At 38.8% G+C, this 144,179-nt stretch overlaps 2 protein-coding genes across 6 annotated transcripts; both read left to right on the forward strand.

The window, feature by feature from the left end:
• The first annotated feature begins 7,213 nt into the window (after positions 1–7,213).
• On the forward strand, positions 7,214–87,644 carry dgkb (diacylglycerol kinase, beta). Its single transcript, XM_085472170.1, has 25 exons — positions 7,214–7,590; positions 9,983–10,122; positions 18,599–18,675; positions 19,065–19,085; positions 19,581–19,728; positions 24,113–24,250; positions 33,021–33,070; positions 35,042–35,116; positions 35,250–35,369; positions 36,961–37,078; positions 37,515–37,603; positions 37,976–38,092; positions 38,374–38,472; positions 40,251–40,352; positions 42,910–42,983; positions 43,603–43,677; positions 45,886–45,971; positions 46,658–46,747; positions 49,796–49,956; positions 57,137–57,201; positions 72,696–72,786; positions 74,077–74,272; positions 80,450–80,570; positions 80,787–80,847; positions 84,611–87,644. The coding sequence occupies exons 2-25, from the start codon at positions 10,053–10,055 to the stop codon at positions 84,716–84,718; spliced, it is 2,352 nt and encodes a 783-aa protein (XP_085328296.1). The 5' UTR covers positions 7,214–7,590; positions 9,983–10,052; the 3' UTR covers positions 84,719–87,644.
• Positions 87,645–92,833: 5,189 nt separating this feature from the next.
• etv1 (ETS variant transcription factor 1) lies at positions 92,834–115,557 on the forward strand. 5 transcript variants are annotated; one of them, XM_085472171.1, is made up of 12 exons: positions 92,834–92,937; positions 93,459–93,546; positions 93,856–93,903; positions 98,235–98,288; positions 103,740–103,869; positions 104,664–104,852; positions 105,762–106,009; positions 108,693–108,764; positions 108,865–108,933; positions 109,027–109,196; positions 110,668–110,769; positions 113,777–115,557. In XM_085472171.1, exons 1-12 carry the CDS (start codon positions 92,893–92,895, stop codon positions 113,996–113,998), a joined length of 1,437 nt encoding a protein of 478 aa, XP_085328297.1. In that variant the 5' UTR covers positions 92,834–92,892; the 3' UTR covers positions 113,999–115,557. The 5 variants fall into 5 exon arrangements, with proteins under 5 accessions (XP_085328297.1, XP_085328299.1, XP_085328300.1 ...); XM_085472173.1 differs by having other exon boundaries at positions 108,696–108,764; XM_085472174.1 differs by lacking the exons at positions 92,834–92,937; positions 93,459–93,546; positions 93,856–93,903 and adding an exon at positions 94,034–94,646.
• The last annotated feature ends 28,622 nt before the right edge of the window (positions 115,558–144,179 follow it).

A 144,179-nucleotide genomic window follows, 5' to 3' on the forward strand; every position in this document is an offset into this window, starting at 1 on the left:
TTTGATCTATGATCTATGAATTGTAGAGCAATGAAAAACACTGCAGTATTAGTCCCTATTAATTTTATGACATTAAATAGACGTTTTAAAGAAAATTCAATTCTCTTTAACGAAAAACGTTTATTTAGTATTGCACACATGTTGTTTGTTTTATATAAATGCTGTATAAATAAATCGATGTCATTCATCAGTTACAATGTTATTTGTCTGTGTGGTTCCCTGTTTTTTCTCCTTTTCCCTCATTACATGGCAGATGGGAAGAGTGAACAAATGTGATTTGCTCCCTCTGAGCCAAGAATGTTCCAGTGACTCATCCTAAGTTAATACTCTATAGTTCAGTGCTCTCCATGGGGACAGATAGAGATCCTACTACACAAACACTGGCATGAATTTGTAATTGTGGGCACATGTAAACACCCCTTAAATTCATACATGTACAGAGGCTCCAACATTTCATGGCTATGCTGTATTTCTGTATTTTCGCGGCGTGTAGTGGATTGCCGTGCCCTGCAGTCACTACTGTCTGAGCCACAGGAAGATGTGGATGATGGGCACAAAAACCACAAATTTCTTAGATTTGTGTCATCTGATACATGAAGAATCTTTTTGTTTGTTTTACTGGTGCTTTAAACCTATAAACTTTGTTCACCCACAAATATTTTTCCACTGAAAAGATTTGCAAATTACACAAGCATAGTTTGTCACAGCTGAACATCTGAAAGATGCTTTTAGCAAACACTGGTGCAAATACCATGACAACAGAGACAAAGATACAACCATGAAACAATGTGTCAGTGGTTATACAGTCTGTGTCCTACTATATTATTATCACTATCACTAATATTATCAGTATTTTAAAAATACATTTGCATAAGACATTTTAAAATGGCTAGTATTTGAAGCTTGATATTCCTAACTTATTTTTATATGTTTTCTACATTATGCTTAAATCTTCTGGATATATTTTAATTCCCATTCACCAAAGATCATCAAAAGATCATTGCTCACATATATAAATATGGTAAATAGACTGATTCTTACATAGTGCTGTTCTACTCTCTGAGTACTCAAATCACTTTTTATACAGCGTGCCTTATTCACCCATTCACACAAGCACTTTCTCCTGTTCTAAAAATAAAATCCATCCATCTTCAAAGAACTGATCAAGCATTTGTTAAGAAAGATAAAATAACCAGCGAGGAAGACAAAATTGTGGCATGTTTACATTTAAATTTGCCACATTGGTTTGATGAAAAGTATCATATGTAAATATCAGATTGTATTAAGATTTTATCTCATATAAATGGTTGGAAGATCTTCAGCTGGAGTCATTTGCTGAACATTAAATCTGAAGAAATATTGCACTACAAGGTAGAGATTTTTTAGATTGAAAACTTAATGGATCTATTTGGACATCTTTAATTTCGTTATGCTTCTAAGTATTGGGAAGTCTAATTGTTATAACAGAGGAGTTACATCTTCTCCAACATGTTCAAAACTGAAATTAGTTGTGCATTTTAGTCTCCCTTCCATAACTTCCTGTACACACGGACACACTTCCTCAAAATGACTGCTGCCTAGTGTTTACACATGAATGTTGCTCTACCTCGTAAAGCTCTTTGGCTTCTGCCTGGGGATGGATACATGGCAAATAAGCCCCAGCTGTCTGTGACCTAGCCAGCATCAATCTGACCAACTCCTCTGGGAAGAAAGACCAAGGGTCAGCCTGTGTAGATGCTCACGACTTATATAATGGTCCCTTTATGATTCTGTCTATCTTCCACATCCAGGCTGTTATTTATAGCACAAAGGAAGAGTGAAGTAGAACTGATATGGGCTTTGGACATTTGTTTGAGAAAGAGGTTTGAGTCATAGAACCTAAAATTGCTTTCATTGCAGTATTGTGTAGAACAAAGGGTGTTTATAGTACTACTTTCTTCATCATTCAGTTAAATTTGGCTTTATAAAAACAAAAAAAATTAATGACTAAATGAATTAAACGTAACCAAAGAGATTTTTTTCCACCCCAGACCAGCTCCGATCCTGTCACTCAGGACAAGACGAAACTAACAGAAAGCTGAGTGTACTGTGTGTGTTTTTGTCTGTGTTTCACTCTATTTTTGGAGACAGAAGGGTGTCATTGAGGCAGAGAGGCTAATTCAACCTGCCTCCACTGTGTCTGCCCCACATGTATATAATGATCTCATAATGATGCAGGTCTGTTGCTCCTGGAGCTTAGTGACATCTGAGGGCTATCTTTTGTGTCATCAGGATCCAGAATGTTCTAAAAAAAATTTCACAAATAATTCATTTTTTATAAAGAACTGAATTTGACTCGAGCTAAATTGGTGCCACTCTTTAAAATATTTAGGCTCTAAAAATAAAGTGGCTGTGCTGAAAAATCTATATTTGGCATAATGCCAGTAGGCTACAGCTCTACTTGAATTATTTATATTATAAATATTTATTTTTTTACTGTTGCTAAAACAATATTATGCACATCTAAACATTTACTGGAATAACAGTTGCAGTCTGTCACGTCCCTCCACTTTCTTGATGATACAAATATAATTCTGACAAGTCTGCACACATTCAACAAACCTGCCTACTTCCCTGCCTGGTCTATATAATCTAAACATTATTAATCCAGTAGGTCTTATTTAAAGCACATATACATTCCTACAGTGTATTAAATACAATATTTTTTCTCTCTCACACACAAGACCTTCAGTCTGTGTTACATATTTATTTATTTTAAAAAATATATTTTAGTTTGAACTACTTTGTAAAATATTTTACTTGGTTAGCCCAACTGGTAATGTTAGGGTAAACGAAACCACCTTTGTAGAGCAGGCCTCACTTGTATTTGTGTGTATTTGTGTTTGGATTCATTAATATTTTGCAGAATCAGTATGACTGGTTGGAGAACAGGCCTTTGTTCATAGATTTTTTTTCTTTTTAATGTTCTGTTTTGGTTCGGTCTGACACGTCCCACTCCCTATAGTCTAATTTGAAACTACACTAAAAATTCTTTGATGAACCTGCCAAGCACCGCAGCAAACTTAGTAATCAGCTAGCTGGTAAACACAGCGGAACGTTTAGCATCTAAATGGCCAGACATTTCACTGAGGAGTTGTTGGATACCAAGCCGGAGGCAGTAAGTACTGACATTTAAAAGCTTGTGTTTGCCTGATATGCAAAGAGGAAGCAGACGCAGCAATGTTGGCCAACATGTTCATCATTACAGCTTTACAAGCTGATAAGAGCAGTGTCTCCTTACAGCTCGCTGCTTAAAGTTTACTTTGTGTAAATAAACTTTAATAGTGACACTTATGTAATTATGTTTTTCCTATAATAGATTTCTTTGTTTTAGAATGAACTTAATTATACTCAAATTATACAGTAAAATCGGCCAGATCCTGGCTGCACATCACTCTGAGAAGCAGATGTCTTGTAGTTAGTCATTGCTAGTCACATGTGAAGGACATGTCAATATTTCAACTGGCTCTGCCACTCTGACACAAATGTAAACGCCCACATGACCTACCCAGATAGCCTGGAGGCGCCACTGCCACACTGCCAATATCTGGGTCATTGTTCAGCAACCTTTTATGAAACTCAATTCATGCTGAGGCTTGTGGGTTGGATTAAATGCTGCTTCCAGTAGGTGGGAGGTTACATAAAAGGTTTCAATGTACAGGTTATCTAAAGGTGGGCTGGTAACTGAATAGGATATATTAGGTTTGTTCCAAGAAGTGAAATGCTTATTACTCTCAAGTCTTTTTCTCTGCACAACATTGAGTGAAAAGCAGAACTGCAGGGCAAGAACTGTTGCTGAGTCACCTTCATGTCTACTGCAGAAGTGTTTTGTTGTGAACATAGCACAAAACAATTCTGCTGCACACTTAAACACCTGTGTTTATGCGTTTGGCACTTATCTTTTAATCCAGGCCCCAAAATCAAAGTTGGAAGACACCCTTCATCATCTGAAATATCATAAAAAGGAGCAACGTCAAATCTTTATAACTACCACAATTTAAGCTATAGTGAAAAGCCAGCTGTCAGTTGAGCTCAGACTACAAAAGCACTTAGTGTGGCTGAAAGGGTTAAATGTGACTCATTCTTACGATAGACATTTCCTGCATCAAACCAACACTGAAACTTGATTTCGGTTAAATTTGTGCCAATTTGTGTCATTCTGTGCCACTGGGGAGATTTCTTACATTTCATATGTTAGTGGTGTGGCTTTAACCCTCTGACTTCATTACTATTGATTGCTTCAACTGAGGCCAAATTGAGCTAATTTGTATGTGAGCACTCAGCATGCATCTCTTTGAATAGGAGTATCAGCTCAAATGTCTAAAATGTCAATGACTGTGTTTTGAATATTAATGAAGGATGAACACCCATCACCTAAGGAAGCTGTCCCTCTTTTTTAAATACAGCCACAAAAGGAAGCATTATTTTAATCTTAGAAATATGACTGTTTGAAAGCCAAAGCAGTTTATTCCCAGTGAGGCGAAACCTTTATTTTTCTCAGGATAGTTTATCGCTCTCAGGAAAATTCTCCTGTGTGCTGTTATAAGTTGGTATGCCATCCTGTGATGCATCCAGTACACTATGTAGAAAAGTGGTAAAAAAATAGCTCACCAAATAGTTCCTAAGTGGCCAGGCAGGCAGGACTGATTAACCATGCAAGATTTCTGTGAATCTTCAAGATAGAAACTGCACCAGTGCTAATGGCACATCCACACATGTGCAATAATACTAAGTGCAATAATCTTTTCTGGCATCGTTGTATTTTTACTCAGTTGTATATAGCATTTGTATTCTATTTTTATCTTATTGTATATTTTATTCTATTTTATTCTACTGTATATAGTATTTTATTTTATTCTATTCTGTACAGTTGTGTACTGTATTTATTCTTATTGTATTCTAATTTTTGCTTCATAACTTTTGCACTGTCCACTTCCTGCTGTGACAAAACAAATTTCCCACGTGTGGGACTAATAAAGGTTATCTTATCTTATCTTAAAACATCTACAGCTCCTCAAATGGCCACTTGACACTCCAAAAGCAAGTCAGACTCCCATGTTAAAGCATCTAGCTTGAGTAAAAATGAAGTTAAAATTTTTGTACAACTAGAAACAAAAGTATGTGGAGCCAATAGCCATTGGCTGTCAAGGCTTGAGTTACTGAACTGGACCTTCTAACTGTGTGGTGGCGTGTTGGTGACTTTTGGAGAATTTCTTATATAACTGTTTCTGGATTGCATCACTTTAAAAAAAAAAAAGGTGATGTAATCCAGAAATCGAGAATTCGTGAATTTAAGGTAAAAATTTGCATTGCACTTTTTTAAGCTTTATTACCGCTTGGCAAGTAGTAAGTGAGTATTTGCAGACATGTCAGTTTTTTTCAATGCAAACTACAGGCAACTGTGACAGTCTGCTCGTGACCAAAGCAAATACAAGGAGGTTTTTGATACAGCAACGTCTTTGCAGACAATTTCAGCAACCCGCAGGAAATACTTGGCAATCGGTCAGGGATTACAGATTTTTCCCTAGCAACTAGTGATTATATCACATCCTGTTTGGCAGACAACTCTTGGGTTATTTGTTTATGACATCACATGAGAAACTTTTATAGGACCATCAGTCTTTTTGTAAGTGCTTTCACCACCAGTTAAGCCTTCAGATAGATTGCTTTTTCTGAATACATTTTCAGACACAGACGTTGTTTACTGTTTATAGCCAGAAACCAGAAGCCGATGTCATGGTGGTTACGACTTTTATACATATATGCAGCTTATACTGGTAACCCACCTATCTACCTTCTTTTAATGTTTAGCAGGGAGAGGTTCTTGCAGTCTGTGATTTCTTTGTTTCATCGATGCTCAGTAACAAATTGAGCTTTTACACCATCCTGGTTTAATCTCTGTAGGCTTTCTAATTCATGTTTAAAGTTAGTCCCAGTGCTATTGTGACATATTCAGTTTTAATGATTGTTTTGTGTTCAGGCTGTGTGGGGAGAAGTGGGCTGCATTTGTACGTAGATGTTCCAGTAAATCTGACTGTGGTGGTGGTAAGACAGGAAATCCTTGATTCACACAAATAGGAAGTTATTGAAACCTATCAGCTAATGCAGAGCTTTAGTCAATACAAAGCATCCTCACATACTATGCCCTCTTCTGTTTAAGATAGGTCAGTGTGACATGGAGAGCCATGGTGATGGCATTCTCTCTGGATCTATAAGCTTTGTAGGCTTACGCTACACAGGGGTAGAGGAAGGGTGGATATGTTCTTTAATGCCAAGCACTTTGACATGATGGGTTTCTGAGCCACTAGTCAGTTAGACATCTGATGCTCATAATATACCTCATCTCATGTTGTTTTTGGTATTGTTGTTAATATTGTTGCTGTGCTTATTGTTGCATATCAACATAACCTATACTGTTTTTTTCTATACATATATTAAAATTACACTGTGGTTGAAGCATCTCGTAACTGTTTTGTGTGTCTATAGCTTCAAATTAATAACTACAAATGGATTTATAACCACCAGTGTTAGGTCCATATATTTATAGATCAGCTACATTTAACAAGCTATTCTAAAAATCACAAATATTCTCATTATTGACTATACTCTTTTGATGGGTACTGAAAACGAGCTTTCATATCTGTTTGATGTTATGTTTGTGTGTCCTCTGTGCAAAAATGGGAGAAGAGAATGGAAAAAATTGCTCACAAAAAGCGTGCCCTCCTCCTCCACCACCTCCTCCACCTCCTGTGCATCATCTCTGTCATTTTCTATTTCCACTCTATTTGTCACCCTTTTTCGTCTTTCATTCTCAACTTGTGCTTCACCCTTCACCCTCTCTCACATCTCTGTCTTCATCTTTCTAGTTTTCCCACCTTTTTTCAGCCCTCTGGAGAGAACATCCTACAGGTTGCTGCACTTACTGCCTGCCGTTTGGAATGCTAATGTGGTCGGCTGATGTGTGACACAGTGACCAGAGTGAAGATAGCTTGAAAGGAGGAGAGAATTGGGGAGTAGTAGGGAGGGAAATGAGAAAGCCAGAGTGAAAGCGAGAGAGCATAGGACCTCCGGGTTTTCAGGGGAGGGAGGGGAAGGTGAATAACAGAGCAGTAGAGGGGAGGGATGGAGGGATGTGACGTGAGCGAGCGGGAGTATGGAAACTGATCATTGCAGGCAGAGCAGCGCTGGATGATTTTACTCTCCCTCATCCTCTCTCTCTCTCGCTCTCTCTCTCTCACCACCCCACATCCCCTGTGATGCTGCTCTGACCAGACTCTGCCTCAGAGAAAAACAAACACTAACCCATCCACATACTCATACACTGACAGGAAGCAGAGAGGGCTGCTGCTGCTCCTTCCTTCCTCTTTTTCTTACACAGATACACACTCTTCCACTCCATCTAATTGCACAACACCCACCTTGCCTTGCAGCTAAGAGAAGATCAAGAGGAGGGCACGGCAGGAATGTGAGTGAGGAGCTGCATCTGAAAACGCCTGCCCAAAAGGACTCCTCCCTCATCTGTCTTGGTGATTAACTCCAGATCTGCAGCAGGTGAGCGAGGCATGTTGAATTCTCATCTGATTCCCTGTGTTGCATGTCGCAGTGGCCACTACCTACTGATTCTCTGTGTCAAAGCATTAGTGGTGTCTGAGCTAAGATCTTCTCCAAGTCGTGTGTAACACATGGTTCTACATGTTATCTCCTCACTGCACTACTAACTGATAATGAAGCTTATCTGATAACATTTGCAGAGCTGGGTTTTGTTCAGAGGATGCCAGCTGAGTGTTTTTGTGGGGATGCACTGCAGTCAGGCAACGCCGAAAAGGAGGATGATTACAGTGCAGTGCGAAGCAGGAACGTACTGCACACACCAGTACTATATTTGAGATTGTATCTCTGTGCTGGAATTAGACTCAGTGGAGATCTGATATAAACAACAAGATTTCCCATCAGCTCCTTTTCTTTTTTTTGCTGCCTGTGCAAAACATTAAGAAAGACAGTGCAGAGCGTTTCTAGTTTAAGCTCCAGAGGCAGATCAAAGTTTATGTGAGGGAGGCTGATTCCCACGCACGCAGTGTGTTAAGGCAGCAGCACCGGTGGCTTCATATTGTGTTGCTTTATCTTGGCTATATAGTGCATATAATAATAAAGACACTCAATTAAGTATATAGGCTTGATTTAGCCTATCACCTCTTCAGAGTAACTGTGGCACAAGCTTTCTGAACATTCATTCACATGCGTATTTACACACACACACACACACACACACACACACACACACACACACACACACACACACACACACGATCTTAGATATGATTTCAAACTAAAGTACACAAATTCATACCTCATACTAAGCACATTATTGTATATTAAATATACACAAGCGTACAAACACACACACACAGTTATTCTCCACATGAATGAACACTTGTTGATCCAGATTTTCAGTTCCCAGTTATTGGGTCAAATGCTTCACAGGCAATGTGAAACACACGCGCACATACACACACCCACACAGATGCCTGAGTGACACCTACAGAAACATCCAGCTGCATCCACATTCGTTCCACAAAAATAAAAGGGAAAGCAAGGTCATGTGGATCTGAACAGCAGAGCTGTGATTTTGGCTGAATTGGTACTACTTCAGAGATGTGTTTGCATTGCGTGGCAATTCAGTATTTACTTTAATTAAAGGGCAAAAATCAGCGAGGCATGTTATCCATTCTCTGATACGATATCTAATCCTTAATACTCTCCTGTCAAACCTGAAATTAATGTTTGAACACCTTTGTTTTACATGTGATTGATGTTCTGTGTTTTGCCTTTGCTAAGTGGAGCACAATGCTTTACATCAGCCACAGAGTCTGACACGTTTTGTTTGACATCATGCTTTAAAAGCTGTTATAATGCAGACAAAAGTACTGGTGAAGCACAAACATTGACGCTACTTAATTTACCTCCAGTGAAACCCTGGATGTTGGACTCTGCTCAAAAATGGAAGTACCTGCCTACAAAAACCCATTTAGCCTGAACTTGATCACGTTGTCTTCATAGCAACCGCTCAGGATGATGTTTTGAAGCAGCACCAAGGCGGATCTCTAATCTTTTAATGTCCAAATTAGGATTTTTTTTTTAAATACAAGGATCCCTCCACTTGTTGCAGACATTTCGTGATGTAACCATTTAAGCAAAACAGATGAGCTGACTTTAGATTCAGGGCTTATTTTCTTTCCTGCAGCGCTGCACATACATCACACCCATGGTCGAATTATGTATTTTTATAACTGGCTTTATTTTTTGTAATCTCTTTATTGAAATGCATATTCCAAGTACAAGGACCAAAACCACCAAAGCAACGATAGGCAGGAATATACTGCAATATTTGAGTTGTGACATTATGTATAACACAAATATTACACTTCCTGGGTTGATAGTTTTTAATTTTCATAAATTGAATTGTGAATACATGGGACTAGATATCACTTGTTTGTTTTTTAGTGTTGGGACTTGTTTCTATGTATAAAAAGATCAAATTTTTTAATGATAGTGTATTTTGTACCAACATGTCTTAAACTTTAAATTATTCATCCTGCTCTGGCTAACAAACACGAATCTCAATGCTTGAAACACCAAGATCTAGCAGAGGAAGAGGGACATTTTAGTTGAGATGGCAGCTGCAGAAGGAGGAACAGGCAGGAAGAAAAAATGTGCTCTGATTATCAGAGGAAAAATAATGTATCTATTTCTTTATTGCTTTAAAATGTGCCAGCAAATGTTTGCTTTCTCCAGCTAATTGGAGAATATATGTAATCCTGTTGTGTCTTATTCAGCAACAAAGCTGTTGCGTCTTACCAGCTTTGCTTTTTGTACTGACATTATGTAAAGAAAAGATGTCTGTGGGGGTGAATCGGGCTGATTTTGATGTCTTGTTGTGTTCCAGTGTGAGACTCCCTGCTGTGTGTTGCTGCACGGGGAATGCACGGTGGATATAGAGACGTGGCCTGAACACAATGAGCAGCCAGGACAAATGGGTCACACTGACCCCAGCTGAATTCGCCTTGCTACAGGAATACACTCAGTGTGAGTAGAGGAGGTACTCTCAGTTTGCATCTGACTGTGTTAAGGAAGCTGTGCTTTTTCTTCAGGGACAATAAGAGGTGACATTACACAGTCTGGTTGATATCTGTGTCCTTAAACTGCAGCCTAAAATGTATATTGTATACAAAAGTTGGACTTGCAACTGGTGTCTTCTAGTCTTACTGACCATTCAAAGTACTTTCACAGCGCAAACCACTTTATCTGCCTTACATAAGTGTCCAATTTAGAGTCACCAATCAATCTAACATGCATGTATTTAGAATACCAGGAACAGGGAGAAGTCAAAACTGCACACAGGATTGACCACAGCACAGGAATACAGCTTCAAGGTCTGAAAAGACAAACCAGTGCCTTAAACCTGGAATCTTTCTAATGGCCAGCAGGAAGATGACTCCTCTAGTTCCAAAAAAGAAGCTTGGTCATATGGAAGTCTATAGGACAATGACTGTTTGTCATCCTCGATGCCTCAGTAATTCTGAGCTCAGTCATTAGTTGCATGTGTTAATAAATACAACATGAATTTTGTAAATCCCAGTTAGAGCCAAAAAGGAAGAAAAACATGCAGAGCCCCTCTGTTTGTCAGTCAGATCAACCTTTTACTCATCACATCCAATTTCAACAGCAAAAATGCTCAGCCTTAATGTGTCACGACATGACAGTCTATGACCAGACTTCAGAACCATGGTAACCTCAGAAAATTTGCTTAGATTCTTCTGAAAGGATGAATTTTGTTTCATTATTTTTTTTTCTTTTCATAATCACAGTCAGGTAGCTTGAGAGTCAATTATTACAAAGTATTTGTGATGATTTAACCTAACAGTAGGAGACTGGAACTTCAGTCTCTTGATCAAATGTTGGTAACTTGATATCTACTGTGTACTTTTTCCATGTTTTGTAGTAGAAATACACCAATATGCTTTCTTGGGAATGCTTAAAGCCAGATTCATTGTCTGGTTTGTGTCTGGTTTATTTAGTTCTTTGTCTAACCAGAGAGGGTTATGAGAATTAAACTAAGGGATAGGCAAAGGAGATGGACTTATGTGCAGTCTCACAAACACCGTGTCACCAAACAGTCATTATTATTCCCTCTCACCTTTTCTTCTGTTTTTCTTTAGCAAGCAGATTTGTTTACATCATACTACTCCTTATTAATTTTTTGTCCTGAAAGTATAAAGTTTTGTCTACATTCTGAGTGCAGGATTTAAAGTGAAAATCTATTTGGTGACATCTTAATAAACTGTAGATCACCTACAGGTTTAAGTTATATACACAGATCCATCTTTTAAACTAGTTTGTGTAAACTGTGTTTTCAGCCTACATTCGGACAGAAGTTAAATCAACAAGTTTCTTGATGTTCTGATCCAAACGATAAATAGTTGAAATGTTGAAGTCATGCACGGTGACTCCTCTGTGTGATACTGAGATCTAGAGTTGCCATTAAAACACTTCTCTGTTCAGGTCAGCATGAAACATGCTTCTCTGTAGATACGTCATGTATAATCAGAGGAGGATAGGAATATGAAAATGTTTCATTGCTTTGATTGAAGCTTAATGCTGACCTTGGTCTTTGAGCAGATGAGTGAAAACATTTATTGTGAAGAAGCAGAAAACTGCAATTGACTTTTCATCAGCAGATTTTTTTAAATAAAAGAGATACTTGGGATTAGATAACTGAGCCGGTAAGTATACACGGACATTTCCTGTAATTTCTCATCCCAGCATTCTGGAGAATATTGTTCTCTTACTGGGATCTATACAATAAGACTGGGCCTCATTCTGCACTTTATGCTTAGAAATGTTTTTCCTTACAGACAAAATGGATATGCATGCAAAATTACAGTTTCATGAAATGCATGCACCTCCCAGTTTTGTTTTTACCACCATGTTTGTCTTAGTGAACCAGAATCGTTTTAAATTGAAAAGCCTGCACTCTATATTTGGAATCAGCATGCTGTTACTGCCACATTTCGTTTACCTCAGGGTGTATCACAGGGAGAGCACTGAAACTGAGAAAAGCCCGATCACTCACTAGGCCAGTTTTAGTTATGGACAGAGTTGAGCTAATCCCACCCAAACCATCTTCCTGCACAGCCAATTGAAAAAAAGCACAGAAAACACTTCTGATTGGAAAGACAGATTACAGCCCACCTCCAAAGTCTCCTATTGCACAGCCTTTAAATGCAATCAGTTAACACACAGAGGTGCTCTTCTCCCTTAGTTAACCCACGCACTTTAACATAAGGGTAGATCATCACATCATGTTTTTTTTTCTGCAGTTTGGAAAATGAGTATTTTGCTTCTGCTAAGTCCATAGGAGACTTTTCCATTAGTGCTTCTTTTCTCACAGGCTGCATGGCACTGAGACAGAGCCTACGACTGTGTGACTGCATTTACTTTTCCAGTAGATGTGTGTTGCGCATTTTATTCTTTTTATAAAAGGATATTTTTACTGGCAGTGAATGAGCATCATAACAACAAGAAAATAAAAAAATAAATAAAAAAAATAAATAAAACAATCCTGAGAGAGGAGAACCCACCAATTGAACAAGGACTCAAATCAGCATCTACAGGTTACATGTCAGCTGTTATAACATCAGGTCTTTGTGTTGCCCTCCTATTATTTATGACATGGCAGGCTGGAATTGAAAGCAAAGCTTAGTCTGCAATAACTAAGGCAATGAATGTTTTGTTCCCTGAGTGGTTGAGGCCTATAAAGATTTAAAAAAAAAAAGAGAGAAGGAAACCTGCTCTTGAGGAATATCACTTTTGTTGTTTAGAAATAAGGTTCTAATAGTAATTTACTCTACGTGCCTTTCATATTCAAGTAAATGTGTTTTGTAATGAATTTAAGTCACTCTTAGTTAGGTTCTAATTGGCAACAGGTCGACATAGTTTTCCTTATATAAAAAAGACGAGAATTTAACCTCTGCAACAACAAAAAAATGGCTATCCTGTTTGCTAACAGGCTGAAACATTAAAGCTGTTAGGATAAACATATCCTAGACTGATCCCTCCACAAAAAAGGAAATAGATGACGTATTCTGCTCGAACTCTCTGCTACAAAAGCAAAACAAATATGTTTAAGTATCTCCTCATTAACTCGTGTCACTGCTTTGTTTATTTAATTTTCTCCAATTCACACGTGAGTTTTGAGTTGAGGCAAGTTTTCACTTCGTCACTGGAAGTTCTTGGAAAGCTGGCAGGATTTCAGCATCATGCCTTCCGTAATCCTCCTCATAAATGGAAGCAAAACCCAGACGTTCCCGTGCACTACGCACAAACACATATTCTCTCCAGTAGCATCAAACCACCACGGTAACAACAACAGTGTGTCTGTTAATGTAAACTGCAGTGCAGTTAGAGTCGCTGTGGTTAACATCAGTTGTTCTAATTATATAATCTTGACGTTGTAATTGCCTGCTCTAACTTGTCTTGCTGATGTAGAAAACTGAAGCTGCTGAAGCGTTTAATCTTTGTGGCGAGCTATGATTGATTCATTTGCAGCCCAACAGTTGGCTTCCCTGCTCACCAGGCTGCGCTCTGGATTCCTGGAGTTTATGTTACGCTCCAACATGTTGACACATTTCATCATTTGAAATGGTACCAGGAATGGAAAATATGATGATACCTGGCATGCTGCAGGACGACGTGCACCACCCACGCATAGTTTTGGACAGACGCTGGAGATACGAACACCAGTCACAGTAAATCGTTTAAAGTGAGACAAATTATGGAACTAGCTGTGGAGAAGAATAGTTGTTACATATTCAGTGTTTCTACAACCTAAGTGGTGTTTTTGTAGTGTCCTTGTGTAACGTCACAGTAGATGTTTCATATGTCAGTTATTTTCAGTCCCAAACAAGACATCTTTTAGTCATTTGAAACAATTTTTTATTTCATTTGCTCTTAGTTTGAATCTTAATAATTAATGCTTTCCATCTCTTTAGCTCTTGTACCAGCTTCTCACTTGGTTTAAAACAACATTGTTCTTCATTCTGTGAAACGCTCCTCTTCTTTTTGGCACATAGTGCATTATGGTGGGGTTTTTACGTGTTTTGCAAATATTTTGGGTTTGAATCATTCAAAATAGAAGAAAGGGGAGAAGGGAAGAAGTATAATAAAAAAAGAGACACATAGTGGTCATAATGGGCAATTATCTACACATGTGTGGAGGCACATGCACGTGGATGTGTGTGTGTGGAAGACAATTTCTGGATAATTATGTTTCAATGAGCTTGGGGCGATTCTTTGTGCCCTCTGCAGCTACAGGTTATTAAAATATCCCTTTATCTGAGCTATAACAATGGACATCACATCCCCTCGCCTTCCTTTTTAATCTCTACTTTTATCTCCCTTGTACTGCATCTCACCCTTCATTCTCATTAAAGTGAGGAGTTCACACTTTCATAACGATTTAATGGCCGTGTGCTGAGGCAGGCACCTAAGATCTGGCTCACAACAATTAAGAGCTTCTATCCATATAATAGATTTACTAATGCAAGTTATGTGGCAGTGAGCTGTTTAACAGAAGGGCAATTATTTACCAAAGAAGGTAAAAAAAAATCCTCAGAGTGTTTATGAGCCTCAAAAACATTACATTTCTGTTCTGTTGTTCCTCATTATTGTGTGGCACAGAATGGTTAAATCATTATCCTGATAGAGAAAACACACTGTAATTCAGCTGTGCCTGCTGAATGTAACAGGCAGTGGATACATAATCACTCTGCTCGGTAATGGTTTTGCGTAGTTGGTGTGCTCATAAAGATGGTCAATAATGATGACACACAGTCAGTTCAGTGTGGGTTGTTTATTTCTAGTCTGTATTGGTAAAATGCGTCCTGAGAAAATCAAAGATCCAAAGCTATTAGTGCAGGAGGTGACAAATTGCTGTCGAGAGGGGAAGAGAGCTCAAATGCAAATGCAAATAGAGACAGAATACCTGCTATTATTAGCAATAACACATAGATTTTTGGACATGTCTTTTCTTCAGAATCTGCAGTGTGGTAAATAAGGTCCAAGCTCTTGTATAGTAACTGGTGGCTCTATAGCAGACTACATCTATTTAAGGTCTGATTCTCTGAAATACGTTTTTTTTCTATCAAATTCTTTTTATACAGGTTTATTCTTATTTTCTTTATTTCCCTTCCTTAACTGCAAGGCTAACCTCTCAACAGATCAGATGATTATAAATCTGGGGCATGCTGTTCGGTTTCATAAACAGCAGCATAACCTCAGCTTCCCGGGCTGCTGGATTTACTTCATAGCAGGTTGGGATTTTAGTTCTAGAAACATTTATTCAGCTCAAACACACAAGCAGACAAACATATGTTCACTGGACACTTCAGTTATGCCCTGTTGGAACTGGATTGGAGCCCATTTTACCTTGAGAACTGTTCTAATTATTCATGGTACAGATTCAACAAGGTGCTGGAAACATTCCTCAGACATTGGTGCATATCGGCATGATAACACCACACTATTGCTGCAAATCCTTGATGTAAATCTCCTGTTTCAGCACACCCTGAGCTGCTCTAGTAGATTAAGATCTGCTGACAATGTAGTGAACTCACCGTCAGGTTCCAGAAACCAGATTTTCACTTTGCAACATAGAAATGGTCAGCGCCAATACTCAGGTGGCCTGTGGTGTTTGTTGATGCTCCACTAGTACTAAGGGGCACAACGTGTTTTTACATTATTATTACACAACCACATTATTACATCACTACCACCAGTAACCACTGGTACCATTCATGCTGTCTTATTGTTTGCACCCAATTGTAACCCTACCATTCCAGTGGTGCAACAGAAATCAAGACAAAAAGTGAATTATGTGAATTATAACCGCAGCTTCATGTTTTTAAGCTAACAGAAGTGGCACTCAGTGTGGTCCTCTGCTGCTGTGACCTGCTTCAGTTTTTTTGATATGTTGTGCATCTAGAGATGGTCTTCTGCATTCCTTGGTTGTAACAAGTGGTTTTTTGAGTAAGGATTGCCTTGCTCGAAGCATGTCTGCTGATTCTCCTCTGACTTCTGACATCAACAAACCATTTTTGCACAGAGGGCTGCTATTTACTGGATAATTTCTTCTTTTTGGGCTCTTTGTTGTAAACCGTAGGGATGGTTGTGTTGAAAACTCCCAGCAGATCAGCAGTTTCTAAAACACTCAGATCCACCACCTGATGCCAACAATCATGCTGTGCACAAAGTCCCTTAAATCATCTCTAGTCACCATTCTGATACTCAGTTTGAATTTCAGTAGGCCATCTTGACCAATGGCCAGTGCATATTTATCTGTTGGTGACGATGAAAAACAGTAATTAAACAGTAATTACTTATCAACATAAAAAATATCCCTCACAGGCCTTTTTCATTTGTATAAAGAGAGCAGAAAGATACCATACGTGAAGCACAAACTTAAACAAGCTTCTTAATGTAATTTGTAATGTGCACACACCAACTTGTGCTTAGAGAGAAATGTGAGAAAATTAACTTCACTAACATTAGAACCTGGTATCTGTGGTGCAGCAAATTGATTCAGCAGTAGGGCTCATAAACTCTCTGTAGCATGCAGTAATTATCACAGCAAATCTCTGCCTGATGAAGTTATTTTTGTCCAGTGCTGAGTGCTTAAACAGAGAGTGAAAATAATGAGCCACTGTGGTGATTTCAGTCTGTTTTTTAGTCACAGCAGTCTTTGGCATTTTGTCTCTTTCAGGGAAATGACAATAGTTATATCATTTTTGTGTGGTTCAATTCAGATTTTTAACTTTACATAATGTTTACATTTAATATTTACCCATATCGAGTTGTATTATCATGTAATATATGCTACACGCGACTGTGACCACAGTTAAAGTGGGCACACCTTCAGCTGTGTGTGTACGACTGCTTTTAGAGAGATAAATAGAGCAGATATACTGTATTCATATTCACATTTACTACATTCACCCACCTTGTCCCCCAACTGCCTATGCTGAGTCTGACTGTCACACATTAGTCTGCACTGGATGTAACAATACCTGCATGCAGTAGCAGTGGCACATCTGTCACAGAAATGCTGCAGGTTGAATTGGTAGTGGAATTAAAATTATCCAGCAGAAAAAGAGCAGCAGAAGGATGAAATCACAGCTGCAGCTGAGGTCCGAGCAACAACCACACCGAGGCACCGCCTCAATCATCAATGCTAGACAAACATCTGCATCTCAGCCAGTGGGTGTATAGAGATTGGTTATTAATAAGTAATGAGCAGTAAATATTTGCTTAGTTTTCCCTTAACTTGAAAGATACAGTAATTTGGCTATACAAATACACCAGCTGTTCATATGGACTAGAAGGAATACAAAGGTTTTGGTATATTTAAATCCTGTACACTCTACCTCTAACAATAAAATTAGATCATACTGTATATAAAATATTCACACTTGTAGTTTTCTAGCTGTTAATTTGCTACAACTATAAACTGAGTGTTCAGGATTTATTTTTCCATGTCACGACAAAATATAGCGCTTACATCATAAATGAGAAGTATTTTTTAAAAATGCTAAAGATGTATCTACCAAAAATAAAAAATAAAAATGAAAATTATTCAGGGCTATTTTATTCTTCTGTCTGCCTTAGAAGTAGTACCTTATACAAGTTAAGTGTATTATGTTTGTGTATTATTTTATTTCAAGTGAATACTTTTTCCCAGAACTTGTAATTTACCACATTTTTTACATCTTAGGGGAATTAACCTGATGCATTTTCCTTTATCTAAGTACTAATTCACTTTGCAAGCAGCCTGCATATTTCATTAATGGTCCATCTCTTCCCTGCTGAAAATAGTTATTTGGTATTGTATTTGTTTTAGTATGTTATTGTGACCTTTACATGTGTTCACAATTCTGTTTTATCTAGTTGTTATCCCCGGTTGGTGTTTTCAACTCCTGCCCTGTATTTGAACTTGAGGTACTTTTACAAATGTCTGCCATGCCTGTTTACGTGTCCTGTTAAAGGCCATGGCTGGTTTGTAGTTGTACTAAATGTGGATGATATATTTAATGAAGCCCTGAATAATGGTTAATATAAAAAATGATCTAAAAGATATTAAGTCAGGTTTCATTCATGGTCTGACCTTTACAGTTGGTAGAGCAGAATACATCTTCACAGGTCTGACTCACATATGGAGGTGTGTCTCCCTGTAGGCATCAAAATGCTGCATCCAAGTTAAATCAGCAATACTGAGTGCATGACGTGCATGCCTCTATAGCACTTACAGGTGCATCCACACCTGCATGGGTACAGAAAAAAATGACACCTACTGCAGATAGGGTAACTCCATGAACCCACATTTGTTTTTATAAATTAAAAACCAGAAAATGCAAAGTACTTTGAACTATATAATATAACTGAATTATGTAGATATCAATCATATATAAAACATAACACAAATAAAGCATGTCTGAATGTTTTCTCATAGACTCAACCAAGAAGCTGAAGGATGTGCTGCAGGAGTTCCATGGAGATGGTGTGTTGGCTAAATACAATCCAGAAGAGGTATGTTCAGTTTATACTGGATTATATAACACATAGTTTATAGTCTATTGACTCAGGAAATGCCAACAGCAAGCATATATCACACTTCAGCATTTCTTTCCGAAAACATGAGTAAGTGATTTAGAGAGATTTTAAACATGCATACATTTTAAAGATAAAACAATAATCAAGAACGCAACTAAAAAAAAAATACTCAACTACTAATTGCTGCATCATAACAGTTCACAAATCTCTAATTCAATAACAGATAATCACAACTACATAACTGCATTTTCAAAATGTGTGTAAATATGTGATGTGCTTATTTTGTGCATTTTAAATGACATAACCATGTGATACTTCCATGAATATGTCGCGATTCTTTCTTTCTTCAATGCTGCGGAGTGTAGAAGCAGGAAATTCTCAGCCAGGTATCTGCTGTCTCTTCCTCTTGATTTATTTTTCATTTATTGTCTGTGTTTTTCTAGTTTCTCTAATCACTAAATAATTGAACTCTCTTAAGGATTGTAGAAACTTCTAGAGGCAATGCAACCTATTGCAGGAAAATATTAAACCCTTAAAGTGTTTACCACAATCTGGCAATAACCATGTGCGTGAGCAAAATGACATTAAAAAAATAGGCTCACTGTTGTATCTGTCTGAACACAACTTGCAAATTGATACAGCTAGCAAAACACAACAAAACAAAAACAGTTGTCATCAAAGCTGCATAAAAAGGCATCTGTATGTAGGCCACACATAGTGCAGTAAATAAAAGAAGCTAAAACCCAAAACAATTCAGACATAGCCAAGTACAAAAATGTGCAACATTTTGCAAAATATTGAAAACATGATACTGAAAATCATCGGCATTTCACTCAAACCTGAATTCAACAACTAGCGCTCTTATTTTTATTTTGTTTTAGGAGATTGACTTCCAGGGCTTTAAGGTCTTTATGCAAACATTCCTGGAGAGTGAACTCCCTGAAGAGTTCTGTCAACACCTTTACATGTCGTTTAGCAACAAAGGACCCAAACCCAGTCCCTCATCTTCTGACAAACCTCGAGTCTCTGGTAAGTGTAGAAAAGAAATTCTTTCCCTAACATGCCCTCAGTTCATAAACACAGCATGTTGGTGTTTTATAGTCAGTGATGTGTATAAGAAAACATCCCCACTTGTGTTGCTAAGGTTCAGCCAATATGTCAGTTATTCTCGTCCTTCACTGCGCTTCTTTTGGGGATTGTTATTGTCATCGTAGAGAATGAATCACTTTACTCTTCCTTTGCTGTGTGAAAAAAAATGGCACTGTCACTGTTTCTGTTTTGTGCCATTGGACAATTTATTCAATTTAATGCCAAGTCCAGCCCGATGGCACTCAGTGTAAATTGTAGTGTAGAAGCTGCCAATTGACTTGGCAATAGTTTTGTTTGTTTATAGCAATATACTAATGTCTCATTTGTGTGTGGTAATGACTAACTGATATTAAAATAATACTTAACACTTCAGATCAGTCCTCGTTCAGACAGCATCTCCTGCACTGCCACTTGGCTTTGACACCTCCTTGACTGCCTACCAGCTCAGATAATTAATAATAAAGTCTGTCTCGTGTCACTGAGTGCTAAAAAGCAACATGTGTTTTATCTTCAAGTGACCAGGCTCTCTAGCTCTCATTAGATAAGGTTTTTATGAAGTTTCATTGTCCACAGAGGAAGGAGGTTGGGGTGGATGATTTGAATTTTTGAGACAATAAACTCAGAGTAAGTTGGGCAAAACTGTCTTGGTATTGTTTTTATTACACTTCTAATATTGGCGGCCTTTAATAAATCCTCAATAAAAATGTCAAAATACAAAATGTAATCTTAATTTATGGTTTTCATAAACTGAACAATAAACTTGTATAACCATAATGTTCAGTTTATTGTGGTATATTTCTCCAGTGTGATATCATGACACACAAGGTGACTAAGCAGTGAGAACAGTGTGTATGTGAACTAGCTATTGACTATACTGCCAGAGCTTGAGTTGGCTAATCTCCTGGTTCAGCTTTACTTCATGTATAATAGGTCCAAAAGGAAAACTTAAGCAGATCACTCAAGGTTTAAAAATAAATAAAAGAAAATGTGGGAAAAATATTTTCTCTTCCCATAATAAATAAAAAAGGTGTTTAAACATCTGTTTGTCTGCCTTATAAGAACAAATACATGAAACATATATAAACTTAATAGCAATGTTAACAACAATATTAATAATGAACTTTCGTGTGTGTGTGTGTGTGTGTGTGTGTGTGTGTGTGTGTGTGTGTGTGTGAGAGAGAATGAGTAGATAAATAAATAAAAATAAATACAATAAAATAGATAAAGCCCAAACCAAGAGATTCAGTTAAAACATAACATTTCTGGTACCAAATATTCTGATTTTTTTGAATACATTCAACCATTTTTAAGATATAGCTTCTTTTCTTTTTACATGCAGTGAACAAATCTGTCATAAGCACTCTGTTTTTGGAGGATACCTTTTCTGGCATAATGCATAGATGGAAAATCATATCTAAGTGTATATTGTTATTTAAGTGGAGAACTTTTTGGAATAATGGGTTGTCTAACAAAAACATCAGCTTTGTTTCATGAAACAAGACAGCTGCACCATCTGTGTGAAATGTCAGCTTCAGATAAAGTACAACCGGACCTCATTCTAAGTGTCCTAACAATAATTACAAAACAAACTCAGAATTGTCATGACTCCCAGCTTTGGGAAAGATAACCTTGTAGTAGAGCTATTCACAAATTTCTGTTAAAACTATGTAAATAATGTGTAGCAAATGTTTGTGTAGGCTTGATTAAATGTAAAATTTTCATAACTAGGTTTCCTCCAAAAACATTGTATTGTTCCTAATTACTGTGAACTTAAATAACAATAACTAAAAATGATGTGTGATGATGTGTGTGGGCTTTAGTTGTTACATTTGATTTGAAGCACAGTTAAAATAATGGAATTGCCTCCCAGATTTAGACATGTTTCTGCCATTGAACCACAGGAAAAAATGAGTTTATTATAGAAAGGTTATATAAAAAAATGTTCTCCAGTTACTAGTCTTATTCTGTGACTGGAAATTGAAAACTTTCCTTGTGGAGATTGAGGAGTACTGGAGTACATTTACAGCAAAACAATGAGGTTTCTATAACTGCCATTCTATAAATTCATTTGTAGCCTTACATAGAGGCATTATTTTTTTCTTGAAAGTAATACTTGGTTAGCTGGTAGTGCATTAGTAAGTAAATTAATAATCATAAAGAGTGAACATAATATCCTAATATAGTTTGAATACACAGCCTGGTAATTGGTTTGATTCAAAGGTTTAAAGAATCTTAACAGGTTACTGTATTTACTCATGTATTAAATGTAAGTTTAACTCAATCAGGACAAAAGCTGTCCACAGAATAAAAAAACTTAGAAAAATAACAAGAAATATAGTTTACCTAAGGCCATTAACTTAGATTATTCATATCATGATCTTTTGCACATGCAGCATTTGATCACATTGTTTGCCCCAATTACGAGGCTGTGTGAAACTGGATCAGTGCAGCCTGTGCGAGTGTTTCGATTCGCCCTTATTGATCCAGCATGCTAGCTATAAGCCCTCCCATCACCCTTTGTGTCCATCTAATGACACAGAATGAAGCAAGTGATATGTTTTAAAGAAGAAACTCAGACATTAATGAGAAACCAAACCCAAATTCCTGTTTTCAGGTCCAGTAAATTTAAAGCTTAGTCTTCACAGTTCATTTGGTAGACGGTTGCCCTAATTTGTGTCATTAATAGCGGACCTTTTCTTGCACTTATAAAGGACATATTTTTCTAATGTATCCGTTTTCTCTTAAACAACAGAACTTCTCTATTTATGGTCACTTAAAAAACCCAGTATTCTCTTCAGTTCATTGTGTGTCATGACCTATGACATTTATCCACCCATGGGATGAATGTGAGGTCGTTATGGAATCATTATTGTTAAAGTTACCCAATCTCGCTACTGCTACTGCCGTCTGAGGAATTTTGCTAAGTATTAACTTTTAATGGCACTCATTTGTCATGATTGATTTTCCCTCTCAGTTAGGCCATTGTAACACTATTTAAACTGGTATCAATCAGAAATCAGTCAGTAAATTAAAAATGCAATAGAAAGACCCCTAAAAATTTGTTTTCAAAGTGACATTAAGATTTTGTTATTACTTTAAAGGCCCTTCATGGCCTGGGAGACAGTAGAATTGGAGAGACAGTAGAATTCATGTCTCAGCACAATCTGACATTTTGTCATTTTACTTCTTTAACTATTACATTTAGTTTAGGTTATTAGGTTATTATTTTGTGCTGTTTTGACTTTGCATTTGAGTCTTGCATGTCTTTATTGATGTGAAAATGGTTTCTAAGATTTAATCTTAGTGTTTAAATTTTTTAGTTTTTTAATCTTTGATTTGATGTTGTGTGTTTTAATTTTGTAAAGCTGGTTTTTCTACATACTCCTACAGAGTAGGAGTACAGATGTTACTCACTCCTGTAGGCTTTATTTTGAGCTTTAGTTTTCCCATAACAAGAGAAACATTATCTATTTATGTTTTCTGTTTGCTTTATTTTATTTTATGTGAGCACAGTGAATTGATAATGTAGCTAACACTACTAAGTGTTTGCCTCTGCCCTACCCTCTCTGCTCACACTGCATTTTAACACTGACAAATTTCGAGTAAATCTGTTCTCATTTGCATATTTTTCTCTTTTTGTTGTCACACTGTGGTACAAACACGGAATATTGAATGAAACACAACCCATTAAGACTAATGTAAAACAGCTGCCCCTTTCAAAACATTTATAACCTGCTTCTCTGCACAGCTAAAATCCCAGTGTTACAGCTTAAAAACAACAAGAAAGAAACAAACAAAAGACAAACAAACAAAACAGCTGATTGGGTTTTTCTACATGTTGTACTTGACTGTAATGTACGTGTTATGTACTATATTGTGACGTTTACAGCATTTTCACTGAGCAGCTTAGTTCTCCAATACTCACAAATGAGAGGCTGTCACAGTGGCATTAACCTTTATGTATATAACCACTATAGTCTCATCTTCAGTGGACCAGCTGACCTTTCAAAGGAGAGTGGGACCTTAAAAGGACAAGAGCTAAAGCAGAGTAAACAGCAGAGTTGCAGCAATGTAGAGCATGAAAATATGTGTCAATTTGTTCATTTTATGCCAAATTATGAGGCTGTAAATAATAAGTATATTGATTTGGACCATTAAACACAATGTGATAGGGCTGAAGTATTGTCATCCCTAGACACCATACACATGCAGATTGTTCTGACTATATATGACTGATATCAGACATCCAAACCCAGTAGCTTATTGGGCTAACATTAGAGGTGGCATAAAGGATGTTTTAACCTTTCATGTGTTGGTCCTGCAGGACTAAAGCTGATCAAAGGCAACTCCACCCCTCTGAAGACCCCTACTCTGCCCAGGCCCCTAGATACAGTGCAGCTTAAGGACATTGTGTGTTACCTCTCCTTGCTAGAGGGTGGGCGTCCTGAGGACAAGCTTGAATGTGAGTATCATCCTATGTCACATGTCTGGGGCCTATGTTAATATGCAGTAAACATCAGCAGTAATGTGCAGATAGTGATTGTACTTCTCCTAACACTATGCAATATGCAAAAAACACTGGGAACCTTGAATATACAAATAAAAAGATAAAATGCAGATGCCAAACAACTGAGGTACCAGTAGGCAGAAGAAATGTCACTGGTTGTTAGAGCTCAGTGGGTGAAAAGCAGTTTTTCAGGCCAAATAAGGTCAAACTGAAGCCCAGTGAAAAAGACAAGAGAGTGAGAGGGAGCAAGGCAGTGACTCCTGGCAAAGCGATATCTCTTTGTCTGTGGATGCATGCTCTAGTGTGTGCTTATTAGCAAAATAATAATAAACCACACATGCCTCATATGTACCAACCTTTCTGTTAAGAAACTGTGACTCTTTGGTCAAAAAAATAACTCATGGTCAAAAAATAACCAGTGTTAAAACACATCTCTGTGAACTGAATGAGATCTAGAAAAAGACTCGTAACAGTGTGAAGTGGTTCCTTCTGAATGTGCTTTTTTAAGTGTGGGGACAACCTTAAAAAGAACCTTCAGTAAAGGTTTGAAAAATGTTGACCTTTGTTCTCAAGCTGTGATTGTGCTCTGAAAAGCTCTCGGTCCTTGACTTGCCTATGGATGTTTAGCTCAGCCAGTTTTTCACATTTTCTTTTTCTGTTTGGGCTTTGATGAAAGATTTGTGGAATTCTTAAATCTAAAAATATTTCAGTGGTAGACTTTTTTTAACGAATACCCAAAGAAGATTTTTTTTAATGTAATATATTTCCTGTTGCAATAGTAAATGTTCATATAGACCCATTCATGTTTTGGTGAGGATTCAGTGCAGCTTTATTTTTTTAATTTTTTTGTATCCAGTAGGAGTTTGTCTGTATATAGTCCAATTTCTTTTAAACTACTTTGAAGTATAATTTGAGTGATAAAAACTTTGCTTCATGAGGTAGTCAATTGAAATGGTTTTCCAACAAGATCTCAAATTTGGACTCATCAGACCAAAGCACAGATTTCCACTGGTCGAATGTCCATTCCTTGGGTTTCTTGGCCCAAACAAATCTCTTCAGTTTGTTGCTTTTTCTTAGCAGTAGTTTAATAGCAGCTATTTGACAAAAACGGCCTGATTCACGCAGTCTCCTTTGAACAATTGATGTAGAAACATGCCTGCTACGGGAACTCTGTCTTGCATTTACAATGGCTTGCAAAAGTATTCAGCCCCCTTGAATTTTTCCACATTTTGTCACCTTACAGCCACAAACATGAATCAATTTTATTGGAATTCCACGTGAAGGACCAACACAAAGGGATGTACACGTGAGAAGTGGAACGAAAATCATTCATGATTCCAAACATTTTTTACAAATAAATAACTGAAAAGTGGGGTGTGTGCAATTATTCTGCCCCCTGAGGCAATACTTTGTAGAACCACCTTTTGCTGCAGTTACAGCTGCCAGTCTTTTAGGGTACGTCTCTACCAGCTTTGCACATCTAGAGACTGAAATCTTTGCCCATTCTTCTTTGCAAAACAGCTCCAGCTCAGTCAGATTAGATGGACAGCGTTTGTGAACAGCAGTTTTCAGATCTTGCCACAGATTCTCGATTGGATTTAGATCTGGACTTTGACTGGGCCATTCTAACACATGGATATGTTTTGTTTTAAGCCATTCCATTGTTGCCCTGGCTTTATGTTTAGGGTCGTTGTCCTGCTGGAAGGTGAACCTCCGCCCCAGTCTCAAGTCTTTTGCAGACTGCAAGAGGTTTTCTTCCAAGGTTGCCCTGTATTTGGCTCCATCCATCTTCCCATCAACTCTGACCAGCTTCCCTGTCCCCGCTGAAGAGAAGCACCCCCAGAGCATGATGCTGCCACCACCATATTTGACAGTGGGGATGGTGTGTTCAGAGTGATGTGCAGTGTTAGTTTTCCTCCACACACAGCGTTTTGCATTTTGGCCAAAAAGTTCCATTTTGGTCTCATCTGACCAGAGCACCTTCTTCCACATGTTTGCTGTGTCCCCACATGGCTTGTGGCAAACTGCAAACGGGACTTCTTATGGGTTTCTGTTAACAATGGCTTTCTTCTTGCCACTCTTCCATAAAGGCCAACTTTGTGCAGTGCACGACTAATAGTTGTCCTATGGACAGATTCCCCCACCTGAGCTGTAGATCTCTGCAGCTCGTCCAGAGTCACCATGGGCCTCTTGGCTGCATTTCTGATCAGAGCTCTCCTTGTTCGGCCTGTGAGTTTACAGTGGGGCAAAAAAGTATTTAGTCAGCCACCGATTGTGCAAGTTCCCCCACTTAAAATGATGACAGAGGTCAGTAATTTGCACCAGAGGTACACTTCAACTGTGAGAGACAGAATGTGAAAAAAAAATCCATGAATTCACATGGTAGGATTTGTAAAGAATTTATTCGTAAATTAGGGTGGAAAATAAGTATTTGGTCACCTCAAACAAGGAAAATCTCTGGCTCTCACAGACCTGTAACGTCTTCTGTAAGAAGCTTTTCTGTCCCCCACTCGTTACCTGTATGAATGGCACTTGTTTGAACTCATCATCTGTATAAAAGACACCTGTCCACAGCCTCAAACAGTCAGACTCCAAACTCCGCCATGGCCAAGACCAAAGAGCTTTCGAAGGACACCAGGAAAAGTATTGTAGACCTGCCCCAGACTGGGAAGAGTGAATCTACAATAGGCAAGCAGCTTGGTGTGAAAAAATCAACTGTGGGAGCAATCATCAGAAAATGGAAGACATACAAGACCACTGATAATCTCCCTCGATCTGGGGCTCCACGCAAGATCTCATCCCGTGGGGTCAAAATGATCATGAGAACGGTGAGCAAAGATCCCAGAACCACACGGGGGGACCTGGTGAATGACCTGAAGAGAGCTGGGACCAAAGTAACAAAGGTCACCATCAGTAACACACTACAACGGCAGGGAATCAAATCCCGCAGTGCCAGACGTGTTCCGCTGCTGAAGCCAGTGCATGTCCAGGCCCGTCTGAAGTTTGCCAGAGAGCACATGGATGATACAGCAGAGGATTGGGAGAATGTCATGTGGTCAGATGAAACCAAAGTAGAACTTTTTGGTATAAACTCAACTCGTCGTGTTTGGAGGAAGAAGAATACTGAGTTGCATCCCAAGAACACCATACCTACTGTGAAGCATGGGGGTGGAAACATCATGCTATGGGGCTGTTTTTCTGCCAAGGGGACAGGACGACTGATCCGTGTTAAGGACAGAATGAATGGGGCCATGTATTGTGAGATTTTGAGCCAAAACCTCTTTCCATCAGTGAGAACTTTGAAGATGAAACGAGGCTGGGTCTTCCAACATGACAATGATCCAAAACACACCGCCCGGGCAACAAAGGAGTGGCTCCGTAAGAAGCATTTGAAAGTCCTGGAGTGGCCTAGCCAGTCTCCAGACCTCAACCCCATAGAAAATCTGTGGCGGGAGTTGAAAGTCCGTGTTGCTCGGCGACAGCCCCAAAACATCACTGCTCTCGAGAAGATCTGCATGGAGGAATGGGCCAAAATACCAGCTACTGTGTGTGCAAACCTGGTAAAGACCTATAGTAAACGTTTGACCTCTGTTATTGCCAACAAAGGTTATGTTACAAAGTATTGAGTTGTATTTTTGTTATTGACCAAATACTTATTTTCCACCCTGATTTACGAATAAATTCTTTACAAATCCTACCATGTGGATTCATGGATTTTTTTTTTTCACATTCTGTCTCTCACAGTTGAAGTGTACCTCTGGTGCAAATTACTGACCTCTGTCATCATTTTAGGTGGAGGAATTTGCACAATCGGTGGCTGACTAAATACTTTTTTGCCCCACTGTAGGTGGACGGCCTTGTCTTGGTAGGTTTACAGTTGTGCTATACTCCTTCCATTTCTGAATGATCGCTTGAACAGTGCTCCGTGGGATGTTCAAGGCTTGGGAAATCTTTTTGTAGCCTAAGCCTGCTTTAAATTTCTCAATAACTTTATCCCTGACCTGTCTGGTGTGTTCTTTGGACTTCATGGTGTTGTTGCTCCCAATATTCTCTTAGACAACCTCTGAGGCCGTCACAGAGCAGCTGTATTTGTACTGACATTAGATTACACACAGGTGCACTCTATCTAGTCATTAGCACTCATCAGGCAATGTCTATGGGCAACTGACTGCACTCAGACCAAAGGGGGCTGAATAATTACGCACACCCCACTTTTCAGTTATTTATTTGTAAAAAATGTTTGGAATCATGTATGATTTTCGTTCCACTTCTCACGTGTACACCACTTTGTGTTGGTCTTTCACGTGGAATTCCAATAAAATTGATTCATGTTTGTGGCTGTAATGTGACAAAATGTGGAAAAGTTCAAGGGGGCCGAATACTTTTGCAAGCCACTGTATCTGTGCTCTAATCTGAGGTGCTGTTAACTTGCAATTTCTGGGGATGGTGACTCGGATGAATTTATCCTCTGCAGCAGAGATGATTCTTGATCTTCCTTTCTGGGGGTGGTCCTCATGTGAGCCAGTTTCGTCTTAGCGCTTGATGGTTTTTACGACTCCACTTGGAGACACATTCAAATTTTTAGCAATTTTCCAGACTGACTGACCTTCAGTTCTTAAAGTAATGATGGACTGTCGTTTCTCTTTACTTGGCTGATTGGTTCTTGCCATAATATGAATTCTATCAGTTGTCAAATAGGGCTCTCAGCTGTGTACTAACCTGACTTCTGTACAACACAACTGATGTCAACAAAGCAAAGGGAGACTACTTTGAGGAATCCAAAATATAAAACATATTTAGAGTTATTTATAAAATTTTTCTTGACATAATTTCTTGACATTTTTCTTTACATAATTCCATATAAATTGCTTCATATATCTGATGTCTTCAGTATGTGTCTACAATGTATAAAGTAGTAAAAATAAAGAAAAAACATTAAATGAGAAGCTGTTTCTAAACTTTTTACTCTAATGTATATATAATCTACTAACAGAAACCCACCTGCTGTTCAAACTTTTTGTTTGGTTGGCCGATGACAAGAAAGTTGGGTCGGAAGAAGGAAGAAAGAAGCTAAAACTGGTTCTGTAAGAAATTGGATGGATCGAATCATCCAAAACTCCTTGATTAGAGTCCAAGAATAAAATTATGGAATTGGAAATTAGCAGTTAGTTCCCTTTATTATAAATGATGCTCAACAATTAGTAAAATACTCAACTCAAACTGTCTTGTTGCAGTCAAAATATTTCCTTAATAACTTTGTACCTGCTGGTTTCTTTGTTTGGTTTGCTTTTTTTTCTCAGCATTTTATCTGAGTGAGTCAGACTTTCCTGAGATGTTTTTGGTAATTAAGAAGTGCATTCAACCGAATTTTTTTTCTTATTGCATTATTCTTTACTTAAAACGAATTAAGGTAAAATGTTTCCTCTTGCAGCCAGTCTTATCAGCCATTAACATTTTGGGTTTTCTAAACTCAGAGGTTCCAATCTGGCCACAGCCTAAATGCCTATTTTATTATAAATGTAAAAATCAATCTTTTTTTCTGCATCTCCACTTTCTGTCTTAATGCAGATCACCTTCTTTTAAAGTGATCTTCTGAGCTCCCATAAAGCTTCACCAACAGGTGTTTGATACCTCATTTTGGCAGTCTATTGACACACCTCTTAATTGCAGTCATTGCATATATTATTCACAACGTTTTCTCAATTGGACAGCAGCCGTTTTTTCTGTGTTGCTATAATGCTCATGCTTCTGCTAAATTATCGAGTAATGTTGCTCCCATTAAGCAAAGGGGATTATTAAATAATTCAGCAGATGGTACCTGTGACTGGGAACACATTATGGAATTAACTACGGGTGATGTGTCATTGCTGCACCCTGTCCCTGTAAACCGCTGTGGGCTTTAACATGTTATTTCGGTAGAGGATGGCTCCCTCTTCTGGACTGTTTGAAAAGGCACAGCACAGATTTAAAGTGGTTCTTAGACACATATGTGCTGCTTTATTTACATCAGGTTCATTAAAAATTAAAATAGCTTTAAAAAAATACAAATTGCATGTAAATGTACAAATAAAAATGAGAAAGACAATAAAAATAAATTTAAAAATTCCCACTTTCAGGTATTTTTGCTACAGGCCATTAAAAACTTTAAGAAAACACTTCTTATGATAACAAAATGATTAAAGGTCAAAACTAACAAAAACTTACAATACCGTTTTTTCTTTTTATTGTTGATTTTTAAATAAAAGGTAGTTTATATCATTTAATTATTTATACCTAATATTTATTTCTGAAATAAAATGTGTAGTGAAGGGTTTGTAGTAACATTATTCCACTAATAAACAGGGGGCAGTAGTACACATATACAGCAATGCACCCACACTTTCTACTAAATGTGGATGCAAACTTAATCAAGTTGTGGCTTATTAAAGCTGTTTCTGTGGGGGAAAATTTATTTTGGCAGTTTGTTAAAGGTGAGTAAGTTTTTTATTAATTAACTTTTTAAAAATTATTTATTTATTTTCAATGCAGACCTCCTGGGACACATATCAAGTTTCACTTACAACTGTCACACTGCCGTTATTTATGTTTGATCCCTGTTTACAGTTTTAACTGGCCTCACCAAAGTCCATAAAATGTAGTTCTCATTTTTCTTTTAGATGATAACAATGACCTGAATAGTAATCAGGAAACAGCTGGGTTTGAGTGAAGATACATTTGAACTTATTTGCAGTCACAATTATTTTAAAGATTTGTATGTTTGAAAGAAATTTCTTTTCTTATTTCAGCCCATTTGTACTACATGGTATCATGTCAACACCCTTTTCGCTCTCTTTACTTTTGGGTCCTCTTTGATCACTACAGTCACCCCCTTCTAACACCCTCAACCTCCACCCAACAGCAGACACCAGGATCAGCCACCACCATCACCTCTGTTTCCCTGGAAACTGGCAATTAGCTCCTTGTTAGTGGCCTGACAAGCTGCCATGTGACATCAACTCTTTAGTGATGATGTCAGTAGCCACGATGTGCTGCACCCAAGCCAGGCTGGAGGTGGGGCAGTGTTTTTTTTCTATTTATAGGCATTAGCCTGAAACAGTGTGCACAGCCATTTCCTGTTGATGTTGTTGTCACAGCTCAGCAGGACTTATAGTACTGTGCAAAACCATTCATATCATTATATTTTGCAAGGAACATTAGAAATAGTTTTAGCGGCGAAAAAACTGCAAACACACAGAAATACATGGAAATACCATAGTAAGCCAAAAAAACAGAGTTTGTGCAATTATAACTAGCTTGAAAATAGCCACCCTTGGCTTTGATGTTGGACAAGCTTTTAAGTAGTTCTTCAAACTTCTTGGAGGATATTACAAAAGTCTTTGGGTGATGCTGGCTTTTGTGCTGTTCCCTGTCAAGATGTTCCCCCACTGCTTCAATAAGCAAATAAGGTCTGGGCTCCTTTCAGGTGCAAACACCAAAGACGTCTAGCTAGTATTTTTCCTGGAAAATTAAAAGTAGAGAAGTGCTTAAAACTTTATATAACTCTGCAAGAGATGCACATATGCACATATGCTATGTGTAAGGTGTTTTTGCCTCAAGTTGTGAAACAAGTTTGCGGTTCCCACCTTTAGCTGGAAGTTTTCTTGCATATTTAGCAAAATACTTCACTTTGTTGCAGTTTGATGAAGCATTTTAGGTACTAAATCATCATTGAAGGTTTACATGCAGTTCTGACTCTGTTGCTATTGCAACAACATTGCAATATGACAGTTTTGCATCAGGTAAAAATTTCTAACAGGCAATATGATATGCAGCAGGCCTAATTCCAATGTGAATCATAATCTGCTGATACCTTTCTGTGTTCATAATTTCATTAATTCCGACAATATCCCCAACACCACTGATTGAAATGCAGGCCCCATATGCTCATCTGCTGTAAATAGGATTTTAGGCCTGCTACTTTTCTGTCCTCTACTTGCTCAGTTTCCCTACGGTTTTTAAGGACACACTGCACATCGTCTCGAAATACGCGTTCAACTCTTCGGGGATTCAAAAAAACAAAAACACTATTTTGCCTATCAGACTGTGCTATCTTTTAAACTTTTTAAATAGTCAACTAAACAAATTGTAACAGTAGACAGACTACTAGTAACAAAGTCGCTAAATTTTCTGCTATGTGCTCCCCTGGGGGGGTGGGGGGGGGGGGGTGGTAAGGGGTCTTTTTATGCTTGAATGATCCACAGATCATGGTTCAACTAGTCCAATACATTCCCCTGTAAGGTGCAAAGAACCAGACTGAAAATAAGAGCAAGACTAACCAAAAAATAAAGGTCAGAAATATTATTGGTTTAAATCACAAAAAAAAGACTTGCTTTTTGACACAAAAATATAAAGAAGTGAGGAATGATTCAAGATTTTGTCACAGCGCCATAAAATTACTGACGTTAAGAGATGATCAATCACATCTGTGATTTAGGAGCTGTCCGTTTCCATGGTGACACTTTTAAATGGTAATTGGGGGACACTTAAAGTTGCAGCTTCAGAGGCTGATGAGACAGCTGCTGAGATAAAGACTTTGGTTTTCCTCTGCGTACACTGACGTGATATTGGCACTGAAGAGTGTAGCCAAAGCTAGAGTGGCACTAAATACTGACCTGAAAGGCGGAGAAACTTTGGAGAATCCAGGATGTTACTACAATAAGCTGACATTTTCTTTTTGTCTCCATAGTCATGTTTCGACTCTACGACACAGATGGAAATGGCTCCTTGGACAGCTCGGTAAATATTTCCCTTTTGGAGTGTTTGTTTTGATTTACAAAATCAGGATCCTACCTCAGAATACTTTAGTTTTTAATGAGCAAAATGGTTTTGTTATTGTTTTTTTATGAGCTTTTATGGCATTGATAATATTATATATGCAACATTATATAAGCTCAAGTTCCACTTGCCAATTAGTATTCTTGACTGACAAATGGCTGACTGGCTACTGTGATTTACCCACATAAGCAGATGAGTTTATAGAGAAAACCCATATGAGAGAAACAGAAAAAAATCCAGCAATTATATGGGGAGAAATGGCTTGTTGATGCCAGAGGTCAGTGGAGAATGGCCGGATTAGTTTGTTGTAATAGGAAGGCAACACTAACTTGGCTAAGAACAGGAATCTGAGGCTGAAATTCACACGGGCTCAACAAAATTAGACCTATCTTCCCATGTGATGTCTGTGCTTTGGATGCATGGTTGGAGGGGTCCTATTTCACTGCAGGTGTAAACTTTGCATGTGACAAATAAAAGTCTCCATCCATCCATCCATTCATCCATCCATCAAACCAAACACTGGGAAAATGTTACCTGGCTTCTTGAACATGACAATGAGTTCACTGTACTTAAATTGCCTCCACAGTCACCAGATCCTATAGAACACCCTTGGAATGTGGTGGAATGGGAAATTCCTATCATGGATTTGCAGCAACTGTATGATACTATCGTGTCAATATGCAGCAAAGTCTCTGAGGGATGTTTCCAGCCCCTTTGTTGGATTTATGACATGAAGAATAAAGTTAATTCTGGAAACAAAAAGTGGTCCAAACTAGTACTAACAAGGAATATCTACTGTCATAAAGTGGTCAGTGAGCATTTAAGCAATCCAGTGGCTTGTCCGATGACATAGATTTTCAGTTTTTCAGGGTTTCTGAGACTTTTTTTCTGTCAGGTAACAGATATCCAGCTCTGTTCACCACTTAGATAACTTTTTAAATAAAAAATTATAATATTTAACAGCTAAACTATCATCAGATGATAGTCGATGGTTTCAAGGGTGGATTCATAATAATAGACTATATGATTTGCAAGCTGTCTTTTGTAAACGTAAGATAACGTTTTTTGCTGATTATCTTTCTAATATCTCTGTATTTTCTTCTTCAGTTCTTCTCCCTTGATCTTTTTTTCTAAATGTTATCAGTTAATCTCCATTTTTTTTAATCATTTCTGTCCATCAGATTCTATTTCTCTGTATGTCTGTTTCTCCATCAACAAAATCATTTAAATAAATTAAGTAAATTAATGGATGAAATGGGAAGAGTAATGGAGAAAAACAGGGATGAGTAAAATCTGTGGATTGGACATAGTTATGAATGAAAGAGCACTGCTCATTATCTGTCCAGAGTGTGTAGGAGGGGGTGGGGGTTTAAATTAAAGGGTTAAAAGGGAGATAGAGAAGGTGGAGTGGGTTTGGTAACGTATTCAATTATTAGTCATCTCTCACCCATTATTGGACGGCAGATAGAAAGCATAATAGAAAACAGAGGACTAATGAGAGGGCAGAGAGAATACAAATGTAGGCAGAGATAGCCATTCAGTGGGACCCAACTCATACTCAGAATTTAAGAGAAAATGAAAAAACAGTATGAACTCTTCATTTACACTCATACACTCTAGTTTTTAAAGATATCCTAAGTGCATCATAGTGATTCAGTGTGGTACTAGATAATAACATCACCCGCCTCTGCCCCCAAAAACCAACCATTGTAATTAAACCTTCAGCTTCAGAGTGCTTCCCACACTGCCTTTGTTTTTGCTGTGTGCAACTCTTCTCTGCAGAAGAATGACATTTCCAACCTGCTATTACGAGCTGTTCATCAGTCTATTCATGCCAAAGAAATTTAGTGACATTAACTTAAGGCTGCGACATACAGAAAGGTAAACACAGTGTTTTTGTGCCTATAATGACCGTCTGTGGTGTCGCCGCAGGAGTTAGAGCACATTGTCTCCCAGATGATGCATGTCGCAGAGTACCTGGAATGGGATGTGACTGAGCTGAAACCAGTAAGGAGTATATTCATACCCTATGTTGCTTGAGAAATAGAGTATGCATGAAAATATTGCTTACTAGCCTGAGACAATCATGTGTACTCAACTCAATATGTTTTTTTTTTTGTTGTTGTTGTTTTTACTGTAGATCCTTCAGGAAATGATGCAGGAGATTGACTACGATCACGATGGTACTGTATCACTGGAAGAGTGGATCCAGGGAGGGATGACCACCATCCCCCTGCTAGTCTTGCTGGGCCTGGAGACAGTGAGTCCACAGAGAGAGTCACATTTGGTGCTAATACTGAGAAGCCCAAAGCTTTCTTAGATGCACAGTGCTATGCTAGTACAGTACTATGCTAAAACTAAAATTCTCCAAGTCTTTAGAAATTGGCTGCTTTTTCACTCATTTCTAGCCCAGACGAACACTTTTTGTTTGATACAGCAAGCTGTACAGTAAGGCACATAACTCGAGGGATGAAGCTAGGCACAGAACCAATTTAAAGTTGACTATTTAAGTTGTAAATGTAAAAACATAGCATAGTTTAATTCCCAAAGAGCTACAGCATTAGCTGGACTTTTCAGTTCACTCATTTTCCACTAGGTGGAAGCATTTGACTACCTTTTAATAAAAACTTACCACGTATCCTTTTTTATGAATGAATATTACTACAAAAGCGTAACAGAAAATCATGCCGTCTGACCTTACTGAATTTAGACTGCTTGACCTAGAATAATATACAAAGAAAATCAAAATGCTTTGTCTTGATGAAATCCCCCCAAAAGTTGATTCTGTTAATCTGAATTCAGTGTTTTCAGTGGGAGAAACGTTTCATCACTCATCAAGTGACTTCTTCAGTCTCAGCTAACTGCATGTTTCCCAAATTTTATAAGCACTACAAATACATAATGACGGAATCTAGCGCCATTTCCTAAGAATGAGCCATGAGGGTAGTTTCATGATCATTAATATGCAAATTGTCATCGCCATTGATTTGTGGCCATGAGAACTGTTCACAGAGAGTTGGAGAATGGCTGCAATCAAAGCTGTAAGCGAGTGAACAGCATCCCAGTGGACTGGGAAGCAGAAGAACATCATATCAAAGAAGCCCTGAGTAAATGTGGTTATCCCAGCTGGGCATGGGAAGCTGGGAAGAGGCTTGGAGAACACTCCAGGCAATCCAGGAGAGAAGACGGAAAAATGCTGCCTAAGCAAGAACCATTGGCGATCCGTTATGCATCAGGAGTTTCGGAACAGCCGAGACACATTTTTTCAAAACAGTCTCAATGACTTTTAAAGACCAAAAAACTCCAAAGATTCATCCACCGCAAAGACCCAGTTTCCTACCTGAAACAGAGCGATATGGTGTACACGATGAAGTTCAAGAGGAAACCAAACACAGCGCAACATGGAGGAGCTACCCTGTCAGGCCACTCATTCAGTGATGAAGATGTGCACAGGGAGGAAGGCTGGTTTGAGCATAGAGTCAAGGAGGCCTTTTATGTGAAAAGGAAACAACGGTGGCTGAACCGAGGAGGGGGCCTGAGATGGTGAAAGATGGACTCTTATCTCATCTCTTGATTGCAGCTGTTTCACAAATCAGCTGAGACTGAAGAAGTCACTTGGGTAAGTGATGAAATGTTTCTCCCACTGAAAACGCTGCATCCAGAAGAACAAAATCAACTACAAAGTGCTTTTGTACAGAATTCAACTTGCGATAAAAGGAACAAATTTAGTCAATCAGATGATTAACTGGTGATTGTCCAGCCTGAATATGAAGCCATGTGATACAGCGGTGGATTAGTGACTCGTTGACTGTTCCATCAGTTAATGGTTGCACCTGTTTCTGTTGCTGCAGAACGTAAAAGACGACGGGCAGCACGTGTGGAGACTGAAGCACTTCAATAAGCCAGCCTACTGTAACCTGTGTCTCAACATGCTAATTGGACTGGGGAAGCAGGGTCTCTGCTGCTCATGTGAGTAATTCAGTCAGTGTTACAGGTTTGACAGATGCACTTATCTGTTTAAAAAGATGAAATGTAACATTGCAAGATCTGTAAGATCTGCGTGGCCTTTCATGCATGAAAGGTAGTGATAAGGATATTTACATAAAACAACTGACATCAAAAAGTAAATGTCTAATAATTTTGATTTAGTGCCACATGATTGTCTAAAACACAGGACAGGTGGAGATAAAGGAGAAGTAAACAGTTTAACAGAGACTTTTTATTTTAAAAGGATAAGACCTGCACGTGTTTCAGCCTCCTACAGTGCACCCTTTACTGAGTTAGAAAAAGATGAACAAACACATAACTCAAACCCTAGTGTACATACTTTACAACAAAAGAGAAGTTCTTCTTTGTTCTTTTGCTCATTCAAAACAATGTTTTTGTGTTTTGTTTTTTGCTCCAGTCTGCAAGTACACAGTCCACGAGCGCTGTGTGGCTCGCGCTCCGCTGTCTTGCATCAAAACCTATGTCAAGTCCAAGAAAAACACAGAGGTACGTCCAATTGGAGTGTTTACCAGTCGGCACGCTTGGATCAGCAGTGCTCCGTGGAGCTTAGGATAAGGGCTTCTCTTCCTCTCATGGAATTGCAACAACTCAATCTGCTACTAAGCATTTCTAATTACCAGGATAAACCTAGTTTAGAGACGGGGATGCAGACAGCACTGTTTGCTTTGCTTTCTCCTCCTCACTCTCTGTTTTTCCTTCTTGTTTCCTTCTTGTTCCTTCTTGCTTGTTTTTCCCTTCCTCCTTGCTTTCTTTAATTGTTGTGTCACTTGTGCTTTTGTATATATCTTGTTTTTCTGCACCATGTTTCTTTTCTCACTTTTTTCCCTCTCTGTGTGCTATCTCTCCTTTTCTCTGCAGGTAATGCATCATTTCTGGGTGGAAGGGAACTGCCCCACCAAGTGTGACAAGTGTCACAAAACCATTAAGTGTTACCAGGGTCTGACTGGGCTCCACTGTGTTTGGTGTCAAATCACGGTGAGCCGACACCCGAGGAGAGCCAGCCACCTCCTTATTATATTCCCACTGCTTCTTGTTGTTTAGGGTTTCATTTTTGCACCTCTCCTACCTCACAAGTCATCCCACCAATTTACACTCCCAAAACACTTGTTTGCAGTTGCACATTAATAGAAAATAAAATGGAGACAATGACACATGTAATGTAAATTAGTCTGGAGCATATACCTGAAATTGTACACTTAAACATGAGCTCTTATTGACACGAGTTGGTTGTTAATAACGGTTGCCACCTCCTCCAGCTCCATAACAAGTGTGCCTCACATGTGAAACCTGAGTGTGACTGTGGACCCCTGAAGGATCACATCCTGCCCCCCAACTCAATCTGCCCCATCGTCCTGGTAAGACTTCACTTCTGATGGGTCAGCAGTCCCGAGGCTCGGTGAACCTGACCTCGTTTGGAACTGTTACCCGAGGATCCAATCATCAGCCTGTGTTCTCCCACTGAGCTCTGAAATGGCACCAAATTATTTTGTAGAAGTTTATTTCCAAAATTGTATGAGTGCGCTTCACGAGGAAGGACTCTTACTTACTCAATAAAAACTCCATTTAAACTTATGTGGGGAAAGTTTGCCAGAAAAGGTCAAAAGCCAACATAAAAAGTTACAACATTAATTTTTTATTAATAACCTCGTTGTTTTGTATTTATGTTTGTAACTTTTTATTTGGTTATGGCAGATTTGTAAGTTGCAATATGTAAAATAAGCTTTTCTTTCAGTGAAATTCTTCAACTAGCAACAGATTAAATGTGAACTTATAGGAAAACTACTGGGAAATTACAGATATATAATATTAAGATTGACAGTTTATATTCTGACTCCTTCTTTCTGCTAAAAGTAAAAAAAAAATGTTAGAGATTACTAAATCTGCAGCCTACACTAAGCTGTTCACGTCATTGTAGTCATAAAACGATAGCAGGTCTCTAGAGACGACTTTACAGCAACAGATACGAGACACACAGTTCACTCCAATTCTGGCAGTAAACCATGTATTTACCTATGCACTATTCTATCCAATAATAATAATAATAATAATAATATCACGGTTCGATATTTTTTCGATACAAAAAAATGTTCATGCCGTTTTAATTTGTCATTTATTAAAATTATAAATATATATTTTAACTCAAAAGTACGGTTTTTAAATGTAATGTTGCTGAAACAACAAAATAATTAAAAAAAAATAATTTGTCTGATCGAGAAATCACTCATCTTTGGAAAAGAGAGTTTATTACAGAGAAATGGCTCTTTCCAAAATAAAAGCTATACTATATGCTTCTTCTGGGCTATATTCTCAGCAGCATATTAAACATATCAGGTCCCCATAAGGAGAATCACGTGCTAACGGCTGTCTAAATGACTCGGGTAAGGTTTGTAGCATGTGCGCTTGTTGTTTTTGTCTGCTTCCACTTGTCTTTGCACTAGGGTGATGTCGGCGTAAATGTGCAGTCATATTCGTTGTGTTCCCACTAGTGCTGTCTGCGTTAATCTCGTTAAAATGACGTTAACGCCATAACGCGGCAAATCTCCGTTAACGAGTTACCGCGGATCGCCCCGTGCATGGGGCTGGACGTCAACACGTTAACGAGCTAACTGCGCCAACGCACTAGTTCCCACCCATGTAATTGAGCATTGCGTGGCACATCTGACATACTGTTTTATGGTGGGGAGGTTTAATTTCGGCTACCATTTAGGCAGTTGCCATTTGCAACGACCTTAACTTCTGTCTCGCTAGCTTGTGCTGTGCTCAGTGGATCTGCGCTCGACAGTGCAGCCTAGGCGGAGTAGTTGAATGCAGATCCACTGAGCTCTCAACACAGACAGCATCATCAGAAGAAAAGTTGATAAAATAAATTACAAATTTTGAAATTTTGTATTGTTCGATACATATGCGTACTGAACCGAAAGCACTGTATCGATATGAGTATTGTTGCACCCCTAATGTATATATATATATACATACATATATATATACATATGCATGTGTATATAGAGCATTGTTTTTTTCCCTGCAATTATATATATATATATATATATATATATATATATATATATATATATATATTTAATTGCAGGGAAAAAAAACAAAGCTCTTGTAATTGTGTGACCTTTGACCACAGGAAAGACAGTCTACACTGAGGAAGGACTCTCGGTCAAGTCAGTCAGGCAGAGGAAAGATGCAGAGAGCCAATTCTGTCACAGTCGATGGCCAAGGACTGCAGGTTGTACTCGAGACATTTGACAGTTTTGTGCCTTAATATTTTTTTATAGTTTTTATTTACTAATCACAATCCCATACTACAGTGAATGCAGAATTCGTGCTTTGTTGTTTGTTTGTTTTTTTGTATTTTATTTGTTTTTAGATATTTCATTGATAATAAGGTTATGCTTCACAGTTTGAAAAGGCCCACAATGAGGAGAGGGGGTTTGAGAAACCCTTAATTTTCAGATTCATTAATTTATTTTAAAATTACAAAAGTTGAAAAATCTGTTAGTAGTTGGAAAAAATCTGTTTTAATCCAGTGAAAGCACAAGTCTTCACTTCACAAACAAGCGAACATACGACAGTCCGATTATTTGGGGTGCAGGTGCAGAATAAGTGGTTATATGACCTGAAACGTTTTGTGGATGCCAAGAAATAGGCTCATTTTGAAATAAATAAAAACAAAGAGTAACTGAAATACATGTTAAAAAGCTTGCTTGCTAAATTCTGCACAGCCATAAATTGGATACAGTCGGATTATTTTAAGGTCCCATCCAGAAATCAAACCGTTTTTCATGAATACTGAGTTTTTAAAATGAAGCTCTGTATGATGGGACTCTGCAGGCCCTGCTGGTAATCAGTATCCCATGGCAGAGCCTTGTCCAGCCTGATGCTCTCTAATATCTGTCAGCCAGCATGTTGGCGATGGAAGCCTGCCGCTGTCTGTGGCGACTGCACGTCTACGCGTGGATGAGAGAGAAATATGATGAATCATATTCCAGGCACATCCATCTATGCTCCTCGCTGGCTAACCAGCGTAATAATCAAGATTATTATTTATAATTACAGGAAGTAATGGATCACTCTGAACTGGACAGGGAGCTCATTAATTCACCCTTGGCCTGCTGGGATAGCAGGCAGGGGGAGTTAAGTGCTTCATCTGTGTCAGGGAGAGCACTGGGCGAGTTGTTGCAGACTAACTGCAGGAAAGGTAATTCAAACGGGGGCCGCTGAGTCAGAGCTTGTTTATGTGGCGCTTTGTGAGATCGGCCTCTGACATCGCAGGCTCTGCCTGTCCACAGATTCACTACCACTCAGAGACACTGGAAAATCCGTTCTCATGTCACTCAAGGCAAACTGTCTGGCTGATTAGAAAGCAGTCGCAAATAAGTACTTGGTATCAGGTTGAGTATTGACTGACTGTAAGATAGAGGACTTCTTGTTTTTTATGTCAGAGCATTCAAAAGTTGAGTTTAATAGTCCCAAACTTTAAAAATAATATTTAAAAGTATTTAAGGATAATGTTGTTGTCAGCTTGACATTTTATTGGTGTCAACAAAACCCCCAAAATAAAACAAAACAAGACAAAAAATATCAAAAAGTGATGCTCAAACATCAAGCAGGATATGGCTTATTTGTCTTTGATGTAGAGGTCTGTTATTGTCAGAATGTTTAAAGAGAACATGAATTAGTTTCTGTAACGTAAGGTGAGTTGTTTCCGTGAGTGATGTGTTTGTGACTTTAATTCACCAATCAGGAGTGGCACTGCCACACTTGTGTTTTGCGTAGTGTAACGACAATAAATGCTTTCTATGCTATTCTATTTATTGCTGCCAAAAACACAGATGCTGTAGTTCATTTTGAGGCAATCCTGATTAATTGTCCTGGACCTGGAGCTTCTAACCACTGTAGTTCACATGTATTAATTACCTACAATGGTGGTGCAATTGCCCACCGGTGGACAGTGAAGATACTGCAAGAAATTGTAATTAAAAATTTTGCAGTGGAATTTTACATTTTCATTCCAATTTTTACTTTAAAAAACATGTAAAACAGAAAACTAGAACCTATGAAACAAACCTACTGGATTTCAAAATGAGATGTTATTCATCATTTTCTGACCTATTCTTGATCATCATCATTAGTGGGGAAAAAGTTCAAATGGAGCGGTTGTTATGAGGTCGTAGTAAAAGTATTAACAGAGATATTGTCTCATGAAGCAAAATGAGGAAAAGATATAAATGAACCAGGGGGAAAAATAATGAAGGACATCCTTTGTCATATGCTCATCTGCTGGTTGAATATCCAATGAAAGATCTGAGTGGGTCGGCGTAAATTTGAGAATGACTTGCCTGCGGTGAAAAACTATATTTACTTGAATTATTTGAGTAAGAATGAATACATGATTTTTTTTGACAATAAAAAAGCAAAACAACGTTTCTTTGAAAAATAAAGGTATCAGTTCCTCAAAAATCAAGGGACCTGTGATAGTGTATAATGTAGTTTCAGAGATACTGGCTAAAATCTCCATCACAGCTCTTCCTTTATAATTAGACATTATAATTAACCCAAGATTAAGTTTTTACTCAGGCGAAGAAACATGAAGCACACACAGACATTATCCCAGCCAGGTAACAGGAAAACTGCAGTATGTAACGAATCAGATGACTGGCATGCCTTGAAAGTGCTGTATATACTTGGCAAAATTTCTGAGGGATATGGCTTGAAAGTGAATTCCTGTGAAGCATCCTGCAGTCTCCAAACACCAACAGTTTGTTTTGACATCTCCCATTCAGATCACAACAATAGAGGGCACTCATCCTCTGCTGGTGTTTGTCAATCCGAAGAGCGGGGGGAAGCAGGGAGAGAGGTAAGTACACAATCTGTCTCAACATGCTACATGAAGCCTCTAAAGCCCCGCTCCTCAGCCGCAGAGGGAAGGCAACAGCGTGGCCTCTGGCCACCAAGTGCTTTAGGCTTGCTCAGTCAAATAAAAACAAAATAACATTTACCTAAAGCACTGGACGCCTCTGCCGTCAGCTCTCTTTTCTTTCTTTCTCACACACACATACACACACACTCTTGCTTCAGACAGCCTTCTCACTGTCATGTCACTGGCTGGTTCCCCTTCTTTAACCCAGGGCTAATTGGGTTATTACTGAAACATATTCATTCACTCCTTATTACTCCGGCCCTCATTTGTTTAAATTATGAGATCAAAATATGACTTCAGCCAGTTGATATAATGAAATTGAAATTAAAATGAATTAGTCTTTCTAATGGTTTCTCCTCAAGGGGACTTTGGGTATGTCCCACCCCACTGCCCAGTCCACTGCCTCGTTACATTGTGATTGGACCCTGGACTGCATTTGCACTTAACAGGCTAAATTCCCTGAAGTGGAAACGAATGTGTGATGTTTGAGAGAGCGACATTTGCATTGCTTCTTAGTTTTTTCCGATGTTATTTTTTTTATTTATTTCTTCTGTAGGATTTACAGAAAGTTCCAGTATCTTCTGAACCCAAGACAAGGCTACAACCTGGCTAAAAATGGACCCATGCCAGGGTACGTTGTTGACCAGATCATCTTTAGTGATATCTCACACATCTGTAGTGTGAGATACCGTTTTAAAAATGTATTATTTCCATGAAAGAAGCTAAATGTCAATATAATATATTTTTTCACAGGTTACTTTTTTTAATGTTTAAAGCATCCAAATTTCACACTCATATGACGATTGAGGTTTGCTTTTTTAAAGTGTTTCAGACACGAGAGGAAAAATCTGCAGCCCTTTTATCAATCTAAGATCTAAACCCTAAAAGCAGGTAGATATTTTCCAAAATGATTTGTGTTTAAAAAAAAAAGATTATATTTAAAAACACTGTAGCTTATAACCACAGATAAACACAGAAAGCACATTAGCAGCCTTAACAGAAATGAAAAGGCTGTTTCAGTGTACTCATGAAAATCAGAGTATTGTTTTCTAATGGAATTAAAAAAGTGAACATGACTGCTCTTAGATTATTAAATCCCAAAACAACTGCCATGATACATCTAAAGAACTGGAAAAAATAATAAATAGTAATAATAACGACTATAGTATAAACAAAGCAAGAAAAAAGGAAAAATAAAGATTCACATTAGTTTTATATTTTTTGTTTTATGTGTTAATTTTTCTTTATTAGCTTTATAACTGGCAGCAGTATCTGTAGTAAGTTACTTTGCATTAAGAAAATTGTCTTTTTATATAAATTATTGTGGAAAAATTGAAAGAACTGTTTATAAAAGGAGAAGAAAATATAGGAAAAACACAAAATCTAAAAGCATCCCTTTGTTTGTTACCTCACTAATCAGATCAGCTAATGACCTTCTGTTTACACACCCAGTAGTGTTTTCGGTTGTTGCCCACATATAATAACCACCATCACATGCAAGAGAGGCCTGTAGCATTAAACCTCTCACTCGGTTCCCTCAGACAGAACAGACACAAATGAGGTGAGTTCACACATAACAAATCCTGGAGACGATAGCATCATGCTGACGAGCAGCGACTCCATATGCATAAGGCTGAACGCAGAGCTGGTGACACAAGTGACTGACGGATAGAGAGAGGTGAAACGCTCGCCATACCACATGTGATCGCGCATACAGACAAGCAGCTCACTGCAGGCTGGTGGTGTGGGCAGCTCCAGGTTTCCTATGGTTCACATTTGTGATTAAGAAAATGAATGGATGATTTACATGCACAACGCTCCTCCACTTTGCTGTTTGCGTCCAGCAGCGTTTAAACACACAGGAATGCCTCAGCATCGTGCTGCCACGTTGTTTGGCTTTGATTAGATGTGAAAACAGAATCTTTGTGTCTTATAAAAAATAAATACACAGCAGCACTCACAGGGTAAAAAAAAACCCTCCACGAGGTTTCGACTGGCACAGCTTTCACTGCGCCAACGCAACTCCCAAGTTTTAGGGACTGACCTTGTGGCCACTGTTTGTTTCTCTGTTGATGTGGCTGAAGCGTCACCTGCCTCTCCTCTGCAGTCTGGGGTCGAATCCGTGGCTTCTTCCTAGAGTTGAGAACATTCCAGATGACCTTCTCCTACTCTAACCTTGTTAATATTTTGTCAAGTGTACTCACTGCAGCACACATTAGCAGGGTGAACGGTCACCGTCGGACACTGCAGGCCGAGGCAGCCGCACGCACTGCTGTCAATTAGCTGCCTCAATAATGCAATTACAGCAAATTAAGTGTTTGTTTCTTGGTATTTAAATATCCCCAAAGTTGCCTTTCATGTTTGCGGCCGTCTGTTTTGCGTCTAATATGGTTTGTGGTCCCAGTTGGAGAGTAATTGAGCGAATCATTTACCCGCCATACGAGGCTTGGAGGCTGGCTCATTCAGTTAGGGCTTTGTTATTGTGAAGGAACGGAAGAAGTTGGACTGAACACTGCCTGTCATGATCCAATTAGGCCTCGAACAGGCAGGCTAGCTCACTGAATGAATAATTATCAATGCGACATGTGTTATTTTGTGGGATTAGATGGGGGTTTGCAGTGAAGCAGTGTGCTGTTGCAGTAGGCTCAAAAATATGCTCATAATATGCACACTGTGTCTGTGTCATGTGAATTTTAAACGCAAGAAAGACTGAAAAAAGAGACATTTTAATGCACCTTCACTTTTAAAATCATTTTCAATTATTTTCAGGGAAAACTGAAGATAAAAGATATCTTCTGTAACCAGTGCAAGACATCTAAAAGTAAGACGTTTGTTACAGGTTGAATTTCTTCAGAGATGTTCCTGATTTCAGAGTGTTGGCCTGTGGAGGTGATGGCACTGTGGGCTGGATCCTGGACTTCATTGGTACAGAATATGCTACTTTTCAATTTTTTTTTATTTTGTCACAACTTTGCCAAGAATTTGGTCCTCATGTTCATTCCAAAAAAAAAACAAAAAAAAAACTGCAAGCCTTCTGAGGTGCTACAGTACATGTGCACATACTGCATTCAGTTACCTGTAAAGTAATAAACATAGTACTGTAGCACTTAAACACCCCATTTCCTTTTTTGGCAAAATTGCCTTTGTTTTTATTATTTTTCAAAGGCTGCAGCACTCTTGTTGTCCAGCCTGAAATGGTAAAGCGTAATAAATGGGTTGTATATGAACACTTTCATTACATCCAAGCCTGTGTATTCAGAGGTGGTAAAATGGGATGATTACGTGAGTTGGAAAACAACATATTAGTCATCATTTGAAGGGAAAAAAAACACCCAGCCTTCTCTGTTTGGTCTTGAAGATGTGTTACTTGTTTGGGCTCTCAAAAATTGCCTCAATTTTTTATCAATCAAAACAAAGAGAGGTAATAACTGTCAGGCAAAATGTGCCTCTTGAAATAGACTGTACAACTGGACATTCATGTTGACTTCTAGTATTACTAGTTGGGCTGAAAAAGGGATTTGATGGTTTCTTTGCAAGTTCTTGCAGTGAGTTTGTTTTCTTGGTTTGGCCTTGTTTCACATCTTGTTGTGATATTTGTCCTGCTGCTCTAGATAAGGCCAACCTGGACAAGAACCCCCCTGTGTGTATACTTCCTCTTGGCACGGGCAATGACCTGGCAAGATGTCTGCGATGGGGAGGAGGTACTGACAGAAAACAGATACATAACAGTCAACAACATGGCCTCACATCCCTTTGCTGTAGTGAAAGGTAGAGGTATAAATGTCCTGCATTAGAAATCCAGTGTTAATATTGTTTGTAACGCTCTAATTATTCTGGAACATCAATGTGGCTAAAACTAATAATTACTTTATTTGGTGCTCTAAAAATAATATGCAAATTAACTGATTAAATAGAGCAAACAGTGGAATGCCCAGAGTGATGTCTACATGTTTTGTACTTTCCAGGCAAATACATAAATATTCAATTGTATAAAACAAAGAAAAAAAATGTTATTTATTTATTTATTTTAAGAGACTGCTTTGAGTTCATGGGCAAGCACTTAGAGACATGCGGAAGGAAAAACTCCCTTTTAACAGGAAAAAAACCTCAAGCAGAACCAGGCTCAGCCATCTGTCATGACCAGCTGAGGTGGATGTATTGGAGAATTGTACAGAGACCAATATCACCTAAATAAAGCACATTCAACAATAAATAAATAACCGTAGCCAAAGCTGCCCACACAGTGTGTTAGTCTGTTTTACTGCTCAGGAATTTATAGATTTGTATTCTATATTTCACAAGCATTAAAAAAATGCTGTCTTGGCCGTTTTTATTCAAAGCTGCTACATCTCTAGAAATACTTATTTATAAATCAAATCAAATCAAATCAAATCACTTTTATTGTCACATCACATGTGCAGGCACACTGGCACAGCACATGCGAGTGAAATTCTTGTGTGCGAGCCCCACAAGCAACAGAGATGTGCAAACACAACAACACAAACGAGCAAAATACAAGAATGGCCAACCTGAAACTAATAAATATATGTACAATATATAATAGTGTATGCATTTCTGGATGTGTATACTAAATATTTTCCTACGTGTGTGTGTGTGTGTGTGTGTGTGTGTGTGTATACACATTTTTACAAATTAAATAGTAAAGAAAAAAATAATAATAATAATAATAAAATATATAAAATATACAGAGTTGAATATGTGCAGAACAAGTGGCATTTATATACAGTGTGGAGTGCATAATGTTGAAGTTCCAGTAGTGAAGCTGAGGTGTCTATGACGTGTTCAGCAGTCTGATGGCCTGATGGAAAAAGCTGTCTCTCAGTCTGCTGGTACGGGACCGGATGCTGCAGAACCTCCTTCCTGATGGAAGCAGTCTGAACAGTTTATGGCTGGGGTGACTGGAGTCCTTGATGATCCTCCCCGCTTTCCTCAGGCACCGCTTCCTGTAGATGTCTTGGAGGGAGGGAAGCTCACCTCCAATTATCCGTTCAGAGCACCGCACTACTCGCTGGAGAGCTTTGCAGTTGTAGGCGGTGCTGTTGCCATACCAGGTGGTGATGCATCCAGTGAGGATGCTCTCAATGGCACAGTGATAGAAGGTCCTGAGGATGCGGGGGCTCATGCCGAATCTTTTCAGTCTCCTGAGAAAGAAGAGGCGCTGCTGCGCCTTCTTCACTGTTTTGTTTGTGTGTACTGACCACGTAAGATCCTCAGCCAGATGTACACCAAGGAACCGGAAGCTGCTCACTCTCTCCACAGCAGCGCCGTTGATGGTGATGGGGGTGTGTACTTCTCTGCACCTCCAGAAGTCCACTATCAACTCCTTTGTCTTTGCGACGTTGAGGGTGAGATGGTTGTCTTGACACCAGTGGGTCAGGGCGCTGACCTCCTCCCTGTAAGCCGTCTCATCACCGTTGGTGATAAGACCCACCACTGTAGTGTCGTCCGCAAACTTCACAATGATGTTGGAGCTGTTAGTGGCTGTGCAGTCGTAGGTGTAGAGTGAGTACAGGAGAGGGCTCAGTACACACCCCTGTGGAGCACCAGTGTTCAGTGTGATGGGGGATGAGGTGATGCTGCCCAGTCTGACCACCTGGCGTCTGTCAGACAGGAAGCTAAGGATCCAGCTGCAGAGGGAGCTGCTCAGTCCTAGATCCTGCAGTTTCCTGTCCAGCTTCGAGGGAACGATGGTATTGAATGCTGAGCTGTAATCTACAAACAGCATTCTCACATACGTGTCTCTCTTCTCCAGGTGTGACAGGGCAGTGTGTAGTGTCAGGGCTATGGCATCATCAGTGGACCTGTTGTGGCGGTATGCAAACTGTAGAGGGTCCAGTGAGTCGGGTAGTGCAGAGCAGATGAAGTCCCTGACCAGCTTCTCGAAGCATTTACTTACGATGGGGGTCAGGGCTACAGGTCGCCAGTCGTTCAATGAGGAGATGGTGGAGGATTTGGGTACAGGCCATTTTGAAGCAGGCTGGGACTACAGACAGAGAGAGGGAAAGGTTGAAGATGTGCGTGAACACTCCAGCCAGCTGAGCCGCGCATGACCTGAGGACGCGGCCGGGAATCCCGTCCGGACCAGTAGCTTTGCGTGCGTTCACCTTCCTGAAGCACTTCCGCACATCCTCCTCAGACACAGTGTGCGCACTGACGTCATCCGCGGTGCGCACACTGTCCGGTCTCATGGTGTTCGCTGTGTCGAATCTAGCGTAGAATACGTTTAGATCCTCACACAGAGAGGCCGTGGTCTGCGGTATGGGGATATATGGGGAGTTCACATTTGAAATGAATATAGAAATTAAACTTTGAGACCAGAACTGGGGTTTTTTCCCCAACTAGGCTGTAGACATTTTTTTTCTGCTGTAAGTGAGGCTATTTTTAACTTACTTTGGATCCAGCCTCAAAAGGAAATGCCGTTTTTGGCACTTGTGAACTGACGTAATTTTTTCACCATAGGTCAAAATACCAAATAAAGACCAAACAAAAATGTCCAACACAATATAACCCAAGGATTTTATAATAACAAAATCATTAAGTATAAGTAACAAAATTGAGTAATACTGGAAGTAAATTGTCCATATACATGTATAAAAACTTATTTAGAAACTCACTTGTATTTTCGTGTATTTGCCCATGCACCTGTGTTTGCAAAGTGTCAGTCATGTGGCACGAGATATTCTAGACCCATTTTAACATCTCACTTGTCTCATCTTATTCTTCCTGAGGCTATGAGGGCGAAAGCCTCCTTAAGATCCTGCGGGACATTGAGAACAGTACAGAGGTGATGCTGGATCGCTGGAAGATTGATGTCACACCCACAGACAAGGAAGAGCGAGGGGACCCAGTGCCTTACAGCATTATAAACAACTACTTTTCCATTGGAGTGGTAAGTTGAACACTGAGACAATAAGGTGCAAAGATACCTTTTGTTGGTATTTTATGTTATATGATTTTGATGTAATACCCTTTGTCAGATCTTCTCACTTTGAACAGTATTTAATAGTGTTTAGTGCTGAAGAAAAAAACATGATGTCCACATTAAATACATTTAGATGTAAATAGTCTTTGTATTTGATTTTATGTATAATTGTTTCTGCACACACACAAATGGCAGCTAATTGCATGTTGCTTAGCAATTGCATGATGCCTCTCACTACAAAAACACCTGCTTGTGAAGGGGATTGGGGTAAGTCTCACGTTCTAGGTGTCAGATGTGACGCTCGTGTTGAAACAAACAAAAGAAAAAGCAGTAAACTGTTTAGCATCTGCATATTCTCAGGGATTTTGGTGTTATTTCTTCACACATTTTTAATAATCAAAATCAGCAACGTAAATATTTTGACTGTTTTTGATTGAAACAAAAAAAAAATCTATGAATAAGTAAACTTGCTAAGACTATAAAAACAAAGAACGATGTGTAAAAGAAAAAGGCAATGTGCAAATTAAGATAAAATTAAAGATTTTATGGGTTTAAAAAGTACTTTAGCTTTAGCTGGAAAAAAAACTACAATGAAAACCAAAAATTCAACCTTAGGCTCAATGTGTAAAGTGATGTGTTGAAATATAAATACTACTAATAATACGATTACAATTTTAACTTATATAGATGCTGCATTCCCAGGTTGGGTGTAAAGGCTTCAACACACTTATATCACAATGCAAGACATAATAATAAACAATAAAAACAACCACAATAAAGACTCTCAACGATGAACCAGTTGCAATATAAATTTCCTTGTGGGGCTCGCGTGCTGTCCACTAATCACAGGGTTGATAGTTTGATCCTCACCTTTAGCAAGATACTGAACCTCAAGCTGTTTCTGCTGGGAGGCCAGGGCCATTGCTGTGTGAGCATGTGTAAACAGGTGAATGGGAAGCATTGAAAGTGCTGTGCTGAAATACTGTAAAGGCTCTCTGTAAGTGGAGACAATTTATCACTTGTGCACTGCTGAGAGAATGTGAATATGGCACCTTTTTACGCCTTACACACCAAAGGAAGGTTCAGTCTTTGTAAGAAAGAGTCTCAGACAAAGAATGATACCAGTAGACAATTTAACCTAGAAAAAAAATAGAAATAGCTGCTAACGTGTGGACTCCTGTGCTTAAAATTAAAAATTCCTCTCTCAATAATTCTTCTTTCTGACTGTTTTGGAAGGTTGAATACAGAAGGTAGAACAGCGAGTGGAGTACATGCAGTAACAGCCTAATCAGTCAATTTATTTGTTGTGATCACATTGTGGTTAGACCTTTATTGAGATGTGCTCAAACCTCTACCGTCTCTGATCGATAAACAGGGCCTGTTGTGTATTTGCATGAAGTTACGCATCCATTAGCACCTCCCCTGTCCATCAGCACCATAATGACACTGATTTCACGTAGCTCGTGTTAGCCATTACTGATAAATGTCAGGGGGAAATATGGTAATTGACATTTACAGGTGGTAGAGGAGGGAGTCGCTCGGGTTTGTCAGATTTGTAGAGACCATGGCAGGGACATAAGTGATGCATGGCCCTAGAAATGTTAGTTGAATAACACCTCCAGCCCTGGGCTCTTAATGACGATGTTTGAGGATATTAGAGGACGGGTCTTGTTAACATTGTGATAAAGGAGAACAATAGCTGTAATCTGTCTACAGTGATGAACATATGGTGATGTGTTCAGGGGGAAGTGGTAACAGTTTGAAATACATCCCAGAGCATTCATCCAAATGTTCAAATGCATTAATAGCCTAGCATAAATGTCAGACACACAAGTTACTTCATCTGCTGCTTCATTTGGAGAACTTTCAAGTCAGATTTATTGGTGTAGCATTTTCAGAAACAACAAGTAAGTGAACATTCAAAGATCGACTTCTGAAAAAGGCGATCACAAACAAGAAAATAAATGTATTGCTATCAAATTATATAATATCATTTATATATTAGCATTTTTCATCATTATGTTAAAATGGTACATTTTTGTCTACTTGATTGTAATGGAGATTGTTGATGGTAAAAACAACATTCAGCCAAATGCAAATGGGCCTTTTTAAAAAACACAGAATGTACAAAAGATTGTTGTTACTACTGTGAAGCCATCTTTTGTTTTGTGTCCTCTCATAGTAGCTGCAACTGTGCACCATGATCTTTTTTCTTCAAAGTCAGAAGTGACTATGTTTGAATGCGAGGGTAGAGTACTAAGTCAACTAAAGTTAACACTTGCTATCTTTATTAGCAAAGTGTATCAATACCCTATATGCATGCATCATGCAGACATAAGTAGCTGCTAATGTATCAGTAACACAATTTAGTAGCAGAATTCATGTAGCCAGGTGTGTCAACACTGACTTGTTACCTAACAATGCATAACATTAACTCTTAATGCATTTTAAAAAGTGAGTTATACTGCACAAAAATTCACCCCCAAAGAGTTAAGATAAAAAGCTTTTTTTCTTCTTTTTTCCCAAACTGCCAGGCAGACATTTTTATTACTTGCTTCGAACTTCGAAACTGATGTTAACTCTCTTTTTGGTACCTAAAAGTGGTCATTCAAGAAATTTTTGATACTTCTGCACTGGCAAGACTGTGATTGTTTTAAAGGTACAACATGCAGCTTTGAGCAGTCGTAGAGTTGGGTTTCATTCTTTTTCACTGAACATTTAACTTAAGTGAAATCTTCAGTGTAGTCACCAGGTTACCATTGATTTTTCCTAGTTGCAAGGAGGCTGCCATCCTGTTTTTACGCTTGTGTGACTGAAACATAAAGATGCATAATTTTGCTCAAAATGTGGTGGATTTTAATGTTAGTATGTCCAGTCAACCAAACATGCAGTACTCTAAAAAAAACGTGAAGTTTTAATGCTTTAATGATTGCTTCTTGTTGAAGCAAACATTGAGAGAAAACGTCTTTGGCCTGACATCTTTGGTTCATAAACTCATTATAACCCCTATTGTCTTTGCTCTGTTGGTGGGATTAGTGGGCGCGATGATGACAAATGAAGTTGTTTGTGGGGGATTAAGAAGACTTTGAGGTCTCTATGGATTTGAGTGTGATACAATATTTTGTTTGCATCAAATTTTTTGCTTTCCGTTGAATGAGAGAATTACATTAAAGATTATGCGACAAGTCAAGCTAATAATTACTTCAGAGATTATGCAGATGAAGAGTAGATTGTTTCTGTAATGACACTGTTGAAATCAAAAGATCAGCAATAGCAGCCAACTCGGACGATGACTGTCACTGGCAACATATGCTTGAAAGTCATTTCCATGAGTCCTTTTAAATTTGTATTCATTTTAGGATCCATTTGGAGGATCCTAAAAGCAGAGTGGTTATGGCACATACCAGACAGATTTTGGCCATCATCTCTTTGTGCATTTCCTGTCTTTCTTTCTTATGTCCCCTTGTAATAAAGGCCAGAGGTGTTTAAACTTGACTGACTGCTCTGATACTGGTCAGTCACCAATAATGCGTTATAGTAACCGAAGAACAAAAGAACAATACTTTCTCTGATCTCATTCTTGTCCCACAGCACAGGTATTTCTTCTTCTTTCTTTTTCTTGAATTTTTCCAGCCTAACCTTCTGCCATGGCCCAGTTGGGTTGAGAATTAATGACGCCATCCCTTTGGGAGGATGTGGAAGTGACGTGAAGTGTAATGATCTCAATCAGGGCCAGGGGTGAGAGACAGAACTAATCACTGAGCGCACTCCGCTACCATAATGCAGTCAGTCGCCCTAATGACCCTGGCACTCCTGTCAAAGCCATTACTCTCCACTGTAGTGAAAGGCACATCAAACCGCTGAAGCCCACTCATAATTGGACTAAACTTTGAGCTATGAGAGGACATTACACATGTCCTGTATTAATTTGGGTGCCAGATTTTTACATTGGTAATTATTTGAGGGCAGCTGGGGGTGAGGGGGGGAGTGAGCTGACGGCGCATCAGACCTGTGAGGGGGTCAGTGCATAAGAATGTGTCATACATGTATTCAAGGTTTGGCCCACTACTCCTGTCATATTGGTGTTTTATTGTGTTGTTTTTACACATAAAGTCAGAAAACTAGTAAAATGTATCCAGTTGGACAAACACAACATCTTAACTAACTAACTTTTTTTTTCAACTCAGTTTTGCAGAACAGCTAAAATTACACTCAACCATGAAAAAAGCTCTTTGTAACTTACAACATTTTTTTTTTAAGTTATTTATCAAATTCTGCTTAGATAAACATAATTAGATATTAAACAAACATTTGAAACCCATTGAAATGAAAAGATATTTCTTGATAAGTCGTGTTTGGCGCAAAAAAGAACCCTGAAACAATTTTGTCATTTTATACTACACACATTTTGAGTGTACCCTTGACCAAGATGTGCAGTGCACGCTGGTGTATTAGCATGGTGCATAGTGAATAATTTAAAAAAGAAAACAATGAGCAAGGAAGAAAAAAATAGCTATTCACCTGCTGCTCACTTGTAATTTATTACAAGAATGGAAAGAAAATAATTTTATATTCAGAATATTACAGTATTGTAATTCGCAAATTTCAATTTTATATTTTAGATTGGTCCAAATTGATTTTCACAAAATAATTTAGGAGGTAAAAGAAAACATCAAAAGCACAAAGTGATTTTGTTTCAGAAGCTTTCCAGGTGGGGTTGTTTCTATTTTTGTTTGTGTTTCTGAATAAAAAAAAATTAAATAAAGCTAATATAATAATATTTTTGTTTTTGTTATGATAGAGGTTTTGCTTTTCTGTGTAAATTTGTATATGACTTTGAACAGTTTTCATGTTTTTATCAAACATTTGTACAGATAAAATTATATTTTGTTATATATACTATATGTGAATACTGTAAATGTTCTGTATTTTGGTTATAGGAGCATTAGAGTGTTTCTTTTTTAAGTTTTTTAATTTAAAGCAAACAAACAGTACAGCAATGTAGAACGACAAAGTGCTTTATCCACTCTGGGTTGCTTGAAATCGCTGTTTACTGTTGCAAAGCCACAGCTCCACTTGTACAGATCTCAGATAATAGACCCCAAACCAAAGGGGAGACAACCTCTCCTGGCTTTTGCTCTCTTGTTTGCAGCTATTGTCCTGTTTGTAAGAAAATCAAGTTACAATCTCTCAGATATATCCATCACCTCACCTTTCTTGCTCACGATGGAAGCGTGAGGCGAGTCTGCGGGGATCTTGAAGAAATCTTTTGGTCTTCTGCTTACAGCGTCTTGAAGAGACATCAAGAGAAACTCCATTGATTTTTCTCTTTTGGCTTCTTCTAAATTTCTGTACAGAGAGCTAGCAGGGGGTCCTCCCTGACTACACTGCTGTTTCAATAGTGCCACTCAAAATGGAGTGGGTCAAAACAGATTGCTTCAGCGGAGGGGGGTCGAGGAACAAGCCCAGAAAGTTTACAGCAACTTTTCCCTCACTCTTTCTTGAGATGTCTTCAGAGCAAGATAAGTTTTCATCAGAGTTTTTCACAAAGGCCAGTACACGTTTTTCTGCTGACACGGACTTGGAAGTGTAAATTAAAGGAAATTTATGTTTTTCCTTCATTAGAGTCAGGCCTCACGCCCTGAGAGGTTTTGTACATACTTTACGGCATATTTGAGTTCATATGTCATGTTCACCTGCTTACTGGTGTTCCGATTAAATACCCTGTTTAGCATTATTGCACAAATGCTCTTTGATATTAAAATATCCAATATATTTTAACTCAAACTGCGGTGCTGTGCTCCAGTACATTTAAACAGTTAATGCCCAGGTTAATACAAAGAAAGTATACCACTGTGAAGGGAAATTTATTAGTAGGCAGTAGTCTTTTTTTTTCCATTTCAAAAATGAGATTACAGGTAAACTAAAATGAAACACTTCATATACATTTAAATCGTTTATTTAAAAGTACCTTTGACTGCATTGTGGTTTTATGAAAAACTGTGCAATATTCAAAATGTTATTGTTATTAATCAACAAAAACCTTTGTCATGTGAGAGAATGATGAGTGATTATGGGTATTTAGGTTTAGAAGTAGATTGGAGAAAATCTGAACTGCAGAGAGACGAGTGGTGAGGTACATACAGAGAAAGAAAACAACTTGGTTGCTGAGGTTTCAGCAGCTTCCTGTAGGGTGGTTAGGAGCAGTATGTGTTTAATTAATTAGCCCATATGGAAGCAGCATGTTTTCATCAGGGTCTCTGTCAACTTCATCCAAAGCTTAGCAACCTTCTGCGTACTACAGCTCCTGTAATCTTATAGCGATAAACACCATGGACATCCAAGATGTGCCTGCAATGTTTGAGAAGTGTGGAGTAAATATCAGCTGACATAAATTTAAACTTTAACGTAATAAAATTTTGCATGCTATTAATTGTTGTAATGACATGAGTACAAAGGATTATTAGGGCCACATTAAAAAAATATATTAAAGAGAAAAAACTTGAAATGTGGTGATTACAGTTGTTTTTTCAAGACTGTACCCTCTACAAAATGCCTTGTGTGGATGATTTAGTCAAACAAATTGATCTGCCGTTTTGTGATACAACATACATCCTCTTTATTGCACGAGGGTGTAACCATCAATAACCTCGCATCTGTCCATTACCAGTCATTTCATTTCGTACAAATCCACTCTTCCAACTTTGTGTGGTTTTTTTCCATCTGACCATTTGCAGCTTTCTGCACCATCTTTTCAAAGTCCTTACACTTTATCACCGCACTGTGTTTATGTGCTAAAAGGGAAATCATTTCCTTCCTTCTTACTAAAACTGGCAGTTTGTCTTGAAAGAACAACTGTAAGCTCCACCTTTCGACTTTTTTCTCAAAATAGATTTTTGATTTTATTCTCAGAATTTTGACTTTAACCTAAAAATGATAAATACATTTTTTTCTTAATGAGGTCCTAATACTTTGTTGTAGAGAAGAGCTTATTTATTTATTTATTTATTAATTTTTTTACCTAGAGTTCCATACACTAAAGTGTCCAAAACTAGAGGTTGCAAGACTGTAATTCACTTATGATCTGTTGTTAAACTATTACACCAACTTGCTTCAATAAAACATACAATTTTATTGTCTCTTTCAGGATGCCTCAATCGCACATCGTTTCCATGTTATGAGAGAGAAGCACCCTGAGAAGTTTAACAGCAGGTATGTTTCTGTTTTGTTCTTTTGGGCCATTGGAGCTATTGCCATTGGGCGAGAGGCATTGCACATCCTGGACCAGTAAATGGCAGGGCTCACCCGAAGAGACAGACAACCATTCCCCGTCACATCCACATCTATGGTTAAATTCAAATCACCAATCAACTTAACATGCAAAATCCTCAAAGAGGGGCCCTGCTTAAAATCAATATCTCTTAACAAACATATTGATGAGTGGTTCCCCAGTTTTTCAGCTGGACCACTATTTTGTAGATGTACCCAAACAGGCATTGTTTGAAACATCCTTTTGTTGCATTGTTTTTTTGAAAATATTGACTGCAGTTAATACATACAGTTTGTTTTGGACGTTACTAATGGTAGAGATCTATTGTCTGGTTTGGGTTTACCTAGCACTCTCTTCACTAACTTGTCCATACAATCCTAGCACTACGGAAGTTTCATGGCCTCACTGTGCTCCTCCTGTTTCACTATGTGCTAGATTGTCTTGTAATTTATTAAATAGCAATAGTTCTCTAGTCTTTCTAAAGGTCTTTAAAAGGTTTTTAGGGTTTTTGTTTTTAGGAAAGGGTTTTTTGTTTGTTTGTTTGTTTGTTTGTTCATTTGTTTTGTTTTTTGTTTGTTTGTTTTTTGGACATTGGCTGATTGTGTCTGACACCTTTTTTCTGCAAAATGAAAACTAGCACCCTCTGAAAGACAGCTTAACAAAGAAGCAACTCTTTAAATTGTATCTTTACACACTTTGCGGTCCTTGTTCCCATTTCTTAAGCTAAGATAAAACAGTTTGACATAATATTAGGCATAATTATTGCACCAATGGGGTGATTCCGAGAGAGTTACTACCTGAAAACTAAAGCATGGACATGCTGAGATATATATCTTGGCATGTGGTGTCCCCCAGTAGTGTCCTCAACTAGAAGGAAATGGAAATGGCAAATTTCAAGGGTAAAAACTATCCACAGTGCAGGAACAGTATCTGAAAGTCAGGACCACAAGACCTGAGATATACATCTATCCTTTCAATTGATCCACCTATTGTTGCATGACAGTAATCCCCAAATCACACAAAAAAGCATCATCGGTCATGGACTGGCCTCCCCAGAGCGCACGCCATGTGGGGTCATCTTGACAAAATGGAATAAAAAGCAGCTGACATCCAAAGAAGACATTTGAATGTCCTTCAAGAAGCCTGGAAAATTGTTCCTGAAGGCTGCTTTAAGAAATTACAAGAAAATTTGTGTTAGAGAGTTCAGACAGTGAAGAATCAAGGTTTTCATACCAAATTGCTACACCCATTTCACACTTTCCTTTTAAATATCAAGAAAGGAAAGGTGACTTAAGACGTTTGCACAGTATTGTTGATCTGTAGCATTGTAATTTGCTAGTGAAGGGAATCAAGGAAAAATCTGTCTCACTTATAACTTGTATTGGACCCCCTGCCTATTTTTGGATGGTACACCATCATTTAATGAGTGTGGCAGTGATTGCAAAAGTACAGGGTTTGTGATTATCTAGTATCTTATTTCTTTCTTTCTTGGAATAAAAGCTATTATGTGACATTGCAAGGTTCAAATTTTTTTCATCTACCACCCATGTCTAACTACAAACTCCTCCACCTTTATTCTTATATTTCTTATATATGTTGGTACAAAAAAGAAGGACATTATGATAGATCATTTCTACCAACAAGCTCAATGTAAATAAATCTCAAGTTCATAAAACATAAAAAGAAAATCTCAGAGAAATCAAATCATGCATTTTTCACAGTCTAAATAAACCTGCAGTGCATTTGCAGAACCTCTGTTTGACCCTTTTTATGACAGCACAACATGTTTCTTCTCAGCAGGATGAATGGACAGGCTACATGTTTAGCATTTGTGATTACCTTGAGGAGATGCGTTCACCTTTGGAGATGAAAAAATGTGGCATCTATGTTTCCATCAATATTTAACATCTCCAATACATCTCCACTAGCGCCAGGGAGTAATTGCAGGCCTAATTGAATTTGCTTGGCTAGTTTGACATCATGGATCAGTCAGACTGATGACACACAGCCTCCTAATAATCCCATTTGTACTCATTATCATATTTTACTCTGGCCTTAGTACAACATTTAGCCAGCTATTCTTCTGCTGCACGAACATGCAGATAAGCCAGTGAAATGGTCCAAGCGGAAGTGAAGGGGGTTTCAAATAAACACGGGCCTGTTAGTCAATGCTGACAATGATTACGACAGATGTGGCAACATGTTGGAAAAGAGCCAGCAAGCAAGAAAGGACTATATCAACTCTGAATTTCCTCATTAAACAAAGAGGGTGTTATGTGGTCATCATCCACTCCAACATGGTGCCACATCCTTTGCAGATGCTGGTAAATTATTTTCCTGTTTATCACACTCCATCACATTGTGCGTCTACATTTTAGGCATACAGACTGCATCACTGTTGTTTTACCCCATCTTAAGTCCTAGTGAAAAATGATTGAGATATTTTAAGAAAATTATTCTGTCTGTTATTTGAATTCAATTAATAATTCACACAGGGGAATGAGTTTAGGATCTCTCTATTACACACTATCCTTGCCAATTCAATAATGCATGATTATAGTTTTTCAAGGTAGCATAGATTTTGTTAGATTTGTCCAAAGGGCTTATGTCCATTGGAAGTATATTGCAACTTATCACTGAGTCATTTTCCTGCAGCTGGAAGCTCTTTTTCAGGAACTTCTATGACAACTGAAGCAAAGGGTTGCATGTCTTGAGGGGAAGATTTCATTCCACTGTTATTAAGTAGGCGTTGGTGCAAAGCGAATTAAAGAAGACTGAGCAAGTACAATGTTTTTAACAGTATTCAAAAATCATGAAACTGATTTAATATATTAATTCACTTTAAGGTTTCACTTAAACATTTGTCACTATACAGAGCTATGTAATGATACTTACAGTTTGCTTTAAAATAAAAAAGTAAAGTGAATATACCTTGTAAGCAATATTTCAATAAAAAGAAAATGGAAGCATTGTTACTACGAAATAAGTTCAGAAAGATCCAATTTTCTTCTTTTTTTTTTTTTTTGTTGGGTCTCATATAAAATATACACACAAGGTGCACACGATCTTTAGAGCTGAGACGATGCAACATATGGTTTTTATTTCTGTTATAACTGATTAACTCTTAACAGATGATGTTTAAATAAAATTGAAATATTCCTTTTTCGGTGATTAATATGCATGCTACATTTTTTATAGTATAATTATAATTTTCGTGATTCTTAAATTAAAGGAGTTCCTAATTGTCACTAAAATAAGACAACAAATTAACAAATTTACCATGTGTGGGACTAATAAAGGTTATCTTATCCTAAAAAATTATTTATTGTCCTTTCTACTCATTTCATTTTAACCCCCTTGTTTTGCTTTAATTCTTCACAGCAAAGATTCGACAAGGTGCTAGAAACCTTCTTAGAGATTTAGGTCCATATTGACATGATAGTATCACATAGAAGCTGTAAATTTGTCAGCTACACACCCTGTGATGGGAATCTCCCATTCCGTCACATCATAAAGGTCCTAATTGGACTAATATCTGGTGACTGTAGAGGGCATTTGAGTTTAAACCAGTTTAAAATTATTTGAGCTTTGCTCTGACCTCTGATATCAGAAAGTGTTATTTTTACCCAGAGAACTATCATTCACTTCATAGTTTCTTCTTTCTGGACCATTCTCTGTAAACCCTAAACATGGTTGTGTGGGAAATTCCCAGTTGATCAGCAGTTTCTGAAATAGTCAGACTAGCCCATCTGACATTGACATTTGAATCTTTTTTCTTTGCCGTTCTAATGCTTTGTTTAAACTTTAGCAGGTTGTTTTGACCATGTCTACATGCCTAAATCCTCTGAATTTATACCATGCTATTGGTTAATTAGATACTTCTGTTGATAAACAGATGAATGTACTTCTCTTTTGATATCACTTTAAGAATACAAGCAAAGTCTGCAGTTTTATAAATCCCCAGTTAATAAACTTCAATGCAAACCTAAGAATGTCGTCTTAATACTGATATTTAAAATGTAGCCATTGTTTATCTGTCATCCTTTTTGATGCTTTGCCTTTGCTCTAGATTTAGTTTCCAGGTCACGATATATAATAAAAAGTAACGTATGAGACATCAGTACAATGTGTGAAGAGAGAAATGTCAAAGCGTGACTGTTTTTATATGACAGCAGTAATAGGTGTTTTATGAACAAAAATCTATATATTTATGTCACCGCTGTGACCTTACAGAAACTACGTGTTTAACCAGCTTTAATTGCCAGAGAAATAACATAATTAATGAACAGCACTAATTATGAAATGAGGGGATTTTGTTCATGAAATGCTGGGGTCATATTCTCTCTCTCCTTCCATTTTTCTCATTCTTTCTATCTCTTGTATTTGCACCTTGGGGTGATTACCAGGGTGAAGGTGTGAAGATTTGACACTCGGCAGATAGATTCATTTACTGCCACTGCCGGACCTGGAGGTGATAATGAGGTCGAGGATTAAAAGCAGACAATCAGTCGGCCCGTGACGAGGGCCGCGCCACCTCCTCCCCCTCATGACACTCCTCCTCGACCGCCTTGTTAAAATATACTGGTCCCTTTCCCCCCATTTTTTGCTGATCTCCCATGTAATTATACACTAATCTCTAACTCTGAGGGGAGAGATGGATGGTGAGAGAAACAAGGAAAGAGAGGTGGAGAAGCAGAGAGTTGAGAAATTAACTTTGATTTTTGTGTACAGTTTCATGTTAACTTTTTTCATGTTCTAACCAGTGCTCAGATTTGGCACAACCCTGGTACAGTTTACACTAATGTCATTTTTTTACACAATGTAACTCATATGAAATAAAGTGACAGCAAATTGAGGCAAAATAACAGTCACAAGAAATATTTTTCTGTCTTTCCTTAAAAATGATTGGTAAAAATGTTCTGGCTTGATAGTTGTACATTTCCTAAACAATCATCTCAGCTTTTTTGTTTTCTTTGTTATCAGTTTGTAATTATTTTTCCAGTGTTTAGCGCATTTTACTTATAACAATACTTATTTGAATTTCCCTACAGCTTACAAATTCTTGTAGAAATTACCTACCAAATTGATATAAGCTGCTCTAAGACTTAATTGCAATGTGTAACACCAGAAAAAACAGTGCACAATAGAACCCAGTGTAATCACATGCGGTGTGATAGTCTTGAACCATTGTTCTACCACAACTATATAACAATGCACAGTACTAAACAGAACAATGTATTTATTGTAGTCTTGTTTCAAGCCTCATTTTATATAGAATCCACACATTGTGGCTATAGCATGGTTACATCTAAGAAAAGATGGCCATATAAACTGGATGTTAACAATGGGCATGTTAAAGTGTCCCTGTATAAGATACTAAACGGGAATCAGAATGTCAGTTATCAAATAAACTTCTATATTAATGTGCGTGTGGATGTTTGGATGAGGCTTGTCAAATAGAAGTGTTCTGAATTCTCAGTAAGCTCTTTTTCAGGAACTTGGATAAAAAGAGAATGGTTGGATGGATAAATGGCAGTTTGTTGTTCTCTAGCTTTCAGGTGTGTGTTAACTCAATGCTGCAGTCTTCCCAGGAGTAGGTATTTCATCAAAATTCAGCCCAGGGTTAGACCATGTAATGCTGAAAAAAAGACAGCTACATCTCAGGCCCTCAGGCAGCGTGTTAAATGTTAAGGTTCATGACAGTACTATTAGAGAAAGGCTAATATGGCCAGGGAGAAAGCCTCTTCTCTATGAATAAAACTAACAAAAAAAAACATTGCAGTGCAGCTTAGGTTTGCAAAGTTGCATCTGAACAAACCACAACATTTCCGCGACGAATGAGACCAAAGTAGAGCTTTCTGGTGATCATGCACAGTCCCACGTTTGCAGAAGATTTATCACAGCATATCGGCACAAGCACTTCCTGCTCGTTGTCAGTTATTTGGGCTTGTTTTGCAACCACAGTGCACTTGGCAGTCACTGAGTTGACCATGAACTCTTTAATATACCAAAGTATCCTAGAGTCATATTTTGAGATAATCTGTTCTAAAAACTAAAGCCTGATGGAAATTGAGTCAGCAAATCTGTGACAGAATGGTTGAAAAAGAAAAGGAACAAGGTGTTGCAATGGTCCAGTCACGTCCAGATCTCAACCCAATTGAAATGCCATGGAGGGACTTTAAGGGAGCTGGAAATAAATAAATGCTGCAAACCTCGATGAACTGAAGCAATGTTGGAAAGAAGAATGGGAAAAAATACAGAAAGCAATTACTTCATGTTGTTGCTGCTAAAGGTAGTTCTTCACATTGCTGAATCATGGGGTGAAACCAAGATTGCTGTGAAAACGTTCTTATTCATATAACTGTTTGTTAAATATGATTTACATTCCGTTTTTTCCCATTGGCATCGCTTTTCACTAGAACAATGATAACATGATAAAAACAATGAAGTCTCTGTGCAGCATTTTCCACGTTAATCAGATGATTTTAGATCAGTGAGGGAAAACATCTGATTTGGGACCTTTTGGTGTGAAAACTGCTCTGGCTGCAATGTTTGTTTGTTATGTGGCATCCGTCGTGGCACCTTGATGTTCCGATGATATTTGCTCTGCTTACCCAGATCTATTTTCGGTCCTGAGACATCTAACACCGTCAGCACACTCCTCCAGAGCCTCTCTGCCCCTGTGTGCCCACAGGTTCTTGCTGTGCTGTGTAACCATCCTGAGTTAACCTTTCCTGAAGGCACAGGGAAGCCCAGGCATGAAGCACTCTTTAGCATAATGAGTATGTTCATCAAAGCACTTCATTGTGCTGGATGGGGCTGCTGGATTCACCAACGCACACACACCAGACAGCCCATGTTAATGTGTGTGTATGCATGTAGGTGTGTATGCGTTTCCTGCTGAGCTGGAAGCAGTGCCACAGGTGATGGCACTATTACACACACTCAATTACACACACACACAAGCATGGTGGACCTCAGCGGAGGCTGCCCTCATTTGAGGATGAAATCATTTCTGCGACCAAAGTGTCATCTATAATTAATGACCATTTGTGTGTAATTTAGAGGGATCTCACCTGTGGCCCTGTCCTCAGCTCAGTGGGAGCACAAACAGACCCATACGCAGCAAAAAAGGTATAAACTGAACTAAACGCGCAGGCAAAAATGTGCACATAGGTAGCAACCTTTAGGAACGTAAAAAAATAAATAAACAATTAAGTGATGAAACTTTAACCTGTTCAAATGGATACTTATACATTAAGCTAAATCACATGCCCACCTAACTGAAACAAACAGCTCCCTGCTGATGTGCTGCTGATGTGTAGACCGTAGATAAATGTGTTACTAAAGTGCCTGAAGTCGTATAAATAATATAAAATCATTAATAACAGTATTGCTGTGTTAAGTTTATTTAAGGTGTATAAAAACCCTAGAATCTCTTTTATTTCATCTGTTAAATAGACATTTATTTACTCAACGATTTTTTTTTTATTAATGCACAAAATAAAATATTTAACTCAACCTACGAACACAACATAACCCAAAGCACTACCGCTGTTAACTTTGCTCATCTAAGTAACGTTATCTCGATTCAATTAGGGTTTTACGGGTTGGAGCATGTAGACGTCTGGACAGATACATTTTAAGGAAGCGAGTCACAGTGATGAAGCAACTGGAGATGATAGAAAGTCAAAAAGATTCAGCATCCTCAACCGGCGGGAAAAATGCTAGTAGTACCAAATGGGCAGGTTCCGAGTTAAACTTTTCTCAACATTGAGGCAAGTGACTGAAATGACTGCCAATAACCACAAACACCTGGACAAAAGTACTGGGCCACACCGCTGAATCTTTGAATTCAGGTGTTTTTAATACCATTAGCCCAGGTGTATAGCATGACCTAGCCATGCAGACTGTCTTTACAAACATTTGTGAGTTCACTGAAGTTGAGTGTGCTATATTACTGCATGAAGCAAATCTGACAAATTGCTTCTTGATATTCTTTAATCAACTGTAAGTGGAAGCATTTGAAACCACCATGGCATACAGACCTCGAACGCTCTGCTGACTCTGCTGGCTTTACAATCAGCACATCTGTACACCAGCAGCTTTTTGGCTTGGGTTTCCATGGCCCAACAGCTCCTGTATGTGTAATGTATAGGTGGCCAAATACTTTGGCTGTATAGTATATATTTGAGGCTTTCAAAAGCAACCAGTGCTCGTAAAGTCCACTCCAGCAGCCGGTAGTGACAAAGTGATGCATGATGAGCAATCACTTCCTGCATCACTTCCTGTGTGTGCACATGAGTTTAATTTAACAATGAGAATTTTAAAGACATTGTGTTAGCGAGGCCTGTCTTTGGCACACAATTAATTTGCTTTTGTTTATTAACTTATTTGGTTTTTTGGATTCCAAGTGAAAATTTACATCCATCTATCTATCTATCTATCTATCTATCTATCTATCTATCTATCTATTAGAGATATTTCTATATCTACATAGACTCAGAAGCGTATGTTAGCAAAAGGACACCTATTGCTTCTGCTTCAACAATTTCATTTAAAATAAGTTTATGTCAGTTTACAATTGTCAGCATTCATTGATAAGTTAAGTACAGGAGTAGAACCACATCATGTGTACAGCTGCAACAACATAGCTTTATTGTTTCATATTCATGTGGCCACTGAAATGGTGAAGCGCGCAGCTCTGCTTGCGTAACTATTTTCTGTGTTAACCAAAGAGATTTAGGATGTCTGGCTTATCATTTCACTCACAGCAATGCAAGATTTTATACATCAGTTTTATCACTTGTTTTTTGTTAAGAAAAACACACACACCCCCTTGAATCCATTGCAGTGCAGCAGAATACCTTTTTCAAGCTGCTTGCTACATCTCTGAAGGCAAGAAGCTGCACCATGGGTCATTTCTCAAACTGCCATTCGGAGTTGGAGCACTCCAGGCAGTGTCATGTTAAACAAAACAGTGCATTGATGCAATGCACAAAGAGTTGGTTATGTCAATGTGATATTTATCACCTCTGATCAAGAAGAAATTAGTGTGAAAATAAGGTCGTAGATCATTGTGGGTTAGATTAAGTGTCAGAGGGGGGGCAAAAAAAAAATCAATGACCATGAGCTTCATGTTCAGTGTGGCCAGTCAAAAGTGCATCTAAAGGTGCTGTGGCCTCAGGACAGCAATGCTACACTGAAGCTCATCACCTATGACATCCTTTATTTGTAACCAAGCAGCGGCAGTTTTATAAACATTGTTCAGATTCAGGCTGTTTTGTTGCTTTCTCCTTTTTTTCCCCTTTTTTTTCCCTTTTAGCTTGTAATGTTTTTCTAAAGCTCTTTTCTTTTTTCCGCTTAGTCACACAGTTTGTGTTTTCCCTCCCTCTTTCAGTTTGGTTTTGTGATTTGTCTGTGCAAATAAACCACACTTCAGTCACTCTGGAAACCTGAGCCACTGTTTTCTTTTGGCCTGCCAGCTGTACGTACTACAGCTGATCTGACATGTACACCGCTAAAGTTATTACTGCAGTGCACTTTGCATTGATACACTGCAGCTACAATCACAACAGAGGTGCTGCAGCTACTCGGAGAACTGCAAACCTGCTGCAGATGTTATTATTGCTGATGTTTGGGGGTTTTTTTCATCCTTAAAATGCAAATTGCTCTCACCAGCAATATAATTTACTTCAAAGATGACTGCAAGGGTTCGACAGCATAACATCAGCCAACATTTAAGTAAATGGGTACTTTATGTTTGCTTTTATTACACTTAACATAATCCTCCTTACAAGCATCGTCTTATTCAAATGGTCTCCCTACTCTGGTCTCTCTATTGAAGATACTCCTCATAGTCAGTCTGTCAGATGAATCCAGCATTTGCCATCGGGTAGCAGATAACAAATGACAGGACGATGTAGCCAATGAGATTCTCCTAATTATCTAATGACCAGGGACATGAGGTGATTTGTTGCCCCAATGAGCTTGTTAGGTTAAGTGGTGGGCATCGACAGGGCGGTCAGATGTTGTCTCTTGCTGTATCTCTTATTAGTGTGTTTTGCTTAACTGCATTTGACTGTAGTTTTTCGGGGTCACTTGCTATGAAAACCAAGAAATATTTTCCCTTTCATCATACTCATGATACAATACTCTTGGGATGTGATCCGTTATACACACGATATGTTCCAGAATGATCATCTATGGAAAATCCCAGTATTTGTGTAACTGAAGATTAAAAATTACCCCCGAATAGGACTCACGTGGTCTGCTTTCCAGCTATATTATCTTATATAAGTTAATCAACTTTCAGTTACTTTAGGTTATGCAGCAGTACCTTTTGTTATGCTAATGTTATCATTTGTTTTTTCCATCTCCTACTCACCTTATTTACTTTTTTAAACTGCCATAGAAGTCCATATCCATATTTCGTCATAGGCCATAATACCAGAAGGAACATGAGATACTGTTTCCTCAACATTTTGCTCACGACGAAACTGTACAATAATAATGGATTGCATTATTCCACTATTCATTCACTCTCACATTCACACACTGGTGGAGGCAGCTACAGTTGTAGCCACAGCTGCCCAGGGGCAGACTGACAGAGGCGAGGCTGCCATATCGCGCCATCGGCCCCTCTGGCCATCACCAGTAGGCGGTAGGCTGAAGTGTCTTGCCCAAGGACACAACGACCGAGACTGTCTGAGCCGGGGCTCAAACCGGCAACCTTCCAGTTACAAGACGAACTGCCAACTCTTTGAGCCACGATCGCCCCCCCCCCCCAATGCATATTTCAGTTTCTGTGCTTTTATACTACTACTAATTTTGCCCCTCCCCCTAAAAAGAAATTATCCATTTTTTTATCTGTCAAAAATGAACCAAAGATATCATGTTTGTTTGTTTCTGCCTGTCTTACTGTGTGGGGTACAAGTTAGCTACAAGTAACTAATAGTTATGATAAGGAGTAGGATACAAAGCACTCTGAAAGCACTTTCTTAACCCTGAAACAATTAACACAATCATAGTGATTCATCAGATTTTACGCTGATCCCTCTGGAGTTAGAAACTTGTTACAACTTCTGTTTCATTACTTAGTAATTGTCCCCAGAAAGCAGATTTTGGTTTCTTGGTGCTCTCATTACGATGTGTTCACATTGAATATTAAACAAAGTTTATTTATTTGGTTAGTTTTAAACTTTGGGTTTTATTCCTTTATGTCACAATATTCATATGCAACACTTCCCTGTGTTACTATATCACAACCAAGCTGGTGAATTTAAATGAGGAGTGATGTGAGGAACAATCCTGTGTTTGACAGCTAAGATGCTGATTGCAAAATGTAACAGTTGTATTTGTTATTCCACTTTGTTTTCTCACCGTTTTCGTCATGCCTCCATATGTTCTACATTTGCACATTTTGGAATAAGTGCAAGGTTATATCTCCAGTTAAAAATATACATTTATAGAAAATCTCCAGCTAAGTTTATGGCACTTTGACACAATCTGTGTCTGTTAACTCTCATTTTGTCAGTGAATGCAGTTGTTGTCTTCAAAACTCTTAATTTGCATTACTTCTAAATATGCCTAAATATGCCTTCAGCTACATCTGTCTCTCGCTCTGGTTTTGCTGTGTTATATATATATATATATATATATATATATATATATATATATATATATATATATAGATATATATCTATATATATAGATATATAGATATATATCTATATATATATATTAGGGGTGCAACGATACACAAAATTCACGGTTCGGTTCGGTTCGATACTTTGGTGTCACGGTTCGATATTTTTTCGATACAAAAAAAATGTTCATGCCTTTTTAATTTGTCATTTATTAAAATTATAAATATATATTTTAACTCAAAAGTACAGTTTTTAAATTTAACCCTAACCCTTGTGCGCGTTTTTTATTTTGACAGCGAATGCGCACCTGCGGACCACTTATGTGCAGCCCTGGTTATTTAGCTCGTCATATTGCAGCCACAGAAATTCTTTTGTCCATGAAACCATAAAGCTGCACTTTCTTTTTGCCTTATAGTCTCATTTGTCATAACTTCTCCGTTTTGTGGTAAGCTTTTCTTTGGCTGTCACTTCTTCACCCCGACCTGTCTTATTTGGCTCAGCAGAACTAAAATATATATACTGCTGCTTTTACACACGGACTCACATAAGCTCAGCGATTCTCTGCGCGATCAACCTCTCACATGTTTAAGCTTGCTGCGGGAGATTTCACTTGTCATGTTTGCATAGTAAGCTAACGATTAATAAGACGATGTCAGAGGAATTGGTGCACAAATTATCATCACTCACAGATCAGTGCTGTCGCTCTGCAAAAAAAACAAGCGCAAATTCAAACGCGATTTCAATATGTCACATATTGACAGTGGCTCACCGATGCCAATGACATAATTACCCAGCTACATTTCTGAAAGAATGCAAAAGCATTGACATATATTTTTCCTTCCTACAATAGCCCGACGGACAGGGTAGCCCGTCTGAAAAAAATCGCTAGCCCCAGGACGTCGGGCTAGCGATTTTGCAAGCCCTGTATCTGATTGAGGAATTACTCATCTTTGGAAAAGAGAGTTTATTACAGAGAAATGTCTCTTTCCAAAATAAAAGCTATACTATCCGCTTCTTCTGGGCTATATTCTCAGCAGCATAAGGAGAATCATGTGCTAACAGCTGTCTAAATGACTCGGCTAAAGTTAGTAGCATGCTTGTTGTTTTTGTCTTTGCACTAGGATGATGTCGGCGTAAATGTGCAGTCATATTCGTTGTGTTCCCACTAGTGCTTTCAGGTTAATCTCGTTGAAATGACCTTAACGCCACAACACGGCAAATCTCCGTTAACGAGCTACCGCCGATCGCTCCGTGCATGGGGCTAGACGGCCAACACGTTAACGAGCTAACTGCGCTAACACACTAGTTCCCACCCATGTAATTAAGCATTGCGTGGCACATCCAACATACTGTTTTACTTTAGTCCATGACTCGCTTACCTTCAGGGTCATACGTCACATGAAAACCAAAATAATTCCAAACGCCAGATCTGAATGAGAGTGGGGGAGGTCCATCTTGCAAGTAGAGCTTAACTTCTGTCTCGCTAGCTTGCCCTGCGCTCTTCCTTCTGACTATGCTGTCTGTGTTGAGCGCTCAGTGGATCTGCGCTCGACAGTGCAGCCTAGGCGGAGTAGTCGAACGCAGATTCACTGAGCGCTCAACACAGACAGCATCGTCAGAAGGAAAGTTGATAAAATAAATTACAAATGTTGTATTGTTCGATACATATGCGTACCGAACCGAAAGCACTGTATCGAACGGTTCAATATCGATACGAATATCGTTGCACCCCTAATATATATATATATATATATATATATATATATATATATATATATATATATACAGCAAAACCAGTTTCAGTACAACAGCAGTAAGAATGGAAGGTCCAAAACATTGCATGTAGTGTATCTGGGTTCATTCTCTGCATTAACCACAAGATTTGATTACGCTTTTCAGAGTAGCCACCTTCATTTGTTTATTTGCAAATTTGCACAGATTTTGTTTATGTGTTCTCCTGGGCTTTCCCTCTCGTCTGGCCAGTTTACAGACTCATGATGACAATGGTGGTGTGGTGGTGGTGGAGGAGACGTAGGAATGTGTTATGTAAATTCTCCCAGCATGGCCCTGGTCGTCCTTATACCTCTTACCACCTTCCTCTGCTTTCTTCCCTCTGCTATTGACCGTGTTGCACATTATAAATCAAGTGTACCTTGCTAGTACTCTAATGAAAGCTCATTTATAAAGTGGCTAAATGGTCCTGACAAAAGTCCTAATGAGGAAATCAATAATTCAGTGATTGTTGCTGTGCTTATACTAATACGTTCCTCTTGTAGTGCTTTGATCCCAGCTAGGAGAGTAACATTTGTTACTGTATTCAGTTCTGCTTGTCAGCATTGTTGTAGTTTTTTTTCTTTCCTTGAATCTTTGAGATAAACGATGTCCCGTTAGAAACATCAAAAGCTGTCTCACATGTTCTTCAATATCCAATAAACTTCTTTTTGATGAGGAAAGAGTGAAGAAATGTAAAAAATATTTTCTCTTGAATTGTTAATATGAAACATTACTCTGGTATTTGCTCGGCACAAATCACTGTGATTAATGAGAGGTTTGATGTTTTTATTGAATTGCTTGCAATGACCATTTTTTCTCCACCATCCCACCATCTACTGCACTGAAGTACTTTTCACTGAAGTCGCCAGCAGGAGGTTTGGTTATTTGCCAAAAAAAAAGAGAAAGTTGAGAAGAAACATGTTGAGTAATTTACCTCATAGCATGGTGAAAAAAGTTAGTGTTGACTTATTGTAAAGCAGTAAACAGAGCTGAATGTAAAAAATCTATGACCTAATTCACTGTATTTGTTTCACAGTGTCATAACCTGTTAAGCAGTTATTTTTATTAGTATCACACTCACATTAGCAGTGCAGTGTTTTACAAGTTTTCCATGACTGTCTTAAAATAACCGCTTCTTTTACTCCATCCACATTGCCCCATAAATACAGTCATTGTGAAGCTGCTGACCTGATCTAACAAGTTTGGCTTAAAGAAAATAAGTTCAAAGATCCAGCCTCCTCTAATTGCATGAAACCGAGCTAGTGATCAGTAATAGTTCTTTCAAGTCTTGTTTAAAGAAAAGTTGATGAATTCTTCTTGTTCAGGGGTTTAAATTATTAAAGAAATAAAATAAATAATGCAGTATTCAAATTATCCTTGACATGCAGTTTTACTTTCACCTGTTTTACACAAAGATGCACATATTAATGTTACTTTATTAATGAAAATCAAATTACAATTACAGTTTTATTTTATTTGTGTACCTGAGAGAAAATACAATACAGTATAGCAGTGTTTGGACAGATGGTGACTCACCCCTGCAAGGTCATTGATCATCAGCCTTAGGGACTGGAGTGTACACTGTAGGAAGCCTGGGGAGCAGCACCCTAGTCCTCTGTTAATTGCCAGGGCAGGTAGATTACCCTCTTATGCCCCTCCCTGCTCCTTAATGTTGGGCACAGCCACCCGAAGTGCTCCCTCAGATGCCTCCTTAACTAGCTTTGAATTCAGTGATTAATGAAACACATTATACTTCTTTTGGATTAATGGCTGTGTGGTTTTAGCAAGCTGTAAATGGTAAAAGTACATTTCCTGTGTAGATTAAAAGATTCTTTTTCAAACACGATTCAAGCACAAACCCACCTTTATGGAGTGGTCTTCTATTTTTTTATATAATCCAGTATAGGAGACTAAAGACAGAGAGCACAAGCTTCAGATTTTGATGTGGGGAAAACACTTCCATGTTTCCTTTTTTCTCGGTCCCTTTGCAGTTCCTGTTGTTTTGTTTTTTTCAGAACAAAGAATAAGCTGTGGTACTTTGAGTTCGGCACGTCGGAGACCTTTTCGGCCACATGTAAGAAGCTCCACGACTTTCTGGAGGTTGAGGTAACTCAAACCATGTATTTTGTTTTTGGAGACTTTTCCAAGAAAAGAAACAAAAGCAAAAGCATATATTTTGAAATTTGTTGCTTTGTAACTTATTCTTCTTTATCTCAGCTCTTAGATACGAAGCAATCATGTATTCTTTATTATTAAGGGTATTTCACTAGCAGTCAGGTAAGAATATTGATGTCATTTAAGATATTCTCGTCTTCTGCTGCTCCATAAATAGCACTAATGTATACTAGTTTCAGATTCACCCAGACAAAGTGTGGATGTGTGAAGGCTATCAGTGCACCTCCCCACCCACTTCTCACATAACCTTAGTGTAACACACAGGTAATTAGCCCTACACGACCCTGCTGTGTGTGATATTGAGTGATAATGAAGATGGTGTCTATACAATTCATCTTCCCTCTTCTCAGAGCTATCCACACAGTGCAGAGGTCTTCATTAATTAGGGCTGAGTAGTGCTTACATTACTGAAGAAGGACAGGTAGGGAGATGATGAGACATCCCTGAGTCATAAAATGCACCATTTAGAGTAATATATAATACAATATTTCTGGGTTAACACAGAATAACTATAAGGACACTTGCCCCTTCATGCTGGGCTCTTTTAAGCATAATTAAAATGAGTGCAGGATGGGTCAAGCAGTTAGTACAAAGTGTACTTGTGTTTTAAAGTTAAAACAACCAGCTGCTCTGGTTCTCTCCCATCTTTCTAAAATTCTGATTCCTAGATCTCTACTTAATAAGATTAAGCATATATTAGCTATGTGCCTAAATTAAACCAAATAGTGGAGAGTAAGCAGAAACTAAAACTTGTCTTACCTTAAGAACACTTTAGAAATAAAGATTTGATTTTAGGTTATAAGAGTAATATTTGAACATCTGGGTTGTAATTGAGCTTATTTCAACTCTATTTTTCTAATAAAGTAGTTTTTATACTTTGCTGAACAGTAACTGAAAACAGAACTACACAAAGTGGACTTCCAGTTCATGGATCGAAAAATTTATATCTTACCTTCTCTTTCAAAGATGACCTCCCTGTGCTTACTAATATTTTTAAGAGCCGTGTCACGTTATGGCACAACAGCAGCATTGACACTCTGGGGTGAGAACTGGTTAAGGTTCGTCTTACTTAGACAAAGCAATATATTCTGGTTTAGACATTGGGGAAAAACACTGTTTAGGGTTCATCATCTTATAGATTATTTCAGTATCAAACTGTAGTACAAAGCTTGTGATGAAACGGATTGTATCTGTCCTTCTCTTTCTGTGTTCTTTTAAAAGTGTGATGGTGTTACTCTGGACCTTAGCAGTATTTCCTTGGAAGGCATTGCCATTCTCAACATTCCCAGCATGCATGGTGGCTCCAACCTTTGGGGTGAAAGCAAGAAGAGGAGGGGCTACCGCAAGGGAGGAAAGAAGGGTCAAGACAAAAGGACACCTGTGCTCGACCCCAAAGAACTCATGTTTGCGGTTCAAGGTAGCTCTGACACCCGAGTTTTACGGTTGTTTACATAAATGCTGAAATCATTGTGGTTAGAAAGCTTAATTACATTACAAATCTAAACTCACAGAGAAAATGTGTTATTGCTAAATAAAATGCTTCAATAACCTGTGTTATACTTGGCTATGTGGCTACAAAGCCACATTTAGCAACATAGCTTGAAGGAGCATGTTGTAGCCTATTGATTTTTTGGTAAGTGGCCACTTTGGTGTAGTATATATTCCGGCTCTAAAGTTCAGGCTCTAGCTGCTGGGCTGGGGTCTGCACACACTCAGCTTTAGCATCACTCTGGGGGTTTTCATAATCTTTGTGTTAGCATGTTTTCTGTGCACATGCTTCCAGAGTGCCAACGTAGTGTTAACAGAATAATGTGGCTGTGTCTGTCTGTGAAGCATTTCGTATTTGCATTCGTCCTTTCATTCAGTCAAAATAAAAGTAAGGTTCATATCCCTATTCCTCAAAGCTGTAGACCACTCCAGCATTTTCCTCCTCCTGCACACAAACTTAAATCAGCTGACAGTTTTGGAGGGTTTTTGTTGTCAACCTTGTGTCCAGATATATGAAGAAGATGTATGAAGTAACACGAGTAACAAAATAACTGACTGAAAAATGTAATGTGATTACTATAACACACTATTTGGGAGTGATTACGCCCACTATTTTTTCAATAGCTGAACATTTCTGGCTAAATCTGTCGGCATGTTGTAACGTAATTGGTGAGTCATCAACAGCAGTCAAACCTCTGCATGCTACATACCATGGTTGGTTTGCTCTGTTAAACAATAATAGTGCAAGTTAAACAGCTTTGACAGTGTAGGAGGTTCTTCTCCCTGAAGCCCACATCAGACACTAACAGTCTGTGTCCTTGCTCCTATCAGACAGATCAAAGACTAAACTTTGGGCCAAACTTTTCCTGAGCACATTAATATTTCACTGATGACAAGGTGAATCACAGCCAGCAGGTTTTGTTTGCAAAGAAGAGGTACAATCATGTCACAGTTTGGAACTGTCACTTGTGTATTAATGGTCTGTGTGGGCACCAGTGGACAGGCTCTGTTAATAGGAGCTGACTGAGTGGGGTGTTGGGCATACCCCTGAATCCATTTACGTCAAAAGGAAGCCCATCAATGGGAATATATGAATGAACGAAACACAATGAGTCAGCTGCTCTGTGGAAACTGGTGAAATTGTGTGAGCCGCTTTAGGGAGTTAATAGCAAAGGGTAGAAAATATCCAGAAAGCAGAATATTCTAGTACTGCAGTGAAAAATTACAGACAATATCATTTTTCCTTCAAATACATAGTAAGAACTATATATATGTGGCTTAATATATCATCACTGCACAAGTGTTTTCAGTTATTGTAGTCCTGTTGAAAGGGAATACAATTTAGTTTTACTTTTTGTTAAGCTTTCATATCAATATGCCCCAATTTTATCCATGTTTACAACATAGCTTGAATGACAGCTAATCTGTTCTTTATTGAAATAATTTTATTACTAATAATTGCTGTTGAGTCTTTCTAAATTCTTTTGTAGACTCACAGCTGTGAATTCTGGATTTACTTGGCTTTTGTATTTTATTTCTATCATGTCTAACTGTGCCTGTTCAGGTGATGCACAGTATGTTTTTTAGGTTTCCTGCTGAGATGGTGTGTTTGTACCTGGGGATGAAGTGGATGTTACAATCAGTGTCTGGCTTTGAGACATGACGAGCCAGCAAAGATCTCCAGACATGGCTGCCAGTGATCCCTTATGAGACTTCACTGGCCATAGCACAATTTCTGGAAAATAAAAAGCCCTCTGTGAAGCACACTATGGAGCATTCATTCCTTTTAGTTGTGATTCAATTTTCTGTTTCCTTTGGTGCTGTTTTGCCTTTAAAGATGGTTAAAGGTGGCACATTTTAAATTGGACTCTTTTTCACAGTCACAGCATTTATTGTGCAAAATGAATCTGTTTTATGTTGTTTAAAAAACTGAGAAAACAAGTGAGAGACAGTGAGGAAGTAGACAAGGAAACACAACTCAGTCCGACAATAAATAACCCATAAAAAAGTCATTCTCCAGTACATTAACATCACCTTTTTGATGCTTCGAGCTGAGCATTTCCGTCAGTAGGCTTGCCCTGTAACATACTCTGCTGTGTCATCTTGGATATCAAACATGACCATCATTTAGAAAAGAAATGCAGTGTTGTATTTAATAAGACTTCTAATTTGCAACCAGGACCATAAGATTATCATGGACATGTTCACCGATGGCAGTTTTCTCACTGACTTCCATACAACCAGACTTCTTTTTTTGGACGACCCCCTGCTGACAGTTAGAAAAATCGAGGTTTAAGGATTTCAGTAGACTTCAGGTTAAACCAATGCAAAATCATAATAAAAAGGAACCATGTGGCACATGTGCACTGTGAGGGACACATTTGATCAATGCAAAGCCCAGCTTTGCTATGATGAACACTCCATTTATCCCTGAAAAAAAATCAATCACTTCTGTGTTTGTATTTTAAAAAAAAAATAGAGGCCACAGTCTAAACCTGGAAAGGCACTTAGTGTGAGTGTGGAGTATTTCCCTTTGTTTATGTGTGTCCATACCCATTTGAGCCTGTGTATTGATGCGGGTGGGTGTGTTTGTGTTGTCCACCTGTACTGTATATCTTAGAATAGATGCCCTTGTGGAAGGTGCCCTCAAGGTGAGCAGCCAAACTTGTTAGATCAAGAGAACAGCGTATTTAGAGGTAAACACACAGGAGTGCATTAGCCCAGAGGGGCAGAGGGTGACGCACATGACTGTTGGCAGAGATCATTTTTTGTCAAGTTGTATGTGTAGTTGCATCTGTGTGTGGATGGGTGGGCTGGTGGGTGGCTAGGGGATGAAAAAAAAAAAAACCCTGACCTTTCGGGAGCTGTTAAATCGTCCCGCTGGTGACGCCAGGAGACAAGCCCCTCAGGTGGAAGGGAATGGCTGCAGAGTGAATTATTTAGAATAGGGGCTTCATGTGTGGGTGGAGGGGTTGATGCTTGGGACTGATCCCCCGTGACAAGCCCCATGAAGCTTTCATTGGAGGATCGGCCTCCACATGCCCTCCCTCCTTGTTCCGCCATTCCTCTTTAGTTTTACTTTCAGCAGATCGGCTGCTGGTCCTGCTCTGCTCCGTCACTGTCTGTCTTTTATTCCTCTGCTCTCACCCTGTCACTCCACATGTGTCAGTGCAGCCACTGGCCTGGACAGGTAGTTGTGTGACAGTGACAAGGACGTTGTTTCTATTCTCTCTCTCTGATGGGAAGATGTGGCTAAGATTAAAGTCGCAGTGTGCTGCTTTTTCATGTCCCATACGGACACTGGTTCATATCATTGTTTCATTCACTATCACTTGTAGTGTTTATCAATTTGAAATCCTGATTTCTTGACCTACGTAAGGGACATTGATTCGAGATTAGATAAATAAGATGATTTGGTTTATATTTGGCCATAGACTGCTTATCATGACTTTTTATAAATTGGCCTTTCTAATCGGTTAGGTGATTCAGTTTTTCTCCCAGTTTATCTCTGAGAACATGTTGGTTTTTTACTATATTTAGGCGAGTGTGCTTTGTATTGTAGATCCAGGTGAATCATTTGAACTTCCCGTAAATGGAATAATTGATGGTGATTCAAGAAAAGAAAAATGGAAATTCACAAAAAAAAACCCCACTCGAGATAAAATATGATTTCAGTCCATCAAGACCCTTATTGAAGTCGTGTGTCCTCATTTCTTAGAAAGAGATGAAAATATGTCTAATTTTAAGTTTTGCCTGAAGGCCATTTCTCCTCCAAGACTAGTGCTTTTGTACTATTTTGCCATATTTCATGACATTTCATGGAGAGGTGGAACATGGACAGATTAGAAAAGATTCTGATCAGAATCAATTTCCTTACAATTCTGAGACAGAGGATAGCTTCTGTAATTTTTTTTATCATTTTGAAAACTATTTTTTTCAACTCTTAATTTGAAAGAACAATTTTTACCTGAAGGTTCATTTCAGGCTTTTGTAAAAATGAGACCGAATGCTCCTATCAGGAAATACAATACAATTTAATTTGTAAGGGTACGGGTGTGTTGAGTTTTAAACAGTTTCATTATTCTGTTTAGTTGTGCCAATGGACATATTTTAATTTCTTTGGACTGTAGATCCAGGCAAGGTATCAGCATCAATGCAAATAAGTGTACACTGCAAGGCACTGGAGTGTAAGAAAGTCGGTAAACTCATTTTCAGAAAAGAAAATAAACTTAAGTTACAGTATGTCAAGTTGTATATTGCGGGTGAACAATATACAACTTGATACATAACTAACATTAATGATTTGTCACAACCTTAATATACTGCATCAGCATCTTTACTTTTAAATTAAATATACTTGATATACTCTGGTGTAGCTGACTTTAGAGTAAATAAACTTAGAAAATGTAATTTTGGAAACTTATTTGGACCTTTAAATAAAAGTACTTATATGGGAGACAGATGTTGTACAACATCAGAAATGTAGCTCAGCTCTAACCACACTACTCTTCTAGAGTACCGTGCAAAAGATTTGAGCCACATCGCATTTCTTTACATTTTACTAGGACACGCCCTCGGCTGTGTTTTACAGATGGCTGTAGACATTCACTATTGTACCTCTCATCTTACCTCCTCCATACATTTGGATTCATCTCATTTCTAATGGGGAGTCAGTGAAGAGCAGATAGATAAACTGAAGGCCTATATCAGGTCTTTATTGGCTTTCAGATGCTGTTCACCTGTAGATAGTTGGAGTGCTACTTCTCCTTTTGTCCTCTATTTTACACACAAGAAGGCCTGAAAGCTCTAAAAACAAAACAAATTATAAAGAAATGAGTGATATACAGGACTGTATGTCACTGCAGCAACACGATTTACAAGAATTCACAAAATAATAGGCTCGTTTTTTTCATCAGGGTTGGTCTTTAATTCTTTGAGACATCGTAAAAGTTGTAACTAAAAGCAAATTTGTGTCTGTGAGTGTGTTTTAGTGTGTGTGTGTGTGTGTTGGCTGCACAGGGTCCTCCTGCCCTTCTTAAACCAGCACAGCTACAGCCTTTGCATTCTTTCCCAAGCTAAGAGCTCTAGAGTATAATAGATCTTTGTAGCTCGGGGCAAACAGGAATCCCTATCGCTTTGGTGATGCTGTCCATCATATATGTCACCATGGGCCTGCATGAGCCGTTCACATCAACGTGAGAAGTCACGTGACGGGGGGAGCAACTTTAAAGCTCAGTGTCAGGGAGGTCAACCTGCTTTGGATTGTATGTGTACACACTCTTCCACTCCGACCCTGGAAAGTGCTGCACTCAAAGTCCAGCGTTGAGATAGGGGCAGACGCATGTCCATCACCATGGTGACAGCTGGACACCACAGCTCGGCGGCGGCAACAACATCTCACCGCAACAGCAACATTGCCCACGACACTCCTTCAGGAAACCAACACGACTCACGTACACACGGCATTGCGGGGCTAACACGCTCACACACATCGAGTGCCTAAAAATGGGTCTTAGTTTCAATTAGTGTCTGTATACTACCAACAGCGAGGCAGCAGCTTCTTAATTTGTGGAGGGATGAGTTGATGGAGAGTCGGAGGCAGAGCAGGCCTCCGAAACAGATGGGCCCTGCGTGACACTGGGCTTCCAGCAGGGGCAAAATCAATGCTCATAACTGAAAAACAGAAGAGAAATTAATAATTATATTATCACAAGATTGCTTTGCATTGCCGGTGCAATCTAATTAATAGCTGTTTTGTTTGTAGCTTGTTGCCTTTTTTCTATCTTTTTTTTTAAACAGTGAATATTAAATATTTCAGCAACAGAAGGCAAACTCTGAAGTGAGGAACATCACATGTCATGTTCTTTTATTCTTCCTCACCTCCTTCTCACTTTCCTCTTCCCCTCCTCGCTTTTGTACTTTGTTTCATGTGTCTTCTCACTCCTAGTACGAGTTTTTTGCATTGTTTACCGCTCATGTGAATGGTAGCTACATTCAAAAGCAGCAGTGATACTATAACATAATGAGGACAAAACTTGGCTGGACTTTGCATGGTTAAAAAAGTGTTTTTTCTTTGCTTTGTTGCTTTTGTTTGCTTTTGTCTCAGACCTGTCTGACCAGCTCTTGGAGGTTGTGGGACTCGAAGGAGCCATGGAGATGGGTCAGATCTACACTGGCCTGAAGAGCGCTGGACGACGCTTGGCACAGTGCTCCTCTGTGACTATCAGGTCAGTCTTTAACAATGTTTTGTGCCTGTTTCTTCCAATTATTATATTGTTTTTAGTTTATTATGGTAGCAAATGCTATGGCATATAAGAAAAAGCATAAAAATGCTACGAGTATAAATTAAGGTGATGATTTTTAAGCATCCTGGTGCAGAATGCTTTTATTTGGTTTTATTGTGAAGATTTGTTACAGCATGTTTTCTCGTTCTTCACTTACAGAACCAGTAAATCCCTTCCAATGCAGATTGATGGTGAACCTTGGATGCAGACTCCGTGCACTGTAAGTTGAACTGCATTTCCACAAATGGTTCATCCAAACTAAAGACAGTTATATGCCAATATAAAGTAAATTGTAAGGGCAGTGAAAGAAGAATCGAGCAAAGTATTTTGTAATCTCCATTTACAAAAAAAAGATTTGCAAATGAAAAAATATTAATACGTTTTACATATGGAATCTGCAGTCTGACAGTCATATTGATGCTTGAGAATTTTTCCAACATGTGGCAATGAGCATCCATGACTCATTCTGTAAATTCAAGTTTTCAAAAAGTTCTTTGTTTGTTTTTTATTCTGAGCTTAAAGAGTAACATCAGACTGTTTGAGGAACCTCTGAGGAAACACATAGTTACTGTTGTGTGGGAGATCTTGAGTTCTACTATGAAAATGCCCCACACGGGCATCATGAAGATAAAAAACAAAAGTGAAAAGTTAAATGCTTGTTAGGTGAAAAACAATGGTTTTGAAACCACATCAGCTATTTAACTGTATGCTAACAAAGCCTGCTCTATTGCAACTGCATTATAAAACCAAAACAGAAAACTTATCCCTTGTCTATGCATCTGCATATTCATAAGAAGGTATTGGTTTATAGACATTATGGTCTAAGATGTTAAGATGTCCAGGAGTCATTAATGCGACCCACCTTAGTGACTGATTAAATCTTCTTTCAATGACTTCTCCCATATGGAAAAGAAATAGTAAAAACTTATATGATTTACTCCTGAAAGTGGCCACTTTCTCATTACTTTCATATATTGTTTTAGTAAGTATCCAACACATACAAGTTTTATTATAGAATTTTTCAAGGGATCTTATATCTGTTTTCACTCTTGTATGCTTTTCATACAAGTTTCACACAAGACAGATACAAACTTTAAAAGATTTATATATATCTTATATATAGCTTTCTGACAAACAAACCAAAAGCTGATACATGTTTAAAAAAATATCAAATATATATGCTTTAATATTAAGATTAATATAACAGTTCAGCTGTTGCTGCTTTATATTCTAGTGCATTAATTTATGATAACAAATTCTTAATGATTCAAGTCTTATTTCTTCTAATTTGCTCATCGTCTAGATCGCAAACGTGTACCTCGATAAGTGTTTTCTCTCTGTCCAAGTTGCTCGTTTTTCAAAAGGAAACTCCTGAGTTTGCGTTGATTACGGTTGTGTTTAGCTTTAATTAGAACACCACTGCAGATGAAGTGCTGCCGAGATTTACATATGGATCGCCCAGCCATGACAAAACAAGTGGCCTGCAAGTGCTCTTGTATCTGCTGGCACAACTACACAGAGCAAAGTTGGGCTCTGACGATACATAATTGTGCTGCAATGATTTCCAAGGAAAGTTTTTCATTCTGTATGTCTGAACTGCATCTGAATCACTTAACGCGTTAAATGCCTACAAAAACATCACACTTCAAATTGGATGTTGTTCCACTAATTATTAACAACAGCAGCTATGCAAATGCATATCAGTCTCTGCATGCATACCATGTTTAACACCATAACCATTTAAGATTTTAAGCTAAATGCAGCATGTGTCACTCTGATGAGTAGATCTAAAATAACTGGCACCATATTTCCAAATTTGATTCTGGTACAATGCACCTTCATTAGGGTCTAAGTAAAATACCCCCTCGGTTTTCTTAATTTGGATGATTAATTGTGACCTGATAGCTCATTACATCCATGCTTCATTTGAGCAAATTATTTTATTTTCTGTCTAAAAGCCATATTGTTCCATGGGCCCTTGAACCACATAAATACTTAATCCTGCATTTTAAAGAAACAGAGCTTGATTACCATCCAAATTTATTTCAGGTATCACTTTAGATCTTTTTTTTATTTTTTGGCCACTGTCTTGTCTGTAAAGACTATCATGTTTATGGCAAAGTACTTGATAAACATTAACTTCAATCATGTTTAATGATGGCAGAAAGCCCACAAAAGCTAAGTAATTGCTCCAGCGTCAGAGTGCAAGCACAATAAATGGCATCTTTCCTTTGAAGTGAATGTGGTCCTTTGAATGCAGATGGTAGCATTTCCCCTCCCCATTACTGCGTTTAGACTCTTAGTGCAACTCTATAATGATGTGCTTAATATGACAACCCTTGATGGTTGATATTTGGGGTTCCAAAAGAAATTGCATCATTGCAGGCAAACAGGATATTGTCAGATAATATAAAATTCAGTCTTTACAGTAATCCACAATAATATGTTATCGGAGTCACTAACCCCAGGGATTCTCAAAGTTTGTTGTAGTCAGGACGTTCAAATATGCATTCATAAGCCACTTGACAAGAACCCATTTGGATGCAACATCCATATGGAGGATTTTTTTTTAATTGTTAATGCATTGCTGAATTTGCTTCTGTGGGGATAAAGTGCTGGGTATAATGAACAGTGGATAGAGACCTTATTATTTCATGGGGATAACCTTCTGAGATTTAAAAGAAAGGTAAACATAATTCAAAAAAGTCATTTGTTGATTATGGAGGCACTTTCATTTTATAGGTAAAAGTCTTCTGTAAATGAGCTGTGAAAACTAAATAATAGTTTAAATACCATTGTTTTTGTTGTGTTTGTGTTTATTGTTGTTGATTGTGGCATCACATCAATATATATGAAGTATAGCTGCTGTAAAATTATCGAATTATGTTTATCTGAAAACAAGAAATGTCGTACAAAAAAACCCCCAAAAAACAGACCAAACAAAAAAAACATAGTTTCACAGTATCAGGAGCTGTTTCAAAAACGTGTGACATGGATTGTGCACTAAAACAATTAAATACAATAATAAGAAAAATAATTAATACAGAAAGAAAATTCAAATTTTCAAATTTCAAATTTTTCAAATTCAAATTTTTCAAATTCAAATTTCAAATTTGTGCTTAAATCAAAAGATAAGTAGACTATATTATGTGTTAAGTGTTATGTGTCAGTATTTTAGCTTACAGTCACGTCTGGCATATATATTTCAGTGGTTAAAATCTAAATCAGGGGTGTCAAACATGAGGCACGTGGGCCAGAATCGGCCCATCAAAGACTTCAGTCTGGTCCGCTGGATGACTTTGGAAAAAGTCAAGGAGAACAGAAATTTTGTACTTTAATTGTTTTTTCATAGGTTTACAAAGGAGTCTAAACCTTTTCAGACTGACTGATCCTAAAGAGTTTCTTTTTCATCTGTTTTGTGTTTTATCTTTAGCCAACTGCACTTATATTATACGCAGGTTCTATTTAAGTCATTTCTTGATTCAGAATATCATAGGGCCTGGGTGTGGTTAGTATTTTTTTGGTTAATAAATGAAGTCATCATTTTACAAACACAGTTTTATGTTTACTTGGGTTGATTTTGTCAAATGTTAAAATTAGTTTGATAGTGTGAGCGATGCAATTATGACACATATGCAAAAAACTAAGAAATAAGGAAGGGAACAAATACTTTTTCACAGCACTGTACATAGCAGGCGTGCTGGAGTAAACAAATAATAAGAGTGGGTGAATATGGCTTACAACACTTGGCAAAGCAGAAAGACAAATTGACAAGACATCAGTTTTTTTCATCGTGGATTAAAGAGTGAATGCTCCCTATAAGCCAGGCAGCATTGGGAAAACTCCCTTTATAGTCTACTGTATAGTAAGCACTGAGTGATTTCATAATGCTACTGAAAAATGCTATGTGAAGATGTTAACAGACAGCTTAAAACACATTTCCTTTCTGAGCTAAATCTCAGCTCTCTCTTTTCTTATACCAGATTGAGATCGTTCACAAGAACCAAGCTCCCATGCTAATGGGACCACCACAAGGTCGAAGCTTCTTCTCTTCACTGATCAGACGAACTCGCACTGAGAGCAAAGACTGAACCTTCAAGACCTCCGAGTGCTCACACACACCTGCAGGGCAGTAGTCACCGGTTGATCTTAGCTGGGCCTGTTTGTAAAGGAGCCCTTTGTCTGATTGATAGCCCAGCATACAGTAGCAAAGTGTAGGATCAGGATGTGTCGCCTGCAGCATGGAGATGTCACTGAGAAGCCCACATTGAATCCAAAGCGAGGCGAGTTTAGGACTGACACTTTCTTCTACAGTCTGTGGTGTAATTTCGCTCCAAAAATATTGAAGCTATTTATGGAAGTTCACTTCTGTTCTTCTATTTTCTAAACTTCTGTTTTTATTTTTGCTGTTGTGCTCTGTGCCATGTGTAACAAACCCACCGCTGAATGTGTTTTGTGAGATGTATTTATTTATTTATTTATTTATTTATTCATATTTAACTGCTATTGATGTTTTCTAATGTTTTATTTTTGTATTTGCATACCCCTGATGCATGATGGACAGTGAAAGAGGCTGGTGCTGTTGGAGATGACATATCTGGAGTTTGCATCTGATTTTTCCCAAAGTGTTTAGTAAAAAGTGAAGTGTCTCTACCCGACATCTCTTCTACGCTTCAGTCATGAATGGCTTCAAATAGTGCAAAGACAGAGAATCTGCTTTCGTTTCATGTTTCCTGCAAGTCATCCTTGTCATGTTTTGATTGGCTGTTTTGCTTCTCCGTCAGTGGAAAGATTAGGAATGATTATTGATTGCTCATAAAAAATGCATGACACTCTTTGTTTTACGTTGCACGAGAGATTTCGAGACAGTTTTACCAGATCTGTGCACACTTTCTGTTGCATGAGTGACCATGATCTCTTTTGACACTTATGGAAATTGATCATTTTTGAATCTGCATCTACAGCACAGCTCTGTTTCAACCACATCATCATTTATCTGCATTTTTATGGGATCCTGTGCTTTCTTAACAGGTACTCAGGCATAATAGAATGAAAATCTTTGAAAAGCCACAGAAAACAACAATATTTATCTTGTATAGTACAAGCACTTGTATAGTTATGTTCACAAGAAGCAGCTTGACCTTCTATGGTAACTCATTTTTTTCTGATGTTTGTTGATGAGGGTTTACAGTCCGCTGCACAAGTAAGCGTCCATTAAACAGTGAAAGATCTACAAACTTACTATTGACATTCATGTATATACATTGCTGTGCAAATTCCTCATTTCTTTATATTTTGCTTCTAAGTATCCAGACTGTCTTACAGGCTTTCAAAGTTTTCCTTTGGATATTGGCTGTTTTTACACTCATTTTCAGTCCGGTCCAATTTTAAGAGGATTTTTTGTTTGTTTGTTTCTTAAGCTACTTAACACAGATTTTTAAATCACTCAGTGTTGTCTACGTAACAGACAAGTTAGCAAAAAGACAGTTTTAATTTTTAACTTTAGCACCTTGTTAATAGCATGATCCCATTTCTTTAGTTGAATATCCCCCCAAAAAAGTTAATGCCAAAGATAACTTAGTTTACTGGCATAAAATAGTGTTTTGGACCAACAAGGGGATTATTAGCCAAAAATCTGGCTTATTTTAGCATGTCGTGCACTATGTCCTTAAAACAGCATATGGAAGTCGTGTCCTTCAGAAACAGCAAAAACACCTGAGTCAGGTCTCTTTGTCAATACAGACTTGACCCAGAGACCGGAAAGATGCATCTGGCCTTTCAATTGATCCATCTCCTTTCGGCAAAGCCCCATCATAAATGTTCTCAGTATGAAGGTGGCTATGAAGAAGCCATTCTTAAAGAAGGGAAACAGGGAAAGAAATCACAAAAAAAGTCTATAAATCAGCAGTAACAGGTCTTGTGGAGTTGATCCAAATGTTACATTTTGAGTTAAAATATGTTTGGAGCAGGTCAGGAGAGAGCAACCACAGTGAGTGTCTACAGGCATCTGTAATACACAGTGGAGGCTCTGTCATGGTTCTGGGCTGCATTTCAACCAGTGGTGTTGGGGATTTTGCCAAAATTGGAATTATGACCGTGCAAAACTACCAGCTGATTTTAATCCACCATGATGTACCATCTGGAAAGCATTGGATTGGCAAAAGCTTAATTCTTCAGCGTGACAATGATCCCAAACTCACTGCCAATGCAGTAAAAGTATACGTGGATAGAAAAGCACAAAACAAGACACTAAGTAATGGCTTGGCCTCCATAGAGCTCGAACCTTAAGATAATTGCAGCACTGGGGGATCATCTCCACAGAGAAGAGACCAAAAGGAAGCCAACGTCCAAAGTAGAGCTTTGAATGTCATTCAAGGAGCCTGGAGAACTATTCCTAAAGAAATATCTAGAACGCTGCCCAAGAGAGTTCAGAAATTCAACATGTTGGTAACAACCTTTTAAAGAATCAATACTGAAAATCAGTCACATTTTATAACAGTCACTAACATATGCACAGTTGCCATTTATAGATAGTAATTTCCTATGAGTATCCTCCTTAATACAGAGCATTAAGTGGCTGGATGGTATTGGTCTTATTCAGTGCTTTTCTGCACTAATTTCATTCAGGCTGACCAAAGACTAAAAGTACTCACTTATTCATATTCTGGGGACATTATGTTACAGACCTACCAGCGAGACACACTTGATAAATGCATTTGTTTTTATAGAACTTCACATTTGCATGTTTTGGGAAGAATTTTAGGCTTGACTGTTTCGGTCTTTATAAGTGCCATATGCCGGCGGAGACGATAGCCAAGGAGTCTCCCATGTCTTTTTGCTTTGTATTGTGTAGCGTTTATACAGTGAGGTTGTATTTTTGTACACAGTATTATTTATTTTTCTGCTTTTTGCTTCACTCTAGAACTCACACCATTTTGTTGTTGTCTAAAAAGAAATTATGCCTGCCAGTGTTGACTGAGAAAAGTGATGGAAACAATAAAAAAGCTTGTTGTTTGGCATTGTGTTCAGGAATTTTTTTTTAACCTTTTACTCCTTAATGATGCATAGTAGTCACATATTAGTCAAAAGATTGTTGGTATAACAGATTCAAATTCTACGGGCGTCACAGTTAGCACTGTTGCCTCAAAGAAAGAAGCTTTGAGGCAACAGCACGATTTGAATCAGTGCAGTCTTTATGTCCTCTCTGGTCCTGTGTTTCCTCAGGTGCTCCATCCTCCTCCAGAGACATGCATGCTAGATTAATTGATAATTATATGTATGACACAAATATGAGGTAGGCGCTTTAATTGCAATTATAATATTGTGTTTTCTGTATGAACAAAATTGACAAAAGGGCGACATAAATGCAAGGCTGTTATCGGTCAGGATATTGTCTCCATTGCTGTTTATCAAATTTAGCATAGCAGTGTATCAGCAATGGTCTACTGCTTGCTTTCACACTACTAGAAATGTTTAAGTAGAAGTTAATGATTAGAGTAGAATTAGCTAAATTACCAGCCCTGTTTCCACAGAGGCACAATGGGACATCATGCAGTCTTTGTACTAGAAAAGTAGCACTTTATAGAACACTGATGGCCAGTGTGACTAAGTTGGGTAATTTCTTTGTCACATGCAGTCCAACTCTGGGCAATACAGTTAGGTCTATAACTTTTGGGGCAGTTACACCACTTTTTGCAATGTGCCTCTGTACACCACCGCAAGGTTTGTGGCCCTCTCTCCATTCAGTTTTGTATTTAATAATTAAAAAGCATGTTCTACTGGGTTGAAATGAGGTAACTGCCTTGGCCATCGAAGAATAGGGTTAGGATCCCATCTCTTTGTCTTGAGAAACTCTTTTGCAATATGCTTTGGTTCATTATCCACTACACAATATAATAACACTGCCAACACTAATAGCCCAGTTCCACTGGCAGCTATACATGCCCAATGCCATAACATTGTCTCCACCATGTTTGACAGATGATGTCGTATTAATTGAGTCATGAGCTGCCTCTTTCCTTCTAGATGCCTTTTTCCTTCCCATTATTTCAGTACCAGCTAATCTTGGTCATCATCTGTCCAAAGTCTAATCTTTCCTTCCTGTTCTTCGGTGTAAGTTGTGGTTTTGACCTTGTTGCATTTTTAACATTCATGAAGGGATTTCATGATTGCAGACCTTGACAATGATACTCCCCCCTCATTGAGTGTTCTTGACTGGGCTTTCTCTATCCAGTCTTCTGTGGTCTTTGGGGATGTTTGGTTTTGCTGAACTGGCCAATTCCTCCATGTTTTATAAGAATGTAACAGATTCTTGACTTGGACACCACTAAAGTTTTTGCAATCTTTCTGATAGTTTTATTTTGGTCCCCCCCCCCAAATCTAATGATTCTAAGGCGTCCTTAACTTGCAACAGTATCTCATGGGACTTCATACTATGCAATAAAAAATACCAAATGCAAGTTTGACCCAAGTCCAGATCTTTAATCTGCTTAATTTGTCATGGGACAATGAGGGAACAGCTCTCAATTGTCCAATGATTCTGTGCCTATGAAAATGGGGCACAGATATAAAACATCTGTAATAACATTTGTCAAACCCCTTGAATTAAAGCTGCAAGTCTATACTTCAATCTAATTATGATCATTTAAAGTCAAAGTTCAATGAGGTGGTTTACAGAGGCAAAATTACAAAACTTTTGCTGCTAGCCAAAAACCTATGGACCTAACTGATTCTCTGAGACAATGGCTTTAGTTTCATTTTTGTGCCACTAGTTTGCAGCCATTTGTTTCTAAGCAAACCCAGATAGTACATGGTTTTTCATCTCTTTTCACCAACAGGGAGATATTGACTTGGAATTTGAATCTACATAACTCTAATCTCTGTATTATTGTAGAGTCTTTGCTTACAGCACCTGGAGACTGCTATACTATAGCAATCACTATTGCTATACTACATAAATAAAATCGAATTAAACTGAATAACTACTCATTTGTTAGTATAACTTGCCAAGATTAATGCTCATTCCCATTAAATATATTCTGTTCATGTTAGTTTAACACCCTGTGAATTCCTGATCTTCAACATTTGTTTTTCATCTTGCATCCTAGAGGAGATAGCTCTATTTCTCTCTCTCTCTCTCTCTCTCTCACTCCCATGTGAGTGATAGTGAAATTACTAGAATGTAAAAATGTTTGACAATAAGCTTTCACTTGCCACTAATTTTTCTTCTTCTTCTTTTTTAATAGTACAAAAGAATGCAAGTAATGTTTCAATAAATGCTCAAAGAGGATAAGCAGCAAATGAAGTGGTTAACTGTCTTTATAATGATTATTCTTGTCCCCTATTTTTAGTCACCTCAATTTTGGCTAAATAAGTACAAGTGAAACACAGTGTAGTAATCTGGAGTAACTTCAGTGTCTTGAGTTTTATTTTTGAAAATAAAACAGATAGGGAAAACCCCAATTATATTCTTTTGGAGTGGCACTTGGTTTAGGGTATTGGCTGTCTCAGTGTCAGATGGGTAGACTCCTGCACTTGACCTGCGTTTCTCCATCCTCAGGGTGTTCAGCAGGAGTGACACAGTACTTCACTTCACATCCACTTCACCTGCCTGGTAATGGAACCCTGCCTGGATCCAAGATGGCACCAGCGTGACCACCACTGACTTCCGATATGCCCGTCTTTCAGTCAAGTGTTTGATGCACTGGTAAAGTTCTCTTTCAGGGTTTTATCCTAGATCTGTTCTGTATCCTGGCAAGCAAATCTATGTTGATTGTTATGCACCCAACACACATTTTTACAAATTACAACTTAGCTGCAACAGCGACAAAAAAGCATTCCTGACAGTGGTAATGATTTTTTTTTTTGCCCATGACCTTCTTTCAAAAATAACGCCTGTAAGCTTTAAATATAGGTGTGCAACCAGGAAACTGCAGACATCCTACAACAGTCAGACCAAACAGAAAAAGAGATCTAAGGGGAGAAACTTATCAGATTCACAAAACAAAGTAGTATTTTATTCTAAAAAGTCTGATTCTTTAAATCTCGCAGAATATTTCTTGACATGTACAACACGTTCAAGTTTATTTATTGTTGTGATGTACATGCTGTTCTATTTAACTCAAAGCCACGGTGTCAAACTTCTTTAGTTCATAGACCACATACAGACAAATTTTCATCTTAAGACCAGTAAAATCATTTCATACACACTTAGAAAAAAATTCTAAGAATAAAGAAGTACATTCTGAAATTGTTCATCAGAGCTGTAGCCAAGATTTTTAAAAAGCTGAAACCATAAACCTAAGAAAGACATTCGCCATCCAAATCCCTTAAAAATGTGCCAGACAACAGAAGGCATTATTTTTTATTAATTTTGTTGTCATGTAATGAGTGATCCATTTATAGAACAGATGAAAAACAGCCTGAGATGCATGAGGAAAAATTAGAAATTCCAAAACTATATCTCAATGTTATGATTCAAAGATTCTGTTAAAAAACATATAAAACCATGTAACTTTCCTAATACTTTCACTCCAGGCTAGAATAATTCCAAAAAACAAAAAGATTTTTCTGTCACTGTATTGTTGTATTTATTGGCAGTTTTGGTCCTCGGGGCTGTATGTTTGACATCCCTGCCCTTAACTACTTTGGCATTGAAAATAATAGTTAAATTAAGATTTTGTTATGATAAATAACACTTGCTGGATGTCACATACTTAATATTTTTAGAGTTTATTCGGGCTCTGAGAAGAATTCATGGTAAATTGCGAAAGCGTGTTCATGCGAATAACAAATAAGTACCCATATGTCCAATACAAAATCTTGTTTTGAGTATTGACACCAGTGTCATCAGTTTAAGGCCTAAAAAGAGAAACATAAGCACATCGATATTCTCCGAAATGCTGGTGTTTGGTTATTTCACATAACTAACATTTTCTATGTATTGTTTAAACTGAAGAAAAGAAATGTACAGATCAGACGTAACCTGTTATTAGTATACATTATCACAGTGGCTTTTTGAAGTCATGCCATATTTTTTTCTATTGAAAGAATAAAGTGCATTTGCAACTTTTAATGTTTTAATATCGGTGTTAACTGCTAGTAACTGTACTGGCGAACCTTGGTACTGGTATTACATAATATTAAATGTAAAGCAAATGTTATGCTTTAGCTGTAAAACTGCACGATTAAAACTTTCCATGACATTCAGGTTTGGGATCTGGACTTCCCTCTTAATTTAAAATGGTTTGAGCGGTTCAGTGGGATTTCTTTTTTTTTTTTTTTTGTAGGATTTTTTTTTCTGCCCGCTGACCTGGACTTTACTTCCAGGTCAGTGCCTTCTGCAGGTCTCAACAAAGTATCCCTTTACAGGAGAGGGAAGAGCTGGCGCTTCAGCAAGTCCCCCTGGAGGCTCTTCAAAACACCGTTACCATGGACACAAACTTGACCGGGAGAAGAGTGAGTGGTGTGTTTGTGTGTCTCACACTGTATGCGATTGCGAAAAAAACGAGAAGGAGAGGGGGTGAAGACGTGCGCGAGAGGGCGGGGGTGTGCAGGTGCAGTTTGCATGTGTTTCAGTGTAAATACAAAATAGTGACACCAAGTTGTCATGAAGTTTGGTGGCTAGTTTCGGCTTAAAAACGCAAAAGTCCAAACTTAAACAAAGCGAGATGAGCGCACGACAATGTTGTCATTGACTTCGCCCGCGCTTACCGCCTGCAGCCGTGCGTGATTGACTGCCAGCAATCTGATCCAGTGAAAGACATTGACAACCAATAGGAAACGGAGTGCGGCTTGTTTCCATGGGAGGCCCCGGGAGGCGATGCCAAGCCGCTAGAAAGCAACACAGTGAGCGGGGAGAGGCGCAGGCAGCAGCCGGGACTGTGGAGATCCTGCAGCCGCTCTGTAGCTCTCAGCAAATGAAAGCGGCGCGAAGTTGGTAGGTAAGTACCTGCAGTTTTACACACTTCCTCTCATTTCTAAGTTTATTACAGAGCGAAAAACATTTGGTGCGCCCTCTAGCTCAGCGCGCTGCTCGTTTACGCACCAACTTAACTGTACCGCATGATCGCCGGAGGTGCCGTCGGTCATTCCGGGCTCAGAATAATATCAGAGGGTTCATACACTGAATAAAACAGAGATTTAAACCCGAAGTTCTTCTCCTCCTTATTCCTGCTTCCTATTTATCTGCCTGTTTGAAGGGTGGCCGGACAGGAGACTGGAGACTTTGCAGATTGCTCGCCCGTTAAAGCCACAACAGTGCAGAATGGATGGATTTCACGATCAGCAAGTGCCTTACTATAACTCCAGAGTGAGTGATCACTGCCTCAAAAGAAGAAAAGTTGAAATGAAATCAGTTTCACTCATCCTTCTCTTCTTCCAGCTCCCACCCCATTAAGGAAAATACTTCATCTTGATTTTTTTCTGCCTTTTGTACTGTGGATGGCTGTTCTCTCTAATGCATTCTATTTGTTCTGATCTCACCTCTGTCTTTCTCTCTGCTGCTGCCAACACTCATTTTTCCCTTAGGGACCATTTAAGTTTCATCTAATCATCAAAGATAAACAGCCAAACAAGGTGCCCATTACTTTACCCTGTGTTATTGGTTATGCACCATGTAACAACTTGTTAATTATGCCTGATAAGTGAAGCACAGACCCCTTTGCATGGGTCAAGCTTTAGAAGTGTGTGAGGCATTAATCAGAGGCTCATTGAGGCTCTTTCATTTGCTATTTCAGTTGCACATGTGATGCAGCCAACAACAGAATTACTGCTCCAGCAAGAAGAAGAAAAATTGATGAGTGTGTGTGTGTTTTCTTTCTTTCCCAAAAGCTGCAAGAAAAGACAACGAGCTGCGAGAGGCCAGCAAATGACAGAAAGAGAAAATTCATTAAGTCCGACCTGGCTCTGGACACTGAAGGTAGGACAGAGGGAGAAGTTAATTTCACGGCTTCTAAACATTTAGCAAAATTCAATTGGTTTGTGGCCACCTGTGCTGCTAACTACAGAATCTCAATTACAGCACAGCGGCCTGTGATGATTCTCACAAGCCTCTTTTCAGTGGTCAGAAACACAAATTGACTTGTTATTAGCTGCACACATGCCCAGTGAGCTCCAATGGCATATCAGCCAGTAATAGTGAATGCACTTGTTTCTGATACTTCTCTTGAGCTTTGACTGTTTTTCAACTGCCTTCAAACCTTGATCTCTGCCTCGGTTTCCCTTTCAGAGCTCTTCCAGGACCTCAGTCAGCTGCAGGAGACTTGGCTAGCAGAAGGTGAGTGTTTTAAATCTTGAGCAAAAAAAGGAGGAGAGATGGGTAAAAATGAATAGGTTATGAGTGTTGGGGGGGGGGGGGGGAGGCTGCTGCCTGGAGTTACATGCCTAGCGTCGCAGTCCAATTAAAAGCCTGTGTGGAAGAGGCACCTTGTGTGTCATGCATACATTAGAGACTGTGAGCGAGGGGTCTTGAGGGAGACCGAGGAGGCTCTACCCAGAGAGTGTCATCACAAATTACCAGGAGAAGGCTCTCCGACGCTCACTGTCTCTTCTGCTTTTGGCAGGAGCTAACGCGCTGCACGCCAGCCGCCACTACCTCCACCTCCACCAGAGCTCTGCTGTAGCCTACCAGCTCTCTTACTCTCACTCACTCTGTCATCTCCTCTCTCTCCCCTTTCTCTCTCTCTCTCTTTCCCTCTCTCTCTTTGCTTCCTCTCAGCACACCTCTCTATCTTGTACAGCTGTACCTTCACCTTGTCTTCTTCAATTTCATTTCTTGGTGGCAAAAAAAGAGAGAATGGATCTATGAGAAATTTTTTTTCTCCGCAAACTTCCAAAACAGCAGCCAGCTCTCAAAGCGACAATTGATTTTTTTTTTTTTTTATATTACAATTTTCTTGCTTTTTAAATTTTTTTTCTCTAATGGCAAGACTTGCTCATTGTGGTCTAACTGAGACGTGATGCTTCAGGATTTAAGTGCGAGCGTCCTCTTTCCTCCGTGTCTGCAGCACCGAAGTTTTGGTTAGTGGTGAATATTGTTCACTTTTGCTGTATTTCTTTGTGCATGCATGTTGGACTTTTTTGTCGACATCTCAGAAAGATGTAACGTACCTTAATATTGCATGTAATCTCAAAGTTTATATCCAAGTAAAAAAATATTTTTACAGTAAGAAGTATAATTTGAGATATATGTGAAGTGTTTGCTTTGCTTGCAAACAGATGGTGTAAAGTTGTACAGTGTGAGAGAACACAACTGTTTTATAAAGTTGGATTTTGAAGTATTTTTTGCAAATATATATAAACCAGAACAATTAAAACAAATTCTAGTGTTTTGTCTGCAAAATGTCCAAAGCACAGGGTTAAAATGAAGTTTGTAAGTCACTTGATTACAATTGCCCCTATTATTGTACTAGACTATTATTATACTAGACTAATTCTAGACTTTGCTTTACTATAGCTCGTTGGCTAATGTATGTGTTAGAAACTCACTGATTTATGTGCATTTTTCATATAGTTTTAAATTAAGGTTTGATAATGAAATATTAAAATTGAAAATTTCGTAGAAGTGTATAAAACTGGAGTTGGAGTTATTATATTGTAATGCTAAAATGTTCTGCTTCATAATTTGGTTCATTTAAATACATTAACACCAAAAAGCATTTAGTCTAATGAGACGCTGATGTTAGTTTTACTGTACTGTCTTGTTTCATTTAAGTCAATCAAGTCATCTGCAGTTTGTGAATTTAGAATTTTTGTGTTCTGTTACCCGTTTGCAGCAATAAAAGGCTGCCTTCTTTTTTTCTAACAGTTCACACGTCGTAAAGCAATAATTCTAGTTGTCGTAGAATAACGTGTGCAATATAATTAAATAAACTTTAATACTTTTTTTAACCATAGGATAGAGTCGTAAAACATTTACTGGAAGAGTGTCGAGATGAATTTTTCGCTTGCTCCCTTTACGCAGCCAAAGAAGACTCAATCATTTATTCGCTCCATCTATTCTTTAACACATGTAAAAACGCTCGCAGTGCAATCCAAAGCTTTTAAAAAATGAGAAGTATTCTTTAAAACAGATATTGGAAGAGTTGAGCCGACTCGGAGCGGCAGCGAGGTGAGATGAGGCGTCGCGGCTCGCACCGCAGGGTGTGTAAAAGAATAAGACACGATTTTAATATTTCAGTATCCAAAGTGGGAAAAGAGACAGCGGCTGATAAGAGGTATTACTGTTAAAGATTACAGTTCTGCCTGTCATGGATCAATGTGATGATGTGCGCCTCAAGATTGTAGATTTAATGAATGACTTCCTGTCCATTAAGATGAAAAGGAATACCTTCCCATTTCTGAGATTTATTAGTTCAGGTAATTGGAACGAGAGGAGAAATTATGAGCGACAGACTGAATTTCCGACTCCCGAGACCCAAGATGTTGAAGGTTGATCGTTGACATGCGAATCTGTGACCTCCCCCCCCCAAAACTACATCTACCTTCTTTCTTCCATACAGTATTTTAAACTCATTTTATTTATTTTTTTTGTCAAAACAACAACAAAAAATGTATTGTACTTCTCAGATTTTTTGCTTTAAGATTGTTTTTCCTTTTTCCTTTGTTCACGCACTGGTGTCTCTGCAAAATTTTTGTGCTGATAGCGTCATTTGTCTTGGAAATCGTCACAGGCAGAATGATAAATTTGTTTAAAACTCAGCCCTGCTTACTGCTGTTGCAGGTTTAGACAACCATTCAAATAGTCTCAGGCCTCGTGTTTACAACCTTCCTCTTCTTTACCTTCGCTCCTGTTTTCCTTCTGTCCCTCTCCCTCCTTTTTTTGGTTTTGTGAATGGCGGCAGATTTCCAACTCTGCCGTTCTCCCCAGGAGTTTGTTGCAGAGATCAGCTGGCTCATTCACAGACTGAGGCCAGTGACTCATCCATCCTGTACTTCCTTTTGGTCACAGAGAGACTGCCACCTTCTTTGTGTTTAATTTATTAATTTATTTTTATTGTTTCTCCTCTGTGTCCGCTGAAGTTTCGAGAGATGTTGTGGTGCTTCAGCTGATTAAGAACTTGGTTTTTTATTAGGAAAAATTTGATTTCTTTATAAGGTTTGAGTAAGTGTTTTCCTAACACTGTATCTGTTACATATTATTACATTTTCTTTCATTTATTACAAAAGTAGCCCTGTGTAAAATCTCCTGTTATGTCTTAATTGTTTCCCACCAACTTAATTCCAAAAGGCCAAAATAGAGAGCTGGTAGCTCTACTACACAAACATATGGAGTGAAGTTGCTTGTGCATATTTATTTTCTGGCGTCTGCACCCGCTTGACATTTTTAGAAAATAAGGAGCAATATCTCCTCTTCATCTGTTAATTGTTTACCCTCCTCAATTCTCACTTCTGGGAAGAGAAATAAACCCACGCTTGACCACATCAAGAGTGACAAAAAAGGAATATCAGTCATTTAAAAAAAAAAAATAGGATCTCCAGACATGTCAAGGCATGCTGCACATACTGTGATAATGAGGATCCAGCTCATTTTGTTTATAAATAGATGTGCTAATGACACATTTAAATCTCTTTTTGCCTATCACCAGAGAGACTGAAACTTAAGGGACATGAAGAACTGTCACTGAGTGTAAATATGTGTTATATAAATATGTACATGCCTAATTGGAGCCCGAGTGGAGCAGGGCTTCATTATTTTAGCATTAGCCTGAGTGCAGGGGTGTTTGAAGCGCAGGTGAAGCTTTGGAGGGTTTGGAACAGACCTAACTCGGTAGGTACAGGTGGATTCACCAGTAGGGAAGAAGCCAATTAGATACTGTTAACAATGGGTGTTTGGCTGCTGGCAAGGAGCGAGAGCCGAGGCTGCAGAGCAGTCAATGGACAAGTCGACCTCAGGAAGTGAAAGTAGACGGTCAAAATATTATCTGTCAGGTATGAGTTTGTTGGAAAATATGACTCAACTGCTTTAGTAAATATCAGGGAATGTGTTAGTCACAGCAGTTCAAGGTTATTTAGTCTTTTGATTGCATCAGAATTGTCGTCTTGGGGACTTTTTGTCCCTTTTCAAGCCGTGAAAGTCAGATTTTATTTTCAGAAAGAAAAAAAAATTAAATTAAGCTCTTTTTCTACAACAAATCAAAAGTGTTTTTGCTGTTTTGTTTTCTCTCTCTCTTTTTTAAGGGAATGATATAGATATAAAATTGAAAAGAAGTGCATAGAAAATGGACATTTGAACAACTGGGCTATATTTGGATAACAAATGCGTAAAACGACTGAAAGTTTAAGAATGGATAAAAAAAATCTTTATTAAGATGTGTTTTTTTTAATTCATTAATTGATTTTAATTTGCATGATTATTTCTATGACTCTGAAGATTTACAGCATATTGAAATCTTCTGCACATTTAAAATGATAAACACATTAAAAACACTTTTTTAGGCTTCTTTTCTTTTTTTTTTTAACTGACAACAGAAGCAGGCAGTGCTGGGATTGGCCAAACTAACATCCCAGAGGACTGTTTGCCAGAGGACAAAGCTGTGATCAGTGCTGCGGTGTCCATCAACATCAGAAACAATCAATCCCTTTCTTCTTCTCTGCTCGTGTCTTTAGCTCAAGTTCCCGACAATGATGAGCAGTTCGTTCCAGATTTCCAGACTGAAAACTGTGAGTAAGAAACCATGTCGCTTTTCTCTGTGTCTCTTTGTCTGTGCATGTGTTATGTCTATGTGTGTGTGTGAACATCTGTGGCGTTTTTCTTTTTTTTTCACTCATCTTCACTGGTGTGTTTGTACTGGCGTAAAAAGCAAGTGACTGTGTGTGTTTTTCCATGTCTCTCAGTGCCCTCACCTTTGCTTGCACAAGTGCTCTCAGGAGAGCTGCAGCAATCGTGCAGGTCTACAGGTGCATGGTTTGGGTTGGGGGGTTATCTGTGTGTGTGTGTGTGTGTGTGTGTGTGTGTGTGTGTGTCTCTGTTTTCCCTTGTTGTTCTTGGGACCGCTACTGAGATATTATTGCACTGTGACTTATTTGCATAAGAAAACATCAAAATATTGTGGCTAACTTTTTTTTAGGTAGTTGAAGTGGTATTTTTAACTCCAGGTAGTCCAAACTGCTGTCAGTTGATGTCTGTTTTGAATTTTCTTTTTTAATAAAATCTTAAAAATATGCTCCTCCTTGACCTTTCCCCAAACTCCTTTTTTGTGCAAACCATGGAGTGTGGTTATATTTTCTAAATCAGGCGGTGTAATATTAAGTACTCCTGCATTTATTTGGAGGTTGGCTGGCCTTCTTTTACACTCCCTATCCTTCACTGGAGATTTTAAAGCATGAAAGCAAGTATGATCTGTTTTTTTGTGCTTTTTTCCTCCTTGCGCTACATATTTTATCCAACAAAAGGACAAATTCTGTTTCTAAGAATACTTCCTAAAAGTTTTAAAACATTTTCCAATGTCTGACAAGAGTTCATTTTTCACTCACAGTGATGAGGATAAGCTAGTTGGTCGTACTTCACCTGGCTGTATACGGTGGTTGCACACGGTGACTGGTTACTTGGCACGGCCCATTTCTGGAGGAAGTAGTGCCAAGGTGGGGACAGAAATTGAGTGAGTGGAACTCAGTGGGACCCAGATAGAGCACATGTCTTTCATTTGAGCCAAAATGCACATTAAACTGTGAGAAAAAATACAAAACCTCCCGGTGTCCTCAACACCCTTTAACCTGCAAATGAAAGTTGAACAAAAGGCAGAAGTTAGAGTTTTGAACAAGAACAAAGAGAGAAGGTCACATCTGACATTTAGTTTGGCAACTTTAATTGCATTTCAAGATTTAGTGGTCACAGATAACAGTTTGGTAAAATGAAGCTGTAAGAGATTTGGCATCAAGCGAGATCACAGGCCTTTTAACTCCATGTGACTCAGATCACAGCCTGAGATTATCGAGAAGGTTCCCGTTGGTGGGCTAGATTAGAAACCCGAGAATGGTTTTTCTTTCTTCTCACTTTATTTTGCCACGAGTACTCCTGCTCTCTGGAAATGACAAATCTGAGGGGATTTGCCTGGCTACAGGCACTTGACTTTAGATGTCCTAATCTGATTTGGCTTTTAATTTAACTTATGATTTAAGTTGCTCCAAAAGTGAATAAATGCGCCTTAAATCTAAACACATAAAACTGCATTAAACTAGTTATAATAGTCTAAAAAATCCATTAAATGTCTGCACTTTATTTGATTCGTTTCATTAATTTTACTTTTTATAATTGTTCAGAACGCTACAACACTAAAGACAACTGCTGTGTTAAAGGCAAAACATTTAAACTATGGGTGTGACTTAGCCTTGCCTAAAACCCAACATGGACTAGTGTGGTGTACAGTAGATAACCAGAGGTCACCAAGACTGTCCTGATGCCCTTCAGAGGTAGCCAGGGTGGGTGGCCATAGTGGCAGGAGACTGCTGACCATCTGAATTGTCCTGTTGGCAAACCTGCAGCAGGCTGGAGAGGCACTAACAGATGGCAGGAGGGTGAGGGCACCGTGGTTGGGCGCATGAGCAGGCATCCCAGCCGGCAGCTCTCCCATATGGGTTTTCACCAAGCCGAGAGATGGAGAGGCAAACGGTGAGACAGGGAGAAAGAAAGGTGAAGGTGAGGAGAGATAAAGCTGGAAGTTAACCCTAAAGAAAAGGCAGTGAGAAGATAGGGGCCGTTATGAAAATGGCAATATTAAATACTTTTAATGTCACCGAATCTAGTGAGAAATCCAAAGCTAACAGACAACTGATTCCACACAAATCAGTTACAGCAGCTTTTTCGTCTGTGAGCTCCATTGTTGCTCCAAAAACACTGAAGTGACTCACACTGTTGCACTGGGTAACATCTCCCTTTGTTACGATCAACGTGGGCACTCTCTGTTTTGTGTAAATTCCACATACTACCTCCTTGCTCCAAAAATACTCAGTACTGCCCATGTATGTGTTGTATATGTGTATTAATCTGAAAAAGACTGAGTCTGAAAAAGTGTTTGAGCCAAATTTGTAAAGGTTACAGTGCTTAGCCCTTTAAATAATTTTCATCCTATCCTCAATAGCGTGGTGAAAATAGAAAAACAATACATTATTTACTCAGATTTAAAAAACTAAAAATTGAATTTTACATTAAAATAATTCACAACAGATATTAATATGACAGTTGTGAATTATTAATGAACTTATCAAATTTGATTTAAATCAAACGTAAAACAAGCTAACAGTTAGCACAGTTAGCATTAGCCAAAATGTCCTATTTAGTTTGCTATCGATGTAAGCTAACTGCTACAATTAACAAGAAACATCTTATTTTATTGAGATGAATGTTTTCAAAGAAAATAAATGTTACCCCTAAATTTTTGTTCCTGTACTGCTGAAATAAAATTGGCAACAATAGTGAAATAGCTGTGATTTTATATTCCTAACAGAATAATAATAAAAAATCTGAAAAGAATAGGAAAGACATTTATTTTGAAGGCTTAAATATTGCAGCACATAAGCTGGTGTGTTCTGTATTTTCATGGCCAGACTCATCTTTCCTCATGAGAAGCTGTTGCAGCTTCTCTCAATGTCAACTTTGCACTCTGCGTCTATGCGACACAGAACCAGCATGTGAGCGGCCTCGAAGCGAAAGTGTCCTCAGGCTGAAGGAGGAGAGGAGAAATTTCTTTGTCTCAAACTCCAACACAGATGCTTACCATTAGCATAACTTAGCAGGGAATGGAGGAGTAGAGGAGGTGTAAAATGAGGCCACACGTTACCAGCAGATCTGAGCCTCCATCATTTAACAGCAAAGGCGAGCACCTACAGTAGGTGAAAATGGAATGGAAGGTTTTTCGCTGTTGCCAAAAGACCTGTATTTTTTTATGAATGGACTAGAGAAATATCTGCCAAACGTAGGCTCCCGTTCTGCCAAAACGCACAATTTGTACCTTCAAAGTTGACAACAGCCGGAGCCAACAGTTATCTGATAGTGTACTGAAAGGACTGGCAAACAAACGGCTGCTAAAATAAAAATATTCGAATTAAGTGTTGTTGGAAAATGCAAAAAAAGGTTTTTTTTATTTGCATGTGCCACGATGTTTAAAGGAAATATTTCTGTTTAATCTGTACTGCAAAGGCTAAAGCAAATTGCCCAATGTTTAAGTCAGTGGTACAACGAAGAAAAGAACATTTGCATTCAAAATAGACCCAGTAATTGTTCTAACTGCCTCTTCTTTAAAACTGCCTACCATCTTAGTTAATCAATATGTAGATAATGAGAGCAATCAAGCAGTGATGGGCATGACATTCTGGACTAAAAGGGAAGTCTCTGTTTTAGTCAGAGGCAATGCCCTCGCTATTGATTTGTGTACCTTGGCACCCCGCTGACAAAATCTATTGTGACATTTCCATTTCTAATTTAATGCCCTGTGCTGCAGCACACATGAAGCCATTGTTTAGAGCTGATGTGGCGCTTACGTTTAACGGCAGCATTTTTATAGACGTTGTTTTAATGTCATTTATTGTTAAATAAAGAAAGAAATTATGGTTCAGCTTCAGGTGAGCTGTAAACAAGAAGCCGGTGGAGTCGGCTCTTAAACTAAACAAATTCATGTGTGTTTAATGTAAACTGTAATTAGCCTGACACTGATTGTGATCTTGACAGCCAAAGCTGAGGTATTGTTTTGAGTCCATAATCTCTTAACAAGGCTTTGCGATGCCAGCGTCAACAAAGGTCTCCCCTCAGGAAATGTCTCTTTGACCTCCGATCGATGACCCAGAAAAGGTCAGGCCCCCAGCGAGGGCTGCAAACAACCCCTGAGCTTTGTCATGCCGGGCCCGTGTGGCCCATCACCCAGGGGGCTCGACTGTGCGTCAGATGGGGTGTTGGCAGATCGACCCCTGCTCGTACAGCAGCTGTCTGTCAGCCGTGAGAAAACTCCTCAAAACATCCTTCTCTCTCAACTCCTTGTAGCCTCAGAGACCTTCTTGTATTTAAAAGAAAAACAGTCCTTAGCCACATATTTAAGTTTCTCTAGTACTCAAATATCTAAATGTTTGCACTTGAGTTGGACCAAGAGTTGATGGACTTTCTCCATTCATAATTCCTGGTTATAAAAGGAGAGGGCCATCTCTCAGTCTAAAACATCAATCAAAAATAATCGTCTTCAACCGCGGCTGGTCCTCTGTTGTGTTTGATAGAGCGCTGTGGGATGGCTTCGCTGTTGCTCTGTGAGCCGTCGCGGTGAGACGCGATTGGCGAGGCAACCTGAGCCTGACTTCATTCTGACTGACTGGCTTTTTCTTCAGAAGCACAGTCAATTGGATTAGCGTTGATCATGACTCTAGATGATGGGATGTTAATCAGGACTGATCAGGCACTTAACAGCCTCTCAGATGCACCGGGCTCACTGTGGGGCCATAGGTAGAGATCGCAGGCCCCCATTCAGATCAATGAGACTTGTTGTTGTCGTCTGGAACTTATTGACAGCCAGCTGAAAGCAGATAAAGCATTTATCGGAGCTCACCGCACACCCTGTTTCATGATTGTCATATTTCACTACCAGAGTCCCCGTCAGGAAAGGCTGAATAAATGGGATTTGAAGTGAGTTGTTTGTGTAAGTGATGGCCTCAGATGTCATATCCTTTGGCAGATGGATGCTTAGAAAAGCAAGTGTTTTTAATATATCCATCACGAGTTCTCTTAATTAGTGATGGCTTGGCACATTCATGCCTGCTTGTATCTGCACTGTAACATGACTTTTTCCATTGTGGGTAAAGCTGCTGTGTGCAGTTCTGAAATTTAATTGTATTTTAAGTTTTGAAATTGAATCTGCTGTACTTAAATAAAACAAGCAGTATTTTTTTTCCAGACTGTGATCATCTCATTTAATTTTTGTGAATGATCTGTCAGATGTAAATGAAGACAGCGGTTTTAGTTTTCATTCATTTATTTTTTCCGTCCTGTGATTGTACGAATTCTGTCTCAGGTACTTACAAGCCAATCCAGAAACAGTCTGCTGCTAAATGAACAAAAAAATAGTCACAATGTTAAAAAATGTTACAGTTTGACAGAGTGTAAATGTTAATTGTTCTTCCTCCTTCCCATCGTAGTGGCGTTCCACGGACTGCAGCTGAAGATCAAGAGGGAGCTGCACAGCCCGTGTTCAGAGCTGAGCTCCAACTGTAGCCAGGAGCGGCCCTTCAAACTCCAGTATGGAGAGAAGTGCCCGTACAGCATCAGGTGGGCTCCCCCCCACCGACACTTAAAACATCTTTTACAAATTATTTAAATGCTTTTGTACATGATACCTTTTTCAGATTTGTAAAGAAAACACAGAAAATAACATTTGGTTCCACATTCCTCACTTTAACAGAGGAATAAATGCAGGTGTGAAGGTTTATTGTAGGACAGTGATGACTAAATACTCACTTTAGCTTATCGTCAGTTTACTCTTGGTGAAGAATCTTTATGCTTTCTATACATTTGACACTTTTTTGGCTTTTTCATTCTGCATTGTAATTTTTATTTAACTGGAAATGACTTGCTAATCATTTCAAACTGCAAATCAAAGGACATCGAGATATGTACAGCTTTGGGTGGTGACTCTGAAGACATTAACGAGATATTTCCAATCAGAGGTATTTATGTGAGATTATGGCAGTCATGTTAGTTTTAATTCTCTGCTATAACTGAACTGAATCAGAGGGTTTCTGGAACCGCTGATTATGGAGTGGTTTAAAATGCCATTGATTCTAACTGCAGTCTGACATAAATGCCCTGAGGTAGTTTGTGATGCATTTCTTCACTTTGTGACATCTGCTCACAAGGCTTCATAATTTATACAGTAAATCAAATCGGTTTAGAAAACAGTGAAAGGATAGTTGAGTGGGTAGGGCATTTGTTCCAAACTACCCTAAATACAGACATCTTAAGACGAAGCTATCAGTTAAATAATCCTTAATTAAAAAGAGTTTAAATCGTGTAACGTACACTGGCAGTAACACAGGCATCTTTGACTCTTGCTATTACCCCAGTGCCTATGAGCAGAAGCAGCCCACAGGAATGAAGCCCTCCAGCCCAGTGACACCCCCCTGTAGCACCCCTGTGTCCCCACTTCATCATGGCTCACCCACGACGGCCCCAACGCCCAAACCAGACAGGACCTACACCCACATACCGCCCTCGCAGCCTCTCCCTGATAACGCCTACACTATGGACCACAGGTACTGCAGCCTGCAGCCTCTTACATTTACATCACATTTACATCTGGTGATCTTAGCTGGCAGTTGTACCAAGGATAGATTACAATAAGGTCACAGCAGCAGATGCACATCTGAGTTTCTGTTTTTCATTGAGTGAATCCTCAGTGGGCGGGGCCTGCAAACGACAACTTTCCCAACCATCGAATGCCATGTGGTCATCACTTGACTTTAGTGCTTTGAAATAGAGCTCATTCAATAAATCAATAGCAGAATGGAAAAAACAAAACAACAAACAGACCTACTAAGTTAATTATTTCAAGCAAAAGATCTTTTTAGGTGTGAATTTTCCAGTTTAGGAGTAAAAATGTCAGATTTCTCTTATAATGTAATATAATGGATTTAAATGACACTTCCCTTGTGATTCTCAAATTCTTAAAGGAGAATAGAGTTAGCTAACATTAACATCCCTCTGCACAGTAACACAGTTGGCGGATGTGCACTGTATATAGAAAATACTTTATACATGAAACTTTTCAAAACAAGTTTTGTGGATTTTTAGAGTAATCAGGACACAAGAGGCATTTTACTTCTGAGTTACTCCCATGAGCACCACAAGCCAAGTGCCATAGGATAAACATGTATATTTGATTTTGGTTTGAGATTCTTTAATTCAATTTTCAGACAAATATTCCAAACCTTTCCTTTATTTTTTGCTTTTTTTGGTCACCTGTAGGCATAAACATAGGGGAAACAAAAAGGCAAGCACTTGAAAACATCATTACGGATTTCAGAATTTTCACTTCTATTATTGATTCATTGATTAGTAAAACAAAATGTACATGTTCTTGATTTATCTCCTTTTTGTCTCATCAAGTCGTTCACAATCAGGAGTCAGTGTCATGAATCCACTGAATTTGTCGTCTGTCTCAGATTTCGACGTCAGCTCTCAGAGCCTTGCCACTCGTTTCCCTCCCCGCCGACAATGGCTCGGGACGGCCGGCCCATCTACCACAGGCAGATGTCGGAGCCCAACATCCCTTTCCCTCCTCAAGGCTTCAAACAGGAGTACCCCGACCCCCTCTTCGAACACCCGGCCATGATGGGGGCCCCTATTCCCCACACATACCCAGCCGGCATGATGATCAAGCAGGAGCCGAGGGACTTCACCTATGACTCAGGTGAGCGATTTGAAAAGATTTCTCTTGTTTGTGCTCCTTCAAACTCCTCTGGTAAGTGAAAGAGCAGAGAAGTGATAGCTGCCAGAGCATTATCATTTCAGGAATGAGAGAAGACATGGCGGGAGGGGGCGGTTTTATTGAGTTTGCCCATTATTAGGGCAGGGGATCTGGTTGGGCTGGGTGTCTGTGCTGTTCGCCATTTCCTGTGGTGCTCTAATAGAAAAAAAGGAGGGGGCTGAGCCTGGTCACAATCCAGAATCTGCCCTCCCACGCTTGTCCGCTCCCTTCGGTTAGAGAGTAAAGGGACCTAATCATCAGCCAGAGGCTCTGTGGAGCCTCTGTGGAGCCTGAGGCTACCTCGGGACATGAATGAACATTCGCCGGACTGCCGGGTTCATTCAGAAGGCGACAGAGTGGACCCAGGAGAGGAAGAGCTGGAGGAGAGTGTGTGTGACCAGTCAGGGGGAAAAAGCAACCTCCAAACACCAAAACATGTGGTGCCTCATTCACATCTCTTTAAGTTACACCTGGTTTTCCTAACAGCAGCTCTGCAGTTTTTGTCATTGAGGAGTTAGGCAGCTGTGATTTTTGGTGTTTTCTCGCTTTTCCAGTGGCAACGTTACTTTGCAATAGATGTGTTTACCGAGTTTCACAACTATGTGGCTTCTAAATGCCAATTAGCACAACTGAAAAATGTATCAAAAAGAGAAAAAAAAATAGAAAAGAAAAGAAAAACAAGGTTCGGTCCAAAATAACCCTGTTTTTTCACAGTTTCTTGGGTTTCTTCTGGCCTATTTGCAGCAATGTTATTTGCATCAACCATTATTCTCTTGTTTTATTCGGGTTTTTTGTTCGCAAATTTGGCCAAATACAGGCAAAAATTACAGAGCCCAAAATGACACTGGCAGCTTGATTTTCTCTTTAGTAATAACAGTCAATTCTTACATTTCACCGGGTGAAGCAAAGTGTTTTTTCATAGATAAATGAAATGGCTTTAACAATTAGAAGAATTGTTATTGATACAAGTAAACTGTCTACAAAGAATTGTGTGCACTCACAAAGCAAAAGTGGTGAAATATATTCGATCAACTGTTAAAATACCAAAAGGTCTTCCTTGTGTTGTGTCCACTACTTGGACCAAGATGTCCAAGAAGGAGCATCAGAGTGAATTTATTAGCAGCCACAGTGGGGCATGTTGACTGGAGCTGGACTGTTGAGAAGGATGGGAGGGGATCTGGTAATTTCATTAGCAGCAATTTCCTCTACAAGTCCATTACTTTGATGAAGCTCAGAGAAATGTTTATGGGTCTAAATGAAGGGCTTCAGTCTGTTTATTGAACATTCACTTTGCAGCCCATTTGGCTGTTTTTTTGATCGCAGCATCTCATCTGTGTTGTGGGAGGTTTGGACATATACAGTAAATGGAAGAGTCGATTGGACAATGTAGTAAATCCAACCGGTAAATGAAGGAAGAGAATTATGTAGTGGGGCATTTCTATCTTAACCATTTAAACCTACGGTTTAAAAAACTGCTTATGTCTATATAAAATTACATTTTTGGTTTAAGAATTATTCAAACCACAAGTCTTTATTTGATCTCTTGTTATAGCCATGATATTGATAAACCACGAGTGAGAACTTTTAAAGGTGCAGTTCACTCAAAAATCTATTTTAGTTGGTTGGTAGATCTTATAAGGAAAAGAGGTGCTTTGAAATCAACAAGGTGGGTGCGATTTAGGAAAAGGCAGATATTTCTAGAGCTGATATCTTTAAACCTGGCAAATTTGCATTAAAACGATCTAAACTTGGAAAAAAACAGAACCAGAGGAAGTGTGTTGGGGGGGTGAATTGTTCCTTTTTGACCCCAGAAAAGTGACCGTCTGCATTTTGCGCAGTTTATTTTAACACCAGCTGAAATGTTGCTCAAACATCAGGACTCAATGTTAAATATGTATAAAGTATAGAATCAGCGAGTATTTATCACCACTGAAGAACTGAGCTGATCTGTCTCCTCAGGCCAGTGTGGGCGTGGCCTGATGAACAGCGAAAAGCATCATAAACAACATCAAAAAGTGTTTGTTCACGTTTTGAATGTATTGGTAGTATATCTTGACTGTTTTACAAAAGCATGTGTTCATTTCAAACAAGTGAAGAACTCGTGAAGAAAAATAAAATGTGAAACAAAGCAAACAGCTTTGGCAGAAAACTGTATACTCACACTGGATGCAGTCAGTCATAATAAGAAGCTGATTGAGAAGATACACGTCAACCGTTTTAGCTAAACGTGCTGCAGCTGCACAGCGAAAACGTCAAAGAAACTAACACCTGCAGGTCCGTTTAGTTTTGATCTCAGAACGTGTGTAAAATAATCATCATGAGCCCTCGTATTATGAAAAAACTTACATCGTGTCAGCTCCTGTTTTCACACGAGCGCTGTGTTTTATTCAGTTGTAAATCTTCCTCTGAGTGGAGATGCTCGGGGCTCGTATCGGCAGTGTGATATAGTGAGCTCGCCCGTGGCTGGAAGCCATCGCAGCGCTGATGCTGAAGGGCATTTTCTTTAATCAGAGCCAGTGGTGCATTGAGTGAACAGGCTTTGACTGCTCTCAGATAACTGAGATAGTGTTCTTAATGCTGCCTTCGGGCCCTTTAACACCCACTCTCATTCTTGCCTGGGTTTCAGCAGAAGTGCCTAGCTGCCATTCTGTCTACTTACGGCAAGACGGCTATCTGGCTCACACTAACAGGACTGAAGGTACCAACGATGTTACGTGTGGATGTTGTGGTGGTGCACGTATAGGTTTTTGCTTCATGTGATATCAAACTATCTTTTTTTTTCCGATCTTGTTTTCCAGGTTGTATGTTTGACAAAGTGGCGAGGCACTTCTACGACGATACCTGCGTGGTGCCTGAAAAGGTGGAAGGTGAGTCCTGCAGTGACTCTTAAAATGAAAAGTATGCCACGTACCAACGATTCTGCCCATCATACAATAACCATTTTGCCCCGTTTTCTGTAGGCGACATCAAACAGGAGTCGGGCTTGTACCGTGAGGGCCCGTCGTACCAGCGCAGAGGCTCGCTGCAGCTCTGGCAGTTCCTGGTGGCTTTACTGGATGACCCGTCCAACTCCCACTTCATTGCCTGGACCGGCCGTGGCATGGAGTTTAAACTCATTGAGCCAGAAGAGGTAAGAGACAAACAAAAGGCACTGTCACAAAAAATCGTATTTTTCTATATTGTAATCCTCCTTTAAAAAATCAGTTTTTATTTTTCATGGCTTTTATACTTAAGCTTTTTGGACAGTCTTAGGTAAATGTTGCATTGTATTTCACTACATATATTGTTCAATAAAATCTTTAAGAGGTTTACCTACTTTCAGCTACTCAGAAGTAAATATTTGCTGCTTTGGACCGTTTTATGTAATTACAACTTAAATATATTTGGTTCGTAGACTTTTGGTTAAAAAAATGAAGTGATTAAGCAGTGAAAGAAGGTAAGAAGGTAAGGTAAATCACTGCAAAACCAAATGAGGTCAGAGGTCAACGTGTGAATCAGTAATATTTTCTGCTCTCAAAATGCAGTAGACTTCTTTAAAAAATAGTTCTTACCGATCAGAAGACAAAGAGAGGAATCATTCTAACTGACAGGGAGCAAAAACGTCTTACATTTAAAAATATATATATTATTGCTTTTCTTTAACACACAGGTTGGGGTAAGGGTTTGGAGTTAGGATTGGGATCATCACAGACGATGACTTGGACCTCAGAGGGTTATATATTCTACAGTCCACACTAAAGCCAACCAAGTGACCCTGATGACCTGCTCCTGTTAAATATTTCACAGGACATATTCCTAAAAATATAACCCATGTTGGCGGTTGGGCCTTTTGAAATGGAAACAGAGGCAGGGTTTGTGTATGGCCACATCACACACAGTGGGGCTCAGTCACTGCTGGAGGATGAAGGAGGATGCAGGGTGCAGGCAGGGGGTGAAAGTGTAGAATGGAGGAGATAGATGAGTACCGGGCAGTGGTCCACGCAGCCCGATGGTGTCTAGAAGCACGAGCCAGCTGCACCTAACAGGGGGCCCCATTCATGCCATCAGGTGACCAAACGCATTTGCTTTGAGGCGCCGCAGACAAACGTTAGGTAGCGGTTTCTGCATTTGCAGCATGTCAGCGGTTGTGGGGACAAGAAAAAATGTGAAAAAGAAAAAGCAGAAAAAACACAGTTGCATTGATCGGGGAAGGTATTATAGGAGATAAACTGTGAGAAACAAACAAAAATGAAAGTAAAAAGCAGAGTTTAAAAAAAGCAAGCAGCTAAGAGAATGCCGTGGGGCTGTGGGTTTGGACCGTGAGGCCGGGTGGCGGGTGGTCTGGTAGACAGGTGCTGTAACATCTGCTGCCTCCTCCGCTGGGTGTGTGACAAGCTCCTAATGAACACATCCCTGGTCAGGTCTGCACAAGCTGGACGCGCTCTAATTACTGTTATTAGGAAAATATGGATCGCTAAGTTTGTTTAACATTTTAGCTGCTGCAGCGTTCCTGTCTGGAAATCAGGGCAACCGTGCTCGTTTGTGTTAGATAAGTTTGCTTTCTGATAATGCTCTGTTTACTGACTGTCTTTATTGTCTTCATGTTCGTGTGTGTGATAAAGGTGGCACGTCGGTGGGGGATACAGAAGAACCGGCCAGCGATGAATTACGACAAACTCAGCAGATCATTGCGCTACTACTACGAGAAGGGAATCATGCAGAAGGTAAAAAAAAAAAAAAATACAAAAATTGTATCAACCAATTATAGTTCATCTGTTACACTGAAAGGGATCCAAAACTGTTCACCTTTTTTCTAAAAGATTTTTTTGATGTAAACATAGTATGAAAACTACTCATTTGGCTGCTATACCTGGCCTGTGTTAAAGGTGCTCCCATTCCCCCAGGTGCCTTATATAAGGAAAAGAGTGTCTCAAAAATGGTGAAACAGCTAAAAAAGTTCATTTACACTTTATAGCTGAGAAATTGTAATTGTAAAGCTTTTTTCTGTATTGTGTGCAAAAATCAGTTTTTGCCAGGCTTGCGGCTCGTGTCCGCTTTACTAAAGTGAAACCCAGATATGTATGTTAATTTATCAAGTTATTCTTTGAATTAATCTTCATTATAGTGCATGTAGTATTTATGTAGTATATGTAGTAATGCCAAAAACAGATGTTTATAAACAGCAAACAAATGAGTAATAAATACATATATTTCTTCTTCTTTGCAAGCTACATATTCATTATATAAGGGAAAGTAATCAGTTATATCATCACCATCAAACATCACTGTTTGATGAACCAGCTACGTCAAAGTGTCCCTGCAGTAAAACAATTGTTCAGCAAAATATTTACAAAAACAATAGATGTGCAAATAATGACCATTCTTTTTGAGATCAGCTACCACGCATGTATAATTTGTAAGGATTTGAGTGTTATACAAATAATTTCCATAAGCTGTATAGATGTTGATTAACTTGGTACTGGACTAAGTTTCTTTCAGATCAATTAGTGCGTTTAGAGTTAGGACCTACACTGCATATGCTGTGATCATTGTCATAAGATTATTTATGCAAAAATACTTCAGATCAAGAGTAATGATTTTTTTTTTAACAGAATACTGGATAAACACACTTTTCTGTCAGGTTTTTTGTTTCCTGAGGTATTAGTTTGACAGTTAGAAGCATCTCCAGAAAGCATTCATTAATAGGCCGGTCAGAAGAGGTTGAGCACTTTTAGGTGGAATTATACTTTGCTGGTTGGAGGTCAAGAACTGCTGGCCAAGTTTAAATAAAATAAGGAAGAAACAGCAAAGAAAACATAAATCTGCTCCTGAGATCACTTTTACCTCTGAGAAGCGATGAACAGTTTATAGCTCCTTTATTTTCTACCAAATCCACGTGTGACATAAGACGTTTAACCCTTTAAGACCTACCATAGAACCAAGTTCGCCAGAGCTTATATTATATTTTTACATGCTGTGGAGCCATTTTTGGGAGCATTTCAAGTTGCTATACATCAATACAACCATTATAGCCCAAACTTTAATAATATGTCTGCATTAGGTGCATAGTAATTACATAAATTGCAAAAAAGTGCAATAAACTACAAAAAAATTGAAAATCGTTTTTGTTTTTTTAACATATATTTCTAGTTAGAGAAATTTAAGAGGCTTATCCCTCAAAACTGTAAATACAAAAAAGTTACACAAACTAGTTTCCCACCACAGGAAATTTATTTTGAGTGTCTTCATAGTTTTATTTTTGAAATACACCAATTTTTATATACTGCAGGAAAAACGAAAATAAATATTATAGTGCAAATTTGCAAAATAACAGCATATGCATCAAAATAAACTATTTCCAGCAGTGCAATATGAGTCTTAAGCATCCCAGAAACGACACAGAAAGTCATAAAGTCAAACATAACTTTTTAAAACACATAACAAGTAAAACACAAGCTCATAAGGCCCCGATCGTAAAAAACTACATTTCCGCAAAATGACGTCACTTCCGGTTTCGGGCAGGTCATGCGGTCATGTGATAGTTCGCGCTGATGGACGTAGGAAGTGTTACAAACAGCTGATGGATCGGCGAAGCGTGTTTCTGGAATATCATGTTTTTGTTGCTGCAAGTGATTTTTATGCAGTTTTTGCAAAGCTATATGTGGAAGGAAACTGTGACCTAGGACAAGCTGATGGCATAAGATGTAAGTACAACTCCTCCAGTTTCATATGCAAAAAAAATTATTGCGCTAGCTTACTTGGTTTCAGAGCTACCGGGATTTAAAAATAGTTACGCAAAACAGAGCGTGCCCGCTCCGATCGGCTGTAAAGGGTTAAAAAAGCAATCAGTGTCTCAAAGATAATTTTAGAAAACTTAGTAAAACCACTCTATATAATTTATTCTGGTGTTTTAAAATAACTCTTTTAATGGATAAGCTGTTTTCGCTTAGGTTCATTTGTTTGAAGTGGGTTTGTATAAAACACTGATCCACAAAAAAAACAAACAAAAAAAAACAATACATGGTGGTTAGGATGCCCCAAAGCAACAAAGGGTACCAGCACAGAAGCTAAAGCCACGTGCTGCTGTGCTCTAGATCAGGAGCACGAAGCATTTTAGTCACCTAAAAGTAGTTTTTGTGCACTTTTTAAAATATTTGACTATTTAACGATTGGAGAATTGTCAAGTCATTGTATCCACATCAAAGCCAGCAGATACTATTTACGAGTTACTGGACTATTGTTGTCTCGTTTGATTGGTTGGTATGTGTTAATGTGTGATGCTAGTGTTTTAATGGCTTAATTTAGATCAGATTCGATGTGTGAAAACGCAAAAGTCACACGGCATTAGTGAGTGGGGGCGGGGCTCCATGAGTCAGAGAGTATAATGAGAGAGCAGAGATGCAAATACTGCAGATTTTAATGAAGTTTTTTGTAAACAAACATCAAATGATATGGATACAAATGCTATTAACTAATCCTGTATCTTGTTTGAAAACACTTAAAGCTCAAAGCACCTCTTCTTTAGTGCAGTGTGGAGGCCAAAGCAGAATTGTTGATGACATTTGGAGATCAGCTTTAAAAGTTTAAAAAATGTTTTTTTGTTTTTTTTTTTTAAAGATATTTAATCTTTTTTTTCCATCTGGTGGATTAAAGTGAAAGATTACACTCAGTCACTGTAGAATATGCTGTGGAAAAATGGTTTAAAAACAAGACCTCTCCGTCTTTCTCCAGGTGGCCGGCGAGAGATATGTCTACAAGTTCGTGTGTGACCCCGAGGCCTTGTTCTCCATGGCGTTTCCTGACAATCAGCGGCCGGTGCTGAAAACTGACATGGAGCGGCAGATCAACGAGGAGGACACGGTGCCGCTGTCGCACTTTGACGAAAACATGGCATACGTACAGGAGGGACCCTACTGCCAGCCGCACCCCTACAGCGAGGGCTACGTTTATTAACGTCAGCCCCACAAAACCCACACCTCCACCCTACCCTCCTCCCAGCTGCCTCCATCCGTACACATGAGACTGTCGTGTCCTCTAACTCGCAGCCGCTCGGGGAATTAGACTGAACACACACATGCAGCGGCGCTTCCCTTCCCCTCTGTCTCAAACACGTACACGTCCTTTTGCTCTTGTCTTTCTGACCGCACAGCAAGATGGAGAGTGCACTTTATGGACCGGAATGGCACGATGTTAGCCTGCCGGGGGCTAGCTATGTGATTGGCTTTTTACTCATTTATGTTTGTACATTAATGTGGGAATCATTCCGTTTGTTTGGTTGTTTTTTGAAGTCCTTATGATTTTGAGCATGTGCCGCCCTAACGAGACTGGACTAATTTACGGTCACTTTGATCTCCTGCTAAAGAAACCGTCTCATCTACACTCACAAAAGATGGCCATTTGTTTGACTGTCTTTCTTTTTGTCTTCATCCTGTACTGGAAACGTGTTAACGATACTTTTATGGTGAAGTGACATGATTATAGACTTGAAAAAGTAATGTGATTATAAAAGAGACATTTAGCTATCAGTGAGAACTGCCTCGCCACCGGTCTGAACACCGCACCTCTGTCCGTCAAGGCCCGTCGTCCAATCAGACTGTAGATTTCATCATGTAGGTGTTGTAATGACATAAACTCCACTGGATCCTCAGCAGCTCAACAACCTTGTGGGTCAGTAAAGATGAGACTTTCACTTACAAGGACGCACTCCGGGAAAAAAAAATGTCTGGATGACAAAAAAAATACTTTCTCTGCGTCACACGTGAATGGCCTGTGTTTAGGATCGAAGACAAAGCTACAGGCTGCTGTAAAATAAGTCATTCACTGTAAACAGCAGTGTAATGCGTCAGAGCAGGAGTCACTCATTCGTCCTTCAGGTGTTCAGTTTTTCAATGGATAACAGGTGAAAAGTGTATGTACAGTCGAAGTGGTTACAGCAGCCAGTCAGTTCATATTCAGGATAATGTTTGCATCCCCAGCTAAAAAACAAAAAACATCTGATTTCATTGGCACAGACAATAAAAAGGAAAAAAAAAGATATAAAATCGAATTTCTCCCTTGAATTGTTTTCGGTTTTGTTCCAGGTGAACGAGAGGTGTATATTTTGCTTAAAAACTGTTGCTTTGCCATTAATAGGTTGCTTTTTGGTTAAAAAAAAAAAAAAACAACGTAAAAGAAATATTTAGAGTTTTATAATGTGATGAATAAAAATCATGGTATATTAAATTGTTCCATTGTATAATCAGGTAAATGCACATTTTGTTGCTGCTTCAAATTGTAAGTGTATTTTCTAGTCTCGAGAAAATGACAACAGGGGGGAAAAAAGAAAAAAAAAAACAGTGCAGCAGCTATGGCCTGCTATTCTGGATTTCTCTTTATTTTTTGTCTCTTTTTTTTCCGTCAATTTCAGCATTAAAAAAATTACTCTGAATTTTGTTCTCAAGATTCACGTGTGTGGGATGGGATTGGCAATAGGAAAAATTCTGTAATAAAATAGTTCTGAAAAACAAAGTGATGAGCACTTCTCAAATGTTTTAATTGATCATAATATAAAGAAAAGTTTAAGAGCTTCAGTGTTTCTTCTCTTGGCAGTTTTATGTATTCCTTACATATGATAAATCTTTTTTTTTTCAATCAAGCTGAATATTTATCATGTCTGTCCCGACAAGGTCATAAATTTACAAAGTGGAAGTGGGAAAAGAAAACACCATAGCAGGTGTGTGTGTGTATGTGTGTGTAGACTAGCAGATTATAGACTCTTGTCAATTTCCAAGTTGGAAAGAAAACTCCCAATCACAAAGCATTTAACCAAAGTGACACCTGAGGAAAAATCAATGGCTAATTTAAGACCTCGCTTTTTCATGTAGGTGAATTGTTTCTGTCCTTTTGTGTCTGGTGCTGGCAGTAATGGAAAAAAAAAAACAGCAACAAAAAAAGCAGCAACACTCCCTTAAAGTTATCATTTCCTTTTGTAAGGTGTCACTATTGCTAAAAATCAATGACTAATTTAAGGAAGCATTGTTTAATTGGTTCCACTGATTTGAAAAATGAAAACGGATGTGTAAGTAATGAAAAAACACCACTTGCCTTAATTTGTCAGAGCAGGTTACAAGCCGAGCCTATTACAGTCCCCACGCTTAGGTTTTTCTTTTTTATTGATTGTCTGTAGGGAAGGGAATTGCCCTTAACTTTAAACACCTGATTGCTTCCCCGAGGATATTTAACAACATCTAATCCGACATATACAAAAGTAAAAACAGCAGTGCGGCTTTTAATATGATGAATGACGCTTCTATTTTGGGTTTTCCTCTTAAAATGGCACTAAACTGGAGTGAAGAGTGCTTGTTCAGTATTGAAAAAGTAGGTCAATGAGGTGAAGACGGGGCTACCTTTTTAGATAATTAGTTATATCCTGTGTATTTACTGTCTGAGCACTATAATCAAATGTAAATATTTTTATCAAAAATATTTCAGCACCACACTTCTGTTCTTAAGAAGAAAATGCACATAAGAAAATATAATCCAACATTTAATTTAAGCAGATTATTGGAACATGTAGACATTATCATTGGTGGTGGAGGAAAGAAATTAAGTGCATTTATTCAAGTATAATTCTTTGTACTTTGTATTTGTACTTTTTTTTTAGCTCTTTACCTTCTACATGTATTTACAGTCCTATCTATATTTAAAGATAACAGATTCCAAGTTGTTTATGCCTTATAGATGTAAAACACTATATGCTATACAGTGGTTTACAGTAACATATAAAACCCAGCAGTTTATGTGCAGGCCTGCTACTTTAACAGCAGGACTTTAACTGAGTGCATTTCACTAATTCAAAGATGGGTTTAAAGTATCTTGACATTCTTTCACTTAAAGGATTTCCAAGAGGTAAGATTCCTTCTGTAAAGTGCCGGACTACATAGGCGGACTATCCCTGAGCAGCTCTGTGCAAGGAGAACCAGTTTTTGCGTCAGAGGCTGTATGTGGTTTGACTGTTCAAATGAACTTCACGGTTACAGACCGAACACAAATGACTGTGGTTTATTCAAAGTCCCATCATTGAAATCCAATGCAAACACTTTGGTGCTTTAAATATGTGGTGAATTTTCCATGTGAGCGGTGAGCTGCTGGTGGGACAACAGCACTGCAGCATTTTCCACCTGTATGTCGTGAATAGTGTGAAGGTCACTTGCAGGATTAGTTGTCTTACACCTTTTAAAGGCATTCTGTCGCCGAGGCTGAAAATCGCCATGCAAATCCTGTTATCTGGCCCCAACTCAGGGAATCAGGGCCTCAGCTATCAACATATTTACCATTTATGGACATATGCTTTACATCCTGTGCCACCAGCCAAAACCCCTCCTCTGCTGCACTACCGGCTAATATTCTGTGTATCTGAACTGTGAATTGTGGTCCTCCCCCACTGTAACAAACAGATGGCCGCTCGATCTTGAGTCATCACAAACCCATTACCAGAGTGACTTGTCCTCAGCCAGGCTGCCTTGATTCGTGCCCGATGGCTCTCGCCAGTGTTTGCTCAGGCTCTTAAGTCATCCTCAGGCTTCACAGCGCACTGTGTTTGCTCAGGTTAAATGGCTTGTGCTGCCCCTGGAGTCTCCTGATTGGCTGTGACACTGCAGTGTTTGACAAGTGAAATGACACCGAGTGGCCCCCGTCGCAGCAAATGTGTTTGGCTGTTTGAAACAAGTTGGCTTTTAATACAGCGTGTTTGCACACCAAAAAGCCCTAAGTGTGTTTCTATCTGTGTTGCCAGGGTCTATCAGTGGCCAGACCAGTGAGCATAAATCATTCAGAGGTAATTCAGAGGAACAACAGAGGCTCTAAGAGGAAAAAGCAGGGAAATTATAAAGCCTCTATAATGGAGGCCCCTATTACAGCTGCTGGTCCAGTTTAAGACGGCCTTATAAATGGTTTTATTATCTAGGAGGCTCTATTTTGGCTACATCTGTTCAGAATCACCATTTCTGAGTATAATTCTGAGCAGTAATCAAAAAGTTTTTGAAACACCTTCATTTTCTTCAGAGGTCGTGATTCCTAAATTCAAAGTACAGTCAACTCTTTACTCTTGCATTTCTTTTTTTTAAATCAATTAGAGAGCACTCTGCAGTGTGCTGCAGGACACAAACACACACACACACACAAACCTGGGTCATAATTTCTTTCAGTCACCGGGGCCGGCGTGCGGATCAAAGGTCTTGGAGAAGCTGCTGACTGCTGAAACAAGCGTGGTTGTTGTCTAATTTAACAAGGATCCTGTGTTTTTGGGAGGTTTCAGGCAACACCACAGGTCCCTCACTCATTACGCTTTTTTCTCTCTTGTTGATCGTCTTCCTGCTTCGAAACAGATGAAACACAAAAGCTAACTCCCCACCCCTTCCACCCCCCAACACAAAGACTGTGACAGTAATAAATAGCCTGTGTGATCCAGGTTTAGAAAGCTGTGAAATTGGATATTGAGATGCTCTCCGGAGCTGCGGGTCGGGAGTAGTTTCAGACTAGACTGTGGGAATCGTCTAATCCGATCACCCGGAATGTAAGACGGGCTAATCGCCTAACAGGCCGGGCTTCTTGTGCCCACGGGGCATTGGTGGTGGGGAATTGATGCCTTTCTCTTTTTAAAATGGGATTTATCAACTCTTTAGTTTCACTGAGAATCATAGAAACACTTTTAAATCTTTTGTTTGCCAGAATGTTGGCATATTTCAGGAGTAATTAACTGTTACTGTGCAACGGAGTACATTCTGTTCATGTTTTACAGTAGCGAAAACACTCCAAAAAAGGATTTTTTTTTTTTTACTTAGTCATTTTCTTGAGTCCATGAAAAGCTTTTCTTCCATTTAAAAAGCTCCTCATAAATTCCATTCAAGAAATGATAATGCTGTAAACAAAATAAGTGAAACTACTTTGGTATAACGAAACAGATCCTTAAACCTAAACTAAATACCATTCTGTCAGTTGTAAAAGTTAGCAAAAACTCACAGTAGACCATTATCAGTACCCATTGAATAGAACATACTGCTCTACAGTCAATGTGTTTGTGCAAAAAAAATCATTCCATCCAAGTGAAGTAGCCACATGTTATGTTCTCATTTCGGAGACTCTATGAAGACACCAGCGTTTGTGCAAACAGCTTTGATCAGAGTCTGATGAAACCTAATGAAAGCTGTTTGCTGTAATGTTGGTGTCTTAATAAACATGAGAACACAGCGTGTGGCTACTTCATCTCAATGAAAAACTGGATATTGGACACTCCTGTTTTTCACTGTCGATGTAATAAAGAGTTGTTTTTCTGACTAACCTGACAAAATGTTCATATTTGCTCATATCTTCAAATTATATTTGTTTCTATCACTTTCAGGATAGCATATGTGCATGCACCTTTCACAGTACTCTGTGCAAGAATATATATATATATATATATATATATATATATATATATATATATACATATATTCAATGCACATGACATGTGCACATGTGGTGTATCAAATGCTTTGTAACTGAGAAAAACTCGAGTTTTATTCCTGGAAACTTATTTTGTCATTAAAAAGTTAAGCATATTTAGTGTATTTCATGACAGCCTGTTAGAGAGGCTAGTACTATCTCATTAGGGTATTGTGGTTTTAAGCCTCACAGAAAGACATCCCTCAAGACTTTTTTTTTCAGGTAGTATGCAAACATGTAAAATATCTGTGAGTTAGTTCTAAAAATATCAGCACTAGCAGCTTCCTCCAAAACCCTCGAATTGAGCCCTAACACCGTCTCTGCCTCTCTGGCCTGGCACGCCACCCGTCTCTTCACCTTCCACAATGTCGTTTGATCTCCGCGACGCTGTCAACGCCACAGATCAACCTCACGACAGACCTTGTAGCCACAGCCACCCAGCGAGGTGGCCAGCCATCTGTCACAGGGGCCTGGAGACCTTGGGCTGCAAAGGGTCCAACCCCCTCCCATGCACCCCACACCCCCTCCCAGGGCCCATTAGCTCTCCCTAATGCAGCCAGTGTAGGCCCTAACAGGCACAAAATGGACTGCTACTCATCCTCCTTAATTCCCAAATGAGTTCTCTTTAGCATATACATAATTCATTTCTTGAAGTCACTTACGGGCGTCTTTCACCCATTTAGCAAATACTCATGTCGGGTTTATCTTTTTTAGTTTAACAGTTTTCAGGTGCGTAAATCTGATCACAGCTGCTATAAAGAGAGATTAATCTTGGTGGGAAAAATAATCTGAGTGTGAAATACACAAGCAAAAGAGAGGTTGGATTTCAGAGTCATGCAATGAGATTTAAATAGCAAGCAAGGAGCCTGGAAAAGTATACTAATGTAGTCAGATGAAGATAGATAATACGGGGTAAATTTAGACCACCTCACATTCATAATACCTAATGCCCTTTAAATAGGCTTAAGAGGAGGACTAGAAATAGGCTGTGTTAATTAATTATTTTCACTAGATTCCTTCTTCTTCTTCTTGCTTTCCTTTCCACGGGCGTGTTAATTCTTTCTTGGCGAATATGTGGCAGCCATGTCAAATCTACTAAATAATGCACTTGTTACGATACACCTTAATTTCTTGGATAGAGAGGAATTCATGAGGTATTCGCCAGTTAAATTGAATACAGAGAGTAATATTTTTTCTTAATATTATTCTGGATTCCTGCTCAGGGTTAAGTGTGGAGACTAATGCGAGGAAAGCTGAGGAAAACTGTGTGCTTTGAGAAATGTTGGACAGTAAATAGCAAGTGCAGCAAAAAGGGAGGTTTGGGAGTAGATTTTGGGAGTCATCAAGCAGACAAGCAAAGGTGTTAAACATGATTATAAATACACTATGATAACTCTTTTTGCACTTGTCATTAAATATCAGATAAGACTAAAAAAGCACCACGGCCTTGGTGTTAAATGAAAACATAGTAAAATGTATTCCAAGTGAAAATAAGCGAACAATTATAAGCACACAGCAGACTCTAAAAATAACAGGAAAATAAACCCCGCTGTGGTTAACTCATATTTGAGGCTCAGTCTCAAAACACATGTCATAAATAGGAGTGACAAAGATATCTCTGGCTATCATAAAAACTGCAAAACACACATGGGACAAGCGCACCATTGTCCTCATAAGCCACATGAGAAACATAGGCATAGTGTGATAGTACAAATGGCACGCTTCCAGGATCCCCTCCGCAAGCCACACGATGAAGAGCAGAGTAAATACATTACACTCGAGGACCTGTAGGCACAGACACAAAGGCTGCAGGAGCAGGCCGAGGCAGCAAGCTGACCAAACCGCTCATGTGAAAAGAGATTCTGCTCTGGACCCCCGTTGTCCTGTTTTGGCAACAGAGGGCAGGGGGACCAAGTGCTGAGCCAGGACAATATGTTTTTTCAAATGCCCCTCAGCCAATATTTATTTAGCTACAAGCTGGCATGTCTGAGGAGCCCGTGGCAGCCAAGACGGGCGTGCAACCGTGATTTTCAAGATGTTACAAACATCAGGCTTCAGTATGATTCTGACCTTGCTAATGTCCAATAAATTACAAATGAGTCATGTGTGATAACTGCTGCAATGCCACATTTGGTGCTGAATTATGGGATGGCAGTGAAGGCAAAAAAAACAAATAGACAATTTTGTTATTTACCAGGAAAACAGATGGAATAAAATAGTTTTCTGACAGGCTACTCCTTCATTCAGAAACAATTTTAAAAAGCCAATAAAGGGCAGTCGAGATTCAGTCTAGTCGCAGCAGTAATTTTGGTAACTAGCTGTAGATTGCAAATGATGAACAGTGAGGTGCAGGATAATAACATAGCCCTGCATATTGTAGACTTGTGTTAGAAAGAGTAAATGGGGGAGAGAGGAGGAAAAGAGAGGGAGAGAGGGGGGACTTTATTTATTTCTTTCTGGCTTTTAAAACAGATGGTTCCTTATGTGCTGAGCGGAAGTGTCTGTTAACTCAGTTGGCTCACTATTGGTGGCTGCCGGCCAATGACAACAACGGGATCGGGGAGTGTGAGCAACAGTGCAGTTTGCTTTCTTCAGATGCTCTGCGAACAGAAGGATGGCAGCCTGCAGATACTGTTGCACGGCCACCCAAGCCTGGCAGTGCCAGCAGAGGCACCCATCACACCTCTATGCGGCACCCTCTCCATCTCACTGCTGCAAGTGTGGGTTACAGGACAAAACGAGGCCAAAAGCTCAGGGAAAGAGTTCAAGTTGTAAAGGAGGAGAGTTTGTTTGTATGGAATTCATTTAGTATTCGTTTCTGTCCAGCCCATCTCCACTTGTGTTTCAAATAACCCGCAATATTTGCATCTCAAGCAAATCATGTAGGGATCAGGACAATATAGGTGCATTAATAATTTCCTGTGTTGACTGTCAGCTCCAGACAATTCCTTTTTTGCATGTTTAGTGGTAGTGTTTTTTTAAACTGTTTTGCTATACAGGAATATTACGTTTCAATGTCATCAATAGCGTCATCTCAAATGTCTCTCAAAAAAGCTTTTACAGTGTCATGAGAGCATCGTACTACTTCTATCATTGCTTCTTGGAGAAAGAAGTAAGATCAAATCCCCAAAGTATTCACAGAAATTCAATGGTTACTGGATTAATCGACACCACTCTGTACAGTGCAAGAAATGGTGAGACTTATCAAGGAAGAAAGAAAGGGTGGTGGAGGTTGGGGTGGATGATGGGCATGCATTACATCACATTTGGTCCTTTTTATTAAACATAAGCATTTTCTTGATATTTCCCAAACTGTAGGATTAATGTTGCCATTTGACGTTGAAAAGTTGGATGTTTGACTTTCCCTGTCATGCGTATGATTTATACATGAAAAAGGTTTCTTTGTGCTCACCTTGGAAAATATTTGTAGAAAATACTGAAAATATACTCCTAGAATAAAAAGACTAAATGCAATATTAACCATTTTAACTTGCTAATTTAACTTTTGTCTTAACTTTAACTGTTAAAACAATTTAAAAGGTTAAAAACAACAACAGCTGTGCAGTGGCCTTTGGAATTTGCATATTACAGAAAATATCTTTTTAATGGCGGTGCTTTAGGTGAGGACTGAGCTGCAGGCACCAACATTTAAGTGCAGAAAAGTGCAATTCCTCCAATGTCCACTTGAGGCTTTCTTCACAACTGAGTCGATGCTCATAGACTTCCATGTTAAAATACCTGATTTTATGGCAGACATACAGACATTCACAGCCTAGCAATACAGACGGTTTTGGTTTCTTCAGCTCATTTACAGCTTTATGAAAACTGAATGGATATGTTTTTTAAAACTGTATTTTTTCTTTTTAGGAGTGTGGCTTATTTGAGTAATAACTTGGTAATTTTTCATGTTGACTGTTGTAATAAAAGACACTTGATGGAGTTAGTTAAGTTTCTTCACAGCCTGCTTTTAACTACTTAAAAGTTATTGCATTACTTAGTATTAGAGTGAATTACGAAAATGCCAGATGAAAGCTCCTCAGTTCTACCCTGTGATCCAAATGTGGTCATTCCAGATGAAAGTAAAAGGCTCAAAATCTGAATTCAAGGCTTCAAAAATATCTTATTCAGCCACAAACAACATGGCATTTGTATGCATGTTTTTCCAACTGACTTTCACTATTATGCGGGCATATAAGCACACTAACCTCAGAATATGTTGTAATGCTCCTCTGGTCTCTGCTACATGTTGCATTTATGCATTATCTCAAGAACTCTAAAATATTTTGTGTCAACAATACAAAAAACAAAAAACTTATGATGCATCATCTGAGAGTTACAATAATTAAATTACTCTATATGTCTTCACACTAAGAGGTCCAGGAGGTGTAATCAGTCTATAGGAAATGTGTCTAATTAACTAGTTGATTAATCAGTATGCTAATGAAACAATATTGATACAGTTTCATGTATCTGATTTGGGGCCTAGCATGGAATGAGATCAAATCAGAGCAGTGGGACAGTTGTTGTGCTGAAATGATGGCTCCAATATCTGACAATATGCTCCAGAGCAAAATACACACATGGAAACACTTGTGTGTCTACCCATATGGTTGCATTTGTAGTGCAGTTACCAACCTATACTTCCAGTTGTATTCGCACCTCACGATGCCACGCGCAAAGTGAAAATTAAAGGCAGAAGGCTTGTGTGATGGGATTAATTAGACGGAGGCCAAGTGAAGTCACACTCCTCGTGGCATACACGCTGCAACCCTCAATTACTCACAGTGAACAAAGCAATTAAAAGGTCTGTCCTATAGAGTTACCTAGGACTGGATTGTGAGCTGTCTATAGTGAAACCCCCAGGGGCCTAAGGAGCTCCACTAGCCAGGTCCACAGGTAGGTAATTACTATTGATCAACTGGCATTAGAGCATGAGAAACGACATTGTTATTTTTGCCAGTGCTCTATTTTAGGCGTCCTCTTGAACAGCAGGGTTGAGCTTATGTGCTGATACAAAGAAAGGGATTAAAAAAAAAGACAGGTAGGCAGATAGCAGAACTGCTCTGGAAGTGCATATATGCATGAGGTACAACGCATTTAATATACCTGACTGTGATGAAAAGAGGCCATCACCCTTTCTTGATGTGCAGTTTTCCATATTTTGGAATAATACCTGTTGTTAGAGTTATGATAAGTAAGTCAAAGCTAGAATAAGATTTAGTTTGAAATGAGAAAAAATAAACACAAAAATACAGGAAAAAAATAACCATGAGAATAATTACTTTAATAGGCAAATTACATAACAGTTTGGTGCTTTTTTGTAAATAAAGATGTATGAATAGAAGATTTTAACCAGTGAGCCAATTATCAATTTGTAAGTTTAATTAACATTTAGAGACACTTGACTTACCATCAACCTCCAGAGAAGTCACAGTGAGGCTTGATGAGATGCCTCCTTTAAAATACTTAAAACCAGGGTAGGCAACATGTATTTGTCATGGATGAATATTTTACAATAACCATTTGGTATATTGTAATTTCAGTAATCTGAGAGGGAGCCCTGCAGCTCTGCTGAGCTTTACTTCCAGGATTTATAAAATCTAGCCCATTTTAGGAGATTGGGATTAATCATATTGATTCCAGGTCAGATCCTACGAGGACCATAAAGAATTATAAAATGGAAAAACCATCAGCTCAATACTGAAAACAGTTTATGTTTGTATTAGCACATTCCTTGACTTTATCTGTATTTGTACTCAGTGAACGACAGGATGCACAGTAAGCCTTTGACCCCATAATTCTGTTATGCTTAAAGAAAGAAATAATCCACATTGGTAGGTTGCAGGTGTGGTGGAAGCATAAACCATCTCCTAAAGGCATATGAGTTATAATTCCACAAAATTCTTTGTAAGGGTTATTAAGGGTTACTTTTAGAATAAAAATAAACAAAGATTTTACACGCCCTTCTTCAGAGCACACAACTTTATACTTGTTATGACAACTTTCTTCTATACTTGACAAATACCCAAATCACTACTGAATGAAAAGATCCTTAGCTGTCAGCTTGGCAGACAAAGCCATCTTATCTCCTCTCCAAGGCCACTGCAAGATTTGAGAAATAACAAAGTACAAATACTCACCGCTCCTTATTGTTCATGTGAAATAAGCTAAATATATAGTTTATTTATCATTAATAGTGCTATACTCAGTGGTTAGAGTGAGCTGAAATGATCTGGAAAAATGGGGTTTTTTTGGTGCAGGTGTCTAGAAGTTGTAGTCACGGTACTTCTGCACCTAGCCAGCATTACAGAAGAGTAGCGAGCATAAAGGAACTTATATTTGTAAATGGCAGGTAATTTCATATGCAGTGTGTCTAACAGCTCAACAAATATCAGCAAACATACAAACTGTTTCAGTTTGTCACCCAGTGTGTCTGTTAGCTAAAGGTACAGCTGACATATTTCCCAGGAAGAGAGAGGACTTAACAAAGATATGGAGAAAAAGGTAAGAGAGAGAGAAGATCAAGTAGCAAGAAATTTAAAGCTGACTGTGCTGACTGTAGTGAAGTTCACGGTGAAAAACTGATAGTGTCATGACAGCTGTTCATATTTTTATTTTAACTTCTGCAAAAGGAAATGTAAGAAAGGAAAAGAGGTAAACTAAACACTGATGTTGGACAACAACTGAGTTGTGCATCATGTAACTCTTACCAACATGGATGCACATAGAGTACACTACGTGGCATCTCCAACAATGAAGCAGTGAACTTAACATGTTGGCTTCCTTTACTCAGTTTCTTCCATCCAGACGCTCCTATTAACTGTATACAGACTGCAGTATCTCAATAGATTCATTGACTGTTTTATCCCCCTCCTACACGCACACACACCTACACACACACAATGATCTTTTATTAACTTTGCAGCATGCTATGCTTCAATTGACTTATTCACACACTTGCACGGGTAAATACAGTATATACATGTGTGACCAGAGCAGTGACCTCGGAGCAGGGTACTGCCATCACCACACTGATACCATCCAGCACTATTCACACACATACACGCACGCACACGCACGCATGCACTCTCTCTCTCACACACACACCACGCCCTCAGACTCTTGACTGATTTAGACTGATTGTCCCAGTGTCGTGTTTAGTCCTGAGCCAGTCCAAGTCACTGCCGGGTTACACTGATAATGTTTACATCGTTTGACTCCTTGACAGAGCCATTGTCTCATTCACACTCCCTCCTGGGTTATTTTTTTTCCCCCACTGTCACCCACTTCCTTTTTTTCTTCCCCTTCATTTTCCCTCTCTTTCTCTCTACCTTTCGTGTTGCCTCACTTTCTCACTTTGCTGCTTTCCCCTCCTCTCCTGCAGCTATTCTTAGCTGGGAGCTGTATGCAGTGACTGTCTCCACCTCAAAAACAAAAAACCTTGAGGGAAGAGTGATTTGAATACAGGTTTGTACCTCAAAGCAGTGAATTTTATCCCTTTTTTTAGAGACTCTAGAAGTCCATCCAAAAAGTGCCTTCACTCCCGGTCCTTGGAGGCCTTTCAAAGTTTAATGTGCTGTAATTGAGATTCCAACAGAGGATCCAAAGAGTCTTCCAAGAAATGATCTTCAGCATCAAGCTTCCATCGTTTGAGTCTTCACTTAACAAGAGATTTTCTTCAGACACAGGATTTTTAATCAAAACATTTAACATATCGTTTTTGAACTCATCCCAAAAGTAAAACATGTTACTAGAAAAACAATATGTATATGAGAAGTTCTTAGAGTACACTTACTATGTTTTCTTTATTTTCTGTCATACGTTGTTTGTCATATATATATGGATATATGGATTCCCATATTAAACATGGCCAAAGTTTCAAATAATGAAGTCAACATATGTCGGAGTAATCCATGTGAGCCAAAATCTGAGATTTCAGACTGCTTTCAACACTGTTTTTCCCCTCTGTGCCCTTTATAATATCAGACACATAGCTCTGGTTGTGAGCACAGCAATCCCATCCACTTGCTCTTTAAACCTTCTGTTTGTGAGGTGCAACCAATCAGAAGGCTAAAAGGGACAGGGACCCAAAAGGACCAGCTTGTTGCTATCAGTAGATGAACTGAGGGTCTGCACCAAGGGCCTCATATAGGCATTATTATTATGAACTGTGAATCATGCAAAGCTACTCTACTATAGTAAAATAATTAAATTAGAACTGTAACTGTTCCCCTGAAAATCGGATATACACTACCACTCACTTTTTTTACTACTTTCTACATTGTAGATACAGAAGACATCAAATATAGGAAGGAAGATATATGGAATTATGTAGCAAAGAAAAAATGGGTACGTAAATCTCAATATGTTTTATATTTTAGATCCCTCAAAATAGCCGCCCTTGGCTTTGTGGACAGGGTTGCAAACCCCTGGCCTTCTCTCAGTGAGCTTCATGATGTAGTCACCTGAAATGTTTTCAGGTCACAGGTGTGCCTTTTCAGGGTTCATTTGTGGAATTTCTTGCCTTCTTAATGGGGTTAGGGGCAATTCGTTGTGTTGTGCAGAAGTCAGGTTGGTACACAGCTGACAGCCCTATTTGAGAACTATTAGAATCCATTTTACGGCAAGAACCAATCAGCTAAGTAAAGAGAAACAACAGTCTATCATTACTTTAAGAGCTGGAGGTCAGTTAGTCCGGAAAATTGCTAAAAATTTGAATTTGTCTGCAAGTGCAGTCACAAAAATCATCAAGCACTACGGCGAAACTGGTTCACGTGTGGACCGCCCCAGGAAAGGAAGACGAAGACTCACCTCTGCTGCTGAGGATAAATTCATCCGAGTCACCAGCCTCAGAAATCGCAAGTTAACAGCACCTCAGCTTAGAGCCCATATAAATGCAAGACAGAGTTCCAGAACCAGACACATCTCTTCATCAACTGTTCAAAGGAGACTGAGTGAATCAGGCCTTTTTGGTCAAATAGCTGCTAAGAAACTGCTACTAAGGAAAAGCAACAAGGAGAAGAGATTTGTTTGGGCCAAGAAACCCATGTTATGGACATTAGACCAGTGAACTTGGTGCTTTGGTCTGACGAGTCCAAATTTGAGATCTTTGGTTCTACTCGCCTTGTCTTTGTGTGACGCAGAAAACTTGAACGGATGGTCTCTACATTCATGGTTCCCACCATGAAACTTGGACATGGTGATGTGATGGTGTGGGGGTGCTTTGCTGGTGACACTGGTGGGGATTTATTCAAAATTGAAGGCATACTGAACCAGCATGGGTACCACAGCATCCTGCAGCAATATGCCATCCCATCCAGTTTTCATTTACTTGGACCTTCATTTATTTTTCAACAGGGCAATGACCCCAAAAATCCCTGCAGGCCAACAAGTGCTCGTGATGTCTGGGAACTCCTTCAAGACTGTTGGAAAACTATTTCAAGTGACTGCCTCATGAGAATACCAAGAGTGCGCAAAGCAAAGTAATCAAAGCAAACAGTGGCTATCTTAAAGAATCCAAAATATAAACCCTCTGCATGTCCTCCTTCACTAAATCTATGAATCATCTATGTAGTTTTCCTCTTTTTGGCATTCCAGCACATTCAGTCAAATCCTAATAGACTAGATAAATACAAAATCTTATCATCAATATAATATTGTCAAAAAACTATTGATTGATTGATTTTTTTTGTGAAGGCAGCTGGTGCCCCAGTTCCCACCTACACACTCTAGACCAGTGATCCCCAACCCCTGGGTACTGGTCCATGAGTCGTTTGGTACCAGGGCCTCGGGTGTGAAATCGATGGTTTTCTGTGTTTTTATAGCTTTTTATCGTTATTTTTCCCTGGGTCTTTTCCTGTGTGTTATAAATAATCTTTTTTTGGTACTGGTATTAGTTTTTTTTTAAATTGTATTTATCTGTGACACCGTAAAGCCCGGTCCGTGAAAGTATTGTTCGACATAAACCGGTCAGTGGCGCAAAAAAGGTTGGGGACCGCTGCTCTAGACGTTCTTTGTTTTTTGCCTTCCAGAAGCTACCTACTTCTGCTGATGAAGTGCAACCATAGATGGTGTAACTTGGTGTTTGTTTTTTTAAAAATGGCAGGTAATTTCAAAGGCAGGTCAACAAATCATTTCCATGCAAGTTTTTTTTGCCAGCAAAGCAGTTGCTATATTTTAAGGCAAGGGCTGTCCAGCAAGTGACATTTGATAAAGAGAACATTTAAAAGTTACATTTAATAATAATTTGTGTTGTATTTTTTAAATCAGACAGTGGACCTGTACATGATGTGTTTCTGAGGTTATCCGTATATTTCATATAGAGAAACAACAAATTAAACTGAAAACTAATTTCATGTTATTCAAAGGTCATACTGACATTAATTGGAGACTAAGCTGAGTTAACATGATATAAGTATACAGTTATGTTACATTAGTGGTAGGGTAGACTGTAATATCCATGCTTACTGCTACTTTAGGTCCTGTCTAGCAGCAGAAGTATATTATGAGAGAAAAACGTGAGAGCAATGACAGCAGCACAGGAGTCATTTTTGCTTTTGTGTACATAGAAAAACTTTTATCCTATATATTGTCCTATCTACAATACCCTGTAGATGTGGCTTCAGAATAACAGTCCAAACAAGTGCCAGATGTGGTTTTAGAGTATCTTGACTTGCTTACAGGAGGACTTGCTTGCAGGCTGTACCTGCTGTACCTGCTGCGGAGACTCAGGTCGTTTGGAGTGGAGGGCCCACTCCTGAAGAAATTCTATGACTCTGTTGTGGCTTCTGCTATCTTTTATGGTGTGGTCTGCTGGGGCGGCAGCATCTCTGCCGGGGACAGGAAGAGACTGAACAGGGTGATCCGAAGGGCCAGCTCTGTTCTAGGATGCCCTGTGGAGGTGGTGAGTGACAGGAGAATGGCGGCTAAGCTGTCATCCCTGTTGGACAACGTCTCCCACCCCATGCAGCAGACTGTGACAGCACTGAGCAGCTCCTTCAGTGGGAGACTGCGGCACCCACGGTGTGGGACGGAGAGATTTCGCAGGTCTTTCCTCCCCACTGCTGTCAGACTCCATAATAAAGACTTTAACTGATCAAGCACACACATCCATACATATGCAATAATACTAAGTGCAATAATCCTTTCTGTCATCGTTGTATTTTTACTCAGTTGTATATAGTATTTGTATTTGTATTCTATTTTTATCTTATTGTATATTTATTTTATTTTATTCTACTGTATATAGTATTTTATTTTATTCTATTCTGTACAGTTGTGTACTGTATTTATTCTTATTGTATTCTAATTTTTGCCTCATAACTTTTGCACTGTCCACTTCCTGCTGTGACAAAACAAATTTCCCACGTGTGGGACTAATAAAGGTTATCTTATCTTATCTTATCTTATCTTATATTTTAATGTATGTAAGACTTGCCAAGTTCCACCTTAAAAACTAGCTTTGTAGTGGTAGAAAATCAGCTATAACAACATGAATCTCAGATAATTCACTTGGCCAGGACCACGAAGAACAACAAATCATACAGTAGCAGCACAGGTCAGCTGATAATAGCCGGTTCCAAAGAAAGAAAACTGATTTGTGTAACTTATTTCTATGCAAGTGAAGCCTCCTCCTGTCAATTCCCAGATTAACCTCCAGTCGTTATATGATCAAAAGCAGCAGCTAAGTGTGCCTTTAGGTGAGTCAGATGCTGTTGTTGAGAATAAAAATTGCCTATGAAAAATATATGGAAATAATCTCATAATTTAACAAGAATATTTACTCCGAGGATGCCAATGCTAGAAAACATTCGCCCTGCTTCTTTCCTGTTAAGCATCAAGACATCAATCAGGGATTAGAAATTAATTTCTTGAATATCAGATTGGCTCAGACACAGCTCTGCATCTGTTCTGCTGCTTCTGGTGTGTATGTGTGTGAGGACACAGCTAACACAATCAGGCCTTCTCAGGAAAGAAAAACAGGTTTAACTTCAGCAATCCTTGGCTTAATTCTCATTGAAGCCCCAAATTGACATGTCTCCCTTATGATCTTGACATATTATTAAGATTTAATGGTGGAATTATGATCATTAAAACAACATGACTGATACAGGGGGCAGATGATGAGCTATTAATTTAACCTACTCTTCCTGTAATAATATTGAAACAGACAGTCTGCCAGTTATTAGATCATAATTAGCTGGTGCAATCTGTACGGAATCCAAGGAAATGACGCCAAGTTAGCCGCACGGAGCGGCGCAACTCACTCGTCGATTAGCCTGAGAGACAATCAGACGTCGACAACCTCTTTTCAGTCAGTTTCACGAAACAAACAAATTGTACGGCGCAGGAGTCCGTGTTTGAATAAGGACTATATAATAGACCAGATGGTAGAAAAAGAAAATAAGTGGCACTGCTTTCATTGGTTTGCTGCCACCCAAACACCAGGCTTTGTTTGACTGACGTGTGTTTGTCTGCCGTTGTTGTTTTCTGCTCTACCATGAAACTAAAATGAGGCCTCACCGAGTAGACCTTTATGCCCACAGTTTTTTCCTCCTTTTCTCTCTTCCATTTGTCTTTTCTATCCCTGCATGCAGTAAACATGAATTTCTGTGCTTTTAATGCTTTGCCAACTACCACACCCTGGCTCTCTGATTTCCATACAGAGTGTGTGAGCCCACTTATGTTTATGTGTGTGTGTGTGTATGTGTGCACCTACATTAGCTGTGCCAGTTTAGCAATGAAAAATCTGCACCCTCAGCTGTTTTACCCTTAGCACAGAAGAGAGAGAAAGCACACCACACTGTAGGCGTCCCTCTCTCCTAACTCTCTCCTCCGGCATTTCTCCAGGTAGCGTTCGCCAAAGTCGTCCTATTAATAAGCAACATATTTGATTTTCAATGCGCAACGTATTATCTCAGGCCCCCAAAACACCACGAGATATGAGACGTATGGTCGGGGCAGAATTATTCAGAAGAGTTGAAGAGTGTGGGAGAGGTGTTACGCCGCCCTGGGGCGCCCAACATGCTTTGGGTGGGTGAGAACGTAGAGCTGAGAACATGGAGCTCAACAGCTCAGACGCCCCAGGTGAGCGGGGAGCTGAGAATGCCAAATCTTGCAATTAGATTTCATTTTCCTTGTCACAAAGAAAAGAATTGTTTACCACATGCAGCACACGGAAGCTCAAACTGTCCCGAAACAACTAATCGTGAGCATTGCGTCACAGATTTGGTAAAAATTAAATAATGTGGCAGAAACTAGGTGTCAACAGAAGATTAAAATAGACATCATGTGTCATAGCTAGTGTTCGAAAACACGTACCCGTAAAACGTACTGCCATGTAGATGTCTTGTAATGTGATAGTTTGGACTCAGTACAAACAATGTGATACAATGAGTTCTGAACTTGGAATGCACTTGATGTGCCAATTTTAACAAGTGCTCAAAATTATTAAATTGTGGTTTCTTCCCACTTTCGTAAATAAGCATTTTTTTTTAAATAATTTATTTTTATTTAGTTTTAGGAACAGGACGTAAATAAGCATTTTAAGAGTTCCTGAAGCATGGAAATGCTTCCACTTCAAAGGGCCAAATCAGAAGAAATCTAGCAGAAATCTAGACACAGATGCTACAAGAAAGATCAACATTAAAATGTCAGACACTGGTTTTTGTTTTTGAAGCCTCAAAATTAACATTTTAATTGCTACTATGCTTTTTTGGAGCCAGAAATGACCAAATATAGACCTGAGGTTGGAGTGCTTGCTAAGTTCATCACTAATAATACAAAAGCTGTTTAGCCAGCTGCACCCATAAACTGTACAGAAACAACACCAGAAACAGCAGCACAGTAAGTAAAAGAGTAATACAAAAGGCATATACAAATAGAATATAACTCTTCTAGAGAGGAGACAAAGGAGACAACCAGTTTAGTTACATAAATTTTAACCATTAAGTTAAGTTTTTACCAAGATTTCATGACAAATCAAGTGAGCATTAGAGTTTATACTTTAATTCTATACTGTTGTAATTGTTTTTGCTATCAGAGGAGTCGCCCCCTGCTGCCCATGCAAAAAAAATACAGGTTCAAGACAAGTCTGTGTTTGCTTAATTTTCAAGCCCTCGTTTCCATCTTTTGTATACAGTCTGTGTGCATCACCCTGATTTGGTTTGTTTATCAAAGCTGCAGAAAAGATTGATACAAAAAGTATAAACATATATTTTTTTTTTTAACCTTAAGATTAAAAGTATCCTTGTCTGTTTTGCATGTTTGTTGAAATTTTTTCGGCTTATCGGTGAAAAAAAAAAAAAACAGCCTCAAAAACATTAATGATGATACAGAGCCAGGGCCAGAATACATCATATAAAATAATAAATAATAATAAATAATAAACGATGATTCATTTTCAGAAACATCTGTTTGTGATGCCCCTTAACAGTGGAAGGTGGAGTTTTCCTCTAAGCTCTGTTCACTCTGGTACCTCCATTTGAATAAACTCCACTCAGGAGGTTCCTTTATAGATTTTACTAAACTAGTGGTTCAGTGTTTTTGTTGCAGGAGAAGAATTTACATTTAAAGAAAACAAAACCAAGAGCAAGAGACAAATTAAAGCTAACATTATAACAAGTGTGATTCACAATAGAACAAGCAGTCATTTGAACTTTTTCATTTATTATTATCTGTGACTGTATTTAAAGTGGCTGATTTTCACTTCACTTCTCCCATGCAGTGTTACTTTATTAGCTTAATTAGGATTAACCGTGACCTGCATCCACACCAGTTCCTTATTGCCCATTTTTACTTTAAAGCAATGTAAGTCTGTCATTTCTCCGTTTGGAACTCTGACCTACTCTCTGCACTTTTTTGTTCCCATACTTCTAGGATTTTGTTTTCTTTGCTCTTCTTTTTGCATCATTCAAAAGCTTTAGTCTCACACCAACAATGCAGTTTTACACCCCCCACTCAGAAAAAAAAACAACAGCGTATAAGATGATATGGATATGCGGAGACTCTGACTAGATCATGTCTCAAAATCACAAAGTTCCGAGACTATTTGCAGACAAAACAATAACATGAGATGGGAGCCTGCTGCTTGGCCCATTGCTGCCCTTGGTTAGGGAGTGGTGAGCAGCGGTGACTGTGTCCTGTGCTGATTACAGTACTGATGGGCCTCCGTTTGTCACTGCTCTTGCGAGCTCCAGCACAGAGCAGCAGGGATCCCTGATTACTTAATTGCTTGTAAGAGCTCATTAAAGCTTCCTATCCATCATAAGTCATATGGCGAGTATCAATTTCAGAGTGAGAGATGGAGAGAGAAAGAGACAGAGAGATGCTTAGAACTCTGATGAGCAATTAGTGACGTGAAACGCCTTTGAATTGTTAAAGTCTCATTTCTTTGTGAAATATCTGGAATTTATCACATGGATGGATGCTGCTGCGTTACCATCCTCTCAAAGTTTTAGAGTGACGATACAACAAAGTGAGTTTCCTTTGGAGATAACAAAGGAAGAAGTTACACGGATCCAAGGAAAGAGAATAAATGTTCAGATAGTTTTTATTAAGAAGTTGGAAAGAGTGTTTCTTTTGCCCCTGTGTGGTATGTTTGTGCAGATTTATTTTTGTATTTATATCACATTGTTGAATCAGAGTAAAAGACCCCACACGTCATTGCATTTCTCACCCCTCAGCTAAATTCTCTTTTCATCATCTGAAGAACAACACCTTTCAAGCTAAACGGTCATTTTCATGGTTTCCACTGATGTTGGTCTCAATAGGTTATGGACTTTTGCCATCTTTTTTTCTTTTCCCCCTTCTGCAATCCCCGAAGGGAGGGGGGGAAAGCATCCAGTAATTTGGATCCATAGCTTAGAAGAGCTTTACAAGATACTCACAATCTTACCAGGTGCAAAATTAGAATTGGATGCTGTTCGTATTAATTGGTGATCATTTGCAAAGCGGGTGGAAAAAACGTCTTTTGCCAAGAGCAAGTCTTACAAGCCCCCAGCTGGGGTTGTCAGGGGCAGGCTTGTTGGCATTGTGGCAGCATATGTTTGGTGCCAAGAACACCATTGATTTGCATTTCTTTTATATGAATTTTACAAAGCAGAAATGCTCTTTTGTGTAGAAGTGATCCCAAAAGTGAGTGTTGCAATTAATCACAAGTGAAATTTATCGGCTGATGAAAAGCCATAATTCTACTTGCAATCTTTTTTTTTTTTTTTTTTTTTTTTTTTTTTTAGAAAAAGTGGCAGCATCTGCAGTGCACTCGCTTTTTGATGAATGTGCCTTTAAAGCTGTGCAGTTTGGCTCCATTTAAAACTGGCTTGAAGGAAGAAAAACAGCAGTGCGATCTTTGAGATACTGCAAATGCCATAAGTCATGAAAATAGTTCTTCTGTCTGGAAAACAAGCACTGCATAATGTCGCTCAGTGACGCAAACTTGAAAAAGTGCTTGCATGATTGAAACGAAACTGTGACATGAGCAAATGGATATTAAGTAAGATTTAAAACATATGATCGAGATCCAAATAACTCTTAGCACATAACAACCTGGATACAAAAACCACTTCAATAATATTTAACTCACCTACCGCACATCAACCTATTGGGATACATAATTGATCCAATTAAGCAATTAATTCTTTGGTAGGATTAAAGACGATCCGCCTCGTATGTGTACAGACGAGACTGCCCCTGCCAAGAGATGGACAAGCTCCAGCTTTTTGCTTCATCTCCAAGGTGGCTCCAGATGGGTTGGGGGCTTGAGACTCATCTGTGGCCAACTGGTCTAAACCTCACACTGAGACTAGCCTACAGTATCATAAACCCAAAGTCCCTGAACAAGACTCAGAAACGTGTTCCTGCATCTTCTTGTCAATATTGGAAAAGCATTATTAAATGATGCATTTCCCTGCTAATCTCTCTCCTCTCTACGCTGTAAAGATACCCTTTGGAGCTTTCTTGTAAACAGCCTCACCTTTACTTCTTCTCACCAATGCATGTCTAGCAGACAAATCAGTTTCCAGCTCAAACAGCTTTAATCGTTATTTTTTATAATAAATATGTCAATGTGGCAATTTTAGAAATCTAAGGCTGTCTAACTTTTTAAAAAATCACCTAAGTCTGCCTCTGTTTTGGCTCACTCTCACTGCAGCTGTTTTTGTTTTGTTTTTTTTACAGAAAAACTTATATTTATAGTTAATTGATATTTAAAAAAGAAACAGAAAGATACACCAATTGCACTGTTTGCTAACATCTTAGGCTTAAAGGTCAACCTTAACGCTGTAAGACCCAACCCATCAAAAAATAGCCAGAAAATTCAGATTTTTGGGGGGGAACTGAGATGTTTATTAACCCTTATAACAAAAACCATTTTTTTCTTGCTTTATCATGTTGTGATGATATATTTTTATTATATATTTATTATATATTTTTTGTATCGCGTTTGATACATTGGCAACTTTGCTTCACAGCTTACTGTTGGCGACCAGTTTGGCCAAACAATACATGAGTTGTTGCAGATTTACAAATTAACCAGAAAATATGAAGACTTGAGATGCCAAAACTCTTAAAACATGAGTTTTATCAATGATGTTTTTAGTTTTCAATACTGCGCTCTTTTTACAGTGGTTATACTGTGTGGTTGTTGCTGATCAGTTTGTTCAGTGTCTCATTTTAAATTCCACTTTGATCATGTGTAATATTTCCATTTACATCTTTAGTGCAACATAGAGGCTTCCGCAATAAAATAAAATGCACAAGGATATAGTGAATTTTCCTTTAGTTTATATAATTTATTAAAAATCTATTAATTAAGTTAAAATAAAATTGAAAAAATAGATAAAACAAGGCATTCACTGAATAATAAAACCTCACTGCAATTAAAGTGACCTTACTGGACCTGAACATATGAACGTGATAAAAACAACAACAAAAAAAACTTTAAATAAACTGAAAAAACGTCAGACGGATGCTCAGTTTTCACTTGTGCAATGTAACATTTCATTTTCTAATTATTACTGGCAACTGATACGCTGATATGCTGAGCATGAAATACAAACAGAACTTCAATGTGCTTAAAAATGAAAAAACATCTCCACAGCAACACAAAAGAGCCCAAAGTGGCATGTTAGAATTTTGCACCAGTGTCTTGTAGCCTTCAGGTAAACCTTCAAGGCAATATTGTAGTTTAAACGTCTCATGTATCTCAGTGGTTTCACTAAACATAAATGTTAAAACAAACTATTTTCAACAGTGGATTAGGATCCAGATCCTGAGTGCGTGTCAGATTCACTCAGACTGAGCTACAGTGTGTCCTCATTGTAATGAAGGAACATATTCCTTATGCAACAATGATTAAACTGCGTGGTTTTAAAAGCTTTTGTGCAACAATGGAACTCCACAGCACAAAGGAATTGCACACTTTAGACTTCTGTATTTGTTTGAAACTATTTGTTGCTGGTTTTGGTCTTTTAATGTTTTTATTGGTTTTACAACTGAGGAATCTTTTGAGATCAAGATTTCCTTCCTTCCTTAAACTGTGATGATGCTGATTTAGAAAAGGCAATGGCACAACACAAAGCGGATGTCACATGCACTGGAAGATAGATGATAGATCACTCAGTGTGGCCCACGAGAGTGAAAAAAGTATTTGAGCTCGTGACACTTGTGAGAAAGAGTAAACTGTTGGTTCGACAAACTTTCCCAGCCTCTAAGCCGACTTTCTGTTCTCCAAGAGTTCCCCAGTGATCAATATTAAAGAGGGGAAGGACAGAGTTCCACCAAGGGCTCCGTGGATAAAACTGCACCCGTCCTCCCCACTGGAGCGGCTCTCTGAAAGCCTTGAGTTATATTCCTGTAATTAGCTAAGTATCCACACCAGCTCCCGCTCTGGTCCCCGTCGACTTCGGTATGCTCATCCCCGTAGATGCGACGCAATCATAAAAACACCAACATGGGGCGAGGCGGGGGGAAATCAACGCATCACAAAACAAACTTTAAACAATGACCCTACTTCTCATCTGGAACTTTTTTCCCCTTACACCTAGCATTTTTTCTTCTGTCATGAGTATAAGGGGCAAGAGCGATGCATCCCTTTTTGCCTCTTCCAAGGATAATGATTTACAAAATGCCTCTCATCAAAGAATTCATTAACAACGAACGTTAATTAAAAAATAAATGAGTAAACATCAATATCAAATCTCAGCACTGTGGAAGGGAATACATTATGCAGAGTAATGATGTTTGAAAGGGGCTTTAGCACCTCTGTGGGACTCTTTTAAACCCCTTACCTCTTAGGCAGTTGCTTATTTTGCAACCCTTTGTTGTTTAACAACAAAGAGAATGGGCTCTCATAATGTTATATTAATCAGCGGATTAATATTTCAATTTGATTTGCTTTATAGTTGAGGTGCTGTTGGCATTTCCATTTTCCCTCCATATGTGCAGCGATGTTAAGTGGTATCATTACCATTTTCTACCTGGGGGTTCAGGGAGATAACAGGCACCAGTGATAGCTCTATTCGGTGGGGGGAGAGGGAGGATTTTGGGGGGCACTCATGCATTTTTAAAGGTCCGTGTTTGGTGTGCCTTCACATCCATTATTCTCAAATGCTGCACGCAAACAGCTGAGTCACAGGCTTTCTGCCCAGCCACAGGACAACGAGAAACAATAACACCCTGAAAGTCAAGATTGGAGTGCCCAGTGTAACGGTGTCCGCAGATATACAGGCAAATAGGATTTCTTCAATATAAATTGTATTGGACAAATCTTTGTTCCCACTGGACTCTATGGATCGAGTCAAATGATGTGTTAAAATTATAGAGGAAACACAAGATGAGCGCGCTTAATTTATTTTTTCTGAACTCTTTTTGCAGGTGAGAACAAAGATTTCCCACTTGAAGAAAACCAAACAGAAATAAATACAGGTTCAGTCCACGTTCAGGTGCACTGTGAGATCGTAATTAGTCACCAATAAGAAAGAACACATGAACAAACCAAACTTTGAGTATGAGAAGCCTGACTTTGATATTAGTTGAAAAAAAAACCCTACATAAAAGCTTTTACTATTCTAATAAAATGAATTTATGCCAGCAACTGACATTTACAAAATGTCAATGGCAGAATATCTTCACCTGTTTTGTGCAAAAGTTTTTCCTAATTATAACCCACTCCTGGGTAAGTACATGTCGCTCTAGGTTTGTAAGTGTTAAAGGGTAATAACAGAAGATAGTTTACTGAACTATACTTTTTGTTGTGCATAAATACTCCATTATACACTCTTAGGCCATTTTCTTAGGTACACCTTACTAATGCTGGGTTGGACCTCCAATTTTTCTGTCTTATATTGTCTATTTTTGATGACCCTGTGTGAATTGTAGCCTCATTTTGTTGCTCTTAGCTGACAGGAGCAGCATCCAGTGTAGTCTTCTACTGCTGTAGCCCGTCAGCTTCAAGGATCAGTGTGTTTTGCATTCAGAGATGCTCTTCTGCATACCTTGTCTGTAATTAGTGTGAGCTTATTTGAGTTACTTTGACTTTCATCCACCTCAGCTCAGTCTGGCAATACTCCTCTGACTTCTGACATTAACAAGGCATTTTCACCAAGAGAACTCCTGCTCACTGAATATTTTCTGTAACCCTTAGAGATGGTTGTATAAGAAAATCCCAATAGATCAGCAGCTTCTGAAATCCTCAGGACAGCCCATCTAGCACCAACAACCATGCCAAAGACACCTTTCTTTCTCTCTCTGATTCTCAGTTTGAACTTCAGCAGGTCGTCTTGAGAGTGTCTACAGGCCTAAATGTACTGAGTTGCTTCAACAAAGAGTGCATCTAAAAAACTATGTAGTGAGTGACTCTCACGTGTGGATTAATGTGTAGATAAAAATTGCATCTTAATTAAAGATAAATGTCATTTTTCATTGTATTTGTCCTCTAAAGAAAGTCAGATGACTCAGGATGGGTTTAGATGAAATGAAGGTGGTCTGATGCATCAGTTTGAAGAGTTCAGTCTTTATAGAGTAAATCAGCTGAGAGATACTTGTTTGCATGGATCAAGAAGCTATCCTTTGACTTTTTGTTGGAGCATAGAGGAACCCCAACTCTTGTGAGGTTTTGGTTGCCACCAGTTGCTACAGTCCTGCTCATCATTCCCTTAAGCAGTCTCCCCATTGTTTCTATCACTAGTAGATTAACCACCTTTGCCGAACTGACAGCTCAAGAGGCTATGAGTGCAGTGCTCACTTTTTTTGCTGCTTGCTTTTAGACATGTCGACACATGCCTGCATTGTTTGAATGTACTTTAAAAGACTTAAAGTGTGTGAGTATTTTTGGTTTCTAAGATTTAGAGATACTTTTTCCATATGTAACTTTCTTTATTTCCAGTCCAAATTTACAACCAAGAATCATTTTGTACATTTATTTAGCTTTTTTAAAAGAGTATTTTAAATATTCATTTCCTGTAACTAAAGTGTGATATTTTAGTTTAAAAGTGCTGCATTTCAGTTGTTTATATTTCATTCAAGGTGCTTTTGTGTTGTTAACACTGGTCAGATTTCAAACAGTGAACTCAGTCACACATAAAACAATATTTCCTGGTAGGATTAAGTGGTGGAACTATTCTCCTAAGTGGAGGCATGGGCATTCATTTCAGTATCATTACTTTCTTACTCTTACTATTTCATTAGTAATCCAGGTTTGATGTGCCACTACATTACAGAACTAAGGGCCCTGCCTAAAACACGCCCTTTGTTCTTGTTTGAATACTAGGCAGCTGGTTTGGGTGCTCCACTTGGTTCTTGGAAATCAAGCTCACCTGGAATCTTTCCTGGAATTGTTTGACATTCTTGTGGGAACTTCTTATGTTTGTGGCTGCAGCTGATTCAGTCTACTACTGCTTTTCTACACCTCAAATACATTCCAAAAACTTTCACCAATGGAAATGTAAAAAACACAACCTTATCACTGGGTTCACTAACACCGATTGATATGTTACCAAAATATACTTTTCTGAAGTAACAAGCTGTCTGTGCCTGCTCTGTGATCACTCTGTCATCATTCATTACTATGTCGACTCAGTAAAGTTAAAAAGTCCCAGAAGACACAAGGGAGACAAAAGACATGATTGCATTTGGACTCCGCAAAAAATAGCTCCCTATATATTAGGTAATCATAAAAGGCCACGCTCTGCAGATAAACATAACCTGTATGATCAGTGTCAACTTTGGTTTACTTCTCAGTCCCCAGCTAATCACATCCTATCAGCAGTGCACGACTTAAAGAAAACAGACAAGCAATTAGGACATGAATTATTTGTCATAAACATCATTCACTGCCATGCAAATGCAACATAATTGCCCAGCAGACCTTGAGTGACAAGTCATTAGATGATTGTTCACAACGGTTGATTACGATATGACAGGCGTGTCTCACTTCATACATAGCTCGAGTTAAGTGTTGATCATTTTAAGATGCCTCTGCTCATCACATCCAAACCCTCAATAAACAGCAACATTACTACAGTACAAATATTGGCTGTTTTTTAATTATTTTTCAAGCGTTTCCTTGTAGCAGTCTCATTTAGCGCTCTGAAAACCAAACTGAAAGAAGAAAATCTTGAAATAAACGAGATCTGAAAATAGAGCATGACTACATCAGGTACAATGTGTCTGGTGACGATATCAGGGGGTCAGATAGTCTTTGATTGCCTTGATTTGTATGTTAACTTGTCCGATTTCTTTCTGTGCACTATCACTGTGAACACAAAATGTTTACAGATCCTGCAGTGATCATCGGATGCAAACACATACACCCTTAGCTCCAAACTGAAGATGGCAAATCATTTTCACAGCAGACAATTTGACTTGTTATAGTTTTTTTTAAGTACAGGTGTTATGAATGTTAAAATCTTTGTTCTTCAAGTGTTCCCCCAATGGCATAAGTGTAAGAAAACTGAAAGTGAAACAGCTAAATGAAATTCTGCAGTCATTATTTTTATCATGTTGTTTGTCTAATAAAAAAAAGAATTACCTCTGATTGTAGTTCCTTAATAGTTTTTGCATCTTTATACTATAAATACTGTGTATTCCCCTGTGAGCCTAAATGGTTTTATTCCTAATCATAACCAAGTGGATTTGGTGTGTAAACCCAACCAAACAGTCAGCGAAAACAAAGCTTTAATCAATAACAATAGTCACACGGAGGAGTGGAACCTTAGGCCGCGGGTTCAAAATCTGTGTATTATACATTCCCCACTCTTACTGTCTCTTCATGTGCACATAATCTGTTATAAACTGGGATAAAAGTTGGAGATACCAAAAGATTTACCTCTAAAAGAAACAGAGTGCAGTTTTGCAGGATTTGCTATCCAGGCTAGTCACGTTTCATGTAACATTATTTGCATGTCAAAGTGTTATGCAGACCCTGGTAATCTTTAAAATAGGATTAAAAAAACTGTGGGTTAGAGAAAAGTTATCGTCATAGTTATAAGCAACCTGTGACAGTGTTAACAGGACTAATCTTTGTTCATTCTTACTTTTTATTCTTTTTTTTAATAATTATTTTTATTTACAAAAAAACCTCAAAGGGTCATGCAGGGTCCCATATGAAATGTGTTGTCCTCTCATAAATCTGTGATGCTTCCTAATTACCACAGTGACCCCTTTATCTACAGTATGTCTGTGAATAGGTGTTCGTACGTGGTGTACTTACACACGTTGGTGTACTTACACACCTGTTAATGTGTTTGTGTGTGTATGAGCACGTGCACGCTGCCCTTCATAATCAGGGGTCTGAAAGAGCCCCCACTCTGCCAGTGAATTGCTCACAGCTGTGGCCCCTTGTCGCGCTGGCAACCTCGGCCCTGTCATCGTGCGTCCGCCTATCTGACCTGCTAATTTGGAGCATATGTAAGTGCTCTTAAAGTGGCGGGCCTTTTGACATGCCACAAACAGCAGCTGTGGCAGCTGCCCCGAAGGAAAGCTTTATTTAATTCAATTACATCTTTTGGAGATATGTAAACGAGGAGATGAGGGGCAGGGAGGGGTGGGAGAGAGGAGGAGGAAGGGGAGGGGGTGAAGGGGAGGAGAGAGGAGGACAGGAGGTGGTCTCTTCTCCATTCACCACTACACCTATACTCATCACACCCCTCTAGCTTTCCCTTCTCTTGCACCCAGAAGACCCTCCACCCCGTTTGATCACCGTCGCCTCCTTTCCAACTCCAAACCCGAAAGTGTCAAGGCCCAGGTGGCTCGATAGCAAATGATTGGGTGAGTAACAGTTGCAAAACCCTTACCTCCCCTCCTCTCCTTTGCAGTACCCTCCACCCCCCTCTCACTGTCTCTCCAGCGGGGGAGTCTGAGGGGGGATAATCAGGGTCAGGATCCTCTGCCACACTGATCAGTGCGTCTCAACCCCCGGGCAGCCCTGCAATTAATGCGCCGTTGAAAGGGAGCAAAAATATTCACCATCTGGCAATTAGGGCTCATAGGCTCCCTCTTTCTGCCTCTCCTCTTCTTCTTTGCCTCTCTGGGCTTTAAATGCAATTGTGATCTTATTCTTGTTCCAGCTTCAGTGCCTAACACTGGCCCAAGGCCCATTTGCCACTCAGAGGGCCTATATAGGAATGAACGAACGCAGGATCGCAATCCAGGGCAATTCAGAAACCCCTCTTAG

Source organism: Copadichromis virginalis, linkage group LG11, assembly GCF_057382275.1.
Source record: "Copadichromis virginalis isolate Kocher_CV1m ecotype Utaka linkage group LG11, C_Virginalis_male_GT1.1, whole genome shotgun sequence".
In the NCBI taxonomy this organism is placed as follows: domain Eukaryota; kingdom Metazoa; phylum Chordata; class Actinopteri; order Cichliformes; family Cichlidae; genus Copadichromis; species Copadichromis virginalis.

What these genes read in the sequence shown, in the direction of transcription:
- dgkb (XM_085472170.1), top strand. Translation starts at nt 10,053, where the DNA reads ATGAGCAGCCAGGACAAATGGGTCACACTGACCCCAGCTGAATTCGCC. An exon ending in GTGTTTGGTGTCAAATCACG is followed by an intron (nt 38,093 to 38,373) that starts GTGAGCCGACAC and finishes CACCTCCTCCAG; the next exon opens with CTCCATAACAAGTGTGCCTC. An exon ending in AAAAATGGACCCATGCCAGG is followed by an intron (nt 43,678 to 45,885) that starts GTACGTTGTTGA and finishes CGTTTGTTACAG; the next exon opens with GTTGAATTTCTTCAGAGATG.
- etv1 (XM_085472171.1), top strand. Translation starts at nt 92,893, where the DNA reads ATGGATGGATTTCACGATCAGCAAGTGCCTTACTATAACTCCAGA. An exon ending in GGAGACTTGGCTAGCAGAAG is followed by an intron (nt 93,904 to 98,234) that starts GTGAGTGTTTTA and finishes TCGTGTCTTTAG; the next exon opens with CTCAAGTTCCCGACAATGAT. An exon ending in AAGTGCCCGTACAGCATCAG is followed by an intron (nt 103,870 to 104,663) that starts GTGGGCTCCCCC and finishes CTATTACCCCAG; the next exon opens with TGCCTATGAGCAGAAGCAGC.